The 134,802-nt window shown below is 44.7% G+C and overlaps 2 protein-coding genes across 8 annotated transcripts in view; both read right to left on the bottom strand.

The window, feature by feature from the left end:
* The window catches only part of RIC3 (RIC3 acetylcholine receptor chaperone), a 21,398-nt gene extending 3,317 nt beyond the window's left edge, over window positions 1-18,081 (bottom strand). For 2 of the 4 annotated variants that reach the window (XM_054200876.1, XM_054200877.1), the window contains exons 1-4: window positions 17,864-18,081; window positions 10,096-10,319; window positions 7,958-8,036; window positions 5,850-5,943 (exon numbers count right to left, since the gene is read on the bottom strand). In XM_054200876.1, coding sequence (XP_054056851.1) covers window positions 5,850-5,943; window positions 7,958-8,036; window positions 10,096-10,319; window positions 17,864-18,011 — 545 coding nt within the window. In that variant the 5' untranslated portion in view covers window positions 18,012-18,081. Of the gene's footprint in view, window positions 1-5,849; window positions 5,944-6,479; window positions 7,028-7,957; window positions 8,037-10,095; window positions 10,320-17,768 lie in introns of those variants that run through there. The other 2 variants (XM_054200878.1, XM_054200879.1) reach the window with 2 other exon arrangements.
* A 44,003-nt stretch (window positions 18,082-62,084) lies between these two features.
* Window positions 62,085-125,227, bottom strand: LMO1 (LIM domain only 1). Of its 4 annotated transcripts, none has more exons than XM_054201194.1 (4): window positions 124,728-125,227; window positions 78,431-78,644; window positions 66,883-67,008; window positions 62,085-62,535 (listed from the first exon to the last, which is right to left on the bottom strand). In XM_054201194.1, the coding sequence occupies exons 1-4, from the start codon at window positions 124,747-124,749 to the stop codon at window positions 62,430-62,432; spliced, it is 468 nt and encodes a 155-aa protein (XP_054057169.1). In that variant the 5' UTR covers window positions 124,750-125,227; the 3' UTR covers window positions 62,085-62,429. The 4 variants fall into 4 exon arrangements, with proteins under 4 accessions (XP_054057169.1, XP_054057168.1, XP_054057170.1 ...); XM_054201193.1 differs by lacking the exon at window positions 124,728-125,227 and adding an exon at window positions 119,265-119,801; XM_054201195.1 differs by lacking the exon at window positions 124,728-125,227 and adding an exon at window positions 119,261-119,280.
* Window positions 125,228-134,802: the final 9,575 nt, after the last annotated feature.

The raw sequence follows: 134,802 nt of genomic DNA, 5'->3' as shown, positions 1-134,802 counted from the left end.
CGTAGTCATTACAGGTTATTTTTTCTGGAAAAAAAACATAGCCTCCTAATAATCTTATGGACCAAAAGAAGTATTTGGAGGGTGGTGATCTGAGCTCTACTAACTTACTCAGGAGGTCAGAATGAGAAAGACACTGGCTGAACTTAGGGGTGAAAACGGTTCTGACTGTTGCGCTTGTTTCATCTTGAGTTTGAGGTTGTTCTTGAGCAGGAGTTTGATCTCTGTGTCAGTGCCAGTTCAAGCCCCTCGGGGGACCGTGGCACTACTCTGGGGCTCTTTTGAATCTCGCTGTGTTTTAGGCAGGATCTTTTGCCCCCAGTCACTCAGGGAGGGTGGCCCTCGGCAGGCGCAGAACACTTAACCGTAGGATGATCTCTGGCGATCTCCAGACCATCAGAGAGACAGATAATCTCCAAGATTAGACAGCTGCTCAGTGAATTTTAGGGGTGAGACGGGAAGAGGGGAGCTGGGAACAGATTAATGAATTTGGATTTAAGTGATTAGTATCCACCTAAACCTTGTTTCAGGTACCTGACTTCTCATACACTTGAAAACCTGCAGCTTCCATCTTCAGTTTTTCCTCTTACTAACTCTTGTGAATAGAGCAGCACGTGAAATAGGTACTTTGTGCCTACATATACGGGAATGACAGCGACACGAGTTACTCCGCTAAAGGCAGCAGAGTCATATTGGTTTAAAGCCAAAGAGATTAGCATCGTACTGCCAGTTTGTGCGACGGTGATCGAAGTCCTGACCCTGGGCTAGATTTTGTGCACAGCTGCACGCGCAGCTGTCTGTAACTGAACTTCGCTCAGGAGCAGGCCCACCACTTTCCTTAGCAGCTACCCGGCCAACACTGTTCCACTGAGATCACAAGGCTAAACATCACTTCTCTGAGCCTCCCCCGAGGGGCACTTGGCCCCACAGTTTGAAAAGCTGATACGGTCCCAACGCGATGAGGAGGTTGCACTGAGGCCCCTCAAGCTGCAGCGGCAGCTTGTTCCACAGAACAAGCGAAGGAGTGAGGCAGCATCTTCCCAAACGCCTGGGTTATGCTGATGTAGAATTTGAGAAGTGAATTAATAGGCATGCAAAAAGAAATGGTTTCATCAGCTAGCTGCCTTTGACAGAAGCTGTAATAGAACTGTCAAACTAATCCTCCTTTGATAGACGAAAGTGTATGTAATTTTAATATGTATCACCTGGATAAAGACAGAAAGGCCTGTCTGTTTAGCACAACGGGGAGATATGCCAGCTCAGATAATAGGATCAATCAATGCAGCTGCATCACTGTGGGATTTCGTATAGGAAAATTCCTAATATGCTGGAATCTCTCGTTAGAAAACACCGTCTTATTGCAACACAAGGTCTCTGTGAGTATTTCAGAGTATTCCTCCTCCAGATATACCTTGCTTAAGAGACAGAATCCCCTACAGAGAGGGAGAAACCAAAGCCCATGTGCTATTTTCACTTCATTTAAAGCCTCTAGGAAGACCTACTGTAGGATGCTGGCAATGTATAAGATGTCTGTCTGCCTGAGTACGGGAGATTTGCCAGAGTATAATGCACTTATGAATACTAAGAGGCCAACAGATGCAAAAGGTTTACAGTCTAAGCAAAGGTCAATATTTTTGCTCTGTGTGTTTGGAGCTCCAACACAGCTATTACTTTTCATAGAGGCAATGCTTATGTTTTGTAGAGTCCCAAAGTGCTCACTAACAGGTAAAGTAAAGGTTTCTTATTCTTACACTGAAATCAGAACATTTCCTAAAGAGCTGTCATGACTGCAGTGAAAATCTATAATCTAACATGGTATCTCAGATGTGTCAACTGGTATTTTTTTGTTTCATTATCTTAAAATAATCACTATTAAAATGCAGCTACAGCTCAAATATGGCACCCCACAGAGTACAGCCTCTCTCTCTCTCTCTCTTCCATATCACATTTGCTCAGTTCATGGTAAAAAGGTAAGTTTTTCCAATTGACAGCCTGGTAAAGAGGACTTTAAAAACAGGGATGACGTGCTGGAGAGCGGCTCGGTGGAAAGAGACCTGGGAGTCCTGGTGGACAACAGGATGACCATGAGCCAGCAATGTGCCCTTGTGGCCAAAGGCATCCTGGGGTGCATCAAGAAGAGTGTGGCCAGCAGGTTGAGGGAGGTCATCCTCCCCCTCTACTCTGCCTTGGTGAGGCCGCACCTGGAGTACTGTGTCCAGTTCTGGGCTCCCTGGTTCAAGAGGGACAGGGAACTGCTGGAAAGGGTGCAGCAAAGGGCTACAAAGATGATTAGGGGACTCGAACACCTCTCTTACAAAGAAAGGCTGAAGGATTTGGGTCTCTTCAGTCTGGAAAAAAGACGACTGAGGGGGGATCTTATCAACACTTATAAATACTTAAAGGGTGGGTGTCAGGAGGATGGGGCCAGGCTCTTTTCAGTGGTGCTCGGGGACAGGACAAGAGGTAACGGACACAAACTTGAGCATAGGAAGTTCCACCTAAACATGAGGAGGAACTTCTTTACTTTGAGGGTGGCAGAGCACTGGAACAGGCTGCCCAGAGAGGTGGTGGAGTCTCCAACTCTGGAGACATTCAAAACCCGCCTGGACGCATTCCTGTGCAACCTGCTCTGGGTGACCCTGCTCTGGTAGTGGGGTTGGACTAGATGATCTCCAGAGGTCCCTTCCGACCCCTACCATTCTGTGATTCTGTAACTGAGCTGCGTTATTTCTACCTCTTACCTAATTACTATAAATTGAGATTTATTTTTTTTTTACAAGAGAGTATTTTTTTTTACAAGAGAGTACTCCCATTGAGAAAAATATTTACAAGTATTCTTCAATTTCAAGTGGTTTCAAAATACCAAATTTTACAGACAGTGATGAAAAGAATATGGGTAAGACATCTGTGAGAATGGGTAGGGAAATCTTTTGTACCCATTATATCACTGTCCCAACACTGAAACACTCTGCTAAAAGCCTGGAAAAAAGCAGTATGCGTGCTCTTAATGCAGAGAGCCCTATATAACCATCAATCAAGTCTTATTTCTGAATCATCAAATTCCCAGCAAGGCTTCTCATCTCTGCTGAGAGATACTGGACTATAAAGGTCTACATTTAGAAACTGGAGATACTGAGGTCCCCTTAGTGAGAGGATGCAATGATAAATTACAGAAGTGTATAATTTAAATGTATAACCTGTTGAAAAAAGAGCTGGGAAGAGTGCTAAATTTTCTCAGAGCTGTGAATTATTATATCTTTAGGTACTGTGTACTACCCATTTAAGTGTGTGCATTAGGTAACAATTATCTTTATCCGTCTCTTAGTTTCAGGTTTGGTCATGTTGCTGAGGACCTGACCAGGTAGCTCCTTCTTCCTCTTGCTTTCTTTACCTTATGAAAAGTATCTGTACTTGTACTTTTTGAAAGTTTTGCGTTTCTGCAAGGGGCTTTCTGTACTTAAGGCTGTAGTATGCTGGTTTGGAAGGAGGTCTCCTTGGTTGGTTTGGAGGTTGGTCTTCAAGCCTTAGAAGAAAAACAGATCCAAGTTTCTCCCTGCCTACCTTCTATGACAGAGGGCTGGATAACACTAGCTATCCCATCTAAGAAGATCAGCTAACAGTATTGAGAGGTCTTCCAGCCTCACTCCACTCAAATGCTTTTGAAAAAGAATTGAGCAGGACAAGCCACAGCAAGAAAACACCACGTACACTTGCTACAGAAGAAAGCAGAATAAAATCACAGAGCACAGTATATATTATTCCTTTGAAACAGGATTTCTTTCTATGGTACAGCATTATCTGAGCATAAACTGTCCTTGCAAACTCATCCGGATTTTAAAAGCAACGGGTTTTTTGGAAGAAAATATAAAAAATTAGAATGTTTTTGGATTCTAAGAATCTTCACCAGAAGGAGAAAGCCAGGAGTAGTTCAGCCAGGAGGAGAACGCTCCTGAAGTATAGCGAGAGGAAACCGAGGCACGAGGTCGGATGTCAGCTCTAGTATAAATGCTGTGTGTTATGATGATACATCAATTTTTGTGACAATACAAAATACATCCTTTTGTCTGGTTGCTAATATTTCACTTGGCAGGCTGGGAGTCCCTTTGCCACGTCTAGTATAATGGGCCATGGTTTCACCTGGGATCTTTCAGCATTAGCTTAAATTTGAGACCAGTTATTTCTTTCTCTGACTTTTCTGTTGTAAGGATTTCTGTTTAATTGCATATTAATAAATGGAGCTCGTGACATTTTTGCTCTCTTCCTCTTTCCTTTTTATTTAAATTTATCAATATCCAGATTGAATAAGTCCAGCACTGTACTCTGTGCTCTAATTACACTTTCTAACCATACATTTTATTTTAAGACATTCATCTAGTATTACTGAACTTAATGAGTATAGCAGTGTAGATTAAGGAAGCTTCAAAGTCTGGGTGTATTTGAAAAACGGCAATTTAGTCCATCTAGAGGTGCTTTCCCCCTTCTCTTTAAAGAGGCTATATACAAAATTCTTTATTAGATTTAGATTCTGATTTCCCCCGAGGCCTTTACATCCATCTATATAAATAGTTTGGTTGAACAAAGAAGGGAAGTTCTACTAAATAAAGGCTCTGAGCCAATAACACAGAGTAGAACAAATACTGGATCAGACCCTAAACCCATTTCTCAGTAAAAATATCCTATCCTGAGAGTCAGCACAATATCTGGGCAGCTCATCAGCCTGTTTCTGGCAGCTTAAAGGTACGCGTAGAGCATCGCGTCAGCTCTACAAAACAGAGATGAATAATAGCCAAAACAGTATCCTTCTGTCTCACTAGCAAAATCTGGGCAGTTCAGGGCTTCTCCTGCTGGCACCCAGCCCAACACAGGCAAGTCTGGCACCTCGTCTTGCTGAGACCAGTGCAGCTGCAACACGGGGCACGGTGCAAAGTGGGCAAAACTACGTGCTCCAAGAGAATGCAGTTTGAAGCATAAATGAACATAAGGTGCAAGTTCGGCATAGAACTATTTTTACAGAATGGGTTAAAACAAGCAGTGTCTGATCCAGACAAAGTTAACACGCGTTACAACCTGGAGAGCTATCTTTTTTGCTTGCAGACGTCACGGTATTTAAATTTTCAAACACTGCAGTTATGCATTGTCCTGTTGATGTGTTGTTACACTCCTTGTGAAAAACACAGGCTTGTTTCCAGTGTTTCCTTATAATGTAGAATAGTGATCTCAGATTTATAGCAAACATCAATAAACATAAATTTTTAAATCCTGATTTTACAAGCCTTTTTTTCTTTTATATTCAGAAGCAAATGCATGGATTTACTGGTTACAGGGTGGAACTAAGTTATGGAATCTGATTATTATACAATTATGCCCTTAAAGAAATATTTTATGGATAGTCTATCAGGCATTTACACAGATTCTAACAGCATTTCTATTTAGAAAAATGGTCCACAGAACTGGAAAAAATAACACAAAACAAATGGGTTTCTTAGGAATCACTCAGAATATTACTCTAGTCACATTAAGACAGGTTGTTTTATATACTTCAAATGTAGATGTTTTATTTTCTGCTTACACATACATGTCATTATCTTCTAAATAATGCACTGTGCAAAGGGGGAGGGTAGGGATAGTTGCTTTTCTGTTTAAGGAAAATGAAGTTGGAAAAAATGATTTATTTTAAATATAGACTCTGAAAAGAGAAAAACTGCAGTACAAAAAGCGTAATGTGTAAAATCAAATTTCTACAATGATGTGAAGTAGTAATAAAAATGCTATTTTAATATAGCCAATGTAAGAAAGTTTAATTTCTAATCAGAGCACAATCTCTCCGTAAAATGCTGTAATTTGAAACATACCTGTCACAGTTAGGTCCTACTCTGTTGATTAATTTTTCCATAGCTTCTTCTGTCTCTCTCAGTTTTTCCTGGAGTTGAGTGAGCTCATAGTCAGCTGCAAAACCAACAAAATCCCAAGATCTGTCAGTAGGAGCTTTGAAAATGCATCCCTGTCCCATTATCACCGGTAGCATAGGCTGTACCAAACCAGGGTGGCTGTGAGGAAACTAAAACATCCAGCTTAAACAGTTCTACCTACTTTTCCTGATTTAAGAAGGTGAAGGCTACTGCCAATGGTAATAGAGCACACAGAAAGCACCTTCTTTCAAAGGCTGCCGAGCAACCTCCCAATAAGCAGGGTGAGTGGGCCACTGTAAATGCCCTGGAGATTAGAGAAAATACTGTACTTTTTTTTTCTAAGAAAACCATAGTGTTTTAATGTTTCCTGCAGAATTAATAGTTCTCATGGAATTTCCCTGTTAAATCCTTAGGAACAGAGACAAAAGGTCACTTGAGCATTTTCTAATGAGGTCTACGGTTTGAGAAACCACATCTTTATCAAAGAGAATAAAGTTCATGGGCTTGATGGCACCCAAACCTGCACAGGTGTGCCAGGGTAGGCAGTGAGTGCTAATGGTCTGCCAGGCTCACCGGGATGAACAACAGCTAGCCACCTGCTGCCTCGCGGGGGAGCAGAGCACGGTATTTCCATGGCTCCATAGCACAATAGTAGCCACACATGCGTACATGCAGGAACACCCCTACTGGCTTTAATTTAGCCAAAAGCGTTAACAGCAAAGATGCAACAGCATGGACGTCAACAAAAATGCTGGAGCTCCTTGTTTGACTTCTGTAGCTCACGCTCAAAATCCTATAGCTGAGACTTCATTGTTCCCAGCTGCAGAACAAAACGAAACCAGCCCGGCTCAGTTAAATATTCCGCTGCTACAGGCACACCCGTTTAAGCAGCACAAAGGCCCAACGGAGAAAGCCAACCACAAACATCCTGCTTCTGGGAAGATCTCCGTTCTCCAGAGAATGTATCCCTGATCTCATTATTTTGCATGTCTGAGACTTTAAAAATAGGGGAAGGGAAATTGGCAAAGAGAAAGGAAGTTATTTCCTCCGAGTCACTATGTAAGTGGTTCTTAGCCCAGTGACTTGTCTCCCACTCTGCTAAAGCTTGCACCGAATGCCTTAGGAATACAAATGGAGAGCTTTAGAAAAAGGCAGAATAATTTTCATCGCTAGCTCTTTGAGTTATAATGACGGTAAATATTTAACTTACTGCAAAGTTAGTTTCTCTTACCAAGCATTAGAGAAAAAAAATACAATTACTGTTGCTAATAAATTAGACAAAATTGCCAGGCACAATGCAGTACAAGTGCACTGAAAATGCAATCTATAGCACTGAGTACATTAGGTATTCCTAATATACGCATTAATGTCAAGATAATTACAGCTATGTATGTTAAGAGAATTACCTTACTGCTAGCACTTTTATAAAGCCCGAAGTACTTTTCTTTCCTGTTATAATTTAGCCAGCTAAACACAACGCATTTAAATACTGTTATGGTAACTACTCGTCCAATCTTCAATAGTGAGATTATTAATTTATCTGATAAATGTCTACAAATAGTTGAATCTATCCCACCGATGTTTAGTTAGAACCACAATCACATTTCAGAATACTGTCTGCTTTCTCATCAAAACTTTAAGCATTACTAAAAGGGAAAGGAAAAAGTAAGGAAGTGCCTGGTGATGGCTGTGAATTCACAAATTCAAAAAAATGAAGGTAGCTTTTAATATCTTTATATACTACTAGCAGAATAATATGGATTATAGAATAATTATAGACGGACATCCTATTGTCCATTTTTAATCATTAGCTACACAGCTCTTCAGCACATGCATACAGTTAATTCAGTGAACCTCGTGAAAAGCCATTGCTTCCAGGGGAGCTTGAGATCAGGCTACTATCGCAGGGTCTCGTTAGCCAAATGAGATTAGAAAGTGACGGTGCAGTAACTCACTTTAACTCTTGATCATTCCAGCACAGAAGCTTCTGCCTTGTGCAGTTGGACCGTGCCTCTACAGAGTCAACAGCTACACTCAGAAGTCATACTCACTGATTTTCCTCTTCATGTTTCCCGGTGCAGCAGTAGGGCATTTCCGCTCTCCAGCTACAGTTTTTCCTTTGGAAGCCAGCTGATGAGTGAAAAAAGACAACTCTTCTATGAGTTACAGCAATAGTAATAGATAAGTAACATATAATATATATAAGATATAAGCCCCAAAGGCAACAGCGAAAAGGATAGAGAACTAAAACATTCCAGAAAGTAACCACTGAAAAGGATGCCCAACAGCAAAACCAGAAAACCATGAAAGATGCCTGGAAGATCTTGCCAGCTGAAAACTCCTAAAAGACACTTGGAACAAATGATATTTTTAAGGATAGTAAAACCATAACTCATCAAAAATCACTTTTTCATTTTAGAATATTTATCTGTGTCCTGGTTTGAGGTAAAACAGAACCAGTTTTCTGATTTGTAATTTAACTGTTTAGCTGGGCCTCTTCTAACTGACTAAAGTCTGAAATTAACAGCATATTGTTCAGACACTGTTCACTCTCAGGGCGATAAGACCTGATTATACCAATGAATGGTATGCACAGAGGCTCTTGCTTATACTTATTGCTATAACAACCAAGGTCAGCTAACTTCGTTATTTGCCCCATTGGAGGGTCGGAAGCAGAGAAGCGTAGAGGGGTCCCACGTGCAGGGAGGAGCAGATGGGACAGGTGACCCAAAACTGACCGACAGGTTATTCCATCCCATGTGCATCACCCTCAGTGTAAAAGCTGAGGGATCAAAGGGGCAATGCTGCTCTGGCTCGCTCTTTCTTCAGTGGCCGACATCTGAGGAGGACCCTGTCTGTTTGTCTGCCTTTGATCCTGATCCGAGCATTCCTGACTCTAGTTCCGGAATTCAGCTCCTGTCCGTCACTGACTCCAGTCTGGGACTTTCCCTGTGTCTGCTGGTGACGCAATGGATACGGTTTTGTATGTATTGTATGCTTTTTTTTTCTTTAATTTTTATTATTCTATTATTATTTCCTATTTTCTTATTTATTATTATTTTCATTAAAGTAGTTTAGTTCTTCTTCTAAACTTGTAAATCTCCTTATCTCTTCCTCTCCTCTCTGAGGAGAGAGGGGGGGAGGGCCATCTGTCGTCCTGACAGCTGGACGTGGCCAAAACCACGACAATCTGTTCCAGCCTGATACTGGAATTCTTCTGCATATAGGAGGGAAAAAACAGTGCATTGGGCAATTATTGTGAAATAAAGGACAGGTTCTGAAGGAATTGTATCTGAGCCCACTTGTCCCTTTTGCAATGTTTTCTGCCATTATTCCTCACCAACTTTATACCTGCAGCAAAGGTACTGGCTGGCTCTACACAGAAACTGCAGGCTATTTCTTTTCGTCTTCTCTGCGTTTGATCAGCTCACCCAATTCACATCGTTTCTTGTCTGCCCAGAGCAGGCTCAGCTGTTTGGACACTGCTCACTCTGGATTCAGCACCCACCCAAAGGAAGAAACATTTCCACAAGTCCACTTCTCCCTCCTCCCACACAGCTGACTGTCATCACCTACAGGCAAGTCACATTTGTGTAACAAAAAGCCATGAGAAGTTCAAATCAGGTGTGAAACATTTGAGGGGATTTTGGGCTGTGTTTTTTTAAACTAGCTTTCAAACAGTTCTCCAGCTGGGGTAGTTCCAGTATGGTCAATACAACCCCAAACTCACATTCTACAACAATGTGGTGCTTTTGTTCCAGAAGACGCGCAATAATTGTACTCCCTCTCTCCCACCTTAAATTCATAACACAATACGTGACACATACAGTATATATAATATGTAGTCACACGTGATAGAAAAGAATACTATGTGTATATTCAAAATTAATCTAGCATTCTTCTAGACATACACATTTTCCAGGGGGGGGAAAAAAATCCTTCAAAAAATTGCAAGAGGTCAGAGGCCAATGCAGGATTTCAGCAACCCGTCCCTACATTCTTAACTACAGCCTTTGCAAAAGCAAAACCCACAGGATACACCAATCTTTCGACCCCCAAAGGTCCACCATAAACACTTTTTCTTGAGCAAGGCTAAAATGGAACCAGGTACAGAAATGGGACTGTTGCTTCTGGTTTGAGGGTTTTTTAGTTGTTATTTCCCTGACTTTTCAATTTATGTCGGTCTTACCTTAAATAAAATGTACAGGATATATAAGAAGATGCCAAATCCATATATAGGGATAATCTGCCCCACGAGACCTCTCCCACTTCCACCAGTGCTTCCACCACCACCTCCACCTGCCTTGGCTTTGGCAACTGCTTCAGCAAGGTGAGACCTTGGAAAATGAGGGGTAGCTCGGCTGTCGGGAGTGGCCTGGTAATGCATCCTCGGTGGAAAGCGACCGAGCTTCCCTGCAAGAAAACACACAATTATTTTTCTTCTATTACTTTTCACCCTTTTACACGCAGCCTAAATTTAAATGCACCACCACTGATGAATAAAGTAACTTGTTGGACTGCAAGTCTGTAGACTCAATCCTTGGCCACTTACTACATGCAGTGCTAGGAGTTAGGTATCCACAATTACTGTCTTGAGAAAAAACTGGCAGGGCAATAACAAAACACGGAGTTTAACAGCTATATACTTGTCCAAAGACCCTATGAATCAGCATCCCTAACAGGATGAAAACCCGAACTCTTACTCCTGATTCTCTGCTCAAAAGAACCCCAACAGTGTATTGGGTTTCTGCTGTGAGCCTGATCTTTCCATATCACGCGAAGGCATGTTGATGTATAAATCACTACCCACCTAGCGTCCTGATACATGACTGCAGTGTTTGCCCAGTATAGATTTTCAGATATTGCTGTAAGAAGTAGTATTTTACCTGATTTTATGAAATGAGTAATGAAAGATAAAGAAAAGTGATGGCACCTTAAACTGTTCTCCTTTAAAATGTGTTGGGTAAAGCAATGTAAAAGAGGAGATTGAATACAGCTTAGGACAAATGGTCCTCGGCATTTCAGAGGGGAAAAAATGGTTTCTAGCCTTGAGAGAGGCAGAGATAATTTAAAACAAGGAAGGGGAGTGAGCATAGATGCATACATGGGTACTACAGGAAGACTTCAGAGACCCCGGAATGGTGCTGTGGATGATTTCATTCAACTGAAAGGCACTAGAATATAAATAAATCTAAGCTCATGCAGTTACTGTATTTTCTTGCTGCCATCAATTTTGCCATGAAATTCACTATTTCACTCCTCCATCTACTCGACATCCTACGTTCTATCTCCATACCCAGCCTGGGCTTACCCCTGCACTCCCTTCCACCGTTTGGGACTGAACTGAACGTCTCAGCTACTCCACCACCGCATCTGGTGGTGGGAGGCGTTGGATGGAAGCACCAGAGCCGGGGACCGCCAAGCCGGGTGGCAGCGGTGGAACTCCCTGTCCCCATCAGCAGGAAAGCCAGGCAGCCTGGACACTGGTCACTGGGCGCTGGGGCAGGCTGCATGCATTGCATAAAGAAAATGAAAACCAGGTTTGAAATAGCACCGAAAATAACTAACTTTACTTCTGTAAGTACCCAGCTGCAAATATTTTTAAGAGAAAATTAGATTAAATTAACATTTGCTCTTGCTAGGAAACACCATCATAGGCGGCAAAATTCCTGAGCACAGAAAATTACAGTAAATACATATTAGGAAGTGACAGCAATAATTTGTGAAGTTCTACTATTAAAAACACATTTTTCTTTTAAGTGATGGGTGCTGCAGGCTTTAGTGGAACTGCCCAGGTATCCCACCACTGACCAAAACCGCTCTCAGATTAGCCCCGGCTTAACTTTGAGGAAGCTGTTATCACGCACTCTAATTTTAGTGAATAATTCAAAGCCTGTGATGGAAAGCATAGCATCTTATTTACAAGAAAGTCCCATTGTTCCACAGGAATGCCTTGTAGCAGTAGGTCACGGGGGAAACCAGTGTGATGTCGTGTAGAGAGCAGTATCACTGAGGGAGGGATGAAACAGCAGGGGGGATAAACCTCTGCAAAACACCTTATACTCATACAGATATTATTTATTAAAAAAAAAGAGATAAAGAAAGCAGAAAATAATTGACAAAGGTGAAACTGTATTTAAAGGGAATAGTTTTCTAAATTATCCACACGGCCTCGTTTGTGCTTTCAAAGATTCAATTCAATTAAAGATAATCAGGCCAAAGGGACACGTACTAGTCATTTCATTATCAAAATAATTTTAAAGGGGAATTTCATAGTTTCTAGTTCTAAATCTTCCCTGTTGATTTTTAAACTTTTATAATGATTTCCTTATTTAAAAAAAAAAAAAATCCATAGCTTTTTATTGTAAAGAACCCACGTAAATTACAGAGGAAATTGACAGCACAGGCAACTTAAAAGCACCAGATGCAAAAATATGTCAAATAAACAGTATATAAATGAAAACGCATAGCAATTTGGATGCCACTGTCAATTAAACAACATACCTCGCATTATTAAAAAACCCAACACTGTCGCACACTGGTAGATGATGTGACTGGATTCGACATTTCCAGGGATGAAACAAACCACTTTCAAATAGAGACAACGCCATACTCTCCATCACTAACATCCAGTGACACTTCTACGTGAGCACAGAAGGGCGCGCGTCGGGTCCTTGTTTGCTGCACCATCCCGTTGCCAGTGCAGGTGGGGAGTACTTCAACGGGATATTTTCCATGCTGTGGGAAGGGGAGAGCACCAACCTCCACTGAGCTTTGACGGGTGCCGCTCTCCTCTTGAAACGTTTCTCAACTCCCCTGCGAGAGCCTGAGAGCTTCACACAGACCTGCTCGCTGCATGTGGTAGCTCCACCCAATACACCCTACTTGGCCTTCTCATCTCTTTACCTAAGGTTTACCCAACGCATTTAGTAATTTGTCGGTTTAATGCTTCCAACCAACTTTGCAAACCAGCCAACAGGGCAAGCAGAGCATGTTTTGTCTAATCCTGTCCCTTCCAACAGCTTTAGGTTCAAAACCGAAATTACGCCCCAGCTAACGTTTGTGTTGTTTAAGGGACTGTAGTTTCTGAAGGTAGATGAAGTCCTCAATAGCAGTATCGCATTAAAATTATGGTGCTTTTTAAAAAATTTTAACAATATTAACACTCAACTGAAAAAAGCAAACCTTAAAAAGTATAGTTATAGCACACCTAATACAACAGCCAACCAGCTGATAATAGTCAGGCTATCCAAGTGTCTTTTTTCCAAGAAAGCTGTTATGTGTTCTGTCTAATGGGGTTTAGGAATTGCTACTGAACCCAACTATTTATAAAGTTACTTAGACTTACGTTATTGTACAATTCAGCAACTCTTAATCTAGATAATATGTCTTTCTGCAGCATCCGACAAGCTGTAAAACGCTGGGATACATACACACACGTATAATAAAAAAATAAAGTGTGACATACCGTACATCAGGGCTGCTGCTACATTAAGTTTGCACTCCATTTGTCAGGAGATTTACGATACATGACTTCATTTATAAAATGTGCATGTTCTTCAGACCCCAGGAAGCGCAGAAGGAGGGTTAGTGATGGGAAATGGCAGCTTGGGAAGTGCGTGTGACTTGTCCACGCTGACAGCAAAGCAAAGGATGCTGTCTCACTGCTGCTCACATCTCACCCACGCTGCTTCTGGGGACAGCACCCACAGGTCTGCTCACGCTTTGCAGCAGGCGCTCTGCCATTTCTCATCGTTTCCATCCCAAAACCGTGGTTATGCTACTTTGGTTTGGAAATACTAAGATTGCGTTTTTTCCAAGACAGACATTTACTATTCCTTACTGTGCATGCAAAACCAACCAACCAAAAAAAACCTCAGCCCAAGAACGAACCAGCTAGACGTTCTGCAAAAGCTTTAACTGAAAAAACATGTGACAGTGGGATACAGAACTATCTTCCTGCCTCAGCAATGCAAATTCCAGCCCTCAAACCTACCTTCAGACTGCACTCTGACTCCCACGTTTAGGGATGCTAAGGTGCCATTGACATTTTCCTGGTAATATGTTCATTGTAGTGACTGAAAAAGAAAACCACCACTTTTTCAGACAGTCACAGGGATCAGAAATGAAATATGCTCCTGTGAGAACCAGAACTCAGAGTTTTGTACATTTTTCTCCCCTGTTCTGTTGGATGTGATATTTAAAGACGGCATGTGCTCTGAGCAAAGCTTTTGCTTAGTAGGATATGCAAGACCTCCCTCTCTGGTAAATGCCAATAAAGAGGCATTCTACTGAAGCCTTTGTCTCAGGACACTTGAATCAATCTCAGAAGTGTATTTTCATAAAACTTTTATTTTCTCTCTCTCGCTGTCCAATGAGAAGAATTGGCCAAAGGGTTCTAAAGCTGTAAGTGGCAACACACAGACAGACAGACGGACTCCATGACAAAGTAACTTGATCTTCCCTAGACTGAAACTGTCCTCCTAGATTTTCTTGCACAGCCTCCACATTTAGTATAATAGCTCAGAATAATCTATACAGGAACTGTTTTCTTGACATTAAATTATCTCTCAAGCCCCTATATAATTTCTGCTGCTATTCTTTATCACTCTCTAATTTCCCCAACACTTCTGCCCAAAGAAAGCCCAAGTTATTAATCACTTTTTTATAACACCACAAGTTCACGTTCGGTTCATTGTTGAGGCCACTCTCTATTTCAGTACTATGCACTATCACAAGACCCATGTTTTAGATTTTTTACACATGCAGTCATTTATATTTTTCCCTTCTAAATCTTTTTATAAATACTTCTGATTCTGGCAGACAGCGTAACATCACGATGAACTGGACAAACAGTATGCATTCATTTAGCTCTTGCTCTTTTGGTGACATTTACAAAGTAGCTCTAGCTGTGATCCCAACAACACAACTTTAGAAACCTACCCAAAAATGGTTAGAAGAAATGACAATCTTGAAATCCTTACTTTAAACCACTGCACAGGTGTTTCTAAGGGAAACAGTCAAATGCCTGAACATTTTTAATTAAATATTGCAGGTGGAGGTTAAAAAGGAAAACACAAAAGCTACCCAAAGTGGAAACACCATCATTTTCTTAAGTAAGGACACCTGCAGGCAACTGATGTGTGCATTGCACAAATCCAAGCTGGGCAGAGGCGTTACCTGAAGTCATTTTTCTTGTAAAGCTGATGCTGCTTTACTGTTCATAAGGGTGCAGATAGACCATACACCTCTTGTCATAGAGCTGGAAGGTTTTGCTTAAACTACCAACTTAGACAGTAGCTTTACAAAATGCACGGCACATATTTATAAACGCTAGACTTAAAAGTACTTTTTAAACTGCTAGTAGCTCTTTTTTTCCTCTTTTCCAAAAGATAAATAAAAAAAAAATTTAATGTCTGTACACGAAGTAAACTAGAAATGCGATAGATTCACAGTCAGTTCTTTAAGTAAGTTCTTTCATATACACGAAACTATTACTGTGAAAAAGAACAACCTTTCTGCCTGAAAGCTAATATTAACTTCTATAGTACTATGCTCACCATTTTCCTAAAAGAGACCTCTGAAAATGGCTTTATTAGAGAAAGCGCCATTCCCATGCTTAAAGCTTGTTTCAATAAAAAGCCTTCTGGTAACACTGAGTTCTAACAAATGGTAGTAAACTTTAAAGAATGTTTTATTCAGAGGCATTTTGCCCCCAAGACTACAATAAGCACTTTATTAACTTCAAGAATGACACAATTACTTCAAGTCCCTGGAACTTCTGTCAGGTAACTGCAGTTAGTTCACTGAAGAGGACGACTAATGACAGAGATATGAATTGAACTGTTCAATCGAGATTTATTCTTCCAATAAAAAAATAACTCCAGGTGAAATAAAGTTTGGTCTGCAGAGCAGGTGTAATGAAATTCTTGCTATCAAATTGAAAATACGGACTATAATTTCTCCTCTGAAACAGATCAGCTGAGGCGAGGTATTACATCCTCGGCCAAAGACTGGGGTGCAGCAGAGGAGCACTCTGACCACTGGCTCGGCACCAGGCACACACCAACTCATGCTGTTCCGTCATCTCCTGCAGGATGATGGACAGAGTATTTATGCTACCTATTGATGATGGAAAGAGTATTTATGTCATCTATTTTAAGCATTTAACTGTGGCTGTGATTAGCCAGCTTATGACAGCACTGCTTAAAGTAGGCTGCGCTCGAACAGGTATGAACATCATTCATCAGACAGATGTCACTGAAAATCATTTGGGCGCAAGCGTTTGGGGTATTTTTTTTTAAAGCTAATTTTTCTGTTAGATCAATTCAGTCCATCCTGCAGCCAAAGAAAGAAGGACCAGAACATTAACTGACAACTGCCTAAGACTGCAGTGCTGTGGGAAAATGGTTTGTCAAACCCTACCATCTGGTATGACCGCAGGATCAGAGCCGGGAGTGGCACAGCAGCAGAAGTTAACGGAGAGACAGGTAGCACCTCCCAGAGCATCTGCTCCCATCCCTGCTTCAGGCAGGTGACTCCACAGTCCTCACCCAGCCCCTGTGCTGTCTGCTGGGCCTTTGCAGCACCGTGCCCTCACAGTACTGCTCTCAATGTGCTATCAAAAAAACCAGCTACCAGTCAGGTTTTCAGTGTTAAAGAGCTTATGGAATGAAACTATAAACCTGTAAATCTACAGTGCTGATGAACCTATATTCAAGTTCTTAAAAACAAAGAACCAACGAAAAGACTACACACAGCAACCATGGATGGGGAGGCACAGTATAGGTCATGTATTTTGGTTCAACATAATGTTTCAGCAGCAACTTCACACTGAACGTCCTTAAAAAACCCTGGTCAAATGAAATCAGTACCACTGAACTGTAGAGTCACGTAAGAACCAGCCTGCTGGAAAGATGCAGATCAAGTCACTGAACATGTGTCCCTGTGGGACGGCATCCAGTACAACCCAGAGATTCTCTGTACTTCCATCAGCCTCATTTCTGGCTTGCAGACAGCCCTGGGCAAAACTCTCTGCGAACACCTGGGGCGATGATACTCACTTTTTTTGAAGTGCCTTGAGGAGAAAAACCTACGGTGAAAGGCAACGGGCATAAAAAGAACAGGAGGTGCTTCTATGAACCCATTCCTCTAGAACTTAAAAGGGGACATGCAGAGTGGGAGGGCAGGTAAGAAGGACACAGCTCGAGGGACTGCAAGGATAGGATCTGAGTCTAAATGAGTCATCATAGGGCATGTTTATTACGAGAATCTGGCGCGCGAATGCCAAGTTTAAAATACTGGAGTAGGAAACTAAACAATGAAGATGATTCAAATGAACTTTTATTTCATAAGCAACAACAAAAGCATACGGTACAGAAAATAACAAAATAATGAAGCTTTCAAATAAAAAGTGATGTATCACAATGAAAAACAAACAAAAAAGTGGTATGAGTACGTCTCTTCAGTAGCTTTAGAACCCCACTCACATAAAACTAATAAAATGAAATTTGAAGGATTTTAAACGATCTTTCTCTGAAGGGAACAGAAGATGGTACATCACTGCGAGACCAGTACATTCAACCAGTGACACTCCGCACGTCATTAACGAGAGAGCACGAGTGACGCGGCAACACTGACGGGAAGGATTAACTACGCCACGTTTCCCTACCGGGCGGCAGAACACCTCCCCGACGCTCCGTGCACCCCAGGCCCGCTCACCCACAGCGGCTCCCCGGGGGGCGGCGAGCCGACGGGCCGGGGGCCCAGCGCCACCGCCCGCCCCGCCCGGCCCCGGGCTCGCCGCCGAGCCAACCCCCCGCGTTCCACGCTCGGCCCCCGGGCAGCAGCCGAAACACGGACCTGGGCGCAGCGAGGCAGGGGGCAATGGCGGCGAGGAGCGGCCCGCCCTCGCCTCAGCGGAGCCGCCGCCGGCGGGGCCCGCGGCGGCCTCTTACCCTCGGGCGGCGCGGGCGCTGCGAGCGGCGCAGCCCCGGGCTCCTGCCTCCCGCCGCCCCGAGACAAGAAGGTCCGCGGCAGGAGGAGGGAGACGCAGAGCACCAGGCAGGAGACCATGGCCACCCTGCAGCACGTCGAGTACGCCATGGCGGCCCGCGCGCCGCCGCCGTTGCGGGGCCGTTAGCAGGCCGTTACCCCGCCGCTGCTCTCTGCGCCGGCGCGGGCGGCGCGCGCGTGCGCCGTACGGCGGTGCGAGCGAGCGGGCGGGCGGGCGAGCGAGCGGGCGGGCGCCTGAGGGAGGTGCCTGAGGGGTGGCCCCGGCGCCGGAGGGGCGGTGAGCGGGGGGGGCAGCCGGCGGTAGAGCACCGTCCTCCTCGGGGGGAAGGTGTGGAGAAATGGGATGCAGGAAGCCCCGGACCCGGTCTGGGTTGGGTCCTTGTGGAAACGGTCATCAAAAGCGCAGGCCAGGGCGGGAGGGGGCGTTTGGATCCCTTCTTTCTCATCCCACCGTACGTGTTTTCCACGCTCTGTCCTCCCCTGACTGTAGCACGGCAAATTTACTGGGTGAAAAGGAAAGAAATAAGTCTACCCTGCGCCTTTTTTTCCTCCCCTGTGAAGGGTTTCGGTGGTGCCACACCTGGTCACTGCTAGTGGCAGCGATGGCAGGATAGAGCAGGTAGGCCCTGGGCACTGAAAGCTCTGCAGTGTCTTGCCATGCTGGGAGCCGATTTCAGTAGCGACAGTGTGGCTACCAGGGCTCTCCCGGGGCTGGGCAGGGGCCAGGGCCTCACCTGTGGTAGGGCTAATGTTGGTGGGCAGTGGGACTTGCAGGGGCATGAAAGCATCTTGGCTAAAAGCTATTTGAGGCCATGGCTCGCCTGGGTTCTCCATGTGAAATTGTTTCCCCCCTCCCCCTTTGAGCACGCAGGAAAGATGTAGAAAAGTCTAAGGTCTAGGCCATGTTTAAGATTTAATTCAATTTACTGCAACTATCTAAGAAATTTAAAAATTATAAATGTGCATATATTTTCAAAGAAAGCTTGAAATTTGCATATTGTCAATGCATTTGTTTAGGCTGCTGCCATGCAAAGTCATCCTGAAACCACCTTCCCACTATACTAACAATAAAAGATCGAAGTAAAGAGGGAAGTTCATTGTTTGTACTCCTTCGTTTTCACTGACTTAAGCAAAAAACTGCCAGTCACGTCAAATTAAATTATATGGTTTTGTATTTGCATTATATTTATATTATATTGTGTTACTGTAGTTGAATTAGACTATTTTCCATGGGGTCTGGGCTGTGACTACTGAATTTAACTCACTTTACGCGAGAGCTACCCTTAATTAGACTTGAGGCGAGAGCAGAATTGCTTTGACTAACGCTGCAGACCACTACAGCAGCAGAATACCACAGACTCTTAAATCACTACAAAAGAGATATCCGCTGTCTGGACAGCTGGAACTGGGCAGGCGATTCCAGATGTTCTTATTGAGCACCTCAGCCCCAGGGAAATGGCAGCCCTTGGCCGGGACCCACCAACCGTTACTGGACTAACCTGGCTGGACTGTCTCCTTCCACAGCTCCTTCATCCACCAGTCATTCACCTGTTCTCAGGCACCTCACCGTAGGACTTCTGGGATGCCCTGTTCTGTTCCTGGAAATAAGAATTGTAACTATTGTTTCGGTGTCTATGCCTCTTCCCTAAACTTGCCAGCAGCACTTGATGCCTCCAGTGGCAAAGTTAGCAGGTAGAGGGTAAAGGAGCATCGCCCTGATCAGAAGTGTGTCATCAGTCCACTAACAACAAATAATTCACTCAGTCTGTCATGAAAAATATATCGTTGTTCTGTGACAATGATGTCCTACCATGAGCAGCAGCTTTTGTCTCTTCATTGAGGAGAAAAAGCTTTTTAGCATAGCTAGTATAGCACAGTAGTGAGATTTTACAGTTGCTTAGGACAGTCATCTTCAGCATCTGAGGATGCTGAAGTTAACCAAAGCATCAGCCAGAAGTAAAACAACCTTCCATGAGCACAGGGAGAACACCACTGGCCAAACAGAACTGGGAGCGCAGTGGCACCACCATCTGAGCCTTTTTAGGCATTAGCTGCAATGGTCAAAGGGTGGTTTCACCGTTGATTCAAAACACTGATATTTGGGGGCTGGCTTCCTTGGTGATTAGGTTTGGATGATGCAGATTGCGTTTCCACTCTTACCTTGTTCCTAAGAAGGTCACTGGAAGAAAGAGAGAAATGCTTATGGTAGTTTTCGTAGTATTTTTTCCCACAGCATTCAAAGCCAAGAAGGAGTGGGGAGAGTGATGCTCTACAACTAGAGTTTCACATGGAATAACCAGCTGTCTGATCCCAGCATGGTACTTGGTCCATGGCCGCTCAAGAAGCCTACAGCAGCTCAAAACCAAAGCAAGGAATTGAATACTGGGATTACACGTAGAGACTGCATAATGTAATGACCCTCTGTGAAGTCTTCAATCATCAAGGGTTATGCTTTAAAAAGAGGAGGACTTGATAAAACCCATTTTTCTTCTACAGCCAAATAGAGAAGTCCTGCAGGGGAAGCCTAGAGTACGAGTCTTGGCCTTCACAAAAAGGACAGGTCCAGTCCTCTGTGGAAGTCACAGGTGAAACCCTTCTGGTTCAAATTGCTGTAGAACTTGTTTCTAATTGTACAAAACAACCGTTGAAAACAGCATCCTAACAAATAAGATCAAGAGGATGCTTTAGATGATTTTTTACGTGCTGAAGAGGGAAAATACCATAAATATATTCTGATCTGAATATGTGTTTTTCAGACCACGGTGTGAGTACCACGAATGCACTGATTGCTCACATGGGCCTCAAAAAGGTCAGCCTCCTGAAGTGGATTTCGCTGTATGTAGATTGCTTTGAATTGTGTTTGCCGTCATATAAAAAGAGATGTTTTCACTGAATGATGTCCTTGTAAGTGCTAGTATTCATAAATATCTTGTTCGATTTATGTTTCCAAACTGATATAAGTACAGACTTTATAGTATTCAGAAACAACACTTACATAGCAAAATACCTTCCAGGTAGTTTAATAGATATTCAGCAGGTATTGATAGCAATCTCCAACAAATGATTTATTTTAAACTTCCGGAGAGGAACATTGGAAATGAATTTAATTTTCTTCTTATTTATTTAAGCCTGACATTCTCCCACTTGCCTGCCTCTCCGCTATCCCGTGCTTAGCAACTTTCCCAGTTTCTCCTTATCATGGGACAAATATTGAAAAAGTTTTAAAAGACAATTTATCCAGTATGAATCAGACTTTTTTTTTTCTTGTTTTTATGCTTTTTTTTCCTAAGGGTGTTCTTGTTCTACTTTATTTTGCAAGAAGCTCAAAACCCAGGAAAAATGACAGTGTGAGTTGTGGAAATTGTACATATTCATGCTACTATCCACGCTGGTAATATCAGCATTGAAGCAGCCATCTATTTGCACAAATATTTGCAAATTATTGTAACTTTTTCTTTTCATAAGGGAATGGTCATCTTCAGAATCTAGAACCTTTTTCACGTGTGCAGGTAAAGATCTGCATGAGCCACTGTCTATGGCTTAATGAGTACCAGACTACGGATTATGTAAAACAATATTCAACAATTCTGAAAAACAGGAAAGGAATGAATGCTTGATTATGATTGCTGATAATTCAGTGAAGAGAAAATTTGTGTGTAAGAACTTGAATGAATCATTTTAAGCCTGTCTTTTAGTTGTCTGCTCATTCTTGACTGGCCACATATAAATTGCCATAGAAATGAACAATCTTAGATATAAATGTAGATTAGGAACAAATTCCTTAACTTAATCAAACTAACAAATGCCTCAAGAACTTCCTCATTTGTGTAGTTCTTGCCAAAAGCTGTGCCATCACACCTCCTCTCACCTGCCTTAGGAAGGTGTCTGCGCACATGCTGCAAAAGTACTTCTCATTGCAGCGTATCTTAGTAGTAAAGGGCCAAATGCTGCAGTATTGAGTAAATGCAACCGCCAGTAGGAAGCCTGAGAGCTTTTTTCTGAGGGAGAATGTAATGCCGTGATAATTCCCAAATCTGCTGATTAGCTGCAAAAATCAATGGTTAGGCTGCGCCGGCAGTATTTGCTGGGAAGACCTCTGCGGTATCTTGTGCTCGCTAATCTGCAGCGAGGGTTTTGCGCACAGCACAAGAGCTTGCACAGCCAGCCTCCTTGCTGTGTGTGTTAAGCCAGTGCTGTACCTGAGCGGTGAAAATGGGTCACGTCCTCTGTGCCTTCTGTGGGGAGCCTGGAAGAAGGACGTGGTTTCTTGTCTTCTGTGCGTGAGCAAGCCTATTTGGCATGTCTTCAAGTCTTCCCCGTACTGAGCATTGGAGGAGTTGCCCCTAAATGAGCCATGTGGACTAGAGGCTGCCTGCGTGTTTTCCAGCTCCGCGGTGAGTTGACGAGGTAACATCAGGTAGCAGATGGGGTTGCTTACACGGTGTGATCAGGAGCACATTCAAGGGGACGGTTTAACCTATGGACAAGGTGATGCCTTGCAGAGGGACGACCCTTTCCCTGCATCTTTCTTGCTGTCATCGATCAGCAGAAAGCAAGCTCAGACTTGAATTCTGTGGGCCCTTCTGTCACAGAAAAATAAAGGAAGTAGTATTCTGCACCAATTAATTAAACAAACTGATATAAATTCCCCGCTTAGATTGTACTTTGCATATCCATAATATCTGCACTACATTTTATGTATACTTTACCCTTGGGTAAAAATTTGTGAGCATATAAATGCTTTCTCATATAATCTTGCTAAAGCACGCTCTTCCCTATAAATATTCATACCACTGCCAAAACATTTGCAAGCTTTCCCCAAAGGTGAAATATGTGTAATGTACTTTGCCTTCTGGGTATAAATATTATCCAATACATTTTGGTTAATAAGAATACACTAATTATTCTTGTAACCCTTTTTAAAAGGGTCATCCTCATGATGTGAATTTTTTAAAAATGTAATTACAGTAATTGGATACTTAATCTAATTAAAATTGGCTTTATCTTTAATGGGAATTTTTCTAAAGAGGCAGAATGACAATTGACTTTCTGATAATCACTGTTTTCTTTCAGCTAGAGGATGCATTTAGTACAGTAGGAACCGGAGAACATGGCCTCTTTACTACGCGCCAACCACCTTTAGGGCCAGTTCAAATATAATTTTATCCATTACCAGGCAAAGCATCCACTTTACTTAAAAATAAAAGTTCTTCATCCTGAATTGATTTCATTGTGGCTCAAGTACAGATAATTTAGGGAGTGTTTATTGTGCTGACTACGATGCAAATCTTCCCTTAGAGAAGGTGCTCTGTGGGGGAAGGTGCCAGACTCACAAAACCTGCCTCTTTTGGTGGCTGTAGGCACAGTCACCTGTATGATGAGCTCCACTGTCTTCAGGAGGTGCACCTGGATGGACCCTAGCATACGTGGGGTACATGTAAGTTCTCACTGAAGTCAGCAGAACTTCAGTACAGAGATAATTGGGACTCTCTCCTGGGTGTATAAGTGGGATCAGCATTTCTAGCGTGCTCTCTAAAGGCATGTTCCTCACACAGTGTGGCAGGACTGTCACTGTTCAAAAGGTGAAAATTATTTTGAGTCCACATTGGCAGTTATAGGGAGCATCCTTTACTGTGGGAAGCCAAGGAGAATAAGGCAATGGAAAGGCTGGGGGTTGTGTAAGAATGAGGCTGGAGAAGTGGATTCATGTCGCTAGCTTTGGATACCTGTGACATACACTTTTATGTCTGAGACATGTTTGTATTGATCAGTGGGAAATTGGTATTTTTAAGATATAATTCACCTGATCATAGGTGGAAGTCTGCTTTCAGATGTGATAGATCACACTCTGTTTTCATTCCTTGACAATAAAGGGCACAACAGGTGCCTTGCCCAGAGACTGATGGGTACCCTGTAGATGTGAATATTAAGATGTGAATATTAAGATGAATGCCAGAAGCTGAGAAGCAACACAAACCCCTGTCTGTGGAGCACATCAATTCACTCAGGAAGTGCAAAAGAGAATACCTACATTAGAAGCCGTGTGAAGTTCATAAAGTTTTGCTTTCTGGATCCCTGAACATTCAGAAATCCAGCTGAAAGCGGGGTAAAAAGAAGTTAAAAAAAAATTACCTTATGAAAGAAATGAAAATGGAAATTCCCTGATAATATTGGTGATTTTGAACTGTCATTGGGAAACGGTTCAAAATTGGGGAAGAGCTTCCCTGATGAGCTCAACAAATGAAAATCTGGCAAAACAAACACAAAAGGCACTTCCTGTGAGCAAATATGACTGACCCATCTCTAGCGGTGTTACAGAGATGGCACTGGCAGCAAAGACAGTTAGTCATTGGATTGGTTGACATGGGGTTTGATCCAGCCATCAGGCAGAAATAATTTGAGAACTAATACCATGACCCAGAGAACACAGCTTCGGGTTAAAATATCTGGAAGGAGGTCTGTTATAAAGCTGCTGCACCTTTCAGGGGCTTTGCTTCTAGCGAAAGGCATTGCTGTAAACCAGGCAAGAGAGAGAAAATCAACTGTTTTGTAGGCTCAGCCTGCCAACCAGTGTGTCCCACATAGGCCGGTATGTTTTCACATGACTGAAGGCGAAGAGAGATGTTTCGTAGAGGAACTAGTCATTGTTTACTAAGGTAGATAATCATCTACGTCTAACACAATGTTTGCTAAAAAAAAGAAAAAAGAATACACATGATAGAAGAGAGGCTTCTAAGAGACCCATTTATGTATTGAGAAAAAAAAAATTAATAATTTGGGAGTGAAATTGGCACTGATGGAAAGAAGCCTTTCAAATAAAAACAGGTACTGGGAAAAGTTGATCATAAAATGAGCGCATAAGTTCAAAACGGCATCAGAAGTACCAAGGAAGGCCTCAAGCTTCATTTGAGAACTGCTGGTGGTCTTGAAATGCAGCTTTCAGCTTATTTAAAACGTTTGCCATATGAAAATATTTGATGCTGAGAATATTGAAAAGCGCGCCATTTCCCGTCATTTTATTTTACCAAAGTGGTATCTTTGTGTAAGCTGACTCATTGGATCAAGAAATAACAACATTATCTGTTAGCCTTCACTAAGTTTAAAGCTTCCAGATTGCAATTAAACATGGAGGCAACACTGAACCATTCCATGGCGGGGGGGCACTTTTAGTGGCACAAAACTGGTGCGGGTAAAGTGGTCCTGTACCTGAGACACACAGAAATGTGAATGTGGCAAGGTTCTGTTGCTATTACAGAAAATGTGTTTGTACGTTTGGCAGTACTCCAGAAATGTTGTGGGAGGTGAGAAAAGGGAGTGTTGCAATGGGCAGCAGCGTGAACTGTCGTATTTTCAGAGCTGAAGATCTCTCTAGTTAGCGTTTTTGCTTTGAAGCCACTATTGGCTACTCAATACAGAGGAGCTGGGAGGATAACGGCCTGCTAGAAAAGTCTGAGCGCTTAGGAAAAAAATTTTTGGTGTCATAGGAATTCCTGTCCCTATTTACGAGGCCAGTTCAAACTATGCTTCTTACAGTAACTTGTGACTGAGGAATCTTGGCAGATGCCCGTCTGAATGCTTAGGAAAATGGAAGCAATTTGGTTTTCCAATCTGTCTTGGGTAAAAACTCTGCATTGCTGATGTTCTCTCCAGATAGGCTTATTGGGAAGCTAATACCAAACATTGCCTTAAGCATGAGAGAAAAGTGTTGGCGGCTGAAGGGAATAAATGTGTTCGGGGAGGGAAAAAAATCTGTTGCTTCTCTTCTCTTTGCAGACATGGAAATGTTCCTTCCTCCATCCTTCAGTGGTCCATTTGCAGGAAGAGGCTGCCAAGTAAACGACTTGGCACGTACATATCCTACAACACCACAGGAAAAGTTTTCTTGTCTAAGAGAAAACTTGAAACTTCAAAGAGTTCTTGTAGGTTGGGAAAAATATCCTTACAGCTATTGGCACTAGTATCTACTGGTTATACTGAATTTGTTTAAAAGGAAATAAAATCTTGATGCTATTTCACAATTTTAAAAAGGAAGGACAGCCTGAAGTTACAAAAAGTTTAGCAAGTCTATGACAAGGTGTGACATAAAAATCTTGCAGAGGAGATTAGGTGTTTCTAATAACAGGAAAATCCTCAACAGACCAGACATGGCTTTTTCTTTGACCACAGTCAGAAAAATGGGTGCCACTTTCCACAATCCTACTATCCACAGGGTCATTTCAGAGAGAAAACTGACACTATGCAGCGTAAGAAACTAACAGGCCAGGCAACAGAGTGCTAGCGACTTCCTTTGCAGCAGCTTTGATATCTTACATGCATCACAAGCAGAAAAAAAATATTTGAATCCAAAGTATCTGTGAAAGGCTGTGCAATTTGTGGATGTCTAGAAGGGCAGCATCCCTGCAGCATGCGGAGCGTGATGGGAGGGGGAACAGTTCAGCTGGAGCTGTGTGCGGCTGGCTGACCGAGCAGCCAGCATACCCGTATTCCAGCACTGCCGAGACGGGAATGGGACCAGCTGAGGCAGGTGTGGGAGTAATGGATCGCCATTACAGCAATGTGGATAATAAAGCGGGGATAGTTCAGATACAGCTTCTCCCCAGCAGAGAGACAGTAATTGTTAGAGGAATTTGGGTAAAAAAAAGAACTTGTTTTTGACTGGAAATATGAAAATACCCTAAAAACAAAGCCTGGTAAATTTGAAAGTAATTAGAATTGTATTGTAATTTGGGGGATGGGGAGGTGTAAATTGCATGGTCTCACAGGTTATGTGATAAGTGCAAATAAGGAAGGATTTTCTTTTTTGTAGTTGAACACAATTCCGTAATTTGAGGAAGCAGTAAGAAACTCTTTCACTGAAACACGGGCAGCCTTCCCCGGCCCTGTCACCATGCAGACAGAAAATGCACGCCTGAAGTAGCTGGGCGTGGAGGGGGATTTCAGCCCTGCTTGTGAGATCACAACGCTGAGAAGCTACGTGCTTCACCTGTTTCCTGAGTCAGGGCAGCCCCACTTGAGACATGGGTGCCCGTCGCCCACTCATTTCTGCAAGAGGGAGCTGACGCAGGGAGAAGAGTCCCCCTCTGCTGCGGGCAGAGCCACAGCTTCATCCTGCAGCTCGTCTTGGACCCCGTCTGAGAAGTTGAGCCTGGGAAGAGTACGGGAGGCTCTTACTACAGTTCCTCTTCAGGCTGAAGGTCACACGTAGCAGCCACAGGTCCAAGCTAATTGATGGAAAAGCTGGCGTTGGGGCAGAGGACAACTGGGGAGATGGACAAATGTAAAATCTGAGCAACAAAACTAATGCAGCTCCTAGAGACATGGGAGGTGTGTTTGGAGTTAAAGGAAATCCTTCAGCGGCAGCCAGAACCACTGCTTAGTAAGTTGGTAGAATAGGCAACGCTAATTATCACAGGGTGGCTCAGTAAAGGCCAAGAAAGCAGACAAAAAAATACAATACCTTCTCCTTTCAGATGAAAACTGCAATACGAACCTCTTTACTGCTAAAATCCTGTAATCTGAAAGTATCTGTTCCTGGGTTACTGGCTGCTGGGGGGATTAAGCAAAGTAATACAGCACTATTTCTTGGTGGGCAATTCATGATGTGTTTAGGGAACTTACATTTTGTAAAGAAACACCAAACCGCTGGAGCACCTAGCTGTTCTCACCAGCTCCTTTTGATAGGAGTAGCGCACAACACTCCAAACATCACATCCATTCTTGTTCCTCAGCAAAATCCTTTGAGAACAAAGAGCCGTGCAGCCATTTCTAACATTGAAACCAGGTATCTCAGCAACTCCTAACCCCTTGAATTTGAGAGGGTTTTGGCTTTTGTACTTAACCTCTAGCTCTTGAAAAGTTTCTTTCATCTCAAGGTGAAAAATTTGGAAGCACAACTTCTGTTTTTCCAGGAGATGGCAGTGCCACTACAGAAAATAGCTGAGTGGTTGAGTTCCTAAGGTGACTTCTGTAATTTGCCAGCTCAGAACTCATATATAACAAGTTTTGGGTTTTTTTTTTTAAATATATGATCAGATAATTATACTTCAATGACTGTCAAAAGCAATAGTGATAGCACTCATTACAACTTTAAAGTGTGTCTGGTTTCCCAAGGGCTCACAACAAACGTTAATTCATCTGAATGGAAACAGGAGACATAATTAGGCAGTAACTCATTTCTATCACATACAGTGTATGCTATAATTAATTTGTGCTTCGCGTGTTGACACTGGATGTTGAACTGCCCTCCTAACACCCATCTCCTGTGCCCTACCTGGGGTAAGCGCAGGTGTTGCAAGAGTTGCAGTAGCAGGCGAGTAGATGGTAAACCCTGGATTCAATCCGAGGAAATGGCACAGCACATCTGGCAGCAGCCGGCAGATCTGAAGTATACAGCAGGCGAATAAACGTATTGAAAATTAATAAGGAACACAGCACTGCACCAGATGCAGTGGTATGCTAACTACATTGCTAAATAGATTGCAATATGCTAACTAGACCGTCCAAAATATATTCTTGCTTTCCTGCACTGTGTGAGCTGCAGCCTTTAATTTTCAGGTTGAGCTTGATTTCTGATTATTTTTGTCACATCATATTTCAAGGATTTTGTGTTATGATTACATGTGATTTACTAAAAATAACAGATCAATGAAAAGATGCAGAACTTACTGTGCTTCTCTTTCCATTCATTTATTATATTTCCCTAAGTCTTTCATTACAAAAAAAAGACTCTATTCACACTAGAAAGGCTACCTACCAGTTCAGTGAGAAGAAGGCAAGCAAAGAGTTAGTCTACACCCTGCTAACGTATTCATATAAAACTCATCCAATTTTGTTAAGACCTTTTGTGGAGAATCAAAAGTTAGCGAAGATTGTATTGTAATTCCTCTTCCTGACCTGAAAGTCACACAGCTGGATTCAAGTAGGCCAGAAATGTGTGCTTTATAGAAACACCTTGTGGTTGGGGTTTTTTTTGAAGCTCTGAAAGTTTATACTGCTGACCCTGCCCTCCGTACCAACAACCGAGTCTCTAGTAGGAACTCATGGCAGAAGGCAATTTGTCGCAACTGTCAAATAGCTGGCGGAAGGAAAGATCCACCTTGTTTCATCAATGTCAGCCTCTACATTTTCCTCGTAACGGGGCAAGAGTTACGCACTGCTCATTAGACCTGAGAGATTCTGGTTTTGTGAGACCCAATCAAAATTTAAATACCCTGGAGGAAAATAATTTGCTGCTTGATCCAACAGCACCTTTTGAAGTCAGTGTAAAAATGTTCATTAGCATCAATGAGATTCAGATTAGTTCCTTGTTTCATAGTTAGCAGTAATATAACATAATTGGCTGGTCAACATCATCTTTTGCAAGTCATAGGAATTCGTGGAAAGCCATGTCAACAGCGATCTCATTTATTGTAACAGCAGCAGCACTCCAATGCCCTTTACAGCCTTACAAGCATGCACGTTATATCGTTTGCATCCCTCCTTGCTGGTGCTAAACCCTGTCCCACACTACGCGGGAACGGGTCGCAAAACACTCGCGGCACATGTCACTGGTGGGTGCTGGTAGAAGGGAGTGTGGCATTTGTGATAATGGACATGACTAAGATGCAAGAAGGAAACGCAGACATTGCATAATAACATTTTATCTAGCAGTTACTTGTAATTCTCAGCGTTAATGACAATGGTGAAATAACTGGTAATGGTAATTTGCGTTACATACGTGATAAAAACATCAGGAAATGCATGTGTATTGTGGCAAGTCTCCCCATTTTTTATGCCTTTCAATTTATTGCATAGACTTATGACAAACCACATAAATAAGGTATTTAAATAATAACTTTTCAACTGTAACATTCCACATATTAAACTGTGCTTTGGATAAGCAGGATGGGCCAACACTAAGAGCTAATCACACAGGAGCTCAGGTCCTATGACTGTTACCTGTCATGCTAGCAAAAATAAAAAAATAAATCATACTGATTTCTGACTAAGCAGCGCCCCAACCGGCCTCGTGAAGTCCATCGTATGACTCTGCGCTGGTAGGTAAGAAGACAGCCAAGCAGGGCTTGAAAACTGCAAGTCAGTAGAGCCACCTTGTTTTATATCCACTCAGGATTTAATTCAGCACTTGTATGAAATACTGTTGTTTGATGCAAGCAATGCCGAGACGGGTGTCGCAGACCATATTGTTCAGAGGTGTTACTCAGTACATGTGAACAACAACGAGCTAACTCTGGAGCACGTTTCAGTGCGGTAACTAAACAGGCCAGGCACGCGTGGACTGTGAGGCATCAGAACTAGCAAAACGAGCACAGCAGGCTTCTGTCACACATGAGAAACAGCCAAATTTCAGGGGTAAAACACTTCTCATGCACATACCTGACAGCAGGCACATGCACAGACCATAAAAGTCCAACCAGATCCTGGAGGAACCCTACCCCAAAAAATGATGGAGCTGGAAGCAATCTAGAAGATTAAGACTGATAAGGTGTTTGCAGTCATCCATTATCACCAAGGTAATTTTCAGAAGTAAAGCCCTACGCCTTTGAAGGCACGTGCACCTCCCACACAAGCCCAAGTGCAGCTTACTCAGGGGTATGATTCGAATGCCATTCTTCTTGTGCATGGACAGCCCATCTCCATACAGCACGTCCATCCCTCTGCAGCTCTGCACCGCCGGGTAGGACTAGTCACCAGAAGACAGGCAGATCAAAGAGCAGAACATTATCCAAGGTCACAGGGGTCTTGTTATTTCTGGGGCAGTTACTTTCCACGTGTCTTTGCTTAAGTCATTCAGCCTCTCTGTGCCTTTTTTTTTCTGCTTGGTTGGGCTCCTCCGGTTGCTACCCAGACTTTAGCTGTGGTCCCTGTTTTGTATGTTTAGAGCTTGGTTGAGGCTTCTGGGCACAGGAGTATTGCTGCTGATGATAGATGATTCCCACAAATGAGAAGAAGAACAACAACACGAGTATGTCTTGCTCTAGAAAGTCCCACTCTCAGAAACTGTAAAAGGAGGAGACAGCCCCAGAGAGAGACACCGCAGCTACAACAGCATAGGGATGAGGGAAGAATCAAGGGCTTGGCGAAAGGGTAGAAATGGTAGCTTTTGATTTTCAATGATAAAAGCTGAGAAGACATTCAAGTTTAAATAATCTTTGGATATGCAGCTGTAGGGACAGTTAATACTGAGTTCCCATTAAAAATCTCTCAGGAGATCTTGTAAGATTAAGTAAAATTAGCCCAGAGGCCCAAATTCTACCTGCAAATCAGGCGTCATCCACTGAAATTAAAAGAGCGCAAGATCAGACCAGCCGCATGGTCTGGCAGTCACCCCATGCTTGTCTTCCCTGTCTCGCCTCCCCCTGCAGCACCTCCTGCCTCTCCCACCTGATCCCTTCGGCTCCGGTCCTGGCCACCGGGACACCTGATTCTCGAGCTTGTGGTTCTGCTCGCGTACGCAGTTATGCTTTGAAAAATGCATAGAGAAAAGGCAGTTAGCTGATCCCGCAAGGACCAAGGCCTGCACTGGCATGGCGTGGGAGTGCTCTTGGAAACCTGAAAAGGCCGGGTACCTTCCTTTCGGCTGGGTATGGCTCTGAGGGCTGGGACTGTGGGCTCATGCATCAGTGACAAATAGCTACAGTGCATACATCTTGCGTTTCCTAACTTCTTACAACTAAAAATTGATGTAGCTACAGAAATCGGTGCTCTCAATTTTACGTTAAGTGATTAAAAAAAAGAAAAAGAAAAAGGGAAAGAAAAAGAAAAAGGGAAAGAAAAAAGAAAAAGAGAAAGAAAAAGGGAAAGAAAAAGGGAAAGAAAAAGGGAAAGGGAAAGAAAAAGAAAAAGGGAAAGAAAAAGGAAAAGGGAAAGAAAAAGAGAAAGAGAAAGAAAGAAAGAAAAAGAAAAAGAAAAAGAAAAAGAAAAAGAAAAAGAAAAAGAAAAAGAAAAAGAAAAAGAAAAAGAAAAAGAAAAAGAAAGGAAAAAAAATGGGACACCCCCCCCCAAAGAGTTATTATTAATGAGTATGAGCCGATGCTGCAGGTTTTCCCTACTTTCCCCAGCCACGCCCGTTACATCCTTAGGCTGTGCAGCAGACCATCGCGTTGTGCCGCAGCCGGCTTTTCAGGGCGTTACAACTACAGCCATGAGGCGCTTCTCCTGATTGCAGACACATAACTGGTGGAACCGCTGCCGAACTGGGGGCAGGACGTCTGTGAGCCGTGGCTTTGCGGCGTGCCCAGTTCGTCTAATGCACCAGCCAAACTTTTTATGCCAGTCATTACTGCCTGCATTTGGCAAGCCCCGAGCAATGCCAAGTACCTGCACCTGCAAGTAATTCCCAGGGAGCTGCTGGCATCGCTGGTGCGGTTTGGAGCTCAGCAGCCTTGCTGCTGGTCCATTAACTCTGAGAGATGTTTATTATGAAGCTAAAATTTATTCAACCGAATCTCACAACCAAACAGAAAGTGTAAGATAAATACCAGGCCTGCACTTGGTAGAAACAGTAAAGAATATGTCATTTACCAGGGTAGACAGGAATGCTGTTTAATTTGTGTCAGAAGTAGTTGCAGGGGGAGACCTCACTACATTGCTACAAAGCACAGCTTTAAGCAGACTTTTCCTCTCTAGTACTTAAGAATATTTCTGTGCAGAGCTTACCTTTTTTGGGTTTTTTTGCTTAGAAGGACTAAATATTAGTACCCTTCCCTTTTAGGAACAGGTTAGTCCTCTGACAGTCGGTAGGGCAGATGAGTGGTTGAAAATACTCATTTACTTTCAGACAGTAACTCGAGCCAGTCCTTTGGTGCAGATGCTTAAAGTTTAGTAATGCCCAACTCCCGATAAAAAATGACACCAGTGGAAATCGCTCACCTGTGCTCCAGTCATTGGAAACGCCTTAATGGGTTAAGGGCAGGTGCCACAACACCTTGAGGACCAAAGCTTTACAGTCAGATTTTAAAGGCTATCAGTGTGCCTGGGTAATTCGCAGAGCACCCCAGGCAGTCCCATGCTGGCTGTTGCAGTGGGGCCGTACCACCCAGGGACATCAGTAGGACACGGACATGTCTCCAAATCTGCCCGTTTCAGGAGCGTGTCCCCATATTTTCGTCCACGGGAACTGGCAGTGACCAGGTGTGCCAGTGCTCACAAAGCTGCGGAGATCTGAGGACAAAGCTCTTAAAATCTTACCAAAACTCAATGGGATTTAGGCTCAGGAGGCTTGTGTGTTTGAAGGCTGGATGACCGGCTGCTTGGGGCTCGGGACGTAGTGCCTGTGCACAGATCCATCCCGCTGCACTGGCACATGGTCCAAGACGTGGTGCAGCTTTTCCAGGAGCGAATCTACACACATCCATCATCAATAAGGGACAGTTTATAGATCGAAACGGAGGATAATGGGAAGACAGTAATTTAAATCATAGTACTTAATTGGATGTAAGGGTTCCTAACATCCTCTTACTTTCCTAATTGCTAATATACTTAACACTGATTTTATCAATAGTCTATGATATATAAAATTACTTCATATCAGCTCATTAGTTAATTAATTAGGAGGGGGAGGTGGGGAAAACAACAAAGCCAAAAGTAGATTGAGGACCCAAACTTCTCCTTGAGCGAAAAGAGCAGCTCTGCCTGTGGTGCAGTGGTGCTGACTCCCCCTGCTCTGCATGTTTTTCAAGTTATGTATTTACAGCAATGCAGCTTGGCAAAGGACAAGTGAGAAGGAGATAAGGCCACCACGCCAGGACCAGCCCTTCTTTTCAGCTTTTTGAGACTTTATCTTTAGGGGCAAAGAAATTCCAGGGTGAACCACAGCTGAGATCCACAGCCGGCGGAACTGTGGCTGAATTAGAGAAACTACAGAAATAAAATTTATACAACAGTTTTTAAAAAACCCTCTAAAGAGCTGAATGAGTATACTAAGAAATGAGATATAAAGTTAGTTTTTCTATGCGAGTTAATATCTTGACTAAACCAGAGGAGACAAATGTTAGTTACAACTACGCAGAGAAGCACTCCAAGCTGTGTTTAGTGAATGCCTTCTGGATGACTGGTTTTGGTGAGGATGAAATACCATGTATTTTTCCTTCGTTATGCAAGAGTTGGGTGAACTGAATGTTTCTGATTACCCAACCCAACAATATAAAAGGCATTTCAAACCACCACATTTTGCTTCTAAAATAAGCTTAGAAAGGGACACAAGACTGTTAAATGCAGCTCAGCTGATGTGCAGTGATTGTCTAAGTGATGATCTGTCCGTACCTGGAGATCATCTCATTTATTTACATGGAAGTTTAGGTAGGATTGGTTCCTAGTTGGTTTTTTCCTTTGTTTGGTCTTTTTATTGTAGGGTTTTTTCTCTTTCCTTCTTTTTTTTTTTTTTTTTTTTCCTTTTTTGCTAGTCAAAGTGGGGCAGGAAATGGAAGAAAGCTCCTGCTCCAGTCAAGGGTTTTCATCACACACTGATCTTCCCTTTTACTGTCCAGTGGGACTAAATTTGATGTATTCCCTATTTTTAACATCATCTACAGAGCAAAATGATCACGCTTTCCTTCCAACACCGGCAAATGGATGGTTTCATTTTCCTCATCTAGGATGTCCCCATACATGCCTTTTACTGGGATGGAGACCTCTCTTCCAGCTTGTTTTTAGTCTGTTGTCCTTCAGCTTCTGCGTGTGATATATATAAAAGCATCTCTACCATGGAAAAAAATGTAATCACCCCACTAAAGCAAACTACGTGAATTTTAGATTTGCAGCCGTTCGATTTATTATCTACAGAGAAACCCAAACTCCAGTGTTTGCTTCATGCTGATTATCCTTCTGGGGATATAAAAAAAAGTTTTTTCTTTTACCCTATTTCCCCACCGCTTCTATGCAGGCAGTCTACAGACACTGTTACATGACATTTTCCTCCTGTTGAAGACAAAAGTGAGGAATTTTTGCAGCCACAAACTCTTACAATCACCACTGTTTGTCCCGTTTCTCCCCCCAGCCTACACTTACCCCTCTGGTTTCATGTGACGATTTATTGCTAAAGAGTGTATTTTCCGTTAGAGGAGAAGGGGGGTGGGGGGAAGTACCAAACAAACTCCAGTGGCTGTATTCAAAGTGTAATGCTTCTTATCACAAATAATTTAAAAAATGCAAGAACCCCAATTTGCAGCTAGGAGGCCCACTTGAGGGATCAGTTAAAATTTACTCCTTTATACGCATGCCAACTTTGACTTCAAAAAGACTTTATTCCCAAGGATAAACAACCCAATATTTGTGTAATATAATTAAGTGAAGGCATCTTTAAATGTCATACCAGCTTGTGCCATGCTTTAAATTGTTATGCATCAACAGAATTTAACGAGATGGCCAAGGATCCTGCTTCCTGCGTGAATGCGATAAGCCACAAATACTGTATAGCTCTTTAATAGATTGCCAAAATAAAGCATTTTGTATGCAAATTATTCATGGAGTGGCAAAGCTAATATAGTGCCAAAATTACGCCCACTGGTCCTCTGCAATTAGTAGTTAAGTTGAAGTATCTTCAAACTGCAGAATTTCTTTCAGTGTCTCCCAATACTTGAAACATCTTTTCATTTATGAAAATAGGAAATAGCAGCTTTTATTTTCCTTTTAAGGTTTAGGGTATGCGCGCGCTATAGCAGAGAGGTGGCGAGTGGGATCTAATCAGAGTAATTGCACATAGGCTACACGGGAAATAAATATAAAAGTCCAGTGACTTGCAAGAAAGTTGAAGGAGAAAGAAAAAAAAAAATTATTTCCCCCTCCCCAGCCCATGCCCCTAAAATAAAGTGTGTGAGCCCTGTGAAGTCGGGTGGCAAAAGCTAACTGGAAAAAACACAGTGATGACTGAAGTGAAAATAGAAGCATCTGGGTGATGGCTGCTGGTGCCCCCCACGTACAGCACCTTCTCGTCCCCTCCAGAAATCTCCCTGGCCGAAAAGTACCCATGTCCTCCTAACAGCTCCAGGAGAAAACTTCCTTGGGGTGCACCAGGCAGAGGAGCCACCACCACAAAAGGCCAGCACCTGTAAGTCATGTAACCTATAGCTTCTCTGGCAAGAAATCACCTGAAACGTTCTTTTTCAGCAGACTGAAGGATACGCCACCCATAACCAGGAGTCTCTAGTTTCAAGTTACGTACACAAATAATTGACAGGCACGTCACCTGGGAAAATATTTGCAAAATTCTCAGTTTTTCTGTTTAAGCAATTATATTCTCCCTTGAATATCAGCAACATGGATCCTTTGCAAGAAAGAGAAGGGGAGAAAGAAGGAAAAAAACTTTTCCTGGTTTCCAAATCTCCAATGAAAAATCTCTTTCCCTTTTCTTCAGCTCTCCAAGATCATCTCCCCAACAAATTTAGGGCCGGTGAAGGTGCCGTGCGAAGCAGGAAAAGAATTGCTCCTTGATGGAGAAGTTTTTGGAGAAACTTTTAACAGTTGAATTAGGCAACTGCGAACTATTCAGGCAACTTTTACCCTCCTCGGTGTCACTTGTGATAGCACGTGGAGATGAAGCTCGGTGAAGAAGTGGAGGGGCAGGTAGGTCCCGTAGATCATGTCCCCATTCTGTAAAGTTAACGCCAACTCTATTTTTCATTTACAACCTAATCATCAGAAGAGTATGGTACCTGGGGCAGTGATTTAAGGAGTCTGTGTCAAACTGCTTGGACCTAGATGGCCTTTCTAAGCTAACCTGGAGGATTTACTACCAGCTAAACAACAAATGTAATTTCGGTCACAAACTGTTTTATGAAATGTTGTGGAATACCATAAACAACGGTATTCAGTCCGGCAAACTTTAAAAGCTGTAATCTACAGCTTTCTCTTAACCTGGAGGGCAGCAGGGGGACCCAAACCCAACAACCCCCTCTGCCTTACTTTGATATCAAGGGAAGAAACAGATAACAGGTCTTACAGCAGTCCCTTGGAAAGACAAATAAAAGCAGCTACCACCATTAATAACATAGATCTTGCATTTTGTCCTTTTTATAGCGATGCTGGTTTAAATATGTCCTTTTTTTATAGTGATGCGGGTTGAAGTGTCCACCCCGCCGAGCTGAGTGTACCTCCGCCAGACAAGACCCAGCGGATGGCACGGGGAAGGTGCTGCCCCAGCACCTCCACGCGCACCCGGCCGGCGGCAGCCCTTGCGCCGTGGGGAGGACTTGCCGGATGCTATTGGTCCGGGTCCCACACTGACAGCTTGTCATCGGTTTTGTTATAAAAAAAAAAATGAAAAACGGCAACCAATGAAAATCAATCTTCTGATGCTCCGCTGCCTTAAATACCAGTAGAGCAAACAAACAGCCCTAAACAATACAGCAGAACCCATATATCAATTACCCTAAATGCTCAAGCATTTTTACTTCACAGCCTGCAACATCCGACTGTGGTACCCGCACCCACTGCGCCGAGATGATAATGGTGCTGCATTGTTCCCGGGCGCCTGGCGGCCAGATAAGGGCTGCCTGCGCTTAGATGATAATGAAAGTGGGCAGACTTAACATTGTGATTGGAAAATTTCTTGGGTCTCAGAAAAAGGTTCTATTAAGCCCACTGACCCCAATTGAATATTAATTAGCTAATTAACAGATTTATTGTTCCACGCAATTTCTGGAGAGGCAATTTTTTTTCAAGTGCCATTATTTTTTTAAATTATTTTTTGCATTGTGTATAATTGAATCTTTGCAGCTGCCAGCATCTTCTGCATGATTTGGCAAAAAAAAGAAAGAAAAAGCACTTATAGCTTTCCCTTTTTTTTCAGACCCAAATGTTTCCAATCGTTTTAGCGAGTGTTTGGGGGTGGGGGAGGGAGGGAGGGGGAAAGAGGCAGCTGATTTATGTCGCATTCTACAGATTTATTTATTCTTAAAAGCTTAAGTTAAAAATGTCCACGCTTTTTTTTTTTTCCTATTATGATTCACTGGTCTATCTTTTAGCCTGAGGTTACTACACAGTGCGATATTACTCCCGGGAAAGACACTGAGGTCTGTGCCCTGCCTCTCTTTATACATCCTTTTAAGCGTTGCGCATCTTTCCTCTCGCCTTACCTGTTTGCTCCTGCTCTTTTTTGCCATGCAGCTACTTTCTGCCCAACTGGGGAGGGCAGGGGACTTGAGCAAGCTGGTCTCTGCCCTTCCTGGAGGAAGGTCCTTTGCATGGACCAAGACGGTTCGCATCTTTTTGCAAAGTATTTTTCTAAATACTGAATTATTGGTGAAGAGAGGCGAGATGATGTTTTACCATATGGATGATTTCTGAGCGTTTCAAAGAAGTTTATTTGGCACAGAGCGCTCCAAGAGCTTCACACTTAAGTGAGCAAGGGCCCGTGGCGGTCTGTCGCATGATGCTGTTACCGGGGCGGGGGGTTCGTTGCAGATTTTTTACAAATCATTTTACTGCATCAGATCTTTTCCTAAAGAAGCAGGCTGTCTCTTAAATAGACCATGGTATTTTTGTGAGTGCTGTCCAAAGACAGTAATGTAAGCGCTCTAAAGTTCCAGAATTAAAAATCAAGATATTCTTACAATTTTACAAGCTGCACCGGAAAATGTCAACAGAGATCATCATTATCTTGTTAAAAGTAGAAAAGACAGAAATAATCTTGTATTAGAGAACAGAAAACATACCATTTATATGGTGCAAGAGAGCATGCAGATGTCTTAAGTCCATACACCTGGGTTTAGGGCTACTTCTTGTGTCCAAATCCAGGATTTGCCTAATCTGCTGTAGCAAGTGTGGCTCAAAGTTGAGACCTGCATCTTCTGGCAGTGGCTTCTTTTAGGGCATATGTCTTCCTTCTCTGACCACCGTGTAAATGCACCAAGACAGCTATATATTAAAAGTGTAGTTAAAAATTACAAAAAGAGACCTCCTGCAGTTGCCTGTGAAAAACTCTTCCGCACCTACAGAAGCGAAACCACATTTGCCTTGTCCCCCATGGACAGAAAAGACTACAGGAGGGACAAGCTTGTACCTGCCACAGTTACTGATGGGTAGGTGGACAGTGAATGCTCACACATAGTTCCTCCTTCTTTCCTCCTCAGACTGATTTTTCTGTTATTTTTCTTTTTTTTTCAATAAAACTGCCAGTGGTCAATGAAATAATTCATTCACAGCTTCTAAACAATTCATATTTCTGCAGCTCGTGGTCACATTTGGAAGCCTGTGAAACAGGTCCTCGATGACTCAAGACACTTTGTGGATCCACAGAAAGGCTGTGCTGCCGAATTAAATGAGTCAAAATGCATCCATCAAGTATCTCTTTCAACTGTTACAGGTGGCACTGGTGCAGGTTATGGACTATACTGCACAGTGACATAAAAAACGCCCAGTTTGAAGCCCCATTTCTGAGGTTTCTTTCACTCAACATCCAGAACTAAGTTGTATGACCTAAAGAAGCCAAGCCACCAGAGATACCTCTGGGCCCTGTCTAAATCTGGATCCAGCCAACATTTTTACCAGTCATGGGGAGCAAAATTGTTGGCATCTGGATGCTTTTGTCCATCGCAGAGATATAAATGAACTGAAATATTCAAATCTGGATACACGGCCCATGTTCACAGTGTTTTGCCCAGGACCTGCCTCTGGTCCTATTTGATGTTCTGTATGAGATTGGCCTAGGTGAATCAAGACATTTTAATGAACTGCTGTTGTCATAAACTTCTTTTAATTAGATTTCTGTACCTTTTTTTACAGCTACATCCTGCCCTGAAATGTGCTAGTCAGGGAGATAGTGTTTAAACCACATGATCATTTACTTAAAAATATTAGATGGAATTCTACTGTGACTCCAAATGAGAAATAATAAAAACACCAAGAAATCTGATCTCTATTTAAGTATAAAAACATAAGGAATCGGGAAGGAGAAGCACAAAGCTTGCACTAGGATTATAAAGATATGTGAACTGTGTCAGTAAAGAGCCTGGACTAGTCTCATCAAAAGGTTGGTGGATATTATTTCATATTGACTTTGACCTTCTACTCTAATGTAATTACTAGGAACAATTTAAATAACTTTCTTTTTTTCCAGAAAAAAAAAAAAAAGACAGCATTTTCCATTGCTTAAAACTGGAAAACAAAATGTTTGATTGAGGTCATCTTGACATCCATTAGTGTGATAAATGAAGTGGAATTCAAGGCTGCTCCATTATCAAGGTTCATTTTCGTTGTTCAGATCTGGTTTCCCCCCTCTCTCTCTCTCCCTCTCCCTTCTTTCTTTTTTTTTTTTTTTTTTAAAACAACATGGCCTCAGACTCAAGGCTGATTACAATAATTACATTTTCTACCCATAATAGTACAAATGATTCAAAGAGTTATTCAGAATGTTTCAATGTCAGCACTTAGATAAATGCTCCTTCTTTCCTAGGGATTGCATTTTTTATGCAGAAGGTTAGTTAGCAGCGGCAATAACGGTATAGCTGTCAGAAAGCCGTGAATTTACGTGCCCGGTAACTACATTCACAATTGTTTGGTACTCGGCGTGGCAACAAGACTGAATGGGATACCAGATAATTTATAACTGCTCCCCAATACAGGAAGAACAATTATATTGTGTGCAGTATAAAATGGCTATTATTTAGCTCAATTTTTAAAAATTATTTGAACAAAATGCCTATCCTTTGCAGGGCTATTTTCTTCTTGGGTCTAATTAGATACCCGAGGAATACAGGATATATAAATTTTAGCCAGCACATATATTTAAGGAATTTTAATTCGCTTCTTGTGTACCTCTGCCATAAACCTTGTAAGACTTCTTCAGGAGGTTTTTAATCTTAAAGGTAAAAAAAAAACCAAACAAAAAAACCCCAACCAAGTCAAAAAAAAGTGAAAGAAAGCAATAGTCGTACAAAAGGTAGCTGCCATTTTTCTGATGAGCAGCAAGACCCTGGCTGTACGTCTCTCCTCTTGTACCATAAAATTACTGCTGCGTGTTTTATGAGAACAAGTTTCTTTCTGCAGACCTGACAGATTGCATCTCCGTGTAGGGAAGAGCGGGGCCGGTGTTGGGCAGAGCTTCAGGGGGGTCTCGAGCAGCCCAGGGCCTGCAGGACCCTCCAGTGCTTTGGCCGAAGCCTCAATCCCCAGGCTCCAGCCCCTGCCCCAAGCCTCCCCTTTCGGAACGAGCAGGTCATATAGCTGTGGAGGAAACCTTTTCCTCATTTTCTTCCGAAGTATTTCAGGGATCGACAAAGCATATAACCAAGAATTAATCAGAGGAGAGTCAGGTTTCACCAGTTTCTGTATAATTTGCACCGAAACGAGAATTCAGGTAGAGAAGGGACAGACAGAGAGACAGATGTCAGAAAGCTCAAACTTGTTAGTAGCTGGGCCCAGTTTAAGACATTGTCGAAACTTAAATTTTGCCAATTTTGAAAGGAAATTAGCCACGCTATTATCAAGACGGGCTTTCAATCAAAGTCTAAAATTAGGCTTTCTTCTCTTGAATGAGACCTTAAAATATCTAACATACATTAATCTAATCCAGCTGTCTAAGGGCTGGTATCTCCCCATCACCATATAGCCAAGTCGCAAAACATTGCATTAACCCTTGCCTTGGGAAGGAAGTCTTTTACGGGATTGCGTCTGCATCCATCTAACTAAAGCAAATCCAGTCACGTCTCTCCTAATGGAAAAAAAATTATCCAGGGGAGAGCGGGGAGGCAGCAGGCAGGGGAACGGCTGCGGCGGTGTCCTGCCAGCATTCCAGCAAGGCTGCGCCACAGCAGTTCCCACCTGCCCTTTCCTTCAGAGAGTCCAAGGGTACGGATGCAGGAGAGAGCTGGGATGAGAGGCTGTGCTGAGTGCAATTAATTTATATCTCCATTTAAATAAAAACCTCTCATAGCCATAGCTTGGGAGGAGACAGCGCCACTTGGCAAACAAAATTGTATTAAGTGCACTCCACTAGAAATGTTTATACTTTGTCCCTGAGAAATGTTTATGCTGGAGTACAGTATTTAACTTATCAATTTGAAAATGAATGACGACGAGAGAAGTACAGAGGTTTTCTTATTTCAGAAACATTTGTTAAGTGCCTTTCATTTGCGACAGCACCAAAGTCAGGGTAAGTCGTCTTGGTCTAGAGGAGTCTGCAGTGACCAGAGCAATGCTGACTGTGCTGGTGGGGACCCTCCAGCAAACGTATATCTCAAAAATGAATGAAGGTTTGGGGAAATTTTTTCATTTCTGATTAAATTCCTTTCTTCTCACCGTCTCCTAGTGCTGACTTGGCCTCAGGAGCCTAAAATTACATTAGAGCAGCCAGACCAGGGCTTTGAAATGTATGAGATTGTACCTGTGAGCATGTATTTCCAAAAGACTCTCTCGATTAATATCTCCAGGTTAAACTCCAAATTCCTAAAGGTCAATGCACCCCCTCGTGCCCTTCCCCTGCATTCCCAGCAATCGCACCCCGCCGTCCGTCCGTAGGGGCGCAGGAACAACGTATGCCTGTGTCCAGCACGTGCATTGCAGATGCTTTTTCTTGCTGGCCTTCTGCTCTAAATGCCTTTTTTCATAGGAGAAGAATAAAAACCCCACCTGTATTTACTGCCTCAGTCTTTTTCCACCGCAGACTGCACGGGATGACTGTAAGCTGACCTGTAGCATCCTCTCTAGGATTCAGGGCTTCAGATGATGCTGAATGGTCCATTTTGCAGCCAACAAGAAAGTAGCTCCTCACTCTGACAACCCCACAAGCTGCCCAGAGATTTTGGCAGCAAGGTCACCTCTCTTCCTCCCACCGGGCAAACCCGTGCCTCCGCATTTTGGGGGTCGGGGCTTGGTTAGTGGCCAGTGGCCAGCTGTGTCCATCATTGGCATGCGTGCTGCTGTGTTACTCTGCACGTTTCTGGGTCAGCCTGCATGGGCTGGACATGGTGCTTACAGAGCCATGGGGACCTTTCACTTGCTTCACAGTTCAGGTTTTGGTCCATGAAAGAGTAAGGCAGCAGTTGAACCGCGGCTGTGGCAGGCTCGCCTTTGCCAGCGGGTCTTATTCTGTGGCTAATTAACTGAGCTGGGTCTCTGGGAGCATGTTATACCCGACTGCAAACCTCTCTATCCCTGCGTGTGAACCCTGGATATCAAACTGCTGAACGATCAAACCCAAATTAGATTGCATTTATTTCACTGTAGCATCATACATAAAAATAAAAAGGCCAAGTGTGGAGGTGAAAGGCATTGGTACTACGAAGGGGAACATGCCCCTTAACACCCATTTGCATGAAGGGTGTGTGCCCTCCGCCTCCTCTACCACATGCAGGTAAGAGTACACATGCTTAAGTTCCTGCTCCTGTTTGATGGTAACTTATATTCCTTGCAGGAAAGCGTGTAGGCTTCCCAAGATGACTGTTTTGCCAAGGTGCTCAAGGTGTTCTGGAAAGGTGATGGAGCAGTGCAGAAGATGCAATTCTCTCTAGATAAAATCCAAATTGACCGTTACGTTCTGCAGAAGGACAGTGCAGGGGTTTCCTGCCTTGGGCAGCTCCCAGAGGCTCAAAGCCAGGATTATCCGCTCTTCCCCACACAACAGCCCAGCTGGCGACTACCAACAGGAGTGACTCAAACCATGAGCAATCCCAGCCACCGCAAGAGCGGATTCCTCTGCTAAAGGTGAACCCCAGCAGGTGATGTGCAGTAATGGTCTAATGCTCTTTCGTGTGCTAGGCAGTGCTACAGACCCCAGCTTCAGACCTGAAAAGCTGCTGTACGTGGACCCCGGCTGCACCTCCCCCCGTGCTGGCGCCAGGGCAGCCCCACAGCCCTCCCTGGAGCCAGGATCCCAAAATGACCCACGGACGGCCGTAACCACCAACCGCTCTACCAGCGCTTTAATTCCCCCATCGCACCCCAACAAAGCCAGGAAAGACCATGCTACCAGTGTCCCAGGTGCTTTTACATGCTATAATAAGGATGGGGCAAAGATCCACTGGAGGGGGGGAAATAATTTTTTTTAAAAAGAAGAAGCAGGAGGGGAAGAAGCATTGCTCACTCTAAACATCATCCATAACATCGTATTTGATCTTTACAAGAGGCTCCCAGAGAGACAAAGAGAGATGGTGTAGGTATGAATCCAGGAATAACAATGTGCACTTAATAGTTCTCATCGTGTGATGAAGTATGACACTGACATTTTACCGATGTATCTTCAAAGGGTGTTAATGAGGGGAAACCTGCCTGAAGCCGACAGCCCAGAACATGCCAAACAAGAGAAATGATTGTGTCTGGGAGGAGAAGGGACCCAAAGGAGGGAAAGAAGAGACAGAAAAAAACCCCTGGTGCAACCGTGTGATGGTGCCCAATGACAAAGAGCAAAGGAGGGGTAACCTGGTGCCAGAGGGAAGGCAACGGGAGGCATTTAGCAGCTCTTGGAGAAGGAGGAGAAGAGCTGCATCTCCTCATGGCAGCCTCAGCATTGGGCATAGCATCAAGCAAACTCTTCATTGTGGCCCTAACTTATCCATCCCTGATATTTTTTCTCTTCTCAAAAGCTTTGCTTTAGAATATACATGACCTGGGTGCATGAATCAGCTCAGGAGTTGCAGCATTGTGATTAAAATAATAATAATTTATTTAAAAAAGCATGCATACAGAGTGTTCTAAGTATGCCCAACCTCAGAGAAACCCGGAAAACTCTGCAACTCTTGGGTACAAGGAATAAATGAGGTTTAAAAGCTTGTCACCCTCTCCAGCACACGTGTCAAGAGCAGAGGTGGGGTAAGATTGAAGGAGAGTAATTTGCGAAGGAGGGGTGTAATTTATCAAATTCTGGGAAACTCATCACTTTGCCTGGGACAGCAACTTGCAGCAGAAATAGCCAGTGGTGATGTGCGCGTTTTAAAAGAGGCAGCTACTCAAACAGTGCCCTGTATTATGCAGAAACAGAAAATAATTTTAATATAAAAATAATTTTGCTTTCCCCATCATTCATTTGGCCTCATCCCATTAAATGAACCAGACAAACAAAAAAGAAAAGGTCTTTGAGAAAAGCAGCACACTTTAGCCCACTATTTACATACAGAATCACAGAGATCCAGGTAACGTAATACCAGCAGCTTCAGCCTTCAGTCTTATTCTCCACCTGTAGTTTCCATCACATCAAATTGCAATGCTGCAAACACCGAGTAACCAGGCAGAGGGAGGGACAGTGAGCCAAGCTCCTGCACAGACGTGAGTTTCTCAGTTTTTAAGAGTTGCATCAGATTTGAGGTGTCTCAGCTGAAGTACTTTGGAGGCATAAATAATTAGTTTGCTATTTCATAATGAAAACAGGACAGAAAAAAAAGGATGCCTTTAGTAAAATGTGTGAAACTGGTGTTTTGACATCAGACAAATAGGAAGCAGTGATGCCAGGCTGCATCAACCCTGTCTGAGCTTCCCCAATTCATAATGGCACAAGCCGGCCTGTCCTTATGAAGTTTATAACTGAGCAATAAATGCACGAGCTCTCGTCTGGGGGACAAGTGTCCCAGCTGCTGCACACCCACTGCACCCTGCCAAGGCCAAGAGAGCTGCCACCTTTGGGAGAGCTTGGTCCAAAGGTTGCATTTTTTTCCTGATTTATTTTAGGAAAATTATACCTCATTGTTAAGAGCAACGTTCCTCACTGATGCTTAAAAGCACGTTAGTTAGCCTTGAACTAGGGGAAAAATTGTCTCCTGCTCATGGCACGTACTCCTGGGGTTGAGACCTCATGATCGTGGCAAAGCTCAAAAGATCATGCACCTCCTCTGGCAATTATTTCTGACTCTGACACACAATGAACTATGGACCTGGCATAAAACCTCTTTTTGACATATCGGGGGGGTTTGACTGACCATCCTCAGGGCTTTACAAAGCAGCGAATCCCCCGTGCACCTTCGGGGTCATGCCAGGGAGATCCCTGTTTCTAGCCACGGCTGCTTGTGATGTGATCTAACCCAGCCTAGTCCTGCCTACTCATTTATTTCAGGCTTTCTCCATCACAAGAGCAAGATGTTGAGTGCCCAAAGCAGGCGGCATGCCGCCAAGGCCGTGGTGCGCAGGGCTTGCCCCAACTGGTTCCCAGCCATTTGGAAACTGGCCTTGCATCAGCAACCATGGGGCTGAACAAAACCATCACCCCCACGCAGAAAGCCCCAAGCCCCAAAGACAGACCATCCTCCATAGGACCAGCACATCCCCCAGATGTGTAGGGGCAAGATGCGTGGTTCGGCAGCAAGCACAGCTTCGTGCCCGTGGTGTCCCAAGGGACCACCATCACTGCTGCTCTCCCGTGCCGGTGGCTCAGCCACAGGGGCAGAGAGGCACCATCAAAAGAAGTAGGGAGCGATGCCCGGCCTGTCCCTGAGCAGAGGAAACTCATCTTTTATAAACACCGCCTGCTCCTGAGTTCGGAAACTGCAGGGTCCCTCCCGTTACCCAGAGCCAAGATTTATATGGCCAGAGGCTGGGGAGCGCTATCATGCAGACTTGAGCAACTGGATACCCTTGGATTTATACTCCATTTGGGATGATAATGAGGTGGTTAATACAGAAATACAAGACAGTCATAAAGCACTGACTTTTATAGATCTCAGTGTGAATCTGAATCCTCATTTGGTGAGCAGGAGATGGGTGAAATACAGCAGCCTGTCCCACTCCAGCTCCTCTCGCAGCTCCCTGGGAGAGCAGCAGCACGAGGGACCCTGTGAGCGCCAAGGCCGATAAATCCCACCCAGCTACAAGGGGATGGTGTCCACAGGACAGGATTTGTTAACGGAATATGGATCAACTTATCTCAATTAAAAGCATGTTCTTTTTACATAGGGATCCCTTTTCCTCCACACAAGTTGTGCTCAGTTTTAAACCCCTGGAAATGCACGCTGGTAGTTGAAGGCACATTTTAATAATAAAAGGACTAGAAGCAACTAGTTTTCTGGTGGGTGAGGAGTGTTAACTACCACTAAGCGATCTATTTTCAGGTCACTTAAAGTCATCTAAACTTGCATTAATGTGCTTACAACTTCAAAAAAAAAAAAAAAATCACAAACCCATAGATTAAGTGTTGCAGATGCCTGAGATTTCATTAGAGTTTACAAAAGAAAAAAAGGCAACTGGACAAATTAATGGCAGAAAAGGTCCCTCAAGGGCTATGGTATGAGTCTCCCTTACAGCTGCCCCCAAAGCACAGACTGCCAGAGGCTGGAGAAACCTCCGGGGTGGATGCACAGCCCTCGGCTGCTGCTGCAGGGCTGCCGCATCAATCAAATCCCACAATCCTGGTTTGGGTGAGCCACAGCTCTGTCGTGGGCCAGGAGAGCTGACAAACTTTATATAAATATCTTCCAAAGTGAAATAGTGTCTTTAGGGTATCCAGCTTCCACAGAAAGCCTGATTGCTGAGAGCAGACGCTGCCCGCAGCTCCCAGCGGCGGAGGTGCCTGCGAGCTGTTGCCAGCTGGGCTTCCCCAGCAGCAAGGCAATAAAACCACAAGCAGCTTCCAAAAGTATTCCTCTTTGTGCATGTATTTTTCTGTCAGGGAGACTTAAGAGCTGAAGTGATATTTCATTAAGGTAGCCGGAGCTAATCCTTCCCATCCCTATTCTTCTCGGTGGCAGCGGGGGCAGGTAGTGCTGGGCTCCTGCTGCCTCCACACCCCAAACCTGCCCGCTCCTCCAGGAGCGGAATATATGAGGATTTATATGATGGAAGAAAAAAGATAAAGTGTTAGAGGAAACGGTCCAGAAATGCTGAAATAGAAATGAAGGACTAAAATAATCTACCCATACTTTATGCAGTGGCATAGATATAAAAAAAAAAAACCACCTTTTTTTTTTAGTTTATTTATTGAGAATCCTTTTTCTTCCCAAGAAAATTGTTTATGCAGAATCTCCTGAGAAGCTTCATTTTTTATTTATATATCCATATATACGAGTGGTGGTAATTTGAAGTCCTCCAAACAATCACCTGTAAATTACAGTCTTTCTAAGCAGCAATATATATCCACAAATCAGTCCCAGGACACTGAAGCTATATGTGGAAAAAGTCTATTTATGTCACTCTGGGCAGACAAAAAAAAAAACCTGCTCAGTTTTATATTAAAAGAAAATTTCTTATTAACGTGTACAGTTAATTGGATAATAAAAAAAGAAGAGCCCTTTAGAAGACCTGGGATGACTAGAAAGTGAGTCTAGTGAACTCCTGAGCAGAGTGATTTACCAGGGCAGTGATACTGAGCACAACCCCTGGGTATGGCCCTTGTGCTGCTCACACGCGCTGGGGGAGCTGCTGTGGCACTGGGGAGGGGGCACCCGTGCTGCTGAGTGTTGGGTGACAACGGAGAAGCCACCAGGAGTGACTCTGCGAAAAAGCCCTGTGAAACCCAGGGCAAAGAAGACATGAGGGGAGGTAGGCTTGGAGCAGGATGCCACAGGGACAAGATCCCTAATCCCAGCAGGTGGGCAGCCCTGGAGCCCACTCCTGAGCCAGCCCGTCACCAGCCACGGGAAAGATGTACTGGTTTGAGATATTGCTAATAGGGATAAAATCTGAGCTTATTCTACTTGCCTGGTGTAGTCAGCCATCACCATATACACAAGCAGGTGTTGCCCATCACACCTTCCTGCTGCCTCTGCCCAGGTTACCTCCTTGGGACCCTGCTTTGGGATGGGGTGGGCATTGATGGGCAGAGCTAACTTTGCCAGGGCAGCACCACCAGAGATCTGTGTGCAAGGAAAGACAGCAACAGTTCAAAGCACGGTGTGCTTGTACCTGCAGCTTTCTCATAGCTGTTATCTTACCCAGGGCCCATATCTCCTGCTGTAAATGCCACATTTTGGGGGTGTGGGGGAGGTAGGTTTCAGGAAGGCTAGTAGATCATGTTACCAGGAATAAGGGAGGCGAGTTTCCAGGACCTTGAGCCTCATCACTTACAACAGTAGAATTGAAATCGTACACGTGCATTTTTTTAAAATACGCGTTTCCTCAGAGCTTTTGGAAGAAGCCACTCAGGAAGCCAGCAAATGACATCAACTGAAAGTGCCATTCAACAAGTGGGCACTTGGGTGGCAGCAGTACTTTACAGAGGACAAAACATCTGATTGCTGCAGCTTTTCCTCCCACAAGTTACATTCTTGGCTTCCCTCTCCTCCTCCTGCCCGGCTAAGCACCCCTGAAAATGCAAAAAAAAACGACCGGTTGCATTGGGTCAAACATATGAAATTAAAAATTACTGAGCAAATGTATCCAGGGCATTTTCTCAAACTCTTGGGTGAGTTTAGACACGAGTTTGCAGCAGCCCTGCCTAGATGGCTTTTGTCTTCATCTTCCAACAGTGAGCAAGGTTTGCCTACACGGTCTTTTGTGTCCTAACAAAAGGACACAAAATATTAAGCCTGTCCACACAATTCCTTGCATTTACTGTATTTTCAGAGAAATGGAATGTTTCTAGGGCCTTTGCCATCTCTGGGCAGAGGGTTAGTGCCGGGGTGCTCTGACAACGTACCAGAGTGAAAAACCAGTGTGAGCCATCACAGCTTGCCAGGACAGCCCCAGCACGGCCGGCACACTCTCACCCGTCCCAGACAGAAAGGAGAAAAAACAAAATCGATCGACTTCAGACACCAACCAGCTCGGGAAAAGCACAGCCCCTTCGCAGACATTCAGAAATAGGAGCTGTGTTTGTTGAAGAAATTATTCACTGTGAATTATTTGCGACACTAATACGCTGCTTTTCCTCCACGTCTCTCCCGTTCACCTCTCCTCCCACATACGTGGGTATCAATCAGGCCTCGCTCTGCGGATATTACCAGAATTGCCCCAAATTTACAGCAGTGCTGGGGTGAGGAGGCATCACCAGCACACAGGGACTGAGGGGAAAAGCCCCTGGACCTTAAGGCAAGCAAGGAGCCTCTGCCGCAGCCCCGGGCTTGGTGGCAGGGGGCCGTCACGCCACAGGGATGCTCTCCTGGAGCAACGCCGGAGCCACCTGGTGCCGCAGTCTGTCTGTGGCAGTTTAATAGTGGGAAAGCAAAGGGAGCATATGTCAGGGGATGTGAGGGGACAGGGGAGCGAGACGCTGGTGCTCAGAGCAGGTGGTGGCGCCCAGAAATAACCATAAAGCTGACTTTACAGCCAGTGCGCTTCTTCCTATGGATTTCTCAAGCCGGGGGTTCTGCTCAGGAATCATTCCCTGTGGTACCGCACCGTCAGGACAGGGCTGCAGGGCCACCCCTGCAAGGCAGCACTGTCCCAGCAGCCCTGTCCTCCACTGCCTGCCAGTGCGGAGGTGGGTTGTGTACTCTGGACGCCGTCTCCCCAGAGCTGCCCAGTGAAAATCTGCTTGAGCTCTGGGCTTGGTTCTGCAATCCCTCTCCCACATTGCTGGCTAAAATCAACAAGGGGCCAACACCTTCTAATCTTGGTGAAATTATGCCCAAAAAGGGGCTCTCCCTGCCGTACTGCAGGGGACAGCAAATGCCATCAGGGTTGAAAGGCATCAATAATTCAAAGGTTTCTGATCTTGCAATAATCCCTTTGCACAGTGCAACTTAGAGCAGACTTTGATTAAGGGATATCTTGTGAAGTGATGTTTAAAAGAGGGTCTTTTTTTGGTAGTTTTTGATATTTTTAAGAGGGGTTTAATGCTCGTGCTGTCCCCATGCCCTCCTGAGCGCTGTGACACAGCCGGACATCGCAGCAGCCTGGCAAGTGCCAAGCTCCTGGCCATTAATTGCCCAGCAGCTCAATGTCCTCCAGCTCCTTCCCCCCTTCCAGCTCCAGACATTGATGAATTTTAAGCTAAAAGGCCAGCCGAATTTATTGTCTTCCATTAGTCTAATACAATACAATTTATTTTTAAACAGCTTCTCTCATGCAAAAGCATCCCAAAATGATTCACAGCAGATGACAGACTCTGCATGCAAATCCCGGCAGTTTATACCCCTCTGCACGATACAGTGCGGATCGTCCCGCTGGCTGGACCGCACCCAGACAAATTTAATTACCCACAAAATGGCATCATCACGCTTTGTCCCAGAGAATATGCACTCAAAACGAGGTAAATAAGGGCAGCGACAGACATAGGCAGAGTCAAGGAAGAGACCGACATGGATTTAAACACAAAACGAAGGTTGAACAAATCACGCTGTGAATAAAGGTGCTCAAGAACTTGGGAGGACAGGGAGAAACGCAAGGAGCAAGCAAGGTGGCGGTTGGAAACCAGCGGCACAGAAAGCAGGAGCTCCTAGGGAGGAGCAAGGAGCCTACCCAGGACTTGGAGGACGCGAGCAATACAGTGACTTGAGGGGAGGTGAGCCGATTTGCATCAGTTCAGGATCTACCCGGCACATTTCCACAAACAAACAGCTAGCAGTTCCCCCAAAAGCACTTCTAAAAGTTTGCCAGCCAAGTTTTGTGGGAGCCCTGTGACCAGACAGGGGTGTTGCTCCCTCCCACGGGGCTGCACGGTGCCAGGCCAGGGAGGAGCCGAGGGGAGGTTCAGCACAGTGGTGAGTGTGGCCAAGAGGGTCCGGCACCAGCATCTCCCACTGGCCACAGCAAAAATTTGTCCTTTGACCCAGGGGATTTGACTTAACTAGTGATTTGGCATTTCTTTCCTCACACAGCATCGCAGCTCTTAGCAAGAGGTCAGAACTACGTGGCACCTGCACACATCACATGCCCATCACCTCCCTCCCCACAAGGCTTGCCCCATTTCCCAGGTGCACTTGCAGACACCTCCTGTGCTTTCTGCAGCCCAAACAAAAGCCCCAAAAAGCCCAGAATATCCCCCTGCCATACCTGTTCCCAGCAGACACCCCCAGCATCACTCTCCAGGCCAGGTCCCCCACCACCTGCAGAAGATGTAGCCTGAAGCATCTCACTGCAAACAACCCACACCTGTTCCAGCACAACCCCTTGAGACAATTAAAGAGACAGGATAATCACCTGTGGGAAGCAGCATGTCAGAAACAATTTAATTTCCCCGTACTGCCTGCCTCTCTACAAATAAATGAATAAGTACAGTTCAAGGTTCATCATGGTGCTGCTGATAAGTCTCATTTTTATAAAACCTCATCAACGAGACCCACCAGGGACTGGGAGCATGTGGGCTGTCACCCCAATAGAGCTGGTCACCAGCTGGAAGTGAAAAATGGAGTGATGGTCAGGCGGTGGCTTGTGGCGAGTCGCACTGCAGACCCCTGCCCATGGCCCTGCCAGCCAGGAGGTGACCATCCCCGCAGCATCTCGCCTTTGTACTGTGGCAACGTGGTCCCCAAGCACACCCCAGCAAGGGTTGAGGACATACCCACACGCACTGGGGAGGCTCTCCGCCCTCACCGGTGATTCAGTGAGGCTCACTTGAACATAGGAAGTTCCATCTAAACATGAGGAAGAACTTCTTTACTTTGAAGGTGGCAGAGCACTGGAACAGGCTGCCCAGAGAGGTGGTGGAGTCTCTGTCTCTGGAGACATTCAAAAGCCACCTGGACACGTCCCTGTGCAACCTGTTCTTGGTGACCCTGCTTTGGCAGGGACATTGGACTAGATGATCTCCAGAGGTCCCTTCCAACCCCACCATTCTGTGAGTCTGTAATCAGGGTTTTGATCAAGTTCAAAGTAGGTGTTTAGTAGTTTTTCAGGATTTCTTACTTCACAATTTTATCCAGCGATGTAATAATCATGGCACTTCAGTGTCTAAAAAGGACAGTGACTCTGCAAGAAGAGGACTTATTAGAAAGCTCATTCTTTATTTAAAAGCCAGAGTAAAGTTCTTTGGGAAGAAATTAAATCATGGAAATAAAGAGCCATGAACGGATAAAAGTGTGGGGTTAAGCAATATGTGGCTCGGACCTTGGCTTTCCCAGCTCCTGGCAAAACTCGCCACAGCAGGGCCTCCGGAAAGCAAGGGCAGTGGTGCAGGAAAGTGGCATCACCCACGTAAAGCATCTGCAAAAGCAAAAGAAATCATCATTTGTGCATGAGGATATACTGTAGTAACAATGCAGCAATAGGGGAGCCTGTATGACACATCAGGTCATGGTAAAGTGGCATTATAGCACCACAAGCCAAAATAACACCCTGCCCGTGGTGAGTGCCCTTCCCCGCTGTGCCTTGCCCGGCTGCCGGCCAAGCAGGAACTGACCCCTTCGTCTCCCCACAACACCAGTGCCACCGCCCATGCTGCAGCCCCTTGCAAAACTGGGGCTGTCCCCAGCCCTGGATGCAGGTTTGGGGACACCACTGGGCACACGCTGATGGGTTTCACATGTTTTATCTGGGAAACAACTCCCTAGGCATTATTTCAAGTTCAGACGCCCCCAAAATCAAAGCATCCTACATGATTAATCACATCCCACATGATTAATCGCATAAAAGCCATCTTGAATGCCTTGATTCTTTTTGGTTTTTTCCCCATAAAGAAACAGACAGCTCGTGCCATGTGAGAAATAAATTTTTCTTTCTGATTTTTCTCCTTGTCTGTAGAACATTTATAAAGTGGAAAACCCAGCGGCAAAGTATGTCAGAATTGTCTTTTAAGGGGTTAACATTTGTAAGATGAATGCTGCGAGAACTTTTTTTTTTTAATTAAAAAATATATTTCTGGAGCAAAAACACAAGCAATAAAGAGTGTTTGCCTGTTGGGAGGCTTGTTTTGTAATGCGGTATGAATAACCAGCTGACAATCCGGTTTTTTGTTTTCTCTTCGTATGGGCAATGGCCACAAGCCAGCCAACTTTATTGTCCTTGAAATGTCATGATTTTGAGTATGCACAGAATTCCTAACTGCCCAAATTACTGCATAACATCCCTTTTTATTATATGGCAACAATGTGATCCTGGGCTCAAAGACTTACTAGTTAAGAAGATTATGTGTTTTCCTTTTTCTGTTTTGTTAAAGTGCCAAGTCTTGCATTTTTGGCATCTTCTAAAGAATAAAATGTCTTCTGAAATATTCTCTCCAAGCACAGAAGTTACCTCAGAGGAGCTCAGCAATGCAGGGCTTTTCAGTACTTTCTCGTTTGCTCAGAAGTTCAGACGCATTTCTTTTCCTCAAAAGCTTCCAATTTTTGCCTCTTTGTGTGTACTGACAGCAAAAAAAATTGTCCTTCATAAGTTTGTGTTGCTTTACTTTACTGATAATTTATTTCTCTCTTTTTTTTTTTTTTCTCTCCTTCCCAAGTGTTGAAGGTTTGCGCCAGCGAGGTCCCCCCTCACCCTGCCTGCATCCGTGCCTGCATCCCTCCATCCATGGTCGCGGCAGCCCCTCCTGCAAAGTGTCCACCGCCCATAGCCCCTGCTGGGGTGCTGTCCCCCCCAGCCCACCCCGCCGGCGTCCCCGCGGCTCAGCCACGTTGGTCACACAAGCGTACCAGGAGAACCGGCCATATTTAGCCCCGGCACAAGCGCGAAACCCTCCGTCAGTGGGAGATGTTCCTGTTGGGAGCGGGACAGCGCTGGCTCCCGCAGGTCTGGTGGCCAGTGAGCGGGGACACGGCGCAGCTGGGGAGTGGGGGTTCTGTCACCCCGTCCCTGAGCTTTGGCGCTGCAAGATACGGTGTGACTTTTCGGAGCCGCCTTCGCCGACCGTCTCCTCCGGTGGCTTGTGCTTCACCAGGAAGGGAGCCTTTTAAATATGTTTTCACCAGCTGACATTTAAATATGAATAAACAACTATTATGCATGCACTAAATATTAATGTTGTACAACATTGCCATTACACTGAGGAATTATTTATGAGGCCGCCGCTCCCCAGCGGGGTGAGGGGACGTGGCGCGGCCTGGCCGGCAGCAGGCCCCAGGCCTGCCAGTGCGGCCATGGCTGAGCACTAATATTGGTGTTTCTTTCTTGCCAAAGGCTGGGGTTTCCCGGAACCTCCTCTGGAGCCCAGAGGCAAGACGTCCTGCTCTGGGGGATGTTGTGTTCCGAACCTTTATGCTCCCATCGGGACTTCTGGGACACCTCTCCCCCTCCCTCCTCTGCGGCAGGAGAGAGGGCATTGCCTCAGCCCCCCAGGGCTCCTCTTGCTGCACCACACGTGCTACCCCGGCAAGATGCTTCACTGCATCTCGGAGCTGTGTTTGACAAGAATTTAAGAAGTAATAATGAACAAAAAATAAATTACGACCAAGATATGCTGTTTTCAGAAAGCCAAACTGCAAACAGAAGCCCACCCCCCCCCAAATCTGAGTGTTGAACATTAAAGGGGTTACTTAGGTTAAATAAAAGATTTACTGAAAAGCCATTCTTAAATATCGGTGGTAACGGCGGTGTGGTCTCTGCGACTGGCATGATTTGCATGTGTGCCTGAATGCAAGGCGGTGCTGCAGCATGGCTGTACGCACGTCCTCGGGCTGTGGGCAGGGTCCTCTCCTCTCTACAGCTGCCACTGGAGGATAGGGACAGGGACACCTGGGACGGGGTTCTGGCCACCCATTGCCCTTGAGTCACCGACTGGAGGCCACAGCTGGAAGAGTCACAGCTGCAATGGGACCCGAAACCGATGGGAGAAGAACTATCCATCAGCTGTCGGGGTGGATGCCGCCCATGGGCTCTCCTTGGATGGTGGTAGCACATTTCTGAGCACCATTGATGACCACCCTGTTACCACCAACTACATGGTGGTACTTAGTACATGTTACCACCAAGCTACGTGTAACTCCACTGGGATAGACATGGATGGCAAAGTGCATGGAAGCATTTTAAGGGTGAGAAAAGCCGGGTGAGCAGCAGAGGGAGAGGCAGACCGGAGGGAATTAGCGCTTTCCCTGCCTCAGCACTCCCACCACGTGCAGGCACCCGCTGCTGGGATGCGCACGGGGACGTGGGATAAGCCCCAGAGTGAAACACTCATTTTGAACAACAAGGTTTTCATTAAATAAAAACACAATTTTCTATGGTTTCACCAGGGATGTCAAGACCTTTAAGTAAATACCTGATTCTATTTAATAATAATAAAGCTATTCCCAAGGTCATTTTCTTAGTAAAATTGCCCATAAAACCTTGGGTTGCATTAGCAACATCTCTTTCTGGCAGTATTCCTGACGAGGGCTAAATTGAGCAGCAAGCCCTGTCTGGTGGCCCACAGGCAGCTCACGGGCAGCAGCCGTCGGGCAGCGCTGGCCTGGCCAGCCTGCACAGGGACAAGGGGGTTGCCCCATCAGCACGGCTCAGCGATAGGAAAAGGTGCGCACTGCATGTATTTTGTGGCACTGAGAAACAAAAGGAACGACCCGACAACTTCTTGCCCTTCTCAAAATAAATTTCTTTTGGTTACCAAAATATTCACGGCAGCTCGGGCTGCCAGGCAGTGACTGGGTGCGAAGGGCAGTGTTTCCAAGGGGCTCACAACCGGTGGCTCTGGGGCCTCAGGGATGCTCAGCATTGTCCTGGGCAGCAGGGACGTCGCCTAGACACCAGTGGAAAAGGGCTGGGGGCTTTGGCGCCCAGCTACTCACACAGGCAAACGCCCCGGGGAGAGGGAATTTTCAGGCTGAGGTGGAGGGAGGGTTGGCCAGCAGGAGGGCTGACGGACAAGTGATGCAGCAGCAGCTTAACTCATCCCCTGCAGACTCCCCTGCTGACCAAGCTCTGGCCAGGGAGGTTTTGCTGGGACAGCCATGGGAGCCCACACCAGCATCAAAGCCACGGGGCTGTGGTCAGTGCAATATATTTATATTATTTATATTTACACTTACACTAACGTTTATATTACTTCTTAGGTGGCTCAGAGTGCATTTGCGGCAAAGTTGATCTCTGTTTTGGGCACTTGCCCTCCAACTGCTCACAATAATCTACCAATATTTGGTACTTTCATCTGTGGCTGATCCCCTGCTTTGATCCACCTCTCTGGCTGCTGCTGCTTCTCCAGGACCAAACCCTGCTTCCAGTGGCTGCTCCTCCTCTGCCTCCAGCCCTGCTTTCTCGCAAACCTTCACTAAAAACCTTCTTCAGCACCACGAAGCGGCCGCCCTGCCAGGCATCTCAGCCTGGCCAGAGTCATCCTTGGCATCCTCCATCGTTTCGCTATTAAAACCAGAGCGAGACGGACAGACAGAGGCATTCGGTTCCCGTAAGCTGAGATGCCTAAATGGAGCTGTGCAAACTGAGGCTCCCCCCAAAGCCGGTGCCTCTGGTGGGTTCTTAGCCCTGCCTCGGGGGATGCTGCAGGCGATCCCTTGCCCTGGGGGCTGGTTCTCACTGCCTATGGAGACCGTGGAGGTGAGCACCCCGAATTCCCCTCCCTGCGTCAATTCAAACATGGCTCTCGCCAGCAGAGGAGAAGCTGGAGCGACCTCATGGGTTGGGGTGCCTCGGGACCGGCAGCCGGGGACCAGCCCCGCGTCCCAATGGCCTCCCCTAGCAAAATGTTTGCAACCTCCCCCTATGCTAAAAGGCCCATTTTTGGGGACATGGGGATGTGGGGTGGTGACACAGTGGGGTGAGGGGATGGGTTGAGTGATATCACCCTGCTGCTGTCCCTTCCCTTTTGGAAACAATATTACACACTCAAGTGCAGGCAACTCTGCCACTCGCTGGCTGGAGCAGCGGAAGGGAGCAACCTCTAGGGCATGTGGAAAGCCCGCGCCCAATGAAGAGGGACGGGGCTTAGAAACGCAGCACATAGCGAGCTAATCAAGAATTAGGCCAGAATGTAACACTCACAAAAGCCAAACTAGGGAAAGCCCCATCGCCATTTCCAGCAACCACATCCCGTAGCCTAGGGAGGATCAGCCCCGAGCACCAAGTCACCGATGTCACCTACTGCCACTGCAAGACGTCCCCACCCTGTCCCACCGCCCCTCCCATCCCCGCAGCCAGCGTGGCTCCGTGCGGCCGCGGGAGAAAAGCCTTCCTGTCTGAGAGCTGCCGAGGGCCGGGAGCTGGGTCCTTCGGGGAAGCGGCTTTTGAGCGATTGCTTGGAGGGCTTTGCTCATGGTTCCCCCTCCAGCAATTTGGAAGTGAGTCGTGGGGCCCCGCCAGGATGGCGGAGAAACCTCAGCGAGTCCAGGCACGGGAGAACCCCCTAAAAGCCTGAGGAACCTGTTATTGTTGTTGCAAAAGTCTGCCGCTGTGCCCATATGTCTGTGGATTTCCATACTAAAGACATTTACTGTATATGTTTGCCACCAGGGAAAACTACTGTCTACGACTCAGCTATATTACTGGAAGAGCAGCAGCGGTATTTGTGCTATTCTGAATATTGCATTTCCAGGACCTGCTCTATGGCTTTCGAGATTCTCCTTCCAACTCCCCCCGTTCCCCCCAGCCAATTAGCGAAAATGGCTGGTTGGGGTGATGGCCCCCTCATCCTCCATGCGGCAACGCCACGCCGAGAGGCTCGCGCAACACTGCGAGCAATCCCTTCTTGGCATTGGGAAGCATCGCTCGCAAGCCAACGACAGAGGGATGAAATGCAAATATAGCATTTCTTGTAAAGTAAATTAAGCTAACAACGAGGTAACAAACCGCTGTTAATATTAGATTAACTTGTTTGGCAAGATATGGAGTCGGGCGAGCTGGATTGTCGATAGTGCTGTGCTCAATAGTGCTAATGCTGCTCAGGGAAGTATAACATCCCTCTGAAAGACAGAGGCACGCACCAGCAACAGCAACAAAAAAATTAAGACGGGAGGAAGAGCCAGAATCTGTGCAGCAATTACACCAGCATTAACAAGGAATGGAGAAGAAGTTTGAGATTTTGATTGCCTTTAAATACTGGCTTGTTTTTAATCTCAAAATCAGACTGTGCTGTGATCAGCCATTAGCCCTAACTACAAAAAAAAAAAAAAAAAAAAAAAGAAGGGAGGAAAAGCTCTAGATTTTAACCTTTGCAGTATGAACTTAAAATATGACTTTGATCTGAGATAAGGAGGCAAATGGCAGATAATTCAGAAGTTGAAGCCAGTTGCGTGCTGTTGGCAGCTGGCAGCGGCCGAGCTGACTTTGGGAGCAATGGAGACTTGGGCAGAGGGGTCAGCAGCAGCCGTGTCCTCAACGCGGGGACCGAGGCACAAGCTTAAATGTCATACTGTATGCCAGTGGTCACTAAACTGATTAAGCAGTGGTTATCTTTAGCAGTAAAAAGGCTATCTGCTAATACTAAATGATTAGAGTCTAAAATGCCATTTACTCTGCTCTGATTCCTTGAATGAATATTTATGCCAAGTGATGACTATAACACCATCAAAAGGTTTCCGTGCTCTGCTCCGTAGAGTGGAAGTGATTATTCAACAGCAGGTCTGCACTCCAGCACTTGTTTCTATTAAGCAAATTTGCAGCGTTCAGACAAAAATTCATGATTGCATTGTCCTCCTGGGATTTTTATTTTTAAAGAAATCCCACCTCCGGTGCTCTCCGGGGCATGGGCTGTGGCAGGTGGACCTTGTCTGCTGTGCAGACACAGAAAAGGAGGATAGAGATGCTGCACAACTTCTCCCTTGTATTTTTTTTTTTTAAATATAAGAGAACTGGACATTCGCTGCCCCCCATTCAACAGCAAGAAGCTGTGCCCTGTCCCAGGCTTTCCTCCCACCCACCTCAGCCACCAGCCGGGGCTTTTGCATGAAACAGCATCATGAAATTCCTCACTAAGCGTAAGGAATCCGACCTACAGCCACAGTGACAAATCGAGAGGGCTGCCCATCAAAAATGAAGCCCCTGCAGCCCGGTGGGGGAACGTTGCCTGCATTTCACAGCAAGAAGTGCAAGGAGACAACGAGATGACCAAAGTGCCATCACACGTGAGTCATGGCCCAGTGTCTTGGTAGAGGTGCTCATCATGGGGGTTCAGTCCCTCATAATAAACCACCCTGACATTTACCCCTCGCCAGGAGAAGACTCACGTTGTTCCAGTAACATCCCTGCTCCCACGTTGATAACCGTTGTTTCTTCCATCCTTGGCTCTAGACCACATCGCCGTGCTGCCAGCACCACACAGAAGGCAGCTACTGAGACCAGACCTTACCGTTGCTGTTTCAACTTACTGGTTATTTTGTCCCATTTACCAGTCCGTGACCATTTTTTTCTCCAAGTTCCTGGGCTGCCTTCTGCTGGGTTTGCTGACTCAGCCTGGTGCATTGCCACATATCAAAGCCCCCCCCCCCCCCCCGCCCCAAACCACCCCTGTCCCCAGATGCAACCGAACGTGCCCGGCTCAGCTACGCCTCCCCTGCAGAGCCAGTGGGGGGACTCGCACACGCAGCAAGACCTGGCTCACACCAACCAAGTGCCATTTTTATTCATCCAATGGTAGAGTGGGATTTCCCACACCAGCAGCCCCCTCCTCCAGCACACTCCTGCCTCTGGGGTGACATTTCTGTGGCTTTCCCAGAGATGTATGGGAGATGTGGCAGCTGTGGAGCCATTAGCTGTCATAAGCCAAGCAGGTCTAAAAAGTTACATTTTCTTCCTCCCTTTTTTCTGAAGCAAGGAGACCACCTAAGCCAAGAAAAAAAATGCTTTCTTAAACAATCCCTAAAAAATGGTTTAAGTACCATTGACTGGAGGACTTTTTGGGTTTTTAAACTGGTGCCAAAACTCTCCTTAAGAGTCTGAACTAAATGCGAGTAACCCCCCCAGCTTGTTTGGTGAGGGGTTTTGGGTTGGTTTGGTTTTACTGCTCCCATCCTCAGCATGGGACGACAGCCACGTGCTGCCATTGTGTGTTGAATTACAGCAAACCCCCCGGTCAGGGGGGTACCCGTCACTCTGGAGCACAGGCAGCAGCAGGCTGGCAGCCCCTTTCAAAGCAAGGAATCAAAATATTTGGGCAACAAGCTGCTCCTTCGGTAGCCCCAGTGTGGCCACCTGTAATAGCCTCTACAAGACCATCAACTTTACAGTTTCTCAATATACAGCCCCCCCCAACCCCAAAAGGCACTAAAATGGAATCACAATTAAAACACCACCTATCCATAGGCAGCTACAGTTGGCTTTTTAATTGCTACACCATTTTTATGGCAATAAAAGGGGCATGGGGCCAAACACTTCATAATGGGTCTCCCAACCCAAAACATCTGTTTATGAGGAAAAATCACTCAATCAACCCACATGTTTGAGGTGGCTTCAGATGGCAGGTAATATTTTGAAGCACACCAAGTGCCTGGTGGTGTTTTACTTCTGTTCAGCCATTACTCAACCTAGACGTACATAAAAGCATTGCATGCAACAGGCAGAGTGGCACCAAGCGGCACTGCGTGTGGCATTTGCAATTCAGAGAACGCACACGTGACCCAGGACCAGTAACTGATGCAGTCACCTCGGAAAACAGTACCTGGTGTCTATTTATTAGAGGAAAGCGGGGTAAATCTAAGAAAAAGCAAGACAAAATAAATAGAATTGCAGCCATCCTTTACAGCCACTGGTGCGCTGTATTAAAGTGACACTCACAGTACAAAGAAATGTGTTTGGTACAGTCCAGTGGGTTGCACATGAATTGCATAACCTTGAAAATCATTGCACAAAGCATCGCAGCAGGAACACAGTTCAGAGGTTTTCCACGGGAGATGCTTCAAATCCGATCGCTTTTGTTACACGGGAGGTCAAAGCACCTGGCATCGAGTAAGCGAAAAGGGCTGCAGAAAGGGATGCTGCGTCAGCACCCGGTCGCGTTCGAACCCTGACATCAGCTCTTGCAGCAGCTCAGACCTGGAGAAGCGATGCCCCGCAGGAAAACCCCACTGCCTATGAGAGACTTGAAATTAATGTTCTGATCAATGCCTGGGCACCTCTTAGCAGGGCTGGAGGGAGCCTGTTCCTCGCAGTCCAGACCGGAGACGGCGTATCAGCCGGCCAACCGGCACTCCTGGCCACGGAAACGCTCTGTCTAAATTCAGAGAGGTGAAAAGCGAGGTGAGGCTCGGGCAGGGGGCTCAGCGCTGCACAGCAGCCTCGGTGGGACCAGCGACACCGAGGGTTCCCAGCCATCACCCCCCCCACCACGGCTCCCTTCCTCCCGCGCAGCAGGGTTTTGGAGACAAGTCTCCGCGTGGTTCAAGCAGAGAGGTCTAACTCTGCAGCAGCGCTTCTCCCCCCAGTCTGCGCGCCGGATCTCCCGCCTCTGTTTTTATTCACGCAGCTTCCAGAGAGCTGCATGTATATTTCCAACAGCCTGCTCAACACCAAGCACAGGACAGACAGGCTTTCAACCGCACGGGGAACAAACCACAGCGAAGATGACCAGGAAACATTCATAATTTTTAATTCACACCAGTAATAAAATTGCATTACATTTTTCATAAAATAAATGTTCCAGTTTATATACAGAAAACAGACTGTACAGAGCCCTCCCCCAGACCCCAAAAACTCACAAACATACAGGCAATGCAGTGCTCAGCTAAGCAGGCACAACTGTACATCTAAAATTGTAACTGCTTTGTGTTGGGGGGGAAAAAGTACTACAATGTATATAGTCCTCTCTGGACCAAGAATTAAAAAAATATTGCAGGCAAGCTGACAGGCGCCCTCGCTGCTCGCGCGGCCGGGCGCCCATCCCACAGTGCTTCAGCGAAGCAGGGTTTGCTATTGAACCTGGGACTCGAAGCTCCCGTTCAGCTGCCCTTCCTCATAGTCCATCTGACACAAGATCATGTTGTTCTTCAGGAAAAATTTGTCTCCCACACAGAACCTGGAAGATAAAAAAGAATTAACGGGCGTAAGTACGAACAGAGGTTAGAACAGGGGGAATCTGAGGCAGATTGGGTTTGAAGGCGACTCTGGGGACCAGAGTTTGATACCCAGGACCCTGGAAAGCCTGCATGCTTCTCCCCCCGCTCCCCTTCCCGCACGCTCCCTGGGGTTTTGCCATCCCTTTCCCCGGCACAGTGATGCTCAGCTCCCAGGCCACGGTTGTACGAAGCAGCTCGGGAAAAGCAGGTCCCACTTTCTGCCGGGTCCCAAGCCAGCGGCGGGAAGACGCCGGGAGCGGTTAAGGGATTTGTCCCTGCAGATGAGAGGTGTTGGATCTACAGCCGGGAAATCAAACGGGCGATATTACACAGAGAGTGTTTGAAGTTTTTGCTGGTATCCACATTTCCACGGTTCCCTCGGGTGAGGCAGTATTTACACTAATTTCCAGGCAAGGACTGGCTATTAAGTCCTTCCTCACCCCCTTGTGTACAGTGCAGAACAATAAACAGAAATTTCCTGGTGGCTGGACTCCTAACCTTTATCTTCATTGAGTGAAGGGCACTGCTCTCTATATACCATGTAAATTGTTCTGTTTGTCTTGAAGTTGACAGAGAGGCTTGTGATATTTAACAATTTTATTTGACCATTAAGGTCAAAAAAGTTCCACATATAAGATCTGAGAGGTGTGAATTGACAGCCAATAGCCTTTTCCACCCTGCCTGCTTGCTCAAGAATCAGAAGCTAATCTTTACTTCTTAAGATAACAAATAACACTCTTCGCACCCAATTCAGGGGCTGGTTTTTGTCCATGGCACTAGCTGGGCAATGACAGACCAGAACACAGGACTGCGCCTCCCTGCCCCAGGCGCCCAGGCTTAAATCAGCCCCAGGGCCCCGAAGCACAGAATCACCCCGGCCCCTGTGCTAAAGGCAGCTCTGAACCGAGAGGAACAGGTAGGTACCGGCTTCTGGCAAGGCCGAATATTTAATGGGCTTTGAAGGAAGATCAGTGGAGATGACCCCCACCCTCAGGAGACACAGCAGACCTCAAATGCCCATCCATTTCCTCTGCTCCCAGGCAGAGCTTTGTCAGGGACATCGCCTATTCCTTGTCAAAAACGCTTTCTAGATTTGTAACTTGGGCAGTTCCGGGCAGAGCAGCTCCATAAAATATTTTCTGCTACAAGAACAGGACTGATCATTCTGACATGGGCGCAAGTTTTCTCCAACTGGACACCTGCAAATAAGCTGATTAATTTGCCAAGTCAGTCCAGAGAAAACTGAGCATTGGTTCTCACTTTTGTGATTTCACTGGAGATCTTCCATCTTCTTCCCTCTGTGGCACATGCCTTCGTAGTTCTGAAATTCAACCTTTTTTGTATATTAAAAAGCTAAAAATTAATATCAATTTAAAGTAACGGCTTTTATGCTAAAAACCGTACTGCACACACACTCCTTAACACCACCTTCCCCACCAGTAGGTTTACTCACTCTAAATAAGACAGCTGCTTGCTTTTTGCTACTTATTCCTACCTTAACTACAATATAAATCTCCAGGAAGAGAAAGGCAAAAATTACTCTTGCCACCAGCATCCCCAATGGCTGTCTCTTGCCAAACCTGGTTTGGGTTTCGGTAATGGAAACCCAAGCAGCTGGATTTCCTGCAACCCTTGTAATGCTGACCTATCAGCCAGTACGGCGGTGACCAGCTTTTATTCAGTATTGTGACAGCAATGATGGCCTTATGACAGTTTAAAGCACAGTAGGATGAGTAGCTTTGTAGGACTTGCTGCAAACTTGATGTTTTGGAGCTAAAGAAAACACTGCACGCTCGGTGAAAATATTAGAGATTTTACTCTCATGGATTTAATACTCTACACAGAGTCTAGCTACAGAAGGGCAAGTAAGCTGGAAGAGAACTACCGAAAGGTTTTCACAATCAAAAATCTTTTCATAGATGAAGAACGAGGTGGGGTTTCCGATTCAGAGATAGTTTTGGCATCCACCTCTGCAATTTTGACGTTAGGGTTACTTAAACTCACTCTTCTTGGTTCAGCTTCCAACGTTGTCTGTTAGAGCAGCACTGCCATCCTGCTCTTTCAGGCCAAAATCTCTAGAGGATAAGTCATAAAAGTTTGTAGCTTTCTGATCTCAGACAAAAATAACAATCTACACATAGCTCCACGCTGCCCACTCAGCCCATCTTTCAGAAAAACTCAGCTCTTTCCAAACTGGGCAAATCCCTTGTGCATCAAAGCGTGACTCTGCCAGAAGCGGGGGATTACCTGGGCTTTCCTGCCAGGCAGGGGCAGCGCGTGGAGGTTATTTTAAGGGCAGAGAAGGACCGCACTTGAGTGCAGTAACAGCGTTAGCAATTGCAGAGAGAAGAGAGGGAGTGAGGCACTTTGGAGCCTTTGTAATAAAGGGTGAAATTTAAAAGAAATTCCTGAAAATGAAAACTAGGCTTTTCCACAAGAGGAGCTAGGGTAAAGTAGGGGTTTGATGACAAATACTCAATTCTACAGACTCCAAGGCCAACCCAGCACTCCTGCCTGTGCAGCCCAGAGCTGTGACTCGCCTCTGCCAGAAAGGACATTAGAGATGCTCTAACTCTAGTATCAGCGTGGAGTCTGGGGGCACCCGTGGAGTCTGGGAGCACCCGTGGAGTCTGGGAGCAACCCCCTCCTGCCCGGCCTCCATCGGCAGGCTGAAGAAAGCCGAGCCTGAGGGCCGAGCCTGGCAGCACCCTGCAACACTGCAGACTCTGGAGACAGACCCTGCAACCAACCAGCAATTTCAGCTGTGTGAAGACAGACCATCCCGTAATAGCTCTGCCAACGTCCGCACGCTGCTGAGTGGGAAGCATGGCTGTTGCAGGAACACGTTCAAGAGTGGCAAAACAAGAGTGGGCAACTGAAAGATTTAGCACGGCTTCTAGAAAGGAGCCCAAGGCTGGGAGCCACTAGATGTCACTGCCGCCTCGGCGCTGCCACCGGGCCTGTGGACACCGCCAATATTAATAGGAGAGTTTTCTACCTTGAACAAACACCGCCTCCGCCTTCAGTAACCTGACTGAGTAAAGCCACCTGAGCTACAAACAGCTTGCCCGCTCTTCCTCTTCCCTGCCGTGGCACCAACCAGCCACAACCCCATTCATCCCCATGAACTAAGCCACTGTCAGAGGGCATGGAAGGACAGTCAGACCCCAGTTTGTATGGTCTCCTAAGTTTAGTGGGAAAGGTGGCAGGGGTTTTCATCCACACGTGCACTGTGTACAACTACTTAATGAAAGAGATCCCACCGTGACTTTTGTTCTAGGGTGAGCAATGAATTTTTAAGTCAGGCTTTTAGCTTGACCTTTAAGGAATTAGGTTCTCCATCTTCCCATGAGTTTTGTCATCTCTCTCACACCTTCACACAGGATGAAGCATTGACTCCTAGTTTCTTCTTTGGGAAACACAACCACAAAGCCGGAACAGGGACCCCAGCACAGCCCTTGGGCCCTGGGCAGTCCCTACAGCCCGACTAGACAAGCAGTAAGAACACAAAGTCCTTTCAGGCCTGTCTCAGACAAGGATGGATGGATGGATGGATGTATCAGAAAGCGACTGTATCACATCTGGCTTTGTGGGCTTCCATTCTGCCTCCAGTGACCAACATACAGGGTGCTGGGAAGATTTCTCACAGCCCTCCCAAACTCAGCTGGCTACAGGTAGCCTAAGCGAAAACTTTGTGCATGACCCTTGATTATATTCCTTGATGTGCATTTTCCACTGGGTAAAACCCAGCAGAAATACACATGCCCCACTCAAAATTACACCATCAAGATCCCCTATTAATTACACAACAACTAAAGGGATTTGCTCCTAGTGTTGGAAAGGGCTTATTTAGAGTCTTTTTCTCCTTCCTGTCCCTTCTCTTTCTCCTCCTTCTTTGTCATCCCCAGTTTTGAGCCTGTCAGAGGCCTGATTTAAGCAAAATAACGTCAGTTTGCCAGAGAAGGTCCAGTTTCCATCGTCTGTGTTCTGCAAAGAGGGGAGATCCTGAAAGGACGCTGAAGCGGCTTGTTTTATTCAGCAGCAGCTGTGCCGTGTACAACCGTGGCCAGATCTGCAGTCTGTGTGCCCCCATTCTCCCCCCCAACTCCCACCAGCTCCAAGGGGATTTGCAGTAAAGGGGCTACAGGTACTTACGTGCATCACCCAGGTCAGCCTAATAAACCAACCCAAGCCACGCCAGCAGGCTGCGAGCCCCAGACAGGTAGCGTGGATCAAACGTTTCCCCTATTTTGCAGGCAAAGGTATAAATTAGTTTGTGTTTGTGTGTATAATAACCGTGTCCTCACCGCTGGTTGCAGAGCTGACAGGCAAAGCAGTCCAAATGGTAAACATTATCTCTGGCCCTCATCACCATCTCAAAGGCAGGGATCAGTTTACTGCAGGCAGCACAATTCCCGGTGGTACCAAAGAGCCTGCCAAAGAAGCACAATCATTAGAAGCCATTTTAATTAAATGGTGGAAGGACTAATTAAGTGTAATTAGCAGTATCAAATACTGTATTGCACCAATAAATAGAAGTTGCAGTCTCCATTTCGCTGACCAACCAGTGTGCGGGAACTTGGGATAAAACTGCCTGGTGAGCAGGCTCCAATTGCCGAGATGAAACTTCATTTGGTTTGCGAGCCTAGGGCTAATTTGCTGTCTAATGGAGAAAAGCATTAAACACTTAGAGCGCTATTTTGGGGCTCACAAAATTTCAGTCAAAAACTATCTGCCTCCCCGCAGCGGTGGGGCAGGTGCTCGGAGCCTCTCGTCCTCCTCCGCGTGTGCTTGCCCTGTCTGCGCTCGGCCACCACCCAACGGAGCGGGGTGGGCTGGCCACCTCGCAGCAAGACGCAGAAGACCTGGCAAACTTTGCCAACCCCGGCCGGCAGCGCCGTAATACAGCTCAGGAAGAACCTCGCTGACCTGCTGTTTAAAGCTAAAAAAGGACAATTTCTCTCCCGACGAGTACAACAGCATTTTGCAAGGCGTCTCGGAGAGCAAGCCCTCCTCCCCTGGCTGCGCCCCCCTCCTCCCGCCCCCCCCCGTCCCTCCCGGGAGCCAGCTAAGCCCTTCCACCGAGACCCGAACAGCATGCTCAGCCGTTCCACTTCAGCTCCCCTGTCCTCGAGGACAGCCCTTCAGCACTGGAAGCTTTGCCATTTTCATCTTGGCTTTCACTATCTGTCTCCCCAGATGTCTGCTGCTGTTACAGCTCCCGCCGGGGGACTCAACCAAGACTGCAGCATCCTTCCCCTGGCCCCCTTCTCCGAGATGTCCCCGCAGACCCCTGCGCGAGCCAGGGGCAGCACGCCACTGCGGCGTTAAAGCCACACGAACCCGCTGGGGCACGAATCAACAGGCCGACAAAACCAAGTTTCACCCGAGACTGTGGTCAATACGCATGTGGCTAGCTACTTTGCTTAGGAGATGATAAAAATCGTATTCTTGGGGCGACGAGCCTCAAGACGTACGGTTCCTGCTGACCATTAGCTCCGCGTGTGCAACGCGTCACTGCCCGCAGACAGATTTGGGCTCGCGGTTTGTTTCAAGCCATTGGTTCTGGCTGATTCCACAACAGGCAGGATGAGAAGCATCAGGAAAATCTATAACCAATTTCTAAACCTGCAATTTGCCAAGCTAATCAATACTAATTATTACTGGCCAGTAATTGTGAATTAAAATGCCCAGCGATGTTATAGAAACCTCCACACAACTCTCCCAGCCGCCCACAGCGCTGTGTTACCGCAGTCAGCTTGCTCTTCAGCTATATAAAAAAAAAAGCTACCTTTGTTTTTCATTAGAAGCGGTATCAGTGGTCTTTCATTACGCCCGGCTGGAAAACCCCAAGACTTCCTATGAAGAAAAAGCACTATATTTTTCCTGAAAGTTAAACAACACAAACCAGACGGAAACACTTGTGTTATAATGGGGCAGGACAGAAAAATCGCGACGGGAGGACCAAAATTTTTTCCTTTAAGATCCATCGTATCAGGGCTGAAAGGCAGAGTAAAATCCCAGCTCTGTAGTTCGCACTGGCAAACTCGGGCCATGCAATGGGTAACGGGGCAGCCCCTTTCCCCCTGCAAGCTGGCCCTGGCTTGCTCCTGCTCCCGCAGGCAGGGGAGGCAGCTGAGCACGGTGCTCGGCTGCCTGATGCCAGCAGACGGGACTGAAATAACGTGGCACTGAAAAGTGAACAGGTCTCCACCTCGAAACGCCCTGGCTCTCATTCAGCACCCGCTCACAAATCAAGCCATTAATACAGACATCCCTCCCTCCCTCCCTCCCTCCTTCCCCCAGCGAGCTGCCCCCTTCTACGGTACCGCACTTGGCCATAGCAAAACCTGACAGCTTTTGTTGGGGTTTTGCCATTTTCCATAAGACCAGGCATCCGTTTTTAGAGTACCCAAGTCACAGCAAACTCAAAAAATGAGTCCAATACGTGTTAGGCAGGGAAAGAGGGAGGTTAATCCTAGATTTGCTCTGTGCCCAGCACTGCTACATGCACAAGTATAAAATATCCATTATTCATTAGCATCACAGTTGTGTGGAGCTCAATCTAGATTAAACAAAATAAAGGGGCCCCAGACAGCACCATTTGCATTGTTAAGCAGGCGCTTTTCTTCAGCCTTCAAATAGGAGACTTTTCTAAATGGAAATGATGGGGAAATTTGGACAGATGTTCACTTAACTATTTAAACAGTTAGCTTAAGAAACATGAAAAATGTATTTGGCATCGTATTCACCTGTCTCCTTTCAGGGGGTTTGGGGGTAAACCAATTGTTAAACAGCTTTGACTGTTTGCATAAGATCTGAAGCTTATGTTCTGTCCAGCTGAAATCATGTTGCCTTCTAATATCTACATAAACGTAGCTTCCAGCTAGTCAGTGTGCTAAGCTTTTTCTCTTCTATCAAGTTTCACAGTCCTCCATACCCTCCCTTTCCCAACAGATGAACATTTCACACTTATTCTAGCACTTCCTAATTTTAATCTGCTTTTCAGGGAGTGATTTAAGAGCCCTGTATATTCACCACGCTTCTAAAAATAACGCTGTAACTTGTAGCTCAGTGAACGTGATTATTATTATTTTTTTTAATCTGCTGGAAGAAAAAGCAAAGTGAACACGGATTTTTGCCTTTTGTGTTTGCTTGTTAAAAAACCTGCCACCTCTGCTACCTATTTACCCAGAAGCTACTTGCGCTGAAACTTTTTGAGGTGGGGAGCTTAACATTACTGGAGGAGGGAGAGAAGACAAGGAGCCCCATCTGTGGTTAAATTTAAAATAACCCCACACGAACAAACCGATCTGCATTCTGTCCCCCAGACACATTCATAACAGATGCAATACTCTCTCGCACATTCACGCACACAAAGTTGAAGCGCATTAGAAAAACCTATCAGAAGATGCTCGGCAGCTACTTACCAGCTTGGAGCCATTGGCATAAAAGAAGCTGGAAATACAGAAAGGTTTCAGTTTGGAGTTGTTTTGCTTCTCCTAAAAAACTCTTTTTTCTTTCCCCCCCCCCTCCATCTCCCTTTGAAGTTAAAACGCAACAATTTTTAAGTACAGATTTATTTCCCCTTATGTAACAGGAAGACCTAGCCAGCTTGTAAATAAGCATAGACTATGCAGATTTAAAATTTAGCACAATTAAACTTTTACCCTGTGGTAGTAATTATGTTTAATGGCTCTTAGCCTGAACTTAACCATGTCTATTGTTGTCAGCCAGTCTAAAAGCAGGAGTTTGTCCAAGGACAATTTTCTGTAGTTTATAGGCACACTAAAAACCCCGCTACGTGCTGTTCTCATTGGCCATTGATGTCAGTGTGTATAGCAGAAATTAAAGCTAATTGGCATACAGGAGCAGCAGTGAATGCAAATGAATTAATGGGGAAAGAAGGGAGCGCTCCTGGAAGCGGTAGCAACAGTTGAAGGATGCTTTTTATGTAGTCCGGTCAGGGCTAAAGGGTAGTCTTCTGCACGATGATCCAGACCTCACCAGCTCCGTCAATACACCTGAAGTTAATTCAAACTATAGTAAAGTCAACAGCACCCTGCAGGTTTTGGGGGGAAAAAAGAATGGTAAAGGGTCCTTACTACAGGGAAAACAGGAAGAAACTTCTCATATGAACACATTAAGTTTAGCACCTTTCAACAGATTTTTCCTTCTCTGACCAAAATGCGCGGAGTGGCTAAACTGAGAACCTGATTGCCTATTTCTGTCACCACTAGAAACAACAATCTGTTTTAGTCATTGCCTACAAAGAGAGAGTCCCCATTTCTTCTCGTCTCTAGTCTGGTGTCTGACTAGCTAGCAGTTTGCAATCAAGAAAGGAAGAAAACCTTCCCTCCGCAGAGAGTGAAAATTTTGGAGCTGTTGACTTCACAGGAGACCAAAAAAAAAAAGCAACCAGGACAGGCACATATAAATAATGAGTGGTACAGAAAGGACAGGTCGGGAGTGTCAATCAGATTTTTCTTTAAACAACACAAGAACAAGACATGTTCAAAATTAAACAGCTGAGTTGAGACTGATAATTCCCCCAAAACGAGGCTTTGTCAATGCTGAAAGGAAAGAATTAGGAGTTGGAAGAGGACTAAACACTTACCTACAGATAAATACCTATATTTGTAGGTATTATGTACAGCTACATATTTCTCTCTATATTTGTATACCCAGATTATCTGGATATAAAAGTTTTTGAAGAGCTATCAAACCCCATGGTCATATCCTCTCTGGCTAGTAGGTGAAACAGGTTTTTCCATACACCTTCCCTATATGTCTGCTGCCATTTATTTCCTATAGGATCTGCTGTAGAAGACAAATTGCTTTACGCACCTGAACCTCATCATCCTGAAAAGAAAAGGTTTTGCCCCTACTATTTGCAACAAACCAACAACTAGTTTTCCAGTGAGGACGGCTCTTAACAGCTTGCAATCAGTATTTTTCCCATCTGTGGATATTAGAAATACGCTGAGCTACAAGTCTGATTTGACCAAAGCACTGGATGTGCCAATAATTGCAAGGGAAAACCTGATCGTTACTTAAAAAGATAAAAAGAATAAGCTTAAAAGCAACCTCAGACTCGAGGTTCCCAACTTCCCTGTAATCAGTGTTTGTGAAATATTCAGAGAAAGCCTTAGCGATAGGCGTTTCAGCATGGTAAATACACACTAGCTGGCGCACCTTCCTATCCAGGACAGCGTCGTCAGTGCTGCAGTGGGAAGTCACGGCAGCTGAAGGAAAGGGAATGCATTTTCATACTAATGAAGTTGGTCAAGCTGTCCTCTCGTGAAGCCTTCATGTTCAATCCCAAAGAATTTACATCTCGCATGCCAAAGGGTTTGGCATTCATGGATAGCATAACGGGAGGAGCTGAACCAGCGCAGTACAAAAAAGCCCTCTGGTCAAGTGACCGCACTAGTTCAGAGATTACTGGGCATAAACTTCAAGGTTGCTCAAGGGCATCTGTTTTCAGTTGAAGAACTCATCTGAGTGTTCACTTATTTTTACTTCTTTGGTCTCTCCCTCCATACTTTCAGAAGATGTTTACAGTGGGGCTGGGACTCTTCGTAGGTAGAAGTCCAAGTCCTCCTGCCCTGCCCCAGCCTTCCTTACAGTATAACTGAAGCCACCGACCTTAAAACCCACCTTGGCTGTCGCTGGCACTGTTGAACACACGTGCAACAACATCCTCTCAGGGGAGTTTGAAAACAGCAGCCAGAAAACTGCAAGGTTGAAAGTGCCAGAGGCATGCTAGTATACCACAGCCAGGAAGAAGTCCTCCCCATAAGCTTTCCTCCTCCCTGGGAGGCTATGGAGAAGGAAAAAAAAAAAAAGGAGGGAAAAAGCAAGTGAACAAGCCAAGCATTGTTTGTTTATCCTGAAAGGCACGGGCTGTGAGAAACTCCTGGACCAGCTACTACGGAGAAAAAAAGTCTCTGCTTTAACATTACAAAGCACAGCAATGTTGCCAAGACACACTGCATTTTGAGCCTAATTAATCCTCCTTAATCTACAGAGATACCAAGCGAGGGTATCCTACATAGCAAGCAAGTTGCTCCCTGTTGCGATGCAAGCGCAGCACTTCAATTTTGCAAAATTTTTAGGCTCTGAGCAGATAGCAGTTGTTCAGCCACACTGCATTTATACCTCTCCTCCCCACGCGGAACGTGTCACTTGAAAAGCAGGCAGGGCATGCTCACAGTGCCTGCCTGCACACTACACTTCTCTGGAGGAAAAAATTCCCAAAGACTCTCCTTGCTGCTTCAAAGGTGTTGCAGCTTCTGCAGGTTGAAGCTACCTTCAGAGCATTACTGATGTCTCTGGTAGCTTAACTTAAATTCTGCTAGTTTCAACATGCACTTTTCAGCTCCTGGAGACTTGTGCTTACACGTCCAACCGTGCTTTAAATGTCTGGCTTAGGGCCTTCGTCACCAACGTGGGGGAGCCCACCAGAAGCGGGGTATTTGCCTGTGTCCTCCCGCGCCAGAGAGCAGGGTGCCCGTATTTGTGCATATCCCACAACCAAATCAAAGCCTGCACATTTGCCAGACACAGAACACTTCATCTAAAGGGCTCCCAAAGTGATTCACCAACAGAATGAACCCGCTGGGGCATTCGGAGCAGAGCAAAAGCCAGTATCCAGCAACTGAAAACCTCAGTACCGGGCAGCTGGCCCGTGTGGACTAGGAGTTGCCCAGGGTGGAGTTCAAGCCTCCATGATACAAACAGTGCCAAGGGGTGTCAGCGGCAGGGGATGGCAGTCCTGCCGGGACGTCTCCGTCCCTCCGACGGGGTGCACAGGGCTGCTCCGACCGCCCAAGGCACCGATGCTGTGCTGAGACTGTGGCACCAATCAAAACATGTGAGAAGTCGGATGAAAAGAACTTCCATGAAATCCACTGAGAGCGGCATCAGGGCCTCCCGGAGAGCCGCTCTATCTTACTGATTTGCCATCATTTTTTAATGCAAGTTTTGAGCTTTCTTTGGAGTCTAATTAAGGCCCTAATCAGTTTAAACGATGAAAAACTTTCCCAACACCAGCATATCAAACATGCAGAAGTGACAGTTCTGCTCCTGTCAAAGTGAGCCTGGCTCGCCTTTGCTTGTGTGAGGGCACCATGCCGAGTAAAAAGGAAAAATCACGTTCTTCATCAGCACTTCACAGTGAAATTTAAGTTGTCAGTTCCTCGCGGGAATTCCTGATGCAACACCCAAACCGTCCCTGTGAACCAGAGCTTGGTGAATGTTTAATTACGCCTAGGAACAAACACACATCGCTGTGTGGGGGCTGCAAGGAGCCATCCGAGCCGCACGCTAAGCTTCTCTGTCCCAGAAGCTGTTTCTTCAATAGCATTTGCTTATCAAAAATAATTAGAGGTAGGAAAGCTGGAACTGTGATTATGAAACAAATGGTAAATCTATTTGCTCAGACGAAATGTATCGAAAGATACATCTAGACACAGCTGGAGACTGAGGTGATACCGCAAGGATAACAACTCGAGATCCAATTTCATCTTTCATGATTAAAAAATGAGCAAGAAAGTGTTTTATGAAATGTGAAGGTTAACAAATGTTCCTTCACAAGCAATGACGACAGTTTATCTTTTGAAACAAATGATCAGGCTATGGTCTGCTAGCAGCTCCTGAAATCCGTTTGAACGATTTCTTCTAAAAACCCACAGAGGACCAGCGCACGTGGCGGGCAGCCCACCGCGCTGCCAACACCTTGGACAAAGCCGGCTCCAAAGGAACATTGGCGGAGCAGGGCGGGGGCCAGCTGTGCTCCTGTCCCAGCACTCTGCCCCACGCCGATGACAGAAGTACAGAAGATCATCCCTGTCCCCAACACCCGCCTGCAGGAGGGGTGGCACAAGCAGGGTCCCAGACCTGCAAATGAGCCGCCACTTCAGCCGAATTTCTAAGCTGCCCAAAATATTCCAGGAGCCCCTTCTGTCTATAGGTAAGCACCTATATGTTGCTGCCTCCGCGGTGACGAGGCAAGCAGGAGCTTGGGTGGTAATGGTTGGGTCTTTGCAGCCCCGGGCAGGAACGTGTCTGCTGCAGGCTCGTCCATAGAGACTGAGCAACGGAAGGGGAAAGCACGTCTCTCCAGGTCACGAAGCACCTATTCCTAAATGACACCATCAGCTCACGGGCAAATTCCAAGAAACGTTGGTCTATAAAGAGATTATGAAACACCAGTTTTCCTCCTGGTCATTACACAGCAATATTCCTTTCAAACTTCAGATATCAAAGATGCATGTATTTACATTTATGGGTGCAGAATCTGTCTAGCTTTTAATTTTTTGCATGATGGTTGACCTACTAAATATCAGTGCAATATTCACCCTGTTCTTATTCAAAGGCATACAGAGGAAGTGGCCGACAATAAATTCCTTTGACTGTCCTCTAGATAAAATATTCCCTTTATGGTACGAGTACAGTGTGAAGTATGAAAACTTATTTTTAGGAATGAATTCTGCTAAAATTTGACTAGTAGAACAAATACTGTGAGTTGTTTAATGAGGAAAAAAAAAGATGTGGATAGAGGCTCTAAAACTACTGAAGTGAAGGAATTATATAATGATGGGAATGGGTAATTCTCCAAGAAGAAAAACTCAAATTACCAGGAGGGAACAGACAGTGGAGGAGACGGTGATGGCAACTTTAGTTCCTTCTATTAATAGAACTGATAGTTAAAATTGAGAGATGAAGAAATATTATGTGTAGAAGGTAACAGAAAATGTTTTAAAGTAAAAAAAAAATAGCTTTATACTTCCATAAAATATGGGACTCCATAGCAATACCCTTATTCCTAACCTAGGACCCTGAAAGGCTTTTTTAGCAGCAGCAGAACAGAACCCAGGAGTTCAGCAGAACCCCCAAATAACAGTATAAACCTAAATTTACTTATTAGCAAGAACACAAAACATCACAGCTGTAAAGCCGGCTAAACAGCTGAAGGCTAGTTCACAACTGTGTTACAGAATTAATGTTACTCCTTCCTACCCTAGCCTTGGTCAAGTTTCCTGGGATATGACATTTATATTACTCTTCCCAACAAGAAACAAGAAATATTTCTAGTGGTCAAAGCTGCTATAATGGACTAAATTCAGATAGGGGAGATATGTGTCAAGTAAAGGCCACATAAGCCTTCCCTCCACAACTTAACAGCAACAGACTCCCCCCGTGGTGGGTTGGGGATTATTCTAACCCAACAAGTGGAGGCAGAGGGGCTACGAGACCCCTTTCAGACACAGAACAAGTTTGTTTCAGAGACTACGCTTAACTGCTGTCGTGACTGAAGCTGCATGGACACAGTCAAACACTAGCCCCAACCGTTGCCTTCCACATTTCATGACATGAATTGTCCTCTCTTCTCAAAGATGGGACGCGGGCCATTTCCTGGGATCTGCAACTCCTGGCTTCTTTCCTATCTCTAGCACAGGCTTCTGCTGTGCCCCAGAAAGTTGTGCCATCTGGGGGCCAATGAGAAGATCACAGATTGAGCTTTTCCACCTCAAAGCAGCTTTCTCAGGATAAACCAAGGGAAGAAAGAAATGCTCTACAACTGCAGTAATAAAAAGGTTCTCCTAAGTTCTAACAGCATCAATACTGCTCTCCTTCAGCACTTTAACGTGTCTGATTTGATGCCGCACATTATTTTTGTTATGAAACCAGAACAAACCAAAATCAATACAGTGCTCATTAAATGGACAAAACATGGGGTAGCTCATAGGTCTCAAAAAGCAAATGCAAATGGGAATCACTGCACAGCTGAGTATTTCTAGAAGGGTTCTGTAACTCGTAGAATAATGCTGAATATCTGTCTTTCAGGCCAGATTAAAAAAAACCAACCAACAACCCAAACACAACACTGTTTATCGAGTGCACAAATGACAAAGTCTAGAGAAGTGATAAATAATGAAGAAGAGGATGACTGATGGAAAGACCTGAATCGCTCAGCAAGCTGGGTGCAAACAAGATAAAGAAAAAATGAAGTATAAACAAGATAAAGCACCAAGAAACACTCCAGAAACTAATGCAGCCTTTGCTTTCTGGAAGGAAGACTATTCCTGGAAGAAGCTCTCCTGAGAGGTTTTGGGGGTCCTTGTGATTAGTACCGAGCATGACCCAATTGCGATACTCTGATGAAAAGAAATTATGCAGTCCTCAACAAGGGAGGATCAAGAGCTGCTATAGTCTCCATTGCCACATCAGAATTTTGTCCACAATGCAGAAAGAGTACAGCTGAACTGAAGGAGGGTCACTGAAGAACCAAAGTGCTAATTTGGGGTTAGGAAACTCTGTGTTAAAGAACCTTCTGGAGCTCATTTTTTTCATCTTAGCACAGACAGGGTTAAGGATACTTCCAGAGCAAGTGTGGCATTAGTAAATACTCAGACTTAAGCAAGGTACAAAAATTATTTTGTGATAGTGAAAATAGTTAACTCTTTCCTCACGGCATGCTTTCCACCTTTCCAAAGGCTGCTTATCCCGTCTTTTCCTTTTCAGATGTGTTCCACCCTTACCCAAGCTGCTCCTCACATGTTTTGGGGACGCATCCCACTTAAGCCGGTGTGGACCTGTGACTGCTGCCTGTCTGGTATAATTTCAGCTGCGACATTTCCTGTGTGCCCTGGAGAGTTTCAGCTCAAACGGGAGCAAAAATCCTCGTGTGGGCAGGACGTTCTTGTACGCTGCCTGGCTGCAAGGCAAGGTGGCAGCTCCCATATGGCAGCTAAGAGACGTATTTCTTCCATTTGGCTCAGTGCTTATTCTCTCATCTTTAGAAGGAGAAACCTGTTCGTTCAAGTTTACTAAGAAAATATTTACTAAAGATTTTCAGGAATATGCTTTACATTGAAACACATGAAGCATCTGATCATTGAGACCAATCTAGCCAGCCTCTGGACACCACAAGGTTAGATGGCATTTTACCTCCCTATCTTAAAACAGCGCGGTGTTTTTCTTTTGCTTCAGATGTGTTTGCTGGTTGAGGCTGCATAGGAAACGCTATCGGTGCTTTAGGAAAAAAAAAAAAGAAAACCCACACATTAGCTGGCGATCAAGTGCATTCTTCCAAAGGAAAAACAAAGCAAAACTCAGAGTGTTTTGCAGTGTGACCCTCATAAGAATGTTTGCATTAGGCCTGCTGTCTTATTAAAATTCATTTGTGTTTATATAAAGTATTTTGTACAAAACCCCCATACACACCAAATAAAAAATCCCCTGTGTTGTTGTGTATTGCAGACACATGCAGACAGGGTAGTGCTAACTCAGAGTCAGTGATGGTCTCTGCAGACTTCCTCATGAAGAAAGATTTTTTTGAAGTTGATCTGTAATTTTGGAATGTTTTGCTCTGTTTACTTAGGGAAGAGACAAGAGCCCCTTGGGAGGAACCTTACTCAATATAAGCACTAGAAAACATCTAAAAGCTATCACTAAAAAAAAAAAAAAAAAAAAAAAAAAGAAGGTGAGGGTTTGGTCAGGTCTCAGTCAATATGCAGGAGTATACCATCAATGATACGCAAGAATTAACATTCTTTTACTAATTTTCTAAGCAAGCACTGTTTGTTCTTGTTGTTTTGTAATAACGAGTTAAGTCATGCCCTCCTCCCTTTACCTTGACCTAAAAACAGGATTCCAACTCCCTGACTACAAAATCCATTAAGTGCAAATAAAAAGCCATGCTTAGACAGAGGAAGAAACGCCACCCGCTTCTGGGCAGGGCTGACCACGCACAAGTACGTGTTTTTGTAGCAGAGGTTTAGAAAGACAAGCAGCTGGCGGCGCACGGACAGGCTCTGGGAGGAGCCCACAGTACGTTCCTCTATTTACCTCAGGTAATCTCTGCGGCAAAGAATGAGATTTGCTTTTGTGTAAAGAGTTGATCCAACCTCTCCAAGACGACAGTCGCAGCAGGCACACTTTAGACAGTCTTCATGCCAATACTTATCCAGAGCCTTCAGCAGGTACCGGTCCTTGATCTTCCGGTTGCAGCCAGCACAGCCCTTCTGCTTCCCTTTGGGTTGTACGGATAACATCGGCACACCTGCAACGCAAACAAAGCCTTTTGTTTAGAAGATATCCAAAAACAGGTTGCCTGCATTTGGGGTAGACCTATGAGCAAATACTGCTGCTGGTTTCATTAGAAGGAGTTCACATTGCAAGAAGCTGAGAGCCAAAGGAATTCAAACTTCATCTGCTGTCATGGGGTAAACGGGAGTGTGACACTTGCAGGAACCCTTTTTTCCTAAGGGTAGGACTGACACCAAGCACCAGACGTTTTTTTAATTAACATCTTGCAGCAGAATAAACTGGCTGCCATTTCAACATTTGCTTTTCCCCTCATTACCAGTACCCTTGTGTTGTTAATTACCTGCCACGGGCAATTACAAAGATCAGAAGGGCCACCGCTGTATGTACCCCCAGTCCAACATCTTGGCTGGATCAAGCTTGATGGGGTAAGGAGAGGAGTGGGTGTAAAAAGATGTAATACGACACTGTTTTTCCCCTCTTGTGACCCCCGCTGGTCACAGAGGTCTCAGTGAAAGCTAGAGCAGCCCAGGGGCCGCTCTGAAATAAACATTACTCAAAGGCCCTTGAGGACTGCTGAGAACGACCCAACCAGTGCTCCTCTACCACTAGTGAAGCCAGGCTCCTTAAGCAAAGCAGAGGTTTCCTTCTCCCCTTGTGCCACTGGAGAAGGAGGTAAGAAGCCAGGAGTTTTTTCCTCCCTGGAAACCCCTGCTGGGACTGCAAAGCAAGCATGAGCTAGCTGGGTGTGAGGTGGTGACAGGACATTCGAGTCACTAGGCTGGTGGAGACTTGCCGTGGCCACCTTCCTCACGCTGCTGTCTCCAGCTTTTTCCTCTCCTCCAAGCAGCAAGTGCCTCCCATGATGAGCACTGACACGGGCGTGAGGCCCAGTGCCCTTCTCAGTTTAAGAGGGAAGCAGGGGAGGATCTTATGGAATCAACAGGAAAGGTGGAAAAATAAACAAGGATTGTACTGTGGGGAAGGAAGGGGACGGGAGATGATGAAAGATTCAGAAATGAACTCACTGAGATGCCAGAATCACATTTTCTCTAGAGCCTTGATTTTACTGTGTTACCGATTTTTATTTTTACTAGTGTCAATCACTAAAAATGACAATGCTGGGCCTGTAACGAGCAAGCCGTGGGCTTAACCAATGCAGAGATGATGAGAGGGGACACTCTGGCTAGAGTAGCAGATGTCACTGGTTATATACTCTTACATAAAGCTAAACCACCATTTCTGTAGGAAGAGCCGGATGTCCCAGAAAGTAGCAGCTTGATAATGGAATTATTAACAGTCCCTTAACCGGAGAGGACCGAGTCAGTGCCACTGTATTAAGTGACATTTGCTGCTTTCCTTAAAAGCCAGGGTGACCCGACAGCGGCTAATGCTCAGCAGATGTAAACCCCACCACTCCCACAGTAATAATTGCTTTGTCAGAGCTGCAAGCAGACGACAATGGCACTTAAGACACCTCTACACAAACAGCAAGGTATTGATCCATTTATTATCAAAGTGGTCTCAGCAGCACGGAGACAGGTCAAGTAACAGTCAAAAACTCTTAAGGCTTAAAGAGCCCTCCTGCTCTTCGCTGTGGCACACTCGAAACCCGCTTGCAAAGTCGATACAAGCAAACTTTTGACGCCAGTGACCAATATGCAATAATTAAGCGAAAATTTAAATCTGTGGTTGACTGCCACATATGCAACCCCTAAGGCTGCTGAGAGAAATTCTACGTACGCTGCCACAGAGAAACACCCGCACGTTTGGAAAGAGGGAGAAGACAGGGATGCGTCAGAAGTGTGATATACTATACCGAGGGTGCTGGAGGTGAGACTGCAGAAGTCCTGTGCTCCTGGTGAGAGTTACGAGGATGAGGGAAGTGGCCCCATGGTTTTGGACACAGCACTTTTTTTTTTTCCAGAGTACATTTTGGGAGCAAAGAGAAGCTTTGCTTTCTGGGTAATTTCTTTTAAGAAAACTACAAGCCTTCACATCCCATGCCCTCTTCAACTCCACGCCAGGAAAACAGCACGTCCTGAGAAGAGACTGTCTTATTCTGAGGCAGAGAAGGGCGCATACGTGAATTCGCATTTGCAAACTGTGTAAGAACAGTACCAGTGATGAAAGAAAATGGTTTGCGCCTATGAAAACTAAGACCTAGATGTGCAAATTATATTTTAAGATAGGAGCCCTAGACACCAGTGAGTCATTACCCACCGCCCAAACAGGCTCTCTAAATGTGAGCTCTGTACCCTTAGAGGGAGAAGAGGATTTCTTACAAGGGGGGGGTCATCATACAATTCTTTTGCAAGGTTCATCTAGGTCATTTGGGGATGCTGCATCTGGAAATCGCTGCAGATTTCAAAATGCAGATTCCAGACAACCAGAGCCCCTTAAACCCCCTCGCAAGGAAACTGCTGCATGGGTGGGGTTTGAGATCATCTCTGTGATTCAGAAACAGAAGATCTTCAGCCAGATGGGACTTCCCAAGGCCCTCAGGAACTTTTGAAACCAGTGCCCTTTCAGAGTTACAGCTGCCCTCACCCAGGGCGAGAGGTCCACTGTAAGAGCAGCATGGTCGAGCCCATGGGCAGTTGTGTAGGAATGAAACCCCGGCTGGACCATTAGGAGAGGTTGGCTTGATCAGTAAGGGCAGGTTGGTGGGTTAGGAGGGTCTCCTGAGGTGGGAAGCTGGCCCGGACAGCTGTGGGCTGGCTGTGGTGGCGGTTCTTTCTCCATCTGTGGCCTTGGCAGCCCCCACTCGCTGCGGCCATCTCAGTTCCCCGGTAGTGCAAGCACACCGTTGTCTTACAAGAGGCTTCCACGAATAAGAGGAATGTAACACTTTGATTTTTTCTAATAACTAGCAAAGGAACAGATATATATATTTTTAAACAGTACCTTAAGGAAGGAAAAGCGCTATGTATTTGGTCAGTGTTCGGCAGGGGGCTTTCTAATGAAAAAAGGTACCATTTCAGAGATCATATGATGTTCAAAGCTGCTATTCCCACTCAGATAATAACGAGCAAGGTCAGCCTCTGCTGGTCAGGTTCAGTGTTTTGAAATTACATTTTGGTCTGTGAGGCTTCCCTCCGACATCCCAACCAACCGGTCTGCACGGAGCACACACGCCACTACAGAAAGTTGCAGCTGCAATTAGCTGGTGAGTTGACACAGCAGGCAAGGCGTGAAACAAAATTTCAGAAACTGCCAAACTTGATCAGCAAGGGTTCCTCGCGCGCTTGCCATGTCATTTCCCAGCAACAAGAGAGCATCGCCTCAGAAGCTTAACCCCTTTCACGGTCGGAGGCTTGCGGAGAGAGGATACAGCCAAGACCAAACCCCACTTTCCTCCTCCTGCCTCCCCTTCCAGCAAACCCCAAGCAGTCTGCACTTTGCAGGCAGAAACCGCCTGGAGAGCTGCTCTTTCTTTTGGGGAATTTCCCCACTGCAAGACCGTGGCGCTGCTTCATTTCTCTACGTAAACTTTGCCCCGGTACTTACCAAAAAATGCCGAGATACCTAGTTCAGTTTGATCAGGGGCATGTGGTGTCTAACCGGGGCTGTCAAAGAAACAAAGGGCTCACCTTTGACAAATTCCATGTGTGGAGAATTCCATGTGGGCAAGGATTAGAAAATGAGACGCAGGGTTGTGGAGGTAGGAAAATTAACAGCTGGACACTCACCCATTTAAATACGTGATCGCAAAGGGAATGCTGATTGATTACTAAATTCTGAAAGTACCATCAAGTTGCTCTCTCATCTCCTGTTGCTAGCCATCCATCGCTATCTTTTCTTAGAAACAGTAGATGAAGCCTTTCTATTTTTGGCTACCTACACTCCCTTCCTTTGCCCTTTACAACTTAATAGACTTGCTGCTGGTAAATACAAAACAAAACCTGTTCTGAGTGCTCGGAGCTCCAATGCACATTAAAAAATTATAGACACCACCTCTGGACATACTGAAATTTATGGCTGTGTCTAAAGAGGCTGTTATTGTAGTGAGTAATCTAAACTTTACGTCTCTTCACAGTTGGACAAACTAGCTTTAATCAGCCCGTATCTTCTCAGTCGGGGTCTTTCTGTAAAATTATTCAGCTGACTTTATAACATAAGTGTCCACTAAGTACACCTCTAAATTTTTCTAAGCCATTTTACTGATATTTCTATTCACATGGCAATCAGCTGCAGTTCCTCTAAGGGCACTGTTCATAAAGTCTCGTTTCCAAGCGAGCCTGGGAACTTTTTATAAATGGTAGACCTTTTAAATAACAGTTATCTACAATGGTCCTACGGCGTACGGCTCCACAGTGCTCTGGTCTGCAAGAGAGCTACTGGTCCCCTCTGAAAGCATGGAAGTTCACCACCTAATTTCTTTAATGCAACTCTAAAGGTTAATTGGTCTGAGAGAGTAATGCGGGACTGCTAGCTAATGATATATGCCTCAAGGCTTTGCAGCTTGCCTGTATTTTATACAGTCAAGTCCAGAGCATAAAACACAGGTGATATCACCAGGACTTTTCAGACCCCCCTCCGACTTCCCGCAGCCCCCCTTGGCTTCCCCCTCTCCCACCCAACCCTCCGCTACACCCCCCTGTGCCGAGCGAGAGCGGCAGGAGCCGAAGGCGGTTCTCCTCCACCTGCATTTCATGCCTTGTTAGAGGGGGCTCCGAGAAGTGCCGCCACTGCACTCCTCATTACCACTGCAGAGAACTAAAAACAACCCTAATGAGGAGAGCCAGAGCGTACAGTACGGGGTGGGAGGAGGGACGTCCTCCCACACTCCCCAAGGAATCTGGCCAAAATCTTCAATTTGCCATTTATGACAGCTAATTAGTTATTCTATTCAAAATCTTTGCTTTAAATAAAAGAACTAATTATACACAAAGGTCAGTCCCCCACCTCCTGTGAAGCACACATAATTGGCTTATTTCCCCAACATTGTGTGTATGTTTTACACAATGCTTTCAGGCAGATGGCTTTAACTCTTTCCCTCTGCAAGTTTTTTGGTTGGGTTTTTTGGAGTTGTTGGGGTTTTTTTAATAAAAAAAACCCAAAAAACCCCACAACTTTTTCTCAGATTGGCTACTTTTACCATAAAAGCTTGTTCAACAACAAAGCAGTTAACTACACACACACAAAATACATCTACTCTCTGAAAGGTTTGTGACAACCACTCCGGAGCAGTGCTTCCTATGCTGTTGTACAGCACCTTGCACAACGCAGTACTGGAATTATGGTTTTATTCTCCACCGCAGATTCTTGCTTGAGCAGTGCCTTTCCGACACCATTACCATATTTCTGAACAACCCCTCTGCCAAGGACCACAATTATTTTAGGCTTATGTTAGACTTCTTTCTTCTCTCTTCTTTTTTTTTTTTTTTTTTTAACAGGTGTGGGGTTGTTTTTTTGTTTTGTTTTGTTTTTAATTTATATAAGTGATTATTATAGGGATGCAGCATTCCAGTGCTAAAAGCAATTCTGGTTTAAAGACTAGTGTTTGGGCAGTTGGGCGATTGAGTCTAGGTTTCAGAGTTCCACTTGAGGGGAAAAATGTTTATTTCTAGCATCAACACTCTTTAAATGAGCTGACCTCCTTTTGCTCTAACAAAAACCCCAGCATTTGGCTGCAAAAGATGAAAAAGTAACTAAAGGGTAAGAGTAATCTTATTAACTCCTGTCTCATCACAATAAATAAGCTGCAGTCTTATGTCTTTTATCGGAGGATCTGATATCATTTAAAAGCATTAGAGCCCTGCATCACCCATTTAAGTAAATGCAGACAGTCATTGCCAAAAAGATGCAGTGAATTTCATTTCCTTAAAAAGAAACTCGCTTTGTGTTCCCAGTATTGTATTACTCACCTTCTATGAACACTACGCCCTGCGGAACAAGCTAAACCATGCACTTCCATTCAACTGAGAGTGCGTCGTCTCGGGCATCTTCACCAAGAATTTCATTTGAAGAATTACGGCCGGCAAGGTGAAACTCATCATGTCATCTGTATATCCAATTAAAACATTACATTTGGAACATCGAGTACCTGCAACTAAATGCTTACGAACAAGCCTTAGACCATTCATCAAAATTATTCAATGAGTAACCACAATCTTTTTTCATTTCCAGTTTCATGCTGCAATATACAGCAGGTGATTTTTAAAGTGGCTTTAGCAATTCATTTGTGGTGTTCTTTCTTCTGAATCATTACTGAACAAATTTCCCAAGCATGGCAAAAAAGTAGTTGGAGAGGGCATTTAATAGGAGAAACAACATTTTGATTAGTACTTCCATTTTAACTACGCTATAGTCCCCCTCCCAATAACACAGCAATTTTTTTTGGCCCTACAGTTCAGAACAAGCTTTAGAGAAACACATGGTAGAGTCTGGTGTCCCTTGGACATTTCAGCTGCCTAAAAGTGACCCACAGCGTGGCTTAACCCCCCACTCCAGTCCCCCATGCAGAGACCCTGTTTTGAAGCCACTTGCTCACATAGACCAAGATATCCAAAATAATCATTCCCACCATTTGAATCTGTACCAAGGTAGGTCCTGATTCAGGACATGAGGTTTAGGGTTAGAATCTAGATTTTCAATTTCCCCAAAGGTTTTGAGACTTCCAGTACCTGCTTTAAGACTCTCTCTATTGCGGAGTTGCTCTTACCGGAGAACAACCTGTAGCTATGAAGGAACACATGGCAGCAGGACTGAAGGCAAACCATAATAATTGTTGCTGCAAAACAGTTTCTATAAATCATTCTGGTAAGCAACATTTTCCCTGCGCTCATAAAATATGCTTGTTTGAGCTTTAATTTTTCATAATTGGCATACGTCCAAAGCTTATTCTTAGCACATGTAGTGTTTCAGTAAAATCCATTTTTACTGTTTGAAGCCCTGGGAGCAGTAAAAAGACATGCAGATTTCTTCTACCTTTGACTTAGTCTGAGAACATTCTGATCAAGTTTTCTTGATCAGACACGATTTAGCATCCTAGAGTCTGGTAAAGGTCCTGATTTTAGGTGGCCGGTTCCCTCCTTCAGTGTCTGTAGTAGAAAAAACTCTGGCAATGGCGAGACTACCCTCAAAGCACCTTTTCAGCAGTATAAGAACATCACAGATGAGAAAATTATTATGAGGGATGACTAGCCTGGAATTCTTCCCGTATTCCTCAATATTCCACTGGTTTGCAGGTGACCACTGAAAAGACGTTAAGCTCCAAAGTTTTCTATTGGGGGATTTGGATGTTAAAGCAAACCAATGGAAGAAGAGTCTCTGAATCAAATGATCACAAAGGTAAGAACTGAGAACTTCCTTCTCAGCTAGTTTAGGAATAAGCTATGTAGCAGCATTAAATACAGGGAGGTTTTTGTCCCTCCTCCGTCCAAAAGGGAGAGAAAATCCAATAGAAAAACCCTTTATCGAGTTAAAAATCCCAAAGTGTTGCAGAAGTAAAAACTTAAGTCAATTATTTCCAGGCACACGTGTATACCTACACAATTCTCATCTTCCAGTTAAAATGCACTGTTTAACATATTACTACTGAGGTTTCAAGACATGTGCAAAGATGTGCGATGCAGCAGAGCTCAGGTTTAGCAGTGAAACATTAACATCACCCTGACAGATTTGGTATGCTGTATATGTGAATATTTTAAGGAGAACAGAACTATATCATTGCACGATCATCATCATCTTTTCTTCTGCCTCTTTGCAGACATATACAATGTCAACCTAAGCTTTCGGCAACCTTAATAGAATTTCAGTGCCCACTGCCAAATGGCCATTTGATGTTCTGCTCTGTGTACACTGATGAAGCAATCTGTCACAGGCCTTAATGCAGGCACTGATGACTATCCAATCTAAAGCTTTCACAGGCTTATAGAAATTTCTCAAGACTTTTGGAGCCTATAATAATTTGTGCAATACCACAAAAGAATTCGGAATCCTGGTGCTCTGTGTTTAATGAAATACGAATATACTCTTTTAAATGTTTCTAGAAGAAACCCTACTCAGGCCAAAAGCATATTTTACACCATTAATCACCAGAAAGCTGTGCTGGCAACTCTGAAATAGCAAACACTATAGTTATTGCAAGTTATTGGAGTATGAAAATAACAGCCCCTCCTGCCCCCGTCCAAACTTACTGCAAAGCCAAACATTGATGCTCACGCCCTCCACAAGATTAATACAATAAATATACAAGGGCTACAATTTATTTGCATGTTTTCTTCATTTCCAAGAGACGAGTAGAGATTCATCTGTGAAGAATGCAGAGAGAGTCCCTCTACTTAATGCAACCCATGTAAGAGGTACTATTGCTGCTGACCTCCTAGAAGTCGTGAAATACACCTCCCTAGTGATTCAGAAAGACGCAGTTATCCCCAAAAGCAAGGCTCTTCTCCCTTTCCTAGCAAAACCAGAGCAACCCATCTACTATTAAAAGTTGAAAGGAGAAGGGCAAGGAGAGCTATTTCCTTCTCTTCTTTTTGAAAGGAAAAAACACAACACGCAGTCCTTCGCAGGACCATTTGCATGCTGAGCTGTCAGACCATGCACTTTCCATTAAAGAGATAGCATCCCTTTTCATAAGTCCATTTGGGATCCATTTTAGTGTTATCTAAAAATCAAATCTACATGGTAATCCTTTTAATGTACTCTTGACTTTTAAAAACAGCTTTATGTTCCTTCAGGAAATGTTTTAAGCCATTACTCAGTAATTACTACTCGCCCATGAAAACACTGATCTTTTACAATATATAATCAGTTTGCTGACTTAAAAAATAAAGCAGACTAGAATTTTGTCTCTTGAAAGTAGCGAAGAAAAACCAAGGTTAAGAGAGCATCCTCTCCCCTCCTCCCTCCCAATATTTCAAAGTCGTATGTTTTTCCTGTCGTATCAGAGTGGGGCTGAGGTGGTCACAGTTCCAAGTTTCTGTGTTAAGTCTCCGGGTGTGGAGACTCTCAATCTCAGTTTTGCGCTGGTGATCGCTGCGCAAGTAACCAATAAATAATTACCAATTTAGGGAGCGGAATTTGTATCATCTTGGATATAAACAATACCTTAACCTTTTGCAATCCCTGAAGTTTTGAATGACACTGTACAGCCTCCCAAAAGGCTGGCAACATAGGAAACCCATGGAATTTGTGGAGTTGCTTTGGTAAGCTTCAGCTGTACATGAACAAGTCTCAGAAGAGCTACCAAAAATGGTTCACATCTAGCGCAACTTTACTGGATTTATCTGGATGACGCCTGCAGTCAACACAGCGATGCCTAGCCAAAAGTCAGGCACCTGAAATTACCTTGAAAGTCCTACTGCCAGCTCCTAAAGGTTTTGCCCTTCTCCCTTCCAAACTCCTCTGCCCACCTGGAGGTGGTTGGGAGGCTGAGGAGGATCTGAGCAGGATGGTAAGCCGGCACTGCCTTGCCCGTTCTAGCAGGAGCCAGGAAGAGGACAAGAGTGCATTTTGCTGAGTTACAGCTCCTATCTGAAGATGACCAGACAAAAGCTCGTGATTTCTGTAATGCTCAGGCTACAGGAGGTCCCTGGATGTCCTGGCCTTGAATGCAGTTTAACAAAGACCCTAAATGTTTATACAAAGTATAGCCCACCAAAAATTGGAACTATCCTTCCCATCCCACCACTGACCCGAGGGAGCACAGCACCCTTCTCACTCAACTGCTCTGGCAAAGGCAGTTTAGTATTTCAAGACTAGAAAAAGGGCAGGGTGAAGTCTGTCAGAAAGAACTTGCTGTACCTTGCAAATAATATGAACTAAAGTTGTTCTCTTCGTGTCATGAAGATAGAGAAGACAGAAAGCAGGGACTGAATACTTTCATTGCTTCTGTTCTTCTGTTTACTGAGGTCTAGCTTAAGCCTTACTTAGCCACAGTTTGCTTCCACAGACAGATTTTACGCTACCCCATTTCGCTACAATTAGAACAGAGAAAGTCCTGCTTTTGGCCACTTCCCCTTTCATTCACAAGCAAAGGTATGCAGACCCCAGTGCAACACTGTTCATTAAACGTTTGTTATAGCTGCTTGGCTAGTAACTATATGCCTCAAACTAATTTTTGTTATTCACAACTGATTAAGCCAGGGCTCACAAGCCACAGCTGGCCATTAATGCTACCATTCTTTAGAAGAAATTATGCTGATAAGAATTAAAAGTGGTTTCTTGGCATTAGCTGTTGTATACTCCTTCTATAATGAGTTCCTTTGAGGTGACGTATAGAGACAGGATTTGAACACTATTACCCTGGACAACAGGAAAGACCCAAGCAAAATTGCAAGACTTTTTTTTTTTTCCTTTTGTTTCTTTTTTGTGAAATGCCCCAGAAAGGCTTTGAAAACTCTGCTACAATTCACCATATATTTCAGAATAAAGTGAGCACTAAGGGTTTGGGGCAAGTTAGCATGACATTTAGTTTGCATTGAAGCATCTTAGAAGTCATATGAAATATACCGTAATATATATAATATACCGGAGCATATTCTACTCTATTAAGCATTCCAGAGCATCGCAGTATTCAGAATATGGATGAGAAGTTGGAATTGCACAAGACATTCCTTTTCTTATGGTTGACCACTGAGTTGAATTCAAGCTGATCCTAAGGGAGCTGTTTTCATTAACCTACAGTAGCTCTCTAATCCTATTCCTTGAATTTCAGACCACCACCACTACAAGAATTTATGACCTGCTGCCTGCACTTTGGATGGTACTCACACTTCACTCTTCCTCAATGCATCCCTCTCCTCTGGATCATTACCACTGCTTTGTGCAGCAACTGATCCCCTTAAAGTGGAAGTCTGCTCTTCAATTCAGTTATTTATGCTCCATTAAATTCTCACCAACATACGTGAAGATGCCGATGGTTACACTTGGTTAAAAACAATGAAAAAAAAAAAAGGATCATATGTCCCAGTCCAGTGTGCAGAACTGAAAGCCTCCTGAAATGTACCTCCTGAAGTCTGGGCCGGATATGTATCTACTAATGCTTGGCCTGAAACCTCAGACTAAAAAGAAATTCTAAACCACTAACCTTCAGCTCCAAAAATGCTACGCTTCCGGGCCAAAAAACTTATTGAGCAGCTTTTCCTCCGCTCCATTTCCACGGGAGTCTCTACCGTTTGATTTGCTCAGTTTTCGTCCACCTCATCACGAGATTCCTGAGTGCTGAAAAGAACTCCTTCACTGAACTAATGAAATAAGGAGTCTTAAGTGCCCTGCAATGCTTTTTAGAAAAGTCTGTATCTCCAGATGAGTCTCAATTTCACAGCATCAGGGAACTGTGTGCCAATGCACTGAACTGGAACGCCAGGGCTAGCAGGAGTTGCAGACAACAATGCTAACATCAGGGTTATTTTAGATTAGAGTACTTCCAAATCAATTTTGGATTCAAACTTTTAAATGCACTCTCCAGAAGGAATCTGCACTGACTGAGTATTTTCAAGGCTAATTTTCTAAGCTTGAATGAAACTCATTCTTATCTAAGAAAAAGAGGCAACTAACCTTTGCCACAAAGGCTGGGTCATAGCAAGAAAATTAGGCAGACAACAGTCCTAAAGAGGAATAAACCACCTAAGAAAACATCTGTAAAACTGCAAACAAAAAGCACTAGTGATGCTGTTGGGAAGAGATTTCAACTGAGACGGGAAGGTGTGACGACAGCTGGGATCCAAGGCGTTTCTCCTACAGCTGAGGTAGCCCATCTTCCACAAGCCAGTCCCATTCTATCAGGGGTAAGGACGCGCTCTGGGCTACCCAGGGCTGCACGCCGGCAACAGGCGTCATGCTGCAGTGGGATAAAGGAGGAGCTGAACATCCACAGTCTGATGGCAGTTTTTTGCCCGACTAAAAATCCTGCGGAATTAAGACAGATCCTCAGCACTCTACAGAAAGAAAGTGGTTGTGCTGAGAAGGGAATGTGTAAGACAGATGGGAGAGTTGAGGTTAAAGTTCAGACCAGAAGCAATTAAGACGGGTAAGAGTGCTCTGCAACTTGACACAGGTTTGCTTTGTATTCAGAACTTTTCACTAGCATTAAGTGTCTTAACTTGTGTATAGAGAGATTATAATTAAAACCTGACAAGCTTAAATTAGCCATTTGTAAAAGGTTCTCCAGAAAGCTTTTAAAGTAGACTAAACATATCTATTAAAATGGAAGAAAGGGGGGGAAAAAAAAAAAAATCAGAGCCATTTTCAGTTACAATAGTTTTCCCTACCTAGATATCTCAAGAGATTAGACAAATTTAAAATCAAAGTTCTGCAACTGTCCAAAGCCACTTAAAAGGGGGGAAAGGGAGGAAGTGTGGCAATTAGAAAAACCTTTAAAAAACCCTCTATTTAATAGCCCACGGTCCTTTGGATTAACATAAGCACTCCAGAAACCCCATTAAAAAAAAAAAAAAAAAAAAAAGGGACCCTAATTTCCCTTCAGGATTTTGAGCACTTCAGGGAGCGCTCTATTAGGGTTCCCCAGGGACAGGGGAATTATGTCAATCTGCCACGAGGCCGGGCAGTTAGCAAGGGAGCCAGCCCGAGAGCCAGCTTTCACCGGGCCACGCCAATTAGAGCGGAGGGAGCATTGTCACCTCACACGGGCTATTGAGATTAATTCCTAGCATTTCAATGCCACGCAATTTTTCCTACGGGTTCAAGAAACTGAATCTAAAGAAAATTTGTTCTTTATCAAAGAAACAAACATATCCGCCAGTGTCAAATGACAGCGGGTAATTTATTCCCCCTCAACAGAAAAAAAAAAAAAAAAAGCCACAAATATTTTGATATTTCAAGAAAAAGTTCACAGACTATAAATATCTGGAAACCACGTTTGTAAGAATAAAAGTCATTAAGGGCAGGGCTGCTGCAAAGTCCACCTTAATACTTCCAAATTGTATTAGATCCCTTCTTTCCCTGCCTGGCCTTTTCATAAAGCAAATGCAGTACTCGAGAAATACTCGAATAACTCGAGTTGGACATCTAGCTGGGACACAAGAAGCAAGCTTTGGTTTTCCAGCGCACATCTCCAGCCCTGCCATGTCCTCCTCTTCCCCGCTGCACAGGTCAAGGGAGCAATCCCAGCTCGCTCTCAGTACACCTTTCAGCGAGGGAACAGCTTCAAACATTTGCTTACTAACCTAAAGAGCTCCTGAATAACTTTACATTATTCCTAGCTCTGATTGCTCCCAAGACCACGTCAGCCTCTCTGCAACCCTCATTTTTAAAGCTCTGGAATAGATGCTTTTATATGCATGAAGTACATGATATGGGTATTTTCACAGGCCGTAGGGTGCCCTTGTCATAACCTGCTGTAGCAGCCTGTTGCCACCGCCGAGGACTCCAACGTTACACGATTGCAGCATCCTACCTTTGGGTGAGAAAGGGAGGCAGATGGGAAGTGGAAGAACAGAAGTCAGCACAAACGCTGTATGAAATACGGTGCAGACACAAGTACAATAGTTCTCCAAAGGAAGGAGAGAGCCAGCGCCTGTCCCTGAGAAAAATAATCAAGCTGTAGCAGCAATGATCGTTCTAAACCCATGTTGTTTATCTACAGCCTACATTCATTGCTTCCGCATGCAAAATGTAATCCTTTTCTCAAATCTACCTCAACTCTACTGCACTCCATGTGGTACCTCTTTTCAGAGGAGTGTCTAAATTATCTAAGCGCAGGAAAAAAGCATGTTACTTTAAAGCAAGCCATGATCTGCCACAGCAAAGCGTAAGATGAGTAATTTATTACTTCAAGTGCTAGAAGGTCTTTTTTTTTTTTCTGAGAGCCAGCAGTATTTGAAGTGGTAATGTGCATATCCAAATCTTAATTTGTTTTGCTCCATCTTTGTATACCACTAGTGTACCTATTCACAATTCACAGTGAACCAAAAATCTGATAAGGAAAACCAACGACTGCTCTGGATCCAATACCTAATGGAAGTGTGCGAATGAATATTTGTAAAATCCAAGATCCATTTGATTCCTTAACCAAAGTGCTTACAAACAGGAACCGGGTGAAAAAGAATAGATATCTGCATTTCAGGCACCCCAAAGTTCGAGTATAAAAAAAAAAAAAAAATCTATCCCATTTTTGGTTATCCATAGCAGCAATTTCACAGCAACTGCTGGGTGTGCAATTGCCACCCTGCTTTCGGAGAATTAAACAGCAGAAGACTTCTCCAGAGACTTCTCACTTTTTATACAGGTTCAGCCTTATTTTCACTTCATTCCCAAACCTACCGCAGCTGAAATCTGGCCCCAGTCCCGAACAGGCCCATCAGGCAACACAAGAGGAGTGGCAGATCTGCACCGAAAGCCAACGCAGCCCGGGAAGCCGACAGCCAGTTTCTCCTCCCAGTGCTGCAGCGGGACCATCACTGTATCATCCACCGTCCCGTCCCACCGTGCCTCTGCCCGCCCCTGCCCACAGCTGCCTGCAGCTGGGCTTATTTGCCCGTGAAAGTGCCTGGCACGAATTCCTCTCCCAGGTGAGAGCCTCTGCTCCCGTCTGAGAAGGATTTGGCTCAGTCGTCTCTGAACCCCCCAGAGGTGGCATCTCCCTGTTGCCTTCTCCTCTCCAGGCTGGAAGACCCAACTCTCCCAGCCTCTCCCTGTACGTACCACCACTAAGATGGTGCTGGGTTGACATCGGTCTTGCTAGGGTATCTCTACTCTGTCAGTAGGACAGCTGGCCAACTTCGGTGATGGATGCTTATTTTGTGTTCAAAAGCCTACAGCTGATTTCACAGTTGACATGCTGACCTCTAGGAAGCAAAAACTTGTCGCTCTTGTATGATAGCACCAACGATACAAATAGGGTACCCCCAAAATATTTCCTTTTTTCTTTTCTTTTTTAAATGAGCTTCACCACAAACTATTCCCACAGCCAGAGCAATCAGAAAATTTGATTTTTTTAAAATACGCTTCCAGTGCTGACACTGCTCATCTTTTGGCTAGAGACCCCCACATTGCAATCATAGAGAACCAGAGGGATGAAACATGGCCATCTCCAGAGAGAAGTGAAACCAACAGACAGCAGGCAGACAGCACTCTTTAAATGGCCAAGAAAATCAGGGGAAAGCCTTCCTATGCATTAGTGCTCTGAGGCATCCTGTATCTATGCAAAACAGGCACCACTTCCACGGTTAAGATTTGCCCATCCCTCTCTCCAAGATCAACCCTCATTAATAACAACAGTTCATCTCCTGCTACGAAGGTCAAGGGCTCCGCCAGCCCTCCGGAGATTTGAGCTACTGGTTCCACAGTGTCTGCCAGTATCAAACCTGACACTTAGATTAGTAGTTACTCCCCAGACATATCTAGTTTCCCATTTTTTCAGTTTCTAGTGTCAAAATACACTTGCAGTACAATATGCAAACCTCCACAGACAGTATCCTCTCTGCTCTTCAGTTGTGGTGGGAGGAATGCCTGTTTTTGCAGGAAAAAGGTGTACTTTATGTTAATGTATTATCTTACTAATATACCTCCGAGCTCGTATTTTTGTTATAGAGCACAGAAAATGGTAAAGCTGCATCTCACAGTTAACATCACACCATCAGCGCACAGAGAAATATTTTGGAAGGTAGCATTTGAGAGAGATGCTCTGCATTATAAACACTGGAGAACGATCCGAGTTTGATACACAGTTCACGGATGGCTTCATCACAGCTCCATTTGGTGGCTTCCTTTGAACCAACACACCGCAACGCTGTTTATCACCCTGTTAAGGTCTGAATCGGCATGGGTACCTGCACATAACCTTTGGCCAAGGGCAGTGAAGAGTTAAACCAAGGGACCACTTCTTCCCATTCCACTTGATCAAATCAGAGCAATCCTGTGCCCCCACCTCTTACACAGCCTTAATATATTAAAATCATGGCTTACTTTTACTTGTCATGAACAGGGTTTACCTCAGTTTCATCCCAAATTGTGAAGTGGCAATGTCCCCTGGTGCTCCTGCCATCCAGAGCCACTCTCACACACCCAGGACAAACTTCCGCCACGTCACGCCAGAGCCACTGCCCCCCTGTTTCAGGATGCCAACATCTTAAAAGTCTTACAAGTAGAAGGGCCAACCTGGGTAATTTCTTGCACAGCTGCAAGGAATTTTTAACAAGGAAGGAGACAAAACGAAGCTTAAACATGAGGCATTAAATCTTACCAGGCCACTATGCACCAAGGTTATTAAAAAAGTCTGAAATTACAGCAGAGCTCTACTTAAAAAACTACAGACCTGGTTCTCCAAGGCAACGTATTTAAGGAGCTTGCAGATACAGTTTGCATCATTCAAGATGCTTTAGCGCTTTCACACAAGCCCAAAACTGCACGAGCAGACTGCAAGTTGTTCCGACACAGCACGCGGTGGCAGAGAACAACTCGTCCTCATCGGCTCCACGGGGGTAAATGGGCACCAACTTTGTTCCCACTGACTACATTTATTAAGTAGCTGCGTTAGTCCCTTTCCCTCTCCCTCCCTTTGCCAAAGGACACGCCAGTTATGAATTCTGGGACTTTCTGTAAAACCGCCATTGGCTATTTTTCAGTTCCATTAACTCACGGGCACTTCTGCAGAGAAGGTCCACGTTTGGATATGGCACACCTTGTAAAGCGTCGAGAGAAGAAAAATAAGCCGCAGTGATGCGGAGCTCAGGCCGCAGGATCGGCAAGAGGATATCAAATACTGCTTTAAGTGCTGATATATTTGTGCTTTGAAGGAAAAATGCCTTTAGGAATCGCAGCAGGAGTCACCTCTATATAAAGACTTTGCATATAAAGGGAAATTTATTATTCTCAATTAATGGCATTCTGATAGACACGTTTACATTTCTAAGTGTCAGATTCCGCAGAATACAGAATGACTGAGGGCCTCTTATTTCGCTCTGAAAATGGCCATAAAAGGAGCTAAAGACGACAAAAAAATGTTCACGTTTTCTAGAAGATACAAGACGTCCTTTGATTCCTTACAGCTCTGAAACCTGGTTAGTACAGCAAGGCTTTCCAAACACAGATTTAAACGCCTGCAAACAGCAAAGAGAATTGCCACTACAGCTCCTTCACAGAATTCGGTGACGTCCACATCGAGAGGCAGTAATAGATCTTGATCACATCCTCCCATGGATTATTAGGGAAACCTAATGTGGCAGAACACTGTATAGGAGGTTTCTGGAAAAATGAATAGCTAGAAGTCTCAAAAAAATTCACACTTTGCAAGCAAAATGTGTATAATATTGCTGTATTTTAAACCAACACGTCAGAAACATTGTCTAAAAGGAGGCAGAGAATAAACATCTTGATCTTGTGAGAGAAAACTATTGTTTTGGGGGGAAATCTAGAAATGGAAAGCCACTTCAGTGACATTTATGTAACTGAAGCACCAATAAATTCTTCACACACAGACACACGTGCCCACGGGTTGCTGGTGGCACGGCATGCCTGTGGCCGGGGACTGATACATAAGCGTTTGTCACTTTTGAACCTCCCTAAGGCTAAAGAAAAAAAAAAAAATATAACATTAACTCAACCATGAGCAGCTAAGGACCACATTAAAAAAAATAGCAAAAATAAAAGTGCAGCTACTTAAGGCCCAAAGCTATTCGAGTACCTAACTCCCAGCGGCAAAAAGAGGTCTTTCTCACGTACGCGCGCACGTACGTCAGCCATCAAACCCTTCAAGCGCTCTCAGCCACGGACACGCTGACGTGAATCCTTAAGCAGCCACTACACCTCCAGCCTCCGCCAGACACAGCTCACGGGGGGCTGACTCCGAGCGCTTGGACAGGGCGGGTGGGGGCACGCACCAGGCCCCAGTCAGGGTTTGCAGGAGGCACGAGCTGAAATCCCAGGGGTGCTTCAGCACGGGGCTTCGCAGCTTCCACAGCAAGCGATTTGGGAAAGCTCCCGCAAGCAATCCTTGCTTCTGGTCCCAACTGAGCCCCGTCCCCACTCCTCTCCTGGTGCCACCCCGTTCTGCAGCTGCCTCTCAGGGACTCCACGGGCATCCTCCCGCCTCTCCTTTTTAAATCACCTCCTCCAAATAAATATATGTGTTAAAAAGAACAATTTTACTCATATTGGCTCTCCTTTCTTTGCTGGAAAGAGCTGCAGACTGTTTGCTTTACCAGCAATCGGAACACTGCTTAGTTTTGTGGGTTGGTTGTTGGGTTTTTTTGTTTGGTTGCTTGTTTGTTCTTTTTTTTTTTTTAATTAAGAATATCCCATAGAAAATGAAACCTCCCCACCAAGTTACACTGTAGTTCACAGTTTTGAGGACTTCAAATTAAAAATGCCTAACCACCTATTCAACTACATAGATCAACATGTTGCGGGTATTCCTGCCTGGTGGCCTGATGTTAGACCTGTAAATAAATAATTCAGTACTCAAATAAGAGCAGCTAAATTTAAAAAGCACCCACAAAACCTGCTAGCGTTAACTGGAGCTTTCAATGGCCAGGTGTCATTTCTTGGGCAGGGTGGGAAAAGCAATTTACTACCACGGGGAAAGCACGGGCGTTGAAAACTAACTCAGCAACACCTCCAAATATGAAAGCTGTTCCCGAGCCCCAGCCAGCAGGCTGCAAATCCCCACGGACCGCGGCTCCCTGCGCCCTCACACGTGGCACCGCGACCACCTCCAGACTCGCAGGACGAACCCACCTTAAAAACTCTCAGGACGAGCTGGGATGCCAGCAGCTCCCCAGTTTGGACTAAGAACAGCACCACAAACCAGAAAAATCTAAGATTATAAGTGCAGTTCAGCTACTGATTTTCCACATGAAAACCTCTGTATCCGCGTCTTCACCGGTGACAGGGAACCAGCAATGCCAGTTATCTCCAAGAGTTTTGAGTGGTCTCCAGCACTCTGAAAGCACCAAGCTCTGTGAAAGTGTAAGTCTGCTGCCCGATTTAACGTGACAGGCTACGCTTACCTTGTCCTAAAATCCTTTAGCAAAGGCCAGGTAGATTACAGAGACGAAACTTTCCGCTGGATTATTTTAAAACTTCGATAAAGTGCCCACAGCTAGTTCCTCTGAAAACACAAGTTTACATTTCGTTTAGCAAGAAAACCTTTGGAAGCTGTGAGGCTCTCTGCCATATAGGCATAGATATATATTACCAGCAAAAAGGCAGTTTTCCCTCCTTTTAAGTGATGGAAAGTCAATTTGCATCATAATTACAACCAGGGCCCTGTAACGGTACTTTTAGTTAAAACAGTAAACTACTATAATAAAAGCGTACCTGGGGAATATTTAGAGAAAGCACTAATGATTTCTTCCCTAGTGGTTAATAAATTCACTTCCAGATCAATTTGTTCATGATAGAAACTTGAGAGCATAAACAGTTACACAAGCACATTAGAGTGTGTCTTTCTGAGTATAAATGATTTATTACAATGATTAGCAGCACATAAACAATTTAAAATACAACTCTAATTAGCTTTTTGGAAGAAAAGGAGAAAAACCTTCCTGACTCCCTCTACACATTATGTTTTACTTTTCTAAGTGTGTACTTTTTAATTAAATCCAAATGTCACAATAAATTTAAAGTGTTTTATTACCACCCTGGCTAACTAAGCCATTCATGCAAACACCCATTATATTAAACCAGATGCAGGACTGAAAGCGGTTGAGGAGAGAGGCAAAAGAAAGGGGGGAAAAGGCAATTACTTCTATATTTGACAAGAGATTTGTACAAATGTTTAAAGACAAGATCATCTTTGGCAAGCTTTCTCTGTTTTATCCAGCGAGGCTGGCCAGCTAATTGCTCTTTAATACCTGTTTCCAAGTTTGAAAACGTCACACCCTGCTAAACTTTCCCCATTGAAAGCAAAAGGAGGAGGAGGAAAGGCAGGTAGGAAAACCGGGCTGCATAAAATCTAGCACAGTTTATCACAAACAGCCAAAGCAAATCGCCTCTCGACCTGTACGTACGTACGTCCTTTTTTACGTCTGGGGAGGGCAGAGGGTCAAAAAAGTGTCGTTTCTAAAAGTGCTGAGAGCTCTCCTGCAAGAAGGCTGACAATGAGCCCTTGCCGTTCACGGTGACGCCTGGCCATCGCTCTTCCGCGGGGCGAAGTGCCACCTCCCCTGAACCTCCTCAGCCCCGAGGACGAGGACGCAGCAGTCTGTCAGGCAGGGCAGTGCTCGCCCTGCTGCTGTCACCTGTCCCAAACAGCTCGCCCTCAGCTCACCCGCGCCCCCGGGGCGACCAGCACAATGAGGGGCCCCTGCCAGCAGCAACGGCCGTTTGCCTAGGACTTACAAGGGGGAAAACGGAAAGGCTTTCAAACAGGGTCGGCGAAGGGCGAGGGCAGCTAAACTGATGGTGGGGTGCTGAAGACACATCCCGGGACGGCCGCCGAGCACCGCAGACCCATGGATTGTCTCTGGGCACTTTGCAGAGGGGCAGGTTAGCGGAGCTGTGGGGCTGGGTGTGCTGGGAGCTGTACTGGGAGCTGTACTGGGAGGGAAACCCGGCCCCAGAACCTCCCCGACCCAGGCGGAGATCCCAAAGCCTCAGGGCCGCTCGGCAGCGCTTTGTTTTACTGCTACATCAGCAGCCTGGTCTAAACAGGACAGATTTAGCATAGTTCAGACAAAAGCTACCCATTAAAGCAAGCAGCTACGATTATTAAAATAGGTTAAAGTAAATGGGCACTGCGCAGATAAAGCTTTTGACCTTAGCGTGCAGCTCTCTCAAGAACACTTTAGCATAATTTATCTAAATTAAAAACCAAACACCAAATTCTAAAATGGCACAAAAAGATCGTTTAAAAAATGCGATTAAAAAAGCGGGTCAAGGGTTGGAAATTAGTAATTACTACTACAATTAACCAAAATCAGACAGAGACACATAAATTGTGCATATTACTGCAGTTCACGTCAGAAAGGCAAGTGCGAGCGGAGCACAGAAGAAAAAGCCTGCAAGTTGCAGAACCACTCGTATAATTAACCTCTGCCACAGCAGAAGACCCGCTCTTGTAAGTTTGCGTCATTTGGTTCTGGAGAGAAGTGCTGCCAGTTACTATGCCCAGCTATTAGACCACGCTCTTCACCGGTTACTCAATTCTTTGGAAACCGATATTTTGATTTTCTTCCGGTCTAAGAGATGAGTGCATCTTCACCCTATTAGTAGTACATTTGCCCTCCACCTCCTATTTTAATAGTTCTGAAAAAGATGAGAAAGGCCAACTTCTGAACATCCTGGTACTGAGAAGAGGTCATTGGCCAAAACCGCCACCTGCTAGAGTCCGTATTGTTTGAGTGCAAAAGCCTATTGAGAACTGCAAAGGACAAAACATAAAGGTTTCCAAAACAGACTACTTAACCCTGGGTGGAGACAGAAATACTCTGTATGCAACTAACACCCTTCAGATGATTTTCCTTAGGTTTTGGGGGGCAAAAGATAATTTAACAATTAGCACTTTGTTCCCAGTTCAATCTCAGAAGGGCTCTTTGTGAGCTTCCTTGGAGCAACGTTGAAAGAGCACAGTGGGAAAGAACAGACTGACTACTGTTTTGAACTATAACCAAAATGAACTATTCTCTAGGTCCTCCCTTGAAGCTATCATCTACTTTAGGTTAGATGAGGAAAATCTAGGTTCAAATCTTATTCAGGCTCCAGTTTAATTTTGAGAGCTCAGAAGGCTCCACAAATCATTTTAAGTTAAAGTAATGAAAATAGGTGAACTTGAGAAGGTGGACAGGCACGAATGATCTCTTCCAAAATAGGGAAGAATCCATCTGTTCCCTTTTAAAGTGCATAAAAGTCTTTGTAGCAGTAATGAAAATTCAGGGATGTAAGTCATGGACATCATAGCAGTCTATTAGAGAGAGGAGTGGGGCTATATTACAGAATACTGTGAGCAGCGGTGATTATATAAAAGGGATGCTGCAAAGGCAGCATAGCAGAGGGCAAGTCAAATGATTCAAGGACTCAAGAATCTCAGTTCTTCAAAAATGGAGGGAGAAATGAAGATTTCTATCTTTTGAAGAGGCAGGATGAGTACAGAGCCACACGGATGTCTGAAAGAAGTGGGGAGGATGGAGGTATAGAGCAGGACGTGCTCCTCAGGTGCGGAAGGCAAATGGCTGCAGCTCCTGGTGAAGCGCAGATGGTGGTGTGCACCACAGCTGGCACAGGGGCAAACAGGAGGAGGGCTCTGTCACAGCGCCGCGGAAGGTCTCTGCTCTTCCTCTCCATTTCACACATCAGGCCCTGCCTTTTGGCCACGCACTCTCAAGCAGGAGAAAGGCACGGCCTCCACGCCAAGGACCTCAGGCGAGGCAGAGCCAGTGGGGGTGCCACACGCCCTGGTCGAGGGCAGCCCAGCAGCTCACGTGGTGGCTCTTTGGCTGCCCGCTGGTCGCAGCAGGGTCTCCTGCCTCCCAGCTCTCTGCCAGCACGCACCACCAGCTCCCTCTGCGGCACGTCCCGCAGGATGGCCACAAAGGGCTGAAGGCGCTGAGTGCCTGCAAGCACCCCACCGCCACGCGGCAGCACAGCTGGCCTTGAAACAGCCTTTTTGAGCCTCCTGCATAGGACTGTGACACAAAGAGGAGCAACACTACACTCACCACCTCTTCAGATCCTGTTCCTATGGGGCACCCTCTGCAAAACCAGCCAAAACCACCCAAGACCCAGGAGAAGACTAAATACTAGTTGATCAGTCATGTAAAATAAAGACTAAAATTTTGACAAACCCTTAACTAGTCAGGAATATTTTCCCATGTACATTTTAAAATGGCAGGTTCCGTACAACTTGTTTACCACTGTATCAGTTCTTCTGACTTAGAGACGGTAATAACCGAAACTCACAAAAAAACCCCAGTATCATAGAATCATAGAATATTCATGGTTGGAAAGGACCTTTGAGATCATCGAATCCAACCAAACAACCTACAATCTCTGCCACTAGAGCATGCCCTGAAGTGCCACATCTAGACATTTCTTAAACACCTCTAGGGATGGTGACTCAACCACCTCCCTGGGCAGGCTGTTCCAGTGCCTGACCACTCTTTCAGTAAAGTAATTCTTCCTCATATCTAACCTAAACCTCCCCTGCCACAACTTCAGACCATTTCCTCTGGTCCTGTCATTATTCACCTGGGAGAAGAGGCCAACACCCACCTCTCTCCAGCCTCCTTTCAGGTAGTTGTAGAGGGCAATGAGGTCTCCCCTCAGCCTCCTCTTCTCCAAGCTAAACATGCCCAGCTCCCTCAGCCTCTCCTCATATGACCTGGTCTCCAGACCCCTCACCAGCCTGGTAGCTCTCCTCTGGACACGCTCCAGCACTTCAATGTCCCTCTTGTACAGAGGGGCCCAGAACTGAACACAGTACTCGAGGTGAGGCCTCACCAGTGCCAAGTACAGAGGCACGATCACTTCCCTGCTCCTGCTGGCCGCGCTGTTCCTGATACAAGCCAGAATGCTGTTGGCCTTCTTGGCCACCTGGGCACACTGCTGGCTCCTGTTAGGCTGGCCGTCCACCAGCACCCCCAGGTCCTTCTCTGCCGGGCAGCTTTCCAGCCACTCTTCCCCAAGCCTGTAGCATTGCTTGGGGTTGTTGTGACCGAAATGCAGGACGCGGCACTTGGCCTTATTAAACCTCATACAGTTGGCCTTGGCCCATTGATCCAGCCTGTCCAGGTCCCTCTGTAGAGCCTTCATGTAGAGCCTGTATGTCCTGCTTCCAATTCATGCACGCCCTTCACCTCTTCTTCCCCTACTGGGTGACTGCCTGGTATCTCCTCCCATACACAAAGACTCAGTTTACTTTAACATTTCCAAAGATACTTATGTGTTTTATTGCAGATCTCCGTGCTAATATTTTTAAAACATCGTTGTCAACCAATCTTCCAGTAGAGCGTGTGTTTCCTTTGGTTCGCGCATTGTTCCCAAATTGTTTTTCTCTATTTTAGAGGAAAACCACTTTGCCATAATACCTATTATACAGTACAGTAAATCCAGCAAGGGGGAAGGTTAGGATGACATATTAAATTGCATAAGCGATACAAAAAGCCTTAGCCAGATTAGCATTTGACACAGCATAACACAAAATCTTACTCTCAAAGTAAACTGGAAACAGACTGACAGGCAGCACCCATGCTGATCTGCCCTTGGGTACGGTACTGAAGCAAGAATCACAGGAACTTACATGTTTTTTTGCAATTCAGCATATAGTGTTCAGGCCTGACATGTGGAGACCAGAATTTCATCTCACCACAGATTACCAAAATGCTGCTATTTTGGGAAAGTTGCCCTTCTCAACCTTTTTTCGGATGCTTAATTCAAAAATTCTAACTCAGAGATTATGTCTTGCTATTCTGTGTGCATACGCTGCCTTACCTAGCGTGGTACCAAAGAAACATAAACACAAGCTGGGTCAAGTCCTGTTGGGTGTTTTTTTCCTACGTGATGTCTTAGTGATTTCTCCCAGGACATAAAAAGCATCTTTAGCATTTATTTCATGGAACTATTGTCATTCACCATCCACATGATGTGTAAGACGTTTCCTTCACCGGGTAGGCATCTCTGCTAAACTCAAGGGTAAACACTGAAGTGGAAGGAACGCTCCGAGAGCTTGCAGGGGAATGCTGAGTAAACACAGCTCTGCCATCAACACTACTCCTTTAACGAGGAACTCATTCAGATGTTAAAGTTGCCTCAAGCGCTTGATCATGATACGCAGTGTGAGGAAAGCCAAAAATCAACTCCTCCTCCTGCATTCTCATACAACTTCAAACAGTAATACGCACTTACCTGGCTTGCTTTACAGATCTTGCTTTGATAAGCAAAATTTAACTAGGTTAATACCATTTGAGGAGTATTTAATCAAAACGAAATGAGACTTGTCACACTGTTTACAGCTGGTACTGTAGTAACAACTCATGTGACTCTTGTAGCAGGAACCAGCATAATAATCTTCACAACTGGCTTGCTCTGTAGATCTAATGGAAACTTAAACCAAGACCAAGAAATATTTATTTTCTTTGATTAAGCATCACCAAGGAGTGTTCTTTGGAAAGTCAGTGCTGTGAGCTTACAAGCTAAATAAGAACAGCGCACACTGAGAAACCCTAAGTACAGATAAGGATTTGGTAAGGGTTTTGTTGAGCTCAATTTTTTATCTAGTTCCTTGGGGTGGGAGGGCAGTGGGAAACAAGTCATCATTTGAGACTTAAACACACGGAGCTTGCTCAGCAATGAGGAAGGAGCCAACCATCCCAAGCAGAAAGACGACAGGATGAAAAGAAGCAAAAGCAAACACTGAGTATCCATCCAGCGTAGCACGGGGGCTACTGCGACATGTCCACAGCTTCCTAGTTCAATGCACTGTGTCATTTGATAAAATGTTTGTGATGACAAAAGACGGTCAAAATATTTGTCACGAGAGGCAATCAGAGCTTTGTTTATTGTACAGAAAATGGATCCAATTGTGGATAGTGAAACATGCCACAGTTAAACTGCAGTGACCACGAGGCAGCGGTTCCTCCGGCCTGGGAGGGGAGGAGGGACGAGACTGTCTGTCTCTGGTGTCATTTTTTAGGTCTTGCAGATAGAAAACTGTCTGCCTTCATGGTTGGTCACCTACAGGAGACATCAAAATCATTCTCTTTTCCTCTGCCTTGGCTGGTACAGTTGCTATTGCCTTCAGCTCACTCAGGACCCCACCGGGGCACATTTTTCTTCTGAGAGTGACCACTGGCAAATTGCAACTGTGGATGCAAGCACGGCCACCACACAGGAGCACTGCGCAGTAACTGCGCACGGGGAACACAGAAATTGCGCTGGGCACAATTAAAGCTGATCAGTACATTACTGCAGCATGGCCTCTCTGCTTGCTCTAACTCAGAGCCTGGCAGCATTTCCAGCATCTCTTCTTCCCAGGCTTATTACGATGGTTGCGAAACAATAAAAGCAAGAAAAAGCAAAAAACCACACCAAGGCTTTAGGTTAGCCTAAGATCTTGGCCGACAGCTATGCTGCACTCACTCCAAGACAACACTAGGAAGAATCCCCAAGAAATCGCCCAGGGAAATCTGAAGCCTTTAACACGGACGCACCCAAACCCTTGAGATTGTTCACTCATGGATGGCACTGATGCATCTACGAAACGCCAAGAAGGGCCTGGGTGCTGTGACTGTCTCGCCAGAAAGGTCTTAAGCTTACCAGACATTAGAGGAAGCAAGAAATCGGGCATCCCCACCTTGGCTTTGAAGCAGCAAGGTGCTGACCTACACCAGCTGGCCCCTGCGTTCTGGCTGAAGGTTTAAGGCTGGTGGGCATCTTCCCAGGTTGCTCCATCAGCTACAGGCAACTGCTGGCTTGGTGGAGAGGCTGGTAGGTCCTCAGGAGCAGAGCTCAGCTCAGGCCATTTTCTTTCCATAAGGCGCTCAGCAGACCTTCCACACGACGAGCTGAGCGGCGGCAGGAGCAGCAGCACTGCCTGCTTTGGTGCAGGCACTGACAGCGCTAGAATACACCAGTTTTCAGCCTGGCATTGCTTCCCACAGAGCACGTCATTATGTCACGTGGTTGCATTCAGCAGGGCCTTTTTAAAAGCTACTCTAAGGCTAGCGACTGGAAGCGTGGCACCACAAACCCCACAGCTTTGCGCCAGTCAACACCAGCTGTTTCCCACATTAATGCACGATGCCTTTGAGCATTGATGCTTGCATGAAACCAGGTTAAAAATCTTAGTGCTGCTACCAGATCCTGCAAAAGGGGCAGCGATAATACTGCAACAAACTCATTTTATTGGGTCTGGGTTTTTTTTTCCCCCCATTCAAAAGAGCACTCTGCTGCTGTTTTCACTCCAAGCAATCCCATCTCACTAAGGTCAAGCCTAAAGGGTGGACCACGCACAGGGAAAGAGAAGAAAAAGAGACTATGCAAAACTGAGGAGCTGCACTCGGTGAAGAGCAGCTGCAGCAGTCAGTATCCCAAGCATGTTACCACGAGAATTATGTTTCTCTCCCACTCTCCCCAAAGTATTTAATTCAGGGCAGAAGGGGTAGAACGCGTTCACCTTTGAGCTCCCATGCCACAAGCAACCATATTCACTCAGCTTTCCTATTTAACTAAATGGAGTTCACACATGCTGCAGTATAAAGTTACCTCTTGCCATCTGAAAGCAGTCCAATCAATGCTATACACAGAGAGTAGCATTTGAATCAGCCTTAAGTTAATTCTTAGTCGTCGAAACTGTGACAGCATGCTGACCCTTTCAAGTCAACTGGGAGCAGGCAATCTTTGCAGAAGATCCTCAGGCCTTTAATCAGATTCTCAGTGGGTTTTAAAGAGATACTACAGCATCAGTTTGTAAACATCTCTCTGGTGAAAATAAAGATTACTTCTGACCTAGCCAATTACTCAGTCCCAGAAGATATATCCTAGAGTTATAATTGAATGAACCATAGGGAAAGAAAATATATTTTAGGTAGGGGGTAGCAAACCCAAATCCCAGTTTAGGATGCAGGCAGCACTGTATCCCGTGTAAAGATCAGACACAGAGAGAAATGCTTATAAAAAAAGTCTATTAAATCATCTAGTCCTTTCTCCTACCAGGGTAAGATTGCTCTCTTGAGCACAGGGCCCTACGAAGATAAGTGCAAATTATCAGCTGAAGCTCTTCCTGAAAAGCAAGTGTGATGGGGAAAGACCAAAGCATTATTTTGAGGAGACCCATAGTATCGGGTACTTGTTTGCCACATCACAGAGAATCTGGGGTGAGATGTCAGCTCCTGGTAGCATGGATATGCTGTAATCTGAGTAAGCAATGAGAAAGAAAACGCTGGAGAAAGCAAGCAGAGGACTTGTGCTCAGCACTGAGACTGTCAGAGACATTAAACAGTCTCTTGTTGCGTTACTTTAAAACTGCATTTTAGCATGCGGAGCCATTGCACTCCATTGCGGAGAGATATAATTACTGACTTTAAAAAAAAAAAAAAATCAAGTTATTTATTCTAGAGCTATTACAGACTAATGTGTAACAGACATCACCTGATGGGCCGTAAAGGCTCCAAGGGCCATTACAGCCTCACAGGTCAAGACCTATTTGAAGGTTTTAAAGTTTGTGGATTGCTGCTCTCAAGCCGACCAGCGCAGGCAACACCTGCACAGCACCACGCACACAGAACGGCTAGGGGGACTTCTGGGAACAGCAGCTGCTTGTGCATTTTCACACTCGGATCAAACCAAATCAGATCACTGAAAAGAAGTTCGGAACCTGCAGACGTGGCTTTCGCCATTCCTATCTAGGGGTTCACCCGTAAGCCCGTAGCTTGTGCCTTTTCTTTTTTTTTTTTTTAACGGAACATTGAGGGAGAAAATGACACTACACTCTCCATGCTTCCCCATTAGGGCCCTCCTCCTGTTTTACTTTCACTGAGAAGTAAAAATCCCAGCCAAGTGACGGATTTATAAAATTTTAATAGGAAAGAAAAAGGTATCCTCAGGCAGGATCTTATGTGCAGACTTTCACCATAAATGAATGTTCATGAAAATATGGGTTTTATATGGAAACACTGACAGAGCTTCATACACTGTGACATAAATGCCTCAGCATGGACTGACAACTGAGAAGGACTAGGGAGTCCCACCTCCTGCAGCCGGAGGCTATCATACCGTCTCTTTCTCTAACCCAAACAATTCAGCTTCGTGCCTCCACTATTCTCTGTGCAACGTTGGCCTGGAGACCAACTCTTTTGAAGCCCAGAAGCTTTCAAGTTGCTAGCCTAGAAATATTCTTATCCATTTCTAACCACTTGTTCTAATGACAATAACATACTTTGGGGTAAAAAGCCTGTTTTCCTTCCTCCCTGGTGTTTCCCCTCCCAGTGTCCTCGTACAGGGCAGACCAGTCAGCCTTCATTTTGCAAAGAGAGACAAGTGGAAGGACGGACCCCTCTGTCTTGACGAGCATCCCCTCTGCCACCATTTCCACGCGGATTTACTGTCACTGAGAATGAGCGACCCGTGGTTTACCCACGATAGACAAGGTCTATCAGTGCCTCTCTCCAGCATTATTAACAGTGATCATTATTAGCAGTTTCTTGTTCAGTCCATTCCAGGATTACATTTGCCTTTTTCCAGCTACCTTGTACCTCAGACCTTCTGAGGTCAACCACCACATGTTCATGCCACCCTTGGCCTCTTCTTCTGCTGTGTGCAGCTAATGGTAATTCCTGGTAGCTGGTGCAGTGATCCCAGCAGAGATGAGATGGGGCTCCCGGACTCCTTTTCTTACCGTTGTCAGCTTCACACAGGAACAAAGCCAAAGGGCAACAGAACAAGACTTCAGTCCTCCTCCCATCAGTTACTTGCACAGCAAAACCTTTCAGTGGCGTTTTCGTGAGATGAGGAAATTTGTACTTAGTGCTCACAAAGTAGCTTTCCCACCCTCTATACTAAAAGGTAAGCTGAACTTCTGTTTGAAAGCGCAATTCATGGCTTTGGTTTCAGGAGCTAAACTACTGCTTCTGAAAACAGTGATGCCTGAGGTTCATTTCCCCTCATCTTCCAGGTTCAGAATAGAGGCATTATTTCTCATTCACAAAAAAAGAGAGAGATGCCACAAGGAACAGTCGCATCCTGTTTAGTCTGTCATTTCTTAAAGCAGCTGCAATCTAAGAGCAGTGCTCCGTAGCTAAGGTATAACAATCCTGTACAGAGCTAAAGCAGTTTGTTATTTTTTGTCAGCCATCGGGTACGTACACCCGCTTCCGTGAATCAAAAGTTTTCCTTTCCGAAAACTTGAAGCTTCTTAACTGCATGAGGAAGATGGGTAACCAGGGAGGGTACCTGCGCGATGGACAAAACCAGTGGTTCTCTCAAGTGCCACAGAGACCTAAAGTGGCCAAGAGCCAGCTCCACCCAAACCCTCCTCCTGATCTCTTCCGAATTTAATTGTCATTCTCTTTAGCATACATAAACACAAGGCGGATTAAAAAAAAGAAATGGTGTGCAGGGTGGAAGCACCATTACACAGTATTAAAATGTCAGAGGTTTAAGCTCTGTGTTGGTTTAGTCATAAGTTACCAACAACCACTGATGGCAGACATAAAGCTTCCCTTAAATTATTAAGCATAAAACAGCAGACTGTAATATTTTGCTAAACCAAAGTATAGACACAGACAAAGATGTCATTTCAATATTTGAAACCAGCAAGTTTAATTTAAAATAAGAGCAAACCAATAAGCTCAGAAAATAGCAATGTGTGAGAGGAAAATTACACTGCTAGAGAAAAAAGTGGAAGGACTTAAGAAATTTATAAAAGTAATCTCCAAGTGGAAATTAGAAATCAACCCCTAGAAACAGAATAACACAAAAGAAATATTACTGTCCACTTTCTAAATCAATATAACACTGCTACACGACAGAATTACCATGGTAACTCAAGTAAAAAGAATAAAGCAATTCTTATTATTTCAAAATAAAATCACAGCCTGAAGCCCAGCTTTTATTACAACTGCTGATAGATCGCTGGCTTGTATTTATCTGAAATATTGCTTTTCAATCAGCTATTTTATGAATGTACAAATTTCACTGAGCAGCCCACTTAGACTGAATGCTTAAAAAACCCCAAAAAGACTAGTCAATGAATCGATTATACATATGCATACATTTTTTTAAAGGGAGCCTTTTTTTTTTTTTTTTTTACTCTACCCAAATTAAAGAGAGATAAGGGAATGAGCGAGAGTAAGTTAAAACCTTGTTTAGTCTAACCTCTCTAAATTCCTACTTAGATTCCCTGGAAAAAAAAAAAAAAACAACAGTAATAAGAAAGAACAAAGAGGAATAGCAGCCTACCCTAAATACCGCAGCCCCTGCACAAGGACAGGGAATGCGTGTGCATCAGGGGGTGTGTGGAAACACACACATAAGAAGAGACACATCTGTTCCCTCCTGATCAAAGGAAAAGAGAAAACACTGTCTAAATACAAAGTTGCTCAAGGACATTTTGACTTGCCCTGCTGGGTACTTCAGACATTTAAAGCATTGTTTGTACAGCTTGGAAAGTGCATCAAGCACAGGATACTTGTCTGCATCCAAGCCGCGCTGAAGGCAGAGCTCAGTCAAGTTCCCCCACGCCTCCACTGCCGGTGCCACCTTTTAAACGCATTAGTGCGAGGAGAAAACCAGCAGGTTACCTTCTGGCTCCCTCCCCTCCGGACGTTCAAAAGAGCATCTATCAGGAACTGAAAGCAACGGTCCTCTTAGAAATAACAGCGCTCCTCCTCTGCCCCTGCCCCTCCAGTCCCTCCTTCCTCAGGCCACAGCAAACACCCCGGGGCCAGCCGAATGCCAGACAGTCAGGAGATATGGGGCAGAGCTCCATGGGACCTTGCAGCAATCACATGGAGAACCAACGCAACAGCTGGCTAAGAAGTTAAGGCACCATCTACCAAAAAAGGGTCGCTAAGGAAGGGCCTGTAGACTGTCAGGACGTTTTACAGACCAGTCTTACCCCATTTCTCTGTCACCCGCGTAAAAACATCAGCGCGGAACGCAGCCGACACTTATAATCATGGCAGGCATTGGAGGGGAAAGCGACCGATGTTCATAATTATGGCAGGAAGATGGGCTAGTGAAGGGTTTTCCTCAATATTTTGCCATTACTTGGACTGAACCTCGGGGACACAAAAAAATAAAACAAAATTGCCTATTGAGAGGGGATCACCACAGCTGGCCCAACAACAGTGAAGGAAAGCAAGTGTTGCAATATCACTCCATGCTTCCCAGGAGATCCAGAAGTTATTTCTCCCTTCCTCTGTGGAGCTCTGACCTCCAAACCCAGCATGGGGGAGCAGGCAAGGTGGGACCCAGCCCCAGAACTGTGCCACAACAGGAGACGGCCTTGCAGATCCCACCTTCCTCTTTTGCTGGGCCGGGCAGGGCAGGGCTGCAAGGGCGCTGCAGAGAGAAGGCAGAGCTGAACAAGTCTGGGACAACTTGCACAGAAGCCCACCCAAGCCTCACGGGGGGTCTGGCACATCCCGCCAGATACCCAGGCCTTAGTTCAAGGGAATGCTAACTTGGGGTGCCCAAATTCCTTAATACTGGCAAAATGCTTTCAGGATTAAAAGCAGCAGCGATACACCAAGTATCATAGCTGGAAGTAAAGACAAATGCTGCAACAAGAGCAATAAGCCACCTGCCAGCTGTCTTTTATATTAAAATATTTCAATTTTCTTAGAGCTGCTTAATTCCCCATCTCGCTCCAAGTCCAGAGGAACTTTGTGGGTTGCTAGTTTTGCCATGCAGCGGTGACATTGCTCATTATTTTCAGAATAGATTTAGAAGCTGTGATCACACTCAGCACAACCGAGAAGTATGCACTGTCTTTGAGTGTAATGTGGTCCTTTGCCATCTACTGCAAATGGGTTTTAAAAACAATGGTGGAAACAATGTGTGCTTAATCTGAACGTGGCCTGCAGAGAGGTCACACACTCAAATATCCTGTTTTATGCGGTATCTGGTTGTATTTTAAAACACTCTTTCTAGAGACTTCAAGCCAGCTGAGGTCACAAACAATCATATACAGATTAGAAAAGGGAAGGAGCTGGGGGGAGCGAAGGGGAGCCTTGTCTGACATGCTGAAATAGGACACTCTAAATTGCACTTAGTATTTCTTTAAAAGAAAAAATGGCTAAAGTAGTAAGCTTCAGCGAAACAGTAAATACAGGGGTGGTTAAAGAGTTTTTATTCAAATAAAGTCTTGCCCCAGGAGATGGAAGGAGATTCTTGAAATATGGAGATAGGATTTTACATGTGCTAAAAGCATCGGTGTGACACTTTTTGAAAAAAAAAAAGGGGGGGAAAAAAATACCTTCGTTGTTATACATGACAAAATAGCAACTAAATGTTTGCTTTGATCCCAGCGCATAAAGGGTGAAGCTTTTAGGCAAGGAGCGGCAGGTGATCTCAGCTCTTCTGCAAGTCCTAATGCTCCTAAAAGCCACTCTTCCAGTTTCTGTAATTGGGCATCAGTAGTTAATGTAGTATTGACTGCATTACATGCTCCTGTGCATCCTCTCACTAATGCCAATTGCATCACCTTGTACATTTACCATATTGCTTAGCCAATAGCTGTTAAAAGCAATCCAAATCATGAATCATATAGGAAACTTTTAGCAAGACACGACATCCAAAGGAGACAATTTACAGTTGAGTTAATCTGGGTACATTAGCGAGACATGGATTCAGGAAGACAGACCAATTTATGTTACTTTAGTTTTACCCTTTATTGCTTTGTATAGGCAAATGAATGGAGGGGCATGGAGTAAAAACAGATATAAAGGAGTCCTTTTCAAAGCAGATCTCCATTCTGTGCAGACAGGTCAAAGGGTTTGAGACTGATGCTTGGTTCGGGCTTTCATAACCATAACAGGGTACTTACAGAAATCATTTTCCACAAAGGAGTATAAAGATAAATATATAATGGATTCTGAATAACGTTCAATACCCACCCCCACTGCAAGTACATTAGGCACAAACCAGGTTGCTCAACATTATCTAAGGCACGGCCTATCCACGAGTCACCTGCCATCAAGAGTGCCAGGAAGAGGCTTCACACAAGGTCCCAGGTAGGTCTGCTCAGGAGCTCTTTCAGGTGGGAACCCAAGGCAGGAGGTGTTCTGCAAAACACACCAAGGCTCACCACTCAAGCCAGTCCTCCACCTGTAGATCTCTACCACGTCACTTGTCAATATACAGAAAGTGCGAGCTTCCCCCCTACCTACTCGACTCCAAGGGATTGCATCCTTTTGAAATGTATACCCATCTCTCTGGAACAGAAGGAAACGATACAAGCATTAAAGAGGTATTGGTTAACCCACATCAGCTGCAAGGTAGAGCCAACCAGGAAACAAATTAGTAGTAAGTTCCCTCTGAAAAAGTACATTTTACAGAACAATTTCACACTGGATGCTTGACCAAGAGATGCATAGCAAATCGACATAGCACCTCTCTGCTCTTCTGATCAAACTCAGTAGCACCAGGAAAACAGAGGAGATGGGAAAAAAGGACAGCTAGAAAGTGTGCTCTTGCCTCATCTCTTAGGGGTAGTGAGTAATTTGCAATATTTTTGGAGGAGGAAGGAAGAAAAAAAAAAAAGGGGGGGGGTAAAGGAAATTTAGGGGAAGCAATGGCTCATCAGCCAAAAACTTTACAAAAGAAAAACTGAACTGCATCCTCAAACATTGGATTCCAAATGCTGGAAACTCTGGTGTTCTAAGCCTGGTTTAAAAAAAGATCATGATTCCCCTTTGAAAAGCTTCCAGAAGTCCCTTCGAAAGAGTTGCACATGCAGGGGAAATGCCAAAACAAAACATTTTCACTAGCTGATCAATTTAAACAGCTGTGGTAAAGCTGCAGCCACTGGCACCATCATTAACAATTTAAAGCATGGCTGCTTTTGTCTTCCTTCCCAGTTACATTCTCATTATGCCTTTTTATTTATTAGAAACACAGTCCTCGGGAATACATTTCTATATCTCAGATCCATAATAAACCAAGTAGGAACATCCCTGGCTTCCACTCAAATGGATGTTTACATTGGCGAGAGGGTTAATTGTTTAATTCTGGTCCAAGTTCTCTGCAGTTCAGTCATGAATATGCAACAATCATCCACTTTTTCTTTAAGAAAAACTAGAACTGTTGAAATCAATAGTTTAAAAAGAAGGCAAATATTACCTTCACTGCCCAAATCACCCATTCAGAGTTTGATTAGCATGCGAGGAACTCTGAACACTGGCGTAAAGAATTCAGAAATGTTCAATGAAATTAAAAAACCCTCCAAATTTGGACAACAGCATCCGTTATCTGCTTTGATGTGCAAGGTATGAAGAAACTAGTTTGCAAGAACATTCACTGGAAAGGAGAGTCGAGCATCTGTTTGCACAGATAGCACCCAACATCGTGCTTGCAAACTTGGGCTCGGAAGTCATCCTGTTGGAGGACAGAGAAAAGACACACACACACACTTACATACTGAGAATTAAAAAACAGTAGCTGCGGTGAATTGTTCTCAGACCATCTATAGGTTTAATTATGTTAATCTAATAGGGAACAACTTTCATTTTAAACCGCCCTTCCCTCCACCCCCTAGTCTTCAGTGAATAGGAGCTACATTCACTGAATAAATCATTCCCTGGCAACAGTTACGCACGTTATTGAAGTTGGGGGCAGTGATTTCTATACGGTTTAAAACAATGTCTATGTATTCTAAATGATGACAGTTCTGTCCAATTTTAAAAAGATATAGACCCATTACAGTTTTATAGTTCAGCATTTAGCAGCATCTGCAGTGCCTTTTTTATTCTTACACCGCAACACTTAATGCTTGGTACCATTATTCTGATTTTGAATTGATTTCAAGTAAAATACCTTATTTGCCATAAACTTTCATATTCTTTACTTAAGTAAGACTCCTCACAGATGCAATCAGTCATAATGCTAAAAGAACAGTTTGCCTTTAGCAGAAATGTAATAGTTCATGCTAATGACAGCGAAGCCAAACTTTGAACAGCAAGCACATTTGCAAAGAGAGTAAAACCGTCTCTAAACACAAAGCCTGAAAACCTTAAGAAAGCCTCCAAATGAAATCAATTAATCCTCCAACCATGATAAATTTCTTAACCATTTAAGAAACGTATTTCAGACTCTGCTGTGACCCTTTATCACCAGACCTAATGGATTACTTTATTAATAATGCACTGCTCTTAAAAGGAATTTTTCCGAAGATTCTACCATAAGAGAGCATTTTCGGAAAGGCTATGACAAACAGGCTGACATGTTCACATTGTATCTATTAACGATAATAAAATTTAACACTAACTCCAAAGAAGACAAATTACGTTCCGCTGCTAGGGTATCAAGCATACTTTCTACTGTATTAAACCAAAATTAGAGCAAACTAATTTCCAAGAACCAGCTGCTTCTTTTGCCCTATTGCCCAAGCTGAAAAATGTTCCTACGCTGTTTTAATACTTGCTATGTCAACCAGACAACTATCACGTGTCGCTGGCGTCTAGGAATGAAGAACGATGACATCCTATACAGATGCCTACCCAGACCCTTCAGCTATCTCGTCTGAGCAAACACTAAGAACTATTTGATTGCCGGGCAGGAATACACCTATGCAAAGTAGTTTGCTCCTATTAGGCCTGCTAACTTCTTTCACCCCTCCTCTTGCCATAGGATACGTTTTCATTAAATAGAGATCTAGGTTACCAGTGCTTCAACTACAGTACCTTCCATTTCTTGAAAAGGTTTAGGCAATTACTTTACTATCTCATAGTTCTCTCATGCCTCTGTATTTGCCATTTCCAGGGGCAGGGGACACCTCTAGGAAGACTACCTTTAGCTCCACGCTTGGTCAGCTTTGGAGAAACAATCCAATTTTTTTAATTTTTTTTGGTCCTTTCTGTCCAAACTGAGTCTCATGGTTTATTCTGCTGCCAAGTGTGTTCTGGCCTTATTCAGATTCCTGCTTTTACAACCTTCTGTCTCCACTTCATGAATATATTAATCCACTGCTGTACTTTTGAGTCACAAAAGGACACCGTGTCGTGAACTAAAGCCAGACCAAACCTCTGAAATTACACCAAGACCACACGTGTCAAGATCAAGCCCTCAAAAACCCAACAGGTAACCCAGCTAAAAAGGTAAATACAGGGTCTTTGGAGACCGACTCAAACATTCTTTGAATAAGCTGATGTCTGGGAAGATGTGTAGTGGTTCTTTATACACGGGAAGCCGGCCAACGATGCACCACAGAGAAGGTCCAAGGCAGAGGGGCACAGGAGATAAAGAGAAGGAAAAAAGAAAAAAAAAAAAAAAGAGAAAGGCAGCTTCAGGGATATTAGGCAACAGAAAAATTAAGTTCCGTGTCATGTGAGGAAAAAGCCACCCTGCCATCTCCCCTGCTCTCTCTCTTTGCATGATTCCTCAATAGGTATATTTGAGAAAGGTATGTTAAAAAGAAAACAAAAGATACCAGCACCACATAGAAGAGCTCTTCTTCCTATATGGCACTATTTATATTGGGTTTGTGTACAACCTGTACGTGCCTTCTTTTTGCACGTGTAATGATTTTTATCAACAGAAGCAGATTGCCAGGACCTATCTTGCTGGAGGTAGATTTCTCTCGATATCCATCTACCTATCTATAGGTACCTCTGTATGGCAGCTGGCATACTCATTTGTGACACCAACCCACAGCTCTGCTGTCCTGGCTAGGGCGCTGTGGCACCATTCTTGTAACTGCCATTATACAATCAATTTCACTGCTTTTCTAATTCCAAATGCTGCTTTTCTTTCCTTCTGTGCAGGGTAAGATGGGCTCTTACACAACAGGGAACCCAACTGCTGCTACTAATCCAGTTTCAAATTACCTAATATTCATTGCCCTAAATACCTCCCATCAACCTAAGACCCATTCTCCAACCCCAATGCACACAACCACTGAGTATCCATGTTTTTCTTTTCATTTTTAAAGGAGCTATGGAATTTTTTTTTAAATAAAAACCAAGGTTTGTGTACCGCTACATGTTTAATGGAGCCCTCTGATATATTATTTACTTGGCCTGCTCTGGCCATCTATTTAATTAGAGTTCTGCTTGAAAACACAAAGGATCCGTGATTTGGGGTGCTACTGTCTATGCAAGCATTGGGATGAACACACGCAGCTGATCAGTGTTTTTAGAAGCGCGCGCACACTCAGTAATTTGGCTGAAGGATACCATGTCTAGCTAACACAGTACAAGTTAGCTAAAAGGAAACTTTCACCCCCCGCACAACAAAGAGCCGTGATTTCTATTAGTGCATTTCATACCATACATGCTGATTACCAGGCTGTGCTTCATTGTTAGCAGAGATTACAGCTGGGATAAGCTGCAGCTTTTTCCTAATTGCTATTATGATGACTGAATTTTTGTTTTGTGTCAAGCATTATTCATACATTATACTCCAAAATTTGATCCCTCCATGATGCATTATTGATTCCATGCAGGCAATCATACTGCCGCCAATGTGAAGAATTAATTTGGGCTATTCTACTTGATTTGCATTGCTCCATCATAGCAGAACATAGTTCTATAGGGAAACACAAATTGAAAAGGAAGATTTAACAAAATATGGAAAATGCTGCCATCCTTTAAATGAGATGAGTCCTAAAGAGGGGGGAAAAAAACCCAAAAAACCCCAAACTCAGCACAACACGTGTGGTCCAGAAAGACTTAAGGTCACTCAGCCAAATTCATCTTCGTCACAGGAAGGTTAGAAGAGTAGCCGTATGCCTCTAATAAAGTAAACTAGCTTGCTTCAACTTATATTGCCAAAGAAAACAACTGAACACCTCTGAGAGCCACACTGCTTCAAAGCCTTTGAAACCCTGTTAGCTTCATTTGTTTTCCCAGCATAAGCAATACTCAACCACTTAGTGTGTCTTTTATCCACAGTCCAGTCAACTGCAAAGCTGATCTGGAAGATATGTAACAGATGCTTCACGTCTCCTTCTTTTTTTAAAAGTTTTACTGTGTTAACAAAGAAACTTACGAGATCTCAACAGAAATAAAGCCCAGCATTTATTTTATTTTTTTTCCTGAATAAGATTATTTCACAGTTTTAGGATGCCAACTTAATTAGCACAGAATAAATTCAGAGGGGCAAGACAACTTATACACAAGCACTGACCCCATGTTGGTCAACTCTTAGTCAAAATTTGATCAAATCTGCATACGAGAAGGCACTGATAATGATGCATTTCTGCTTGGTCTCATGTTTTAAAGGTGTAAAATCTTTGTGAAAAGCCCATCATATTTTTTCATCTTCCCAAGTGCTTCACACCAGAATGAAACAAACCCACACATCCCATCCCAGCAACCAGGTTCAAATTCTACACACAAGAATACACCCGATTGATAATTTTAGAAATCAAACTGATAATGAGATAAAGACCTCAAAATGGTAGATGTAACCTACTGGGTAGTATTTCCCCCTCACCGTTTTTTGGGAGCCAAGGAGGGGAGAGAGCGAAGAAAAACTTCAGTAGAAGACCTTGGTTTAAAGTGAGCATCCATCCATTATTTTCAGTAGTCAAGCCTTCTTTCCTAATTATTCTCCAGCACAGTATTCATTCCGTTTTAGAATACCAGAAGACAGATATGGGTCGGGGAACAAAAATCATATCGCTCCAACTTATTAGCATTGGGCAGCTTTCAGTACTATTCACAATACATGATTAGCACCAATCTGACCCAGGAAAGCAAGTGACTTTGTACTACAAGTTATTTTTCTCATAAATATTTTAAAAAGCAATACATATATTCAAGTAAAATCAATGCTACTGCCAAAATGCTCAACTTCCAAATTCTCCAAGCTCTTTGGCTCCTTGTGAAAAGCTGTGTCCTGCCTACGGTCTTGCAAATATTCAGTAATTTCTTCTACTTCCAAATGACAGCTGCCTATGATTTTTTTTTAAAAAACACTTAAACAGGTTTCTGAAAAAAAAATTTTAAAAGATCAGAGAATCCAGCAACACACCCATTACCCAGCACACTTCATCAATTTATAGAGGTGAAATGAAACAATGAGATAATAGCTACAAACGTGCATTAAAAGTTAAGATGCAGTTCCCACTTTCAATACACAAAATGCCGCCAAGGTGGAGGTCTTTGGCAAGAGGCAGCACCATCGATGGAAGTCCATCTGGATGGCTATGGAGTGTTCTGCTCTGCCTCAGTTTCAATCTTTGCTTTCAGCATACAAGCTATCAGGGAAGACCTAAGCCAAAAAGCAGCCTTAGACAAACTTCATTAAAAAGTTGTGATTAGACTTACCACATTCGTCCTACAAACTACTAGTGACTGGGCAGTTAAGTTGCATGCCCTGGTAGGCAACGTGCAAAAGAAGGCTACTAACTACAAACTACTAACTAACACACTCTATTATTCTTTACATCAATTTGTACCCCTTAGTCATCCTTGGTAAGGACCAGTCAGCTTGAAAAAAATAAGTATATGTGAAGTCTTAAAGTAAGTCAAGCTCTCCTTCAGCTTCATTCATTAAATCGCCTCCCAGATGAACCTCCACTTCTGCCATTTAGAGAAGGGAGTAAATGCTTGGAATAAGCCAATGGTTTTTTGCCAGAGCAGCTTATTAGCTTATTGTCATTATGTTTATAGCTATGAAGAAAAGCTGTGAGAAATAGATACTAAAGGCACACATTAAAGAGACCCAAATGACATGCAATGGAAAGGAAAGAAAATCTCAAAATTAGATTTACAATAAAAGCTGTTAAAATAAACAGGCTAAAATGGGTATATTAGAGTAACTTGTAGAAAGAAAAATCTAAATAGATATAAAAAAAAATAAAATCAAGCTGTTTCTGCTATGTCCTTCAGCAAACAGAGCCTGGGGCAAACCCTTCTTGACTGGTTCAATCATGCCAGAGAAGAGATAAAAAAAAAAATAAATAAAAAGCAAGCATGCTTTTACCAACACAAGAGGAAAATATCAGAAGCTGAAAGCAGAGCACTCTGATATGCACAGCGCGCATCTGTTTCAAAACTATTTATTTCTATGTTAGCAGCACACAGAAGACACCAAGCACAGGCTTACACAATCTCAGCCCACCTACCGTCCTCCTTGTCCAGCACCATCATCTCCGCAATCAAGAAAAGTCCGGGGACAGATGCTTCTTTTCCAGCAGCCTCCGCTCAGGGGAGAAGAGAACAAGTCTCTGGGAGCACAAATGAGCTACGGTACAGCTGATCGTCCTTTAGCAGCAAGTGAGCTCTAATTACCCAGTTGTCCAGCTTTTAACCTAGATTGCACTCAGTTAGAATTACACTCAGAAATAAAGCACTTTGCAGATACAAAAGCAGTCTCACCTACTTTTGTGCCTCAGAATTGCAAAGAACTAAAACTGCAATTTAGAAAGAAGGGGGATCAGAGCCGTTTCTTTGGTTCTCACCTTCTAAATGGCTCAATTTACACAGTATAATCTATTTTAATGTAATTGCATTTGATAGCTCATAACCCCGGCTGTTGCAACTACACAGCTTTCAACCTCATAAAGAGTTTTCCCTTTGGATTTGAGCCGAATCTAAATCTAAAATTATATTCGGAGAGGGCAGAACACCTAAGCCTGACTACTGCTGCCTCCGTCTCTCAATTTGTGAGCTTCGCACACTTGCTATTGAATAAATGCACATATTTCCCAGGGACCCCTCTCGTTCTGCTTGCCAGGGTTTCCTGGCAAGCCGCAGCCTTCCCGGCTCAGCAGCACCACCTGCAGCCCAGCCCCGGCCCCGCCGGTACCGCCCGCCCCGGCTCCGGCTTCTCCCTGCCGGGGCCGGAGCCGGAGCCGCAGCGCGGCGGGGGGAAGCCCGGCGGCGGAGCTCCGCGGGCTGCACCTTACCCCAGCGCTCTTCTCCTCGCGTTGATAACCGCGCTGGGGCCAAAGCAGGGCTGTTATTCCAGATTTGCTCCCCCGTAAACGCGGGGGGTTTTGTCTGGAAGCGGCCAGTAGCTTCTGGCAGGTCAGGAGCTCAGAACTCCGCAGCAGACGCCGGCGACCCAGGCTGCGTTCCACCAGCCCTGCTACTGGCAGACGGATTTCACACATCTGTTGCAACCTAAAACTTGATACTAATTTTCTGTACAAACATTTTGGGTTTGTTTTCACATGTACGTATTAGTTTCAGGGAATACTCTGGAGAATATAGATCCATTTTCACTATGTCGATATTAAAATGAATTTAACAAACCAAATGCGGTACAAACCCTTACAGGTTTGCTCCACTTTTCAGAGATGTCATCAATGCCCAAATATAAAGTGACAAGTTTTAGGCCCGTGTCTTTTATCCTTCCTCTTGCAACTCAGAATCCTTATTCAGACAAGTCATCTGTTGTCTCCGATGGCGCTCGTAAGGATCGCGGGATCAGATGCTCCGCTACCAAGATCAACAGCACCATTTCACTCGTTTTTTAATCCGAGAAAACATTTCATTCCTCCTTTAGTGACACTTCTTCCTCCCCTTTACAACTGATACAACAGTACTCTAAAAAGCATGATAGCGGGCTCAAGTTATATATCCTTAATACCGATTTTTAATTAGATTCCTTATCACCAGCTGAAGTGGCTTTTCCTTCCCCCTTCATTCAGAATACTTAATCCTAACAGTTCTTGAGCATATTTGATGTTAAATGTATCCTTTTACATTGAACCGTTTTAATCTAGTACTTCGAACAACTCCTGTTTCCTAGTGATACTAGTTTGCAAGCGTTGAATATGTATTTTAGCATAAGAGTGCAACCACCATAAATAATCATTTTATTTTAAGAAGTATCACAGGCTAAAAAGGAGGAGGACTTTATCCCAAAGTTAAAAGCATCAGTGGAAAAACTAACAAGAACACGGGCTTTCTAGATTTGAGGTATTTTAATACTTCTAATATACTATTTGCCTCCATTAGAAAACAGTGAACTCCAAAAATGGTCCATCTTTCTGTTTGCTTTTTCAACCCTATCGCCTTCAAAAAGGACAAACTCACCCCCAAATATATGGTATATTTAAGCTTACACTATTTGGTAATTACAAGAAAGGCAGATTTTTGATAAAAATGAAGTCAGACGCTGTCTATCGCAGCTGACTGCTGTGGCAGAGCAAACTAGCAGACGTAACGCACTTGTAAAAAAATACGCAGTACCGGATCAATGTACGTTTTATTCCTTTACTGCTTCAGTGTGTCACAGAGGCTGGATTACTCCCTTTGCAAATGGGTATTTTTAAACACTTTATCTGCTTACTCATTTCACACACCAACAATAAAAAAAGTTTTCTAACCCCCAACACATTTGTACAGCAATTAAAGTCAACTACAATTAACACAATCTGTTGGAATTAATCACGATACCTGATGTCAGTTTACTTTTTTTAAGCAGAAATCTGGTCTTTGCAATCAAAACATTTATGTATTTGAGAAATATCTTAACTCTCATTATCTTGAAATTTATAAATGCACTGCACAGTGCGTAGGTTGACTTGCCCACAGCAAACTCAGCAGTGATTTACGCAGTGGAACTGACTAAAACGCAAGCCTTGAAGTTTTTCCCTCTCAGCCTTTCTCTTCTTCTCCCCCCCTCTCTCTTCTCTCACTTTTTTTCACTCCCATTTGTTTTGGGAAGATATTTGCCGAAGTTCCACTGTAAAATGGTGTTTTCTAATATCAAGTCATGTTGCATCAGTCAAGTTATATTATGTCACTTCAAACACACAAAATGATGTTACCTCCCTGACATAACTTGACGTGATGCCACAACACATCAAGCCAAAACCATTATTATTGTTGTTATTTTTTCAGTCTGCCCCTTCATCCTCAGTGATATCTGTAAAGACCACAGAAAAGTATTATTGCATCTCTACGACTTCTCTTGGCTCCACAGAGTGTGTTTGCCAAAGAAGCTTTTCCCTCACAAAGCCGCAAAGCGGTTATTAGACTTCACGGGCGATACTGGTGTCACAGTAGGGCTACCACGCGTCCCTAAGGCACCGTTACAGCCCCGACCTGGGGGCTGGAAGACGGGGTGGCTGCCTCTGAGGCCATGGCCATGGCCCAGCTTGCCAAGGAGCCTTCAGGGATGCAAAAGCAAGGAGCACGTTGCAACGTCTACCTACTAGGCAGCAACTGTCCTCCTTGCACCACACCAGGACTTCTGGGGGGGGACGTTTCTGAAATCCTGCCTTCTCCGCGCAGTAGTAACTACGAATACCCCCGCTGCTGAGAGAGACGTCAAAAGTAGAAAACCCCTCAAAAAAAACCCTGCATGGCAAAGCCTCTTAAAATCTAGGGGAAAACTGAGCATTAGCCACATTGCCAGGATTTTTAGATGGTAGAAATCAGACCACCCTCTGGGAAAAATAATACATAAAAAAGAGCCATTTATGGAAGTAAAACACCCATTTTTATTAACAAGCTCATTCAAGCTTGATTTCAAAAGGAATTGGTTTAGTTAGCAAAAGCTTCCATTTTAGTCCATTTGTAACCTATGCAGGTCCAGCATCCCCTTTTAACATTCACAGATGAGCGGGCAAGTGGAGCCCATTTGAATCAGGCAGAAGGAAACGTACAAAGGTAAAACAGGCTCTTCATAAAAAGAGTTTCTTCTCTCAGTCTCACCTCCTGTCCCCAGTTTCTCCATTGCACTTTTAAAAGTGAGCATAATTTCTCCTGGAGCATAACTACTCCATCAACAGCACAGGAGATTCCCAGGCATTACCCGCAGTTTGTTGCTCTGGTCTCCACATCCCTCTCACCAGGGGTTTGTTTCCTACTTTACTCCCTTTTAAGTGCACCCTGTACTAATTTCCTCTTTACCTGTACCATCGCCACCATTACTCCCTTTTATACAGCCGCTCATGAGATCTCCTGGAAGGAGGCTGTTGAGAACTGTCTGGATAATCAACGGTTCTAGTTTCATTTCCTTACATCACCATCACACCGGCCCCGAGCTCCTTGTGTTTAATGAGTACGTCTGCGACACTTGAAAGAACCCAAATACCCCTATTAGGAAACCCTCTTCAGATCTCAGTTTTTCCTCCCAGCTCACCTGTGCCTCCCGCTTCTGCGATGGAGGCAGAATCCTGCTGTTAGCCCGTCAATCAGTTTGAAATGGATACAGGTTGGCAGGCACCCTCTGACAGACAGTCACTGGGATTAAGACATCACCCAGTTATTGTTATTATCAAAGGGTATTAATGGAGACGTTAAAAGCCTTTCCTCCCTTTTCCTCTGACAGTCGAGCAAAATTCAGGGGACTCTCGCAATGCACGTCACCCCCGAAGGTAAGGTCAGAGAGAAACACAAACCTTGTTCCACATACGTACACCACTAAGAATTTACCCTCGCTTAATTCCTCTGTCATTACTTAACCCTTTTACCTTTGTGCACAGGGGGTGCGGGATGAGAAAAGTCTTTCTACTGTTATCTTTCGCTGACCAGTTAGATAAGTTCATTCCCTCTTCTCCGACACACGCGCTTTTGACTGGAGCCTTATAGACCCCATTAATAACACTACATCAGTTTACTTCAGAGGGCTTCAAGACATTGGAGGAAGAAAAGACTCTGGGAGAGGGATTCTCGGCCCAGAGGCATGTGACGAGTCTGCAGCAAGCTCCCTCCCCACGCACCTCTCTGGGGCAGTGAGCATTTAACCTTCTAGTTGTCAGCGCTTCGGCCCCCTCCCACACAGCCGGATCGCACAAGCGAGCCCGTGATTTCTCTTCGTGCCCCATCTGACTCCGCGGTGTCGTGGCGGGAGGACACTCACCTTTCTGAAGCAGAAACTCCAGATCAAAAGAAAAGGGGAGAGGGTAGGGAAAAGAGGTAGAGAAACAGGGGAAAAAACAGCAAGGGACAGCATCTCCCACTGGCCTCTTTAGCCTGGTATCTACTTTTCCGAGTTAAAGCCCCCCACCAGCCCGACAGAGAGACATTTTATGGCCATTTACGCAATCGCTTAAGACAGCACTGACTGCAATGGGAGCGCGGGGCGGCATTTCGGCACGCCACAGCCTCGGATGCCACCGAAGTTGGCCCGGTGCTGACAGACGCTAAGGCCACCAGACCTGATGGCCGGCCCGGCGACAGGGCTGCAGGCGTCAGGCACTTCCCCGCTGGCCGCAGCGCTCGCCGGGGCCGGGACAAGCCGCCGCCGGTGTCCCCAGCGCCGTCACCGCCGCACCGCGCCGCGCCGCACGGAGGGACCCCGCAGCGCCCGGCCTTAAAACGGCGGCGGGGCGGCGGCAGCCCGCGGGGGGGAGCGGCCCCGGGGGCGATGAGGGGGCACCGTCCCGGGCTCGCTCGCCGGGCCCCGGGAGCCCTTTGTGCGGCGGCGGGTGGGGGGCTCCGCTACCCGCGGCACCGGCGGGGCGATGCGGGACAGGCCGGGCAGCAGCGCAGCGAGCGGCGGCCCGGACCGGGGCAGCTCCCTCCCATCCCTCCCTCCCTCCGTCCGTCCCTCCCCGCCCGCCGCCTCCCGCGGCCAGGGCGCCCGGGGGGAGTTGGCGGCGGGGCCCCGCGTCCCCGCTCCCACCTACCGTCCTCCTTGTCCAGCACCATTGTCCCGGGCGCCGAGGGCGGCCGCCGCCGCTCCGGCTCCTTGGGGCGCTCCCCCTCCAGCCGCCGCCGAGCGGCTCCGGGGGAGGCGAGGCGCCGCGCCGGGCCGGGCCGGGGAGCGGGGCGCTGCCCAGGCGGCGGGGGACAGCGGCGCGGCCGCCCCGGCGCTGCCCCGGGACGCGAGTTTGGAGCGGGGCCGCGGCCAGCTACGGTGGCGCCGGGCGCCGGAGAGCTGGAGCTGGGCTGATGCACCGGCCGCCGCGCCCCCGGCCCCGCCGCTGCAGCTCGAGTGCCAGTTTAGGTATTAAAAAAGAAGAAGGTGGCGGGGAGGGGAGAGAAAAAAGGTAAGGGAGGAACAATATCGGGGGCTGGCTCCCCAGCTCCGTCCTTTCCCAACCTGCGCTGTCAAAAATTGTCCTAATGTAATCGCGTGTGATAGCTCACAACCTCTCCCCCCTTTGCTGTTGCTACTGCAAGAGCTTTCCAGGCTTCTAAAGTGCTTTTCTCTTGATTTCACTCTAAATCTAAAATTATATTCAAAGGAAGGGGGGTGGGAGGGAGGAAAGATGTGAACCTATCACTGAAAGCAAAAGCACTTGCCGCCTGCCTCTCTCGCTCGCTCGCTCTCTCAATTTATGTGCTTTGCACTCTCTCCTGCTGCTGAATAAATGCACACATTTCCCAGGGACCCTCAGATTCCCCTGTTAATTAAATCAATTCATTATGCTCAGATCTGATTAGCAGCCCCTTCCCCCCCTCTTTGAATCAATTATTCAATACACAAACATAATTGCCTGTGCCAGAGGTGTCTAAGTATTAGCTTATTTAACTCCAAGGACACTAATTACCCCTAGGGCAAGGGAACTTTTCTCATTAATTCTGACAAAACACAAAAGCACAGTTAAAGTGTGTGTGTATATACGTGTGTGAGAGAGAAAATGGGGGAGCGTATAGCCGAGGAAGGGAGGCATTACGCTAACGCACGTGTTACTGTATAAATAAGCTCAATTTTCTTTCTACCTTTGCATTAGATTATTCCTCACATCTCCCCTTGGCTAAACTTGCCCCGTCCGCCCCTTTTTTTTTTAAAGTCAGGAACAGATCGGCATTGCAATGGTGGCAGTTCTGGAGTGAAAGTGTTTGCAACCAAATCCAAAAAGAAAAAAGTATATAGGACTGATGGGGAGCAAAGCAGAATTTCCAAATAGTTTTGTTTACCAAAGCAGAAAACTCTGTGGCAGACAATCTTCTGTACTTAAAAAACCTGTGAAAGCAGCGGCCCTCTGAAGCAGCAGGTAAGATGATACATAAACTAGTATGTACTGGGAACAGTTCTGAATTGTTTACCATTTGAATTAATGTCAGTGCCCACTATTAATGTACTTGCTTCCTACATTTACCATAATGGGCTTGATTTCCATTAGCTGAAGGTGGAACACTAAAAAGAGCCTAGGCAAGACTGATGCAAACTGAGATCAACCATCATTGTAGCATCTGAGACACATGACTTCTGGCTTGCGTGTTACCCAAATTTTACCTCTGTGTGAACCTCCTTTAAATAAAAAAAGTGCAAGAAAAAAGAAGTAGTAATTGATTCCCACAAATTAGGTTTTTACTTTCTAAAGACCTTTATTGTTCATGTCCTCAATACGCACAGAAGTATTGAAGATTTTCTTTTTGTTTCCTTAGGCAATGCATGAGCTGATCCATTAATCCATTTGGCTTTATATATCAGGAAACTAATATTAGCTCAGCTCATCTATTAGCTTTTATTTAGGTCCCCCCATGTTGCCTTTTTTTGGACTTTTGTTCAGGTTAGTTGCCCTTGAGGGGAGACAGACAGTTTTTGATAGATTTCAGGGGAGAAAATGCTGCACATCATCTCATGGGAACTATCCCCTCCCAATTCCCAGTCCTCACATTCACCCATGTCAAGACAGCTGTGATTAAACTCGCTTGTTTGGCAACTCTACCCACCCTACAGCACACCTTGTACACATCACTTGAAGCCACTGGGGAGAAAACCCCCATAAACACCTCCTCTTCTCCCCTACCAAAAAAACCCCAACCCAATAGCTAAGCTTGAGCTTGCTTGGCGACAAAATTACTGAGCTACGTTCATTCTTTGCAAGCATAAATATGACTGGGAACGCCAAGTTGTGTTTCATTAGTGCAGTATTTTTTCTGTGAGTACACACATATAAGGATAAAAATGCCTTCAGCTTTGTAACACAACAAACCCCGTTAATTCTCTGGTCTAATTTCCACTGTATAGCACATACTGCACCCACAGGAACTTGGTCCATCTAACTCAATGAATCTTTTTTTTCCCTGAAAGAACAGAGTAGCACTTGAAAAATACTGACCCCGAAGAACATCATGCACCGACTCATTTCTGAGTGTACTTTTTGGTCCTTGAGCCCATTCCTTTTCTCACCGTGGCCAAGGAGACTTTTGGGTGCAAAGCCAGAATCTCAGGATCTTAGTATGCAACTCTTGGGCCTTAATTCCAAGTTTGCTACAGGGGTGATGCAATTTCATCTAAACACAGACTTACTGAGTAGCAGGCGTTTGTCTGCAAGCACTGTAGCTCAAGGTCAGTGTTGGGATGCCAAAGGCAGAACAGGAAGAAGCTGAGGAAATGGATGTTGACTTTGGTATCATTCTTAAGAAGTGATGTTCACACTTGAGCTGTGGGAGATGCGGTCACTGGAGATGAAAAAGAAAGAGATGGAGGGAAAAAGCAAGAGACGAATTTGCACATGTGCACGCACATGAGGGAGCATCACACAAGGGGAGAAAAACAATGCAAAAAAGCACAAACCCCAAAACATTCCATTCCCAAACACACATCCTGCAGTTTGAACAGTCTGCTGTACTCCTACAGTTACCCTTATGGGGATTTTTTAGGTTTACAGCTTTAATAAGATGAAGGCATGAACCCCAGTGTGAAGGTCCCCACTTTAGGTAAATGACTTTTTTACAGTGTGGTGAAGCATTGTTCTGCATGGTTTTCAATTATATCTGTTCAGCGAGTCATTTCAGAGAAGTGAGCGAGTTTCAGTAATTTTTGAGCCTCCTTCACCCAGTAGACTGGAAATCTCATACAAAGAATTTCACCACGCTTATTTTTTAGTACCTTGACACTAGAGAGGAACAGCTAGATCTCTCCTTCCAGAAGCGCTTATGTAGGTAATGGGTGCCATAACGAGTGACTGGGAAAACTTGACACGGATCAGCGGCAGGACTGGGAATAAGCCTCAGTTCCCCGACCCTGCGTTCTCTGGAACAAAGTGCTAAAGCAGCTCGCTGCCAGAGGAGGACTAGACAACACCATCGCTGAGGTGCCAGTTTATCATTAACGTGCACCGTTATTCATTCAATTATGGTACCTTATGCACGCCCTGTCTAGGCAGTACTGAGAAGTCATCATGCTCAATACTGCAGAAACTACAGATAAAAGAGAACAGCTGTGCTCTGCCTGGGAAAGCTTCTGGTCTAATACTAATTCCTGATATTCCTGGTGCAGGAGGGCAGAGGCACACAGGAATAAAACCACCTCTGTGCTGCAGTAAGGGCTAGGGCTCAGACCTCTGGGGCTGACCTGAGGTCCTTGCTCGCTAGCCGCTCTTACTTTTCTTTTGCTAGTCTTGAACACGAGCAAGAGAAAATGAAGTTTCTTACAAACAACGTGCTGTTCTTATTAAATTGCAAAGGAAGTCTGGAATATACTTAAGTCAAGCCTTTAGCAGACCCGTGAGGTTTCATATTATCCTATGCTTGAATGAGGCAGATGACTGGAGCAAAAACCAGCTAATGACATAAAAGCATTCTTCTACTTTCAGTCTCTCTTAATTAAGGAGTTGGTTAATGTTTCAGTGTTGGGAATTATAAAGCTTCATCAGGGAGGTTAATATGTTTTTTATTTTATCTTTCAGCTGACAGGAGGAAAAAAAAATCAAAACAAAAAAAGAAAAGAGAGGTGATTAGGTCACGTGCCAGTCAATCCCACGGTGAAGGCAGTATCAGGCCATACCAAAGACCACTGCTGCCCGTGGTGAATTTAGCAGCTATTTCCAAAGTCAGATTTCTGAGCAGATGAGACTTTTGTCTGCCAGTTTAGACACATGGGGTTTACTTCTTGAATTCACACAAATAACCAATACAATTTGCACAGCTCTCCACTAGATTAGCTACAAAAGATCTCTATGTTATTACCCATTTCAGGATCACTTGCACCTACCTTGCTAGTGTCAGAACAGGGTGACCATGGGCCTGACCTTATACTGCAATTCAGCAGTCCTGTAAAGGACAAAAATCACAAGTGCTCTGAAAAGTTATGTTCACACAGAACATGGGCTGCAGTTCAAAAGACCACTTAAATACATACCTGAGATCAACAGACCTCAATTATATCTAAACTCCTGCTTGATCTACTTAACTTCTCTGCCTATACATTGTAAAAATAAATCACTTTATTCTGTTACCATGTTTTGCGTGAAATGAATGTTAAATATTTTCATAAATATAGGCTATTTTTTAAAAAAGAAAATAGTGTGTTAAAAGTGAAGGATTTCCTTTGATAGAAGAAAAATGGCAAAGCTTCAAAAATACTACCTCTAGAGAATGAATTCTTTACCACTGTGATGCAAGGCTGGCACTTTAAGCTTTACAATCTGTTACGACATTTAGAGAAAGTTACAGCTGATAAATTAGTTATTCAGAAGTTTTGCTCCGGCTCTCCATAGTACAAAGTTAAAAACAAAAATATTTTTTCAAAAATAGAAGTAGCAAGACCTTAGTCTGCTTCTTGTTTCATAAGAAGTTTAACAGGCAGATTCTGCCCCCCCAGAACAGCTCAGCTGCAATGAACTCCATGAAGCTTCTTTCTACACAAGAAACTGGCATCAGAAAGGGTTTGTGAGTGAGTATAAACTACTGGAGGATCACGTTGGGTTCGACACTTTGCAGATCAACCAGTGTCTCCCCAGTACCAATACATCTGGGGAGAAGGGCAGGTCTAAGGCAGAGGAATTGTGAACCCAAGTGAATGGCTTTAGAGGAGGCCCAGACTAGGAGCTGGGGCAGGCTGGGTTCCCCTGGGCTCCAGGGAAAGCATACTTAGAGGAGATACATCTTTTCCAGGAGAAGTCTCCTTTCTCTACTTCTTGAAACTTTCCCAGGCTCAAGTGAGACACGTTCTTCCACTTGTACGGCGAATCAGTTCTCAACAGTGATGTAAAATTTCAATTCATACCAAAGCTGAGCAAAAATTCAGGAATGCACCTTTAGCCTAACCTCTCTGAGCAAGTCAACACATGGACTCTGACTCTGCCACCTCGTCATACAGCACTATCTGTGCAGAGTTTCCAGAGTCCTTTAAAGCAAGTGGAAAAGAAGCCTTAAAAAAGCCCCAAACCTAAAAAAAAACAACAAAAAATGCCCCAAAACTTATGAGTAAATTCTGGTGACAGGGTTTCTATAATGTCTCTCACTTTCATTTAGACCAATAATTGACTTCTCTGTATATCCTTCTCTACGTCAAAGTTCATTGCTACTGCAGTGTTTTCTGGCACATAGTCCTGCCTTTTATTCCTTACCTTGGTGGGTGCAGTAGGTAGACCTGAAAGACAAATCTGGCATCCACACATCTGCCTCAGTTGTTTTATGGAGGAATCCAGTGAGACAGTGTCTGGTTCTGGAGTGACACATGGAGCTCTCGGGCTTGTTGCCACATCCACTGTTCTGATCAGAGCTTATTGCTCCCAGCCTGATGTCAAGCAGAGACTAATCAGATGTGAGATGGGTGAACAGAGGCAGAGCCACAGAGCTGGCTCTTCGTAACCTGTTACTATCAGTTCTTCTTTATACTCCAGCAACACGCAGGGGTCCCAGTCATGGAACTAGTGCATAACATTGTCCAAAAATCCCAGTGCCTTTCTTCAAAAAGATTGTTTCCTCACTGTCTTGCTGCTGAAGAGACCAGGCAGAATTGACACAGAATAGTCAGAGGTGGAAATACATTAACTGAAAAGATAAAACGCAATGTCAGGCTCACATTGCAGTGTGATGACAATATCCTAAGACGCTGCCAGTGTCCCCCGTGTTTTGTGGCTCCCCTCTGACTCTACTTGGCATGGGTGACATTTGCCAGGTCTTTACAGCATCATGCAAACAACATATCATCTAAAAATGTTGACTCTGTAGGAAAATGGCTGCTGGTACAATAGCAGTTGGCTGCACACAAAGCACACGGCATGGCTGCTGTACACACAACAGAGGAATTCCAGCTATTCCTATGTCACAAGCCAGCGAGGGTCTGTTGCACTGGACTATGTTTTGGACATGATTTCATCAGCATCCAGTTCAGTCTGAATCTAATGGTGATAATCTTCTCGATCCATTAACATGTGAGAGGAGAAAACACATCCACAAACCAAAGATGGGTATTTTACTCTTTTTTTTTTTTTTAAATAAGCCCGTCCTGTGAAATTACAAGATTTCTTTCCCCAATCCAAAGACAGAAACAAGTTCAATGAAGATAAAAGTTACTGAAGATCTTCTGATAAAGGCAGGCAGGTGGAAGCTCTAATGAAGGCATACAGTATAGTCCGCATCTTGCCAAAGTTTCTTAATGAATAATACGTGCACTCAGATGAGAATAATATTGATTGAGGTCTGCAGGGAAAGTTCTCTAGGAAAAATTTTTATTCTAGGAGCAGAGTCCTTTTTGTAAGATTTTGATCTTTTCCTGCTGCAACCTTTCTCCTCCCCTCTCTTTGTGCTACCCAAAGCAACTGACAGCCAAAAAATGAAAAGCCTGCCCTGCATCTAATGTATCTATCAGATCCAGAAAGAAATTTATATACCAGTACTAAGAATGGCTGCACCATTCTCCTTAGCTGGTAGAGGGCACAGCAGTGTGTAATTAGGACTGGATTACTTTACTCAGAACTGGAGCAGAGAGCAGATGTCATGCATTAATATTGGCATTTGATTCCACACACTTTCTCTGCCATGTTTGCAAAAACAATTTGCCTTCCTATCTTGGATCTTTCCTTGCGTTTACCCCCAGGTTGCTGTAATGCAAACAAAAAGCCACCAGTGTCAATATGAAAGTACATTTAGAAGGACAGGCCCATACAGAGTGTGCAGAGTTTATGATTTAATTCCTAACATAAAATATCAAGTTATTTTCTGATTATGTTGATTAGATTAATATGGCTGGTATGTTCGACTAGACGCCAACTCAGACACAAGAGGTCACGACATTATAATGCGTTTGTTAACATAAGCCAACAGTAAAGACACACCTTATTCCAAATTAATGTTATCAGACACTATCTGTAGAACATGAGAGATGCATCTCTCTTCTCAAACATAGTCAACTTTTTCCTCACCTGTTTTTCCACACGGGGGACTTCAATTTTGATTTTGCTCCAGTTCAATGTTTCACATACAGGATCCTTCCAGAGGGCCTAGAACAAAATTTCATGCTGTTAAAAATATTGGCCCCAATTCTGAACTGCAGCCAGCTTGCATTTGATAGCAGCTTTATGGCTGCAGCTGGGTTCTGAAGGTTTCTTAGAAGTAAAAGATGATCTGCCTTAATTTAGGAGCATCCAGAGGCTGATTACAGTGGTCTATACTACAGCAGCATGGAATAACCAGAATATACTGAGGAGCATGCCGCCCAGCAGCGTGATGCTGACAATCTCTACCTTCATATATACAGATGCGACCCAAAAAGAGTAACCACCAAAACTCTGCCACAGTAGTACGTTTGGCTTCAAGAACACATTGTTTGCTTTACTTAGTGATGGAGCATACACATCAGACCCAGACCTGTAACACCAGCAACACACCAGTAACACCCATTTGCAGGTGATAACACCTGTTTGTATGATGCAGGGCTCTACCTACACAGACACTTTGGGAGCAGCACCAAACTCCTCTACCCAGATCTAAGTAGCCCCATCCCTACTGCCTCTGTTCTCCTGTGGTGCCAGCCACTGGGGAAGGGTGTGGGTGCGATCGCAGTAACATCACAGCTCTGAGACCGAAAGATTTTGTGCTTGTAGGCCACTGAGTCCATTCCCCGTGAAAGACTGTCCCTTTTTTTGCCTATTCCCTATATCCCATGGTGGTAACTCCCCTAGTCCTATAGAAGGGTACATGTTGTATACCTTAACAAAATGACAAATTACCATACCAAATTAGGAAAAGGCTACCAAAATCAGATGGCCAGCTTCACATTCTTCTGCTCCATCAGCAAATGACAGAAGTGCAAGAACTGCTATCCTAAAACAAGAAAATAACTGGAGTAAAATGGTAGTGGTTGCCACAGTTCTTTTTAAGCAGGTGAGAAACTCAGTCTGAAAGCTGTAAAGATAACTATAGAAATGATATCATTCTCTCAGTGAGAGCTAGAAAAGCTTCTCTGCTGGCAGGGAGGTCAAGAAGTGAGAGCCCAGTGGATCATTTGTTGCGTTTTTAATGCTTCATGGCTCAGGGTCAGTCAGAAATCCCTATCCTAAGGTCACGGTTAGGGCAGTCTGGAAAACAATCTTGTTTCTTTTCTGTTACCGGCAAGGCCTTGCTCAGGCTCTGCTATTTCTCTCTCTCACAGCAGATTATTACAGCCCACTCCTCCTGCTCATCACACTGTGGTTAAATTCACCCTAGGCGCTGACATGCAGCTTCTCTGGGACCACAGTGGCCCAAAGGACCTTCCCTAGAGCAGTCCATAGTGTTGCAACGCGATGCAACAAATAGCCAGTCAAAGTGAACCCTGGGCAGCGTTCGGGGGAGTAAAATTCCTTACTGTGCCTATCGATGAGCACGCACAAATATTTATTCTTAGCTCCATTTTTACATAGCGTCAATGGTACGGAATGAGGAGCATGGATGGCAGCAAACTTGGCCGTTAACTCAGTAACAAGTCCTATTTCTACTGCACCAGCCCCTTGCCACTGCAGCAGCATGGCTGGACTTGGCGCATGGGGAAGCGGCGATAATCATCTATCTCCTAACCTGCTTTGGAGACGGTTTGACTTAGAAGGAGCTGGGAAGCACAGTTTAGAAGGCCTGCTAATGACTACATCTGTTTTAAATAGACATATTTTGACTATAGCTTCCATACCAAACAGTCATTGGAGTCAAGCGATCACTTAGAAAGGCTGAGATACAACTCTTACAATGGATTTAATAGCTAAGCCTTAAAAGAAAAAATACCACAATCCAAATACACAGCTGAAGCACAGGCATTTAATGAACACCACTCACTGCTTAAATGGGAATTCACCCCACAACACTCTTGCCAGTGATCTATAATGCCTTGCATTGCTAGTTTATCAAATTTGCATAAGTATACCTCAAATATTTATAAATCAATAGATATAAGCATGCATTTAAAAGTGAATATCAAAAGTGCATTACACACAGAGTTCTTACACGCTCTCTAATTAATTCAAATAATCACATTTTGCCTTATTAACCATTACATAGATGAAATATAGCTTGCCATCAATTCTAAGCACTAAAATACTGTTAGAAAGGAACACTACTGCCAAAAAATACAAGAGAGAGAGAACGTGCCCATAGAAGAACACTTAACTGAAACGTAGCTGTAAGATCTAATGCCATGGAATGACTAACAATAATGTATATATTACTTTTAAACAAGCGACCAATTTTGGATAAACTCCACTTCTTTGGTACTCCAGTTTCAGCCTCGTGAGCTACAACTGCGCAGGATAAACAGAAAGCAGCAAAAGAGCCTGCTAACCCTCTTGCACATTTAAAAAAGGTCTCCTCAGAAGCAAGGATAATTCCTCATTTCCTCCAGCTGCTTATTTACTGGGGCTTCCTTGCCCTCAGTTAATTAGAGCTAAAAAAACAACAGCAACAACTGTCTCTGATAGTTTTTTAAAACTCTTTCCAACTAAGAATCCCTTTGCTCATCAAGAAGTACGAAGAAGTACTGAGGACAGCTGTGTAGTTTGAAACAAATTTCTCAGTCAGTCCCACTTTAAAGCTTTTATATACCTAAGAAGT

Source organism: Rissa tridactyla, chromosome 4 (assembly GCF_028500815.1).
Source record: "Rissa tridactyla isolate bRisTri1 chromosome 4, bRisTri1.patW.cur.20221130, whole genome shotgun sequence".
Lineage (NCBI taxonomy): Eukaryota > Metazoa > Chordata > Aves > Charadriiformes > Laridae > Rissa > Rissa tridactyla.
Note: the sequence above shows the minus strand (reverse complement) of the source record. Positions and strands in the feature narration are given on the sequence as shown.

Excerpts from the sequence above, each read along its gene's own strand:
- LMO1 (XM_054201193.1), bottom strand. The coding sequence starts at position 119,289 with ATGATGGTGCTGGACAAGGAGGACG. Across the intron at positions 67,009-78,430 it reads TGCCGCAGAGATTACCTGAG|GCTCTTTGGTACCACCGGGA; the intron begins GTAAATAGAGGA and ends CTTCTTTGGCAG. Across the intron at positions 62,536-66,882 it reads TGTCAGCTCTGCAACCAGCG|GTTCTGTGTGGGAGACAAAT; the intron begins GTGAGGACACGG and ends TTTATCTTCCAG.